At 35.4% G+C, this 132,966-nt stretch overlaps 1 protein-coding gene and 1 long non-coding RNA gene across 7 annotated transcripts; one reads left to right on the top strand and one right to left on the bottom strand.

Moving 5' to 3' along the window:
- Positions 1-25,998: 25,998 nt before the first annotated feature.
- On the bottom strand, positions 25,999-94,286 carry LOC106625585 (protein anoxia up-regulated-like). 6 transcript variants are annotated; one of them, XM_070113088.1, is made up of 8 exons: positions 94,042-94,285; positions 73,487-73,513; positions 70,852-71,313; positions 70,452-70,564; positions 70,264-70,394; positions 41,783-41,983; positions 27,204-27,405; positions 25,999-26,984 (listed from the first exon to the last, which is right to left on the bottom strand). In XM_070113088.1, exons 1-8 carry the CDS (start codon positions 94,114-94,116, stop codon positions 26,234-26,236), a joined length of 1,962 nt encoding a protein of 653 aa, XP_069969189.1. In that variant the 5' UTR covers positions 94,117-94,285; the 3' UTR covers positions 25,999-26,233. The 6 variants fall into 6 exon arrangements, with proteins under 6 accessions (XP_069969189.1, XP_036224331.2, XP_069969191.1 ...); XM_036368438.2 differs by having other exon boundaries at positions 41,783-41,956; XM_070113090.1 differs by lacking the exon at positions 70,852-71,313 and having other exon boundaries at positions 94,042-94,286.
- A 73-nt stretch (positions 94,287-94,359) lies between these two features.
- Positions 94,360-95,966, top strand: LOC138858984 (uncharacterized). The gene is made up of 2 exons (XR_011398025.1): positions 94,360-94,497; positions 94,774-95,966. It is a non-coding gene; the product is annotated as an uncharacterized lncRNA (long non-coding RNA).
- Positions 95,967-132,966: the final 37,000 nt, after the last annotated feature.

Below are 132,966 nucleotides of genomic sequence, written 5' to 3'. Positions count from 1 at the left end.
GAAAAGGACAGAACAACAAGAATTCTGGGGATCCAATGAAATGCGATATCTGACCAGTTTTCATACACTACAGAGTCAATATCACCATTATCCGCCATAACAAAACGCCAAATTTTATCCTCTGTGGAAAAAGTTTTCGACCCGGCAGGATGGCTTTCAACAATTATGATACAAGTGAAACCTCTTCGCTTAGAAAAATGGTCCCAGTTCGCAAACAATCTGAAAGACATTTCCCAGATGGGTAAAATATTTCCCCGAACACAAAGTCGAATTACACGGCTTCTGTGATACCTCTGAGAAGGCATACTGTGCCACTATCTAAGTGCGCACATAAAGCGATACTGCGACCACAAGCCACTAGTAGCAAAGCAAAGGTGGCTCCTTTAAAAACGCTAAGTCTACCTCGACTTGAGCTCCGTGGCGCGCCACTACTCGCAAAATTAGCTTCCATGGTGCAGACCCATTTAAACATGAAGAAATATAGGCTATATCTGTGGTCCGATTCGGAAATTGGACTAGCCTGGCTAGAAAAACTACCATATGCATGGAAGACATATATTTCCAATCGAACGTCTCGAATACTTGACCTAATAGAATCAACCACCTGGCGACATGTAGCCAGTGCTGACAATGCAGCTGATCTAGGTACTAGAGGGTGCAAACCACTGCACCTTGCCAACACCACCCTCTGGTCGAATGGTCCCCGATGGTTAACCGAATCTCCTGATTCTTGGCCACAATCGTCCATGTGCAATATAATTGCCCCAGAAAGTCAAAAAATCTACTCCTTTCACACAGGAGTGGAGGATACTGACATCCTTGAGCGATTTTCATCGTTCTCCCGAACCCTCAGAGTAATCGCTTTTATGTTAAAGTTCATAGAGCGACTTAAAATTAAAATTAAGGGAGTTCCCTCAGAATATCCCCAATGCGATACATTGACGCACCTATTGTAGAATTGCAAAAGGCAAAGGTCGTTCTAATCGCATCAACTCCAATGCGCTACTTCAGCCGCGATATAACACTATTAAGAGAATCAAAACCCATTGACAAAAGGAGTTCACTCTTAGTTCTTAATCCGTTCCTAGACATGAAAGGTCTGCTTCGTGCGAATGGTCGGCTTGCCAATCCGAGCCTCTAATTCAACCACAGAAATCTCGACTAGCCACTTTACTCCTCAGTTACATTCACATACTTATGCTTCACGCGGAAGAGTTCTGTATTCATTTTCATGTGCAAGATCTGCATAAGCAGAAGTTGCGAACGCAGATTATGGCAGCACTTCAATGGGAACGCTGCAACTTCGCTCTGCCTTTCACCATTACAGGTGTCGATTTTCCTGGGCCTTTTCAAATTAAGGAGTCCATGTTAAGGTCGCCCATCATAATGAAAGGCTTTGTGGCTGTGTTTGTCTGTTTTACGACAAAAGCAGTGCACATCGAGCTATGTACGAATCTGACAAAGGAAGTTTTTTTCGCGGCATTTGCTCGCTTCGTCGGACGACGCAGCTTCCCCTCAAAACTAATAAGCAAGAACGGCAAAACCTTCATTGGAGCCCAAAGAGCCACTGAAAAACAGTTTGCGGATTTTATTAAACAAGTATCACCTGAAATTGTTCAGACGTATGCTCCCCAAGGCATTAATTGGCAGTTTATCCCCCTCGCGCCCCTCATATGAGGACGCTTTTAGCACGCACGCCTTTTCTCGAGCACCCGCCTAAAGTCACTTCGTTTTTCTTTCCGTTTACGAACGGTGAGTGAAACTAAAATTAATTTATTAGTTAAATAAATATGGTCTTTCAAGCCCTAGTGGACGGCACTATGGGTTATAAAACATAAAATAAAAGATATTAAAATACGGAAACAAAAATATTAAAATAGCGTAAACAAAATATAATGTGCAAAAAAATGAACAAACAGTGAAGAAACAAGAACCGGTGCATTTATTGGAAAAAAACAGGGGCAATGACAAAGTGACAAAAAAAAAACGGTGCAGTGACAGTTATTGGGAAAAAAAGTGCAGTGTAATAATATAAAGAAATATATACATGTACATATATATGTTATATGTGTACATAAGGAAAATATATGTACATACAATACATACATACACATAGAAAAGTGGAGTTGAGAGTTGAGTGACCGAACATATATTCGAACCATACACGTTCTTATAAAACATAAAAGTGGAAAAGCGGCAAAACATATTAAATGTGCCAAAAAACAAATACAAAAAATCAAAAAAATACTTCAACACAAAAACAAACGGGCGCGAAACCAAAAAACAAAACAAAAATCTAAACGCGGCGCGAAACCAAAAAAAAAATTAATCAAAAACAGGCGCAAGACTAAAAACAAAATATATATATACAATATATATATAGGTGAGACAAAGTAAGTGTATCGTTTTAATTTTTTTATTAATTATATATGTATGTTTGTAAATCCTATATACTGTTAAAACTAGGAAAACCCGTTTTAACGTTGAAAACACGGATACAGGAAACGTAAACGGAAAATATAAAAAAAAACGGAACTAACAATTTGAGTATTATATACTTAACGTTAACGGAAAATTCTACTTATATTTACATATATATGTAATATATATATTATAATAAAAAATTATTGATTGCCTTAACTTGCGCTTACATTTGTATATATATATACACACAACAACCACAAAATAAAAAATAAAAATTCAAGTATTTACTTGCAAAGAATTTTCGGCAGTACCCCTTAGGCTTAAATAAGCAATAAGCAGGACTGCGTAACAATAAGTATGCTAAAGGTACAATAACAATTACAACTAGAATCTACACAAAAAGACAAAAATACAAACATACACATATATTTATACATTCAATCGGCAAACAATATGCAAATTGCATTTACCGATAAATATGATAACGAAACATTCACTTATATTTCTACATATATATTGTATCAGAATATATTAACATAAGCGCAGTCGGTAAAATACCTGCGTATAACAATTTTTATTTTTCTCCACACTTTTCTCTCAGGCCGAAAAATATCACGCGTGCACAGTCATACATATACACACTTGTACATATGGCATACGATCTGTCTATGCATCTGTCTATGCATATCATACCCCATATACAGTGGGTACAAATACATATTTTTATTTAATTTAATCATTTAAATATCGCTTATTTTAAAACTAATTAAACGGTGCGGTTAAGTCCTAGCAACAACTAAATAAATAATTCGATAATACAAAACAAAAAAAAATTTTTGCTAAAAGAAAGCTAAAAACAATAATATAAAAATTCTCAAATAAAGATTTCTTCAAAGGCCATTTTGGCAAATATCTCGCAATACCCATTGTTCTTTGGCAAACAAACACAAGCACAAAGTGCCCTGATCTCTTTAAGGAGCTCTCAATTGCTCAAGTACATACTTGTAAATATACATAACTACAAGTTCACGCATTAGGGTGTACCTACATAAGGACATTAAAACGATAAATAAATATAAGTTCGATTGTTAATAAATTAAAAAATAAATACGACCAGAATTATAAAAAACTAAATCCGCGTATTTAAGAAACTTAATTCGAATTAAAAACTCTTATTAACTAAAAGAGTTTGCGGTTATACACATACTATACGGAAGTTAAAATTAGTTTTGTTGTTTGTAAAAAATTCTATTTACTCAAAAAGAGTTTCGTTATATACGAGCATATAGCTTGAGTTCCATCGGTCGACACTGAGAAATTTTTAATTTATTTCACTATTTCCTAAATGAGCTCAGATTCAAAAGAATCTAAAACAATACAGTATATATAATATAAACTTAAAGTACCTAAAATGATTTCTGAAGAAAAAAGTCCATGTACACCTGCAGAACTACACGCTCAAAGCAAGGTGCGACAAAACAAAAACGGGTGAAAGGTATTTCATACACCAAATTTACCTGCTAGAGTGACAGTCTAATACGATACTGCACTCGATTTTCATCTTCGCCGATTTAGGACAATTCTGAATCGGTATTAGAAATCAAAAAGGAAAATCTTGATAATTTCTGGACACGTCTCCAAGCTGCATATGACGCAATAGTAGAATCTGACGACTCAGATCTATCTGAAAATTTTAAATCCTCGGCTTACGCCAAGTACGAAAACTGTTTAGACCAGTTTGAAGAAACAAAAGCAATTATTTCGGATCAATTAAAATTAATTAAAGCAATTGCACCTACTCCACAACCGAGAGTAGAGCTGCCACAAATTCAATGTCAAGAGTCAAATTCGGGCATTCATCTCAAGGTGCCCGCATGTGATACAGAAACTTTCATGGTGGTTATGAACAATGGCCGTCTTTCTGGGACACGTTTACAGCCGTTTACATAAACCACCCAAAATTATCAAATGCACAAAAATTGTATCGCCTCCGATACAAAACAAAAGGTCAAGCAGGCGTCATAGTTAAACAGTTCGCACTAAATGACGATAATTTCAATCTGGCTTGGGAAGCTCTTGAACCAAGATACGAAAATGAAAGAATATTGGTCGATAAGCAAGTAACGATACTAATGAACTTGCCTAAAATTCAGAAAACAACAAGTGAAGAATTTATTAGACTTCAATCCACTGTTTCTAATTGTTTGTCGGTTTTATTAACACAAAATATTCCCACAGACAGCTGGGCCGTACTTTTGAGGGAGCAATCTCTCATCACGGAAAAAATTCCCAAAAGGGCAGCAAATGAAAGAATTTCTAACTACCCAATATGAAATAGCAGAAAGGGTAGACAAAAAACTAGTTAGGACTAAAAACGTCCAAAGCGACCTCAGTAGAAGCTTCAATAGACCCCAAACCAGTAGCAACAACAATTTAAATAGAAATTCAAAAAATTAAATATTGTCGATAGGAACAATTTTGTGAGGACAAAAAAAGTTTGCACAAACTGCTTGTCACGTTCGTATACTCTTAAAGAGTGTGAAAGCAGATTCAATTGCGTATATTGCCACAAAAGACATCATTCAATGTTACATATCACAGATTTTTTCAGCTCACCTCAAATTAATGTTAAAAGGGCTACGGGATTAATTGCAACAGCAAACCCTGAAATACCAAATCCCGAAAATTGCCCAGAAGCACCATTCCGCTCAAAGGTATTAAAAACCCAAACGCTACACAGCGAAAATCAAAGTAGAGTACTACTACCCACAGCAGTGGTCTCCATCGAACCCCGAGGAGAACTGTTTAAACTTAGGGCCTTAATAGATCAAGGATCACAACGATCATTTATAGCGTCTAGGGCTCAAAATACAACTGCCAACAGATTTAGCCAATTTTGAAATCACGGGAATGGGCGGATGAGCAATCCAAAACTCAAATCAAATCTACCCCATTACCCTAATTTTCCCCCAAGCGGATAAGCACATACAACCAGAAGTTATAGTCTTACCGCAACTTACAAATATACTTCCAAGCTATCACATAAATAGCAAGCATTGGCAACAGGTTTCACACCTTAAGCTAGCAGATCCCAACTGCAACACTCCCGCTTAAATATATCTTCTATCAGGCAGCGATCTCATACCACATTCTGGCACAAAATTTTATTTTGGTTGGAACCTAAGTGGAATAGTTATGGAAAAAGTTCACCTCAATTCACAATTAGAGACATTTTGGGAGTTAGAAAAACTCCCCCCTATATCAATTACAACCCCAGAAGATCAGTATTGTGAAGACTTTTACAAAGCCACAACTACTAGATCAGATAATGGTCGGTACGTCTTACGACTACCACCAAAACAACAAATTCCTTCGCCATAGGTCACTCTCGCACCTCTGCAATACAGCAGTTTTTAAGTATGGAAAAAACTTATTTAAAAAAGTCTGCTTAAGCCAGAATACGATGGCGTGTTAGAAGAATACTTCTATTTAGACCACATGGAGGAAGTAAGCGCAAGCGAAAAAATCATAAATGGCAAATATTACTAATTTTACTTACCTCATCACGCAGTAGTAAAACCAACAAAAGTCAGAGTGGTTTTCAAAGCCTCAAGAACCACTAGCTCGGGAGCTTTCCTAAATGATATTCTATTTACGGGACCCACTCTTCAACCAGATTTAGTGCTCCTTATATTAAATTGGCGTATATTCAAATACGTATTCAATGGGGACGTTGAGAAAATGTATCGACAAATAGTCGTACATAAAGACGACTAAGACTTTCAGCGAATTATTTTCCGAAAATCTCCCAATAGTCCACTACGCGACTACAAACTATAAACAGTTACCATTGGCGTCAACTGTGCTCCATATTTACTGACTACAGAGTCAATATCAGCATTATCCGCCATAACAAAACGCCAAATTTTATCCTCTGTGCCAAAACTTTTCGACCCCACAGGATGGTTTTCGCCAATTATGATACAGGCGAAAATCTTGATAAAATAATTATGGGTAGACGGAACAGACTGGAACGAACAAGTGAAACCTCTTCGCTTAGAAAAATGGTACCAGCTCGCAAACAATCTGGAAGACATTTTCCAGATGCAAATGCCACGATGGCTTAACTATTTCCCCAAACACAAAGTCGAATTACACGGCTTCTGTGATGCCTCTGAGAAGGCATACTGTGCCACTATCTATGTGCGTACACAAAGCGATACCGCGACCACAAGCCATTTATTAGTAGCAAAAGCGAAGGTTGCTCCTCTAAAAACGCTAAGCCTCCCTCGACTTGAGCTCTGTGGCGCAACTACTCACAAAATTAGCTTCCATGGTGCAGACCCATTCAAACATGAAGAAATATAGGCTATATCTGTGGTCCGATTCGGAAATTGGACTAGCCTGGCTAGAAAAACTACCATATGCATGGAAGACATATATTTCCAATCGAACGTCTCAAATACTTGACCTAATAGGATCAACCACCTGGCGACATGTAGCCAGTGCTGACAATGCAGCTGATCTAGGTACTAGAGGGTGCAAACCACTGCACCTTGCCACCACCACCCTCTGGTCGAATGGTCCCCGATGGTTAACCGAATCTCCTGATTCTTGGCCACAATCGCCCATGTGCAATATAATTGCCCCAGAAAGTCAAAAAATCTACTCCTTTCACACAGGAGTGGAGGATACTGACATCCTTGAGCGATTTTCATCGTTCTCCCGAGCCCTCATAGTAATCGCTTATATGTTAAAGTTCATAGATCGACTTAAAATTAAAATTAAGGGAGTTCCCTCAGAATATCCCCAATGCGATACATTGACGCACCTAGAATTGCAAAATTCAAAGGTCGTTCTAATCGCATCAACTCAAATGCGCTACTTCAGCCGCGATATAACACTATTAAGAGAATCAAAACCCATTAACAAAAGGAGTTCACTCTTAGTTTTTAACCCGTTCCTAGACATGAAAGGTCTGCTTCGTGCGAATGGTCGGCTTGCCAATCCGAGCCTCTAATCCAACCAGAGAAATCTCAACTAGCCACTTTACTCCTTAGTTACATTCACATACTTATGCTTCACGCGGAAGAGTTCTGTATTCATTTTCATGTGCAAGATCTGCATAAGCAGAAGTTGCGAACGCAGGTTATGGCAGCACTTCCATCGGAACGCTGCAACTTCGGTCTGCCTTTCACCATTACAGGTGTCGATTTTGCTGGGCCTTTTCAAATAAAGGAGTCCATGTTAAGGTCGCCCACCATAATGAAAGGCTTTGTGGCTGTGTTTTTCTGTTTTACGACAAAAGCAGTGCACATCGAGCTATGTACGAATCTGACAAAGGAAGTTTTTTTCGCGGCATTTGTTCGCTTCGTCGGACGACGCAGCTTTCCCTCAAAACTAATGAGCGAGAACGGCAAAACCTTCATTGGAGCCCAAAGAGCCACTGAAACAGTTTGCGGATTTTATTAAACAAGGTTCACCTGAAATTGTTCAGAAGTATGCTCCCCAAGGCATTAATTGGCAGTCAAATCAAAAAAATACTTCAACACAAAAACAAACGGGTGCGAAACCAAAAAATGTAAAAAAAAGATTAATCAAAAACGGGCGTGAGACTAAAAGCAAAATAGATATAGCAGCCAAAACACAGGAAGAGAGCTGCACAACAGGCATCAGAACAGCTGGCGTTAAGGAAGTTGGGAAAGAAGGAAAACCAAAAAACCTTAAAAAATAAAACTACACATACATTTTCCCAACACCCCCTTGAGGCGAGACAAAGTAAGTGTATCGTTTTGATTTTTTTATTAATTATATATGTATGTTTGTAAATCCTGTATACTGTTAAAACTAGGAAAACCCCTTTCAAAGTTGAAAACACGGGTACAGGAAACGTTAACGGAAAATATAAAAACAAAACGGAACTAAAAATTTGGGTATTATATACTTCTATTTTTCCTAATGTTAACGGAAAGTTCCACTTATATTTACATATATATATAATATATATATTATAATAAAAAATTATTGATTGCCTTAGGTTAGGTTAGGTTTGGTTAGAGGGTCGATCCCAAGAAGGATCACACTTGGACAGCTTAAACGCCGGTCCGTTGTGGTACCCAAAACTCCTATGAGACATATCAATAGACCCTTACATGCCGACAAAGCGCTTTGTGCCTATGACAAACTTGTTGAGACGGTCTATATCCATTTCGGCCAAATCTTCTGGTCCGCCAAAGGTGTGATTGCCGAGATGTTTCATTATCAGCCTAGCAAAAGCCAGACAGTGGAGGAGAAAGCGCCGGGATGTTTCCACTTCACCCTCCTCCATACAGCTTTGACAACTAAAATCGGGTTGTATTCTAATCCGCACCGCATGAGTTCCCATTGGACAGTGCCCAGTGAAAACTCCTACCATGGCGGCGAGGTGAACTTTGTTCAAGGCGAGAAGATCCCCCGACCTCCTGCGATCCACTCTCGGCCAGAAGGATCGCGCAGTCGCACAGGAGTTGGTCGTCGACCAGCGTCTGCTGAGCGCATGCGAGGTCCATTGGTCCAGAGCCAGAATGCAAGACGTTAGCGGAGAACCAACTAGATCCCATTCCGATGTGAGCGGGGCAAGGGTGCCCCCCTGGCCAGCTCATCGGCCTTGCAATTCCCAACGATTCCGCTGTGACCAGGCACCAAAACGAGCCTGATATTGAAGTAGCCTGATGCTAATTCTAGTGAGGACAGACACTCCTTGACTAGCTTTGAATGCACGGTTCGCGCACTCGGGGCTTGTATTGCCGTTCTGCTGTCGGAGTGAACGCTCACCTCTCTAAACGAAGCTGCACTTCGTAACAGTACTTCTACCGCCACCTTGATCGCGGCCACTTCCGCCTGAAAAACGCTACAGTGGTCCGGTAGCCTGAAGCAAAGATTGACGGAGAACTCTTTATAGAAAACACCCTCCCCCCCTCCAACTTTCCTTCCTAGCTTCGACCCATCCGTGAAAAAGCTCACCGCGCCTCTTCTCCAGCTGCGTCTTCCCCTACACATTTCCCTAGTCGGGATATGAGCAGAGAAAAAACCGCCTGTGACGCAGTGATCCAAATTTTCAGAAATGCAGCTGAAGGAGGAGAGATTTGTGGCGTGTCCTTGTTCGGACCTCTTCAAGAGCCCAGTTTCCCTGAGCCTAATAGCACACCTCGCAGCAATGCAATATTAATATAGCGTTGAGAGCTATCGTTCGTGTGGTTCGCAGTGTACCGGAGATTCCGATGAGTGCAGTTCTGCAGTTTGCCCCTCGGTATTCTTCACCTAATGTACAGATCCATAAGTCTCTCCAGCGTTTTCAACAGAAACGAGGATAGGCGGATGGGTCTGAAATCTTTAACACCGACATGAGAGCTTTTACCGGCCTTCGGAATAACCGTAACCTTAACCTGCCTCCAGGCCTTCGGGACGTGGCCCAATCTAACACACTTCGCGTAGATGAGGGCCAGCCAGCTACATGACACCTTAACCGTACGCTGTAGTTGCGCCGGTATGATGCCATCGGGACCCAGGGACTTGAAGGGCTTGAATGATTTCAATGCCCAAGTAAGGTGACGCTCATCCAGAAGATCCAAGAAGGCTGTACAGCCTTCCTGAAGCTCCCCCAGTGGCACTTGTTCAGTAGAGCGATTCAGTGGAAAATGAGCATCTAGGAGTAGTATCAGCGACTCCTCACTACTCGTCGTCCGCGCGTTATCTACATATCTTAGATACCCCACTGGAGTAGGATTTTTTGCAAGAATGCGTCTAAACCTTGAGGACTCGTGACAGCCCTCCACACTGCCGTAGAAGGCTCTCCACAAAGCTCTCTTGGCTTTCTTTAACTTGGATTTGTAAATGGTCAATCCGGCCTTGTACAACGGCCAGTCGTCACTAGAGCCACTTTTACGGGCTTTATTGAAGAGTCTTCTACTCGAAGATCTAATCTCCGTTAGCTCCGAAGTCCACCAAGAGGGTTTCCCTTTAGTATTCTGAGTTTTCAGAGGACAGGAGCTTTCAAGAGTAGTTCTACTAACAGAGCTGAAAACCTCGACGAGCTCCTCAATCGCGTCCGCAGATAGGATCGAATCCCTGTCAGGCGCGGTTGGAAGAGCTGATCGAAGCTTCCTGCAATACAGGACCCAATTGGTATTCCTGAAGTTTCTGTGGGTTGTATGCTTCGGCGCGAGGCGTCCAAGGAGTGATCGTCTAGAACTCTCCATTTCGAGATCAAGGGAGCAATTTACCTAGAGGCTAGCGTGACGTCAATGACTTCCGCCCTGCTAGCTGTCACAATAGTAGGGCAGTTTCCCCTATTACAGATAAAAAGATCTACATCACAAATAAAATCAAAAAGTGACTCACCTCTTGCGTTTGTGTCCGAGCTCCCCCAGACGGTGTGCCATGAATTGGCATCCGAGCCTATTAGGACCGCGGCTCCTTTGCGCCTGGCCTCTGCCATAGCCATCTTCAGCAGGCCCGGAGGTGGTTCCACCTCGTCGTCATGCGGCATATAGGCTGAGACAAGCCAGATTTGAAGGCGCATCCATCATCACCTGACGATCCGCCGCCCGTGCTTCCCGCGTCCGAGAGGACAGGGTCGACAACCATTTTCGAGATGGAAACTTTCCCACTCTCTTCTGCCTCGGCAGACGGCAGCGGGCCTTTTGGCCCACTCAAGTGTGCTAGCATGCTGGTCAGATTTCTGATCAGCCTGCTTGCCACCGTAGCGCTCCAAAATCTTTGCAGCCAATCGACGATCAGACTTCAGCTTTTTAGCTGCAGTCACGCGCTTCCCCACCGGGCCCTTAGCGTTCGCCGAGGACGCCGTGGCCTCCATGAACTCAGCAGAGGTTCCTCTGCTAGTGCTGGCGATTCCGCCTCGCACTTCCGCACTACCCAAGGCTACCGTCGGCAGACTCCTGCCGACCCCCCCTGCGTTACCGCCCCCAGTGACGGTAAGCCAGGCACCCCCTGGATTTCTCTTCTCACCCTTTTCCGGGGACGTACCCCTCGGTGAAAGTTTCCCCCCCAGGGAACCGTCCACTATAGCAGAGGTCGGTTTCGACCTGCTTCCCCCTCGTCCTTAGTAATTTTGTTCTATTCATTTTTGTTGGGTCCCCACTCGGAGCCGCTATCCACCTCCCGGAAAGGTAGTCGCCTTTTATGGTCCCAAGGTTGTCTCAGTTACGAGGCCAAGGCGAGGGTTGACGCACGCCCTTATGAGGCAATACGTTCAGAGCCGACCAGCGCAAGGAAGGAGTCATCTCATCAAACACCTACCACACCAACTTAATGATGACGGGAGGGGAACGTACTCCGAGGCTTGCCATGGTTTTAACGGGACGGAGGCAGCCTTGGCATTAGCCCATTAGCCATTTCTACAGGGTATCACCCTGCATACTCAAGTGACAGAATACCACGACCACCAGCCCAGGGTTCAACCGAATTCATCAAATAGTCCAAGCTATGTCCATGTCGAAGAAAGATCAGATCAGGAGTTCAAAAAGGCCGTAAAGGCCGCAGGTCATTTGGCGTGACCCAGCATGTACCACGCGGAGGCGAACCTGCTCTACATCCCTTATTGCCTTAACCTGCGCTTACATTTGTATATATATATATATACACAACAACCACAAAATAAAAAATAAAAATTCAAGTATTTACTTGCAAAGATTTTCCGGCAGTACCCCTTAGGCTTAAATAAGCAATAAGCAGGACTGCGTAACAATAAGTATGCTAAAGGTACAATAACAATTACAACTAGAATCTACACAAAAAGACAAAAATACAAACATACACATATATTTATACATTCAATCGGCAAACAATATGCAAATTGCATTTACCGATAAATATGATAACGAAACATTCACTTATATTTCTACATATATATTGTATCAGAATATATTAACATAAGCGCAGTCGGTAAAATACCTGCGTATAACAATTTTTATTTTTCTCCACACTTTTCTCTCAGGCCGAAAAATATCACGCGTGCACAGTCATACATATACACACTTGTACATACGGCATACGATCTGTCTATGCATCTGTCTATGCATATCATACCCCATATACAGTGGGTACAAATACATATTTTTATTTAATTTAATCATTTAAATATCGCTTATTTTAAAACTAATTAAACGGTGCGGCTAAGTCCTAGCAACAACTAAATAAATAATTCGATAATACAAAACAAAAAAAAATTTTTGCTAAAAGAAAGCTAAAAACAATAATATAAAAATTCTCAAATAAAGATTTCTTCAAAGGCCATTTTGGCAAATATCTCGCAATACCCATTGTTCTTTGGCAAACAAACACAAGCACAAAGTGCCCTGATCTCTTTAAGGAGCTCTCAATTGCTCAAGTACATACTTGTAAATATACATATCTACAAGTTCACGCATTAGGGTGTACCTACATAAGGACATTAAAACGATAAATAAATATAAGTTCGATTGTTAATAAATTAAAAAATAAATACGACCAGAATTATAAAAAACTAAATCCGCGTATTTAAGAAACTTAATTCGAATTAAAAACTCTTATTAACTAAAAGAGTTTGCGGTTATACACATACTATACGGAAGTTAAAATTAGTTTTGTTGTTTGTAAAAAATTCTATTTACTCAAAAAGAGTTTCGTTATATACGAGCATATAGCTTGAGTTCCATCGGTCGACACTGAGAAATTTTTAATTTATTTCACTATTTCCTAAATGAGCTCAGATTCAAAAGAATCCAAAACAATACAGTATATATAATATAAACTTAAAGTACCTAAAATGATTTCTAAAGAAAAAAGTCCATGTACACCTGCAGAACTACACGCTCAAAGCAAGGTGCTACAAAACAAAAACGGGTGAAAGATATTTCATACACCAAATTTACCTGGGAGAGTGACAGTCTAATTACTGCACTCGATTTTCATCTTCGCCGATTTAGGACAATTCTGAATCGGTATTAGAAATCAAAAAGGAAAATCTTGATAATTTCTGGACACGTCTCCAAGCTGCATATGACGCAATAGTAGAATCTGACGACGCAGATCTATCTGAAAATTTTAAATCCTCGGCTTACGCCAAGTACGAAAACTGTTTAGACCAGTTTGAAGAAACAAAAGCAATTATTTCGGATCAATTAAAATTAATTAAAGCAATTGCACCTACTCCACAACCGAGAGTAGAGCTGCCACAAATTCAATGTCAAGAGTCAAATTCGGGCATTCATCTCAAGGTGCCCGCATGTGATACAGAAACTTTCATGGTGGTTATGAACAATGGCCGTCTTTCTGGGACACGTTTACAGCCGTTTACATAAACCACCCAAAATTATCAAATGCACAAAAATTGTATCGCCTCCGATACAAAACAAAAGGTCAAGCAGGCGTCATAGTTAAACAGTTCGCACTAAATGACGATAATTTCAATCTGGCTTGGGAAGCTCTTGAACCAAGATACGAAAATGAAAGAATATTGGTCGATAAGCAAGTAACGATACTAATGAACTTGCCTAAAATTCAGAAAACAACAAGTGAAGAATTTATTAGACTTCAATCCACTGTTTCTAATTGTTTGTCGGTTTTATTAACACAAAATATTCCCACAGACAGCTGGGCCGTACTTTTGAGGGAGCAATCTCTCATCACGGAAAAAATTCCCAAAAGGGCAGCAAATGAAACGGACCTCTCCGGCCTATATTAAAGTGGGAAAATAGGCGAAATCGAAATAACCCTTTAAAAAAATAAGTTGAATCGAATAAATATTTCGTTTAGCCCCCATATACCTAATATAAAGATTTTCGTACTTCCAGTTGAGAGAGAGTATTTTTCTAGTAGCAAAGTAACTTTGATCTTTGGCCCCCATATAACTGATATTTACGATTTTGACACGTTCGGCTGACTTTACTCCATATGTGTATATGTTTATATTTATGTATTTATAAATATAAGTAAAATTTTAAAACTATACGATTCGATTTTATTGACATTTATTAAGAATTTGAGTATACATCAGTATATTTCAATGTTTGCTTAAGAACTGACTCATCTATCGATAACAACTTCTACCGAAGGTCATCTTGATTATTTTACCCATAACGTTTAAGAGCGTATTAGATATTGATTAATTCTTTGAGTGAGTGAGCAACTGTTCACTCCTCACTCCTCCCATCTTAAAATAGTACAGTTTTTTGTTTTTATTATTTACAAAATGTGTAGAATTAAAAAAAAATTAACAGATTCATATAATTCTCAATAATATTACTAAATGCTTTAACCCATTTGGTTGTTGTTTTTTTTATTGTTTACAAAATACTTACAATCATACTACTATACTAAACGATAAATTATAAACATAAATCAGTTATACATATTTTTTCCATCTTTTAAATTAGCTTTTGTATTTTCTTACCTTCCTGTTTTTAAACTTTACTAAATGATGTTCTCCATCAGATTCGGTTTGAACAAGTCGTACTTTTTTATAAGGGTTACTAATCTTATCCAATCTTTTACTAGATGTTTCGGCGCTAACAAAATTCGTATTTATTTCTTTTTATTGTCGGTTTTGATTCATATTATTTATCCTTCTTTTTTTAACTAGTTGGGGATTGGTTTTAGGATGTTTTCTATTAAAAAATATATCATACGGACTTTCACCTCTAGTGGAATGAGAAATAATATGGTTGTAGATAAATAATGCTTGTTCAATTTGAAGGCATTTAAACTCTTTATCCCCAGAACTACCAATAATTCGCAATTTATCATTAATTGTCTTATGAAACCTCAATGTCACCAATACCAGTTTTCCAAGTTGTGACTTCGACTGCTACATTCAATTGTTGACACCACTGCTTTATGCTAACATTATTGATACCTTGGTCCTGGTCTATTTTTAATGTCTTCGGAGGTCCCATAGAATTAAAAATCTTAGTCCCTAACCAATTTAAAGCTGACACTTTTTCAGCTGTCGCAAATTTGGAAAACAAATCAATACATGGTAAATAATTTTCATCACCCCATTTCCATACTACAAACTTTTCTCGAGTCTCATACACAGGAGGCGTAACTTTAAATGGTAATTTGTTCGAGATGTGGTCGTTTTTGCAATGGTTGCATAACTCACATTCATTAATTATTTTAGTTATCTCTTTAAGGTTATTAGAGTAATAGTATTTCTGCTTGAAACAGTTTGGTCCTTTTTCGGTTCCTTGATGCGGTCCTTCGAGGTGAATTTCTAGTATTTTTGATTTGAAGGCCGAATCTTCAATATTTTCTAATCCCTTAATGGTTCGGTAAATTTTAAATCTGTATGAAGTAATCAGAGTTTTATAAATGTTTTGAAATTGTACAAAGTCGTCGTCATCGGTCATTAGTTTTGTTGCATTTTTGTTTAACAAATGAGTTTTAATTAAGTCCTTTATATATTTAGTTGTTAGATCTGTATAATACTTGTATATAGTAGTAAGATTGTTAGAAAATATTTTGCATATGTTAGTACGGTTTTCATTAGATTTTATTAGCTTAATTTGATTGTTGAATACGTTCAATGGCCTTTCGGCAATTCTAATAAACTCGCCGGAGTCTTCGTCAGCGGAATGGATTGTGGCTACATTCGAAGCAGTTTCTTCATTAACGTTCCATTCTTCAATTCTAACGCGCTATCTCGGCAACATTATTTTCTTTACCTGGAATGAATTTAATATCAAAATCGTATTCATTCAACCTAATCTTCCACCGTTGCAGTTTGGCATTTGGCTCTTTTAAGTTATGTAACCATTGCAGAGGGCGATTACCACTATTTATTAAGAATTTTATGTCGTATAAATACGGTCTAAAGTACTTCGTAGCCCATACCATTGCCAAGAGCTCTTTTTCTGTTGCCGAATAATTCAACTCATGTTCATTTAGTGAACGGCTGGCGAAACAGATCGGATGCCCATTTTGGCTTAACACTGCTCCTAATGCTACATTAGAGGCGTCTGTCGTTAACGTAAATAACTTCCCGTAATGTGGGTACGCCAGGATCGGCTCTTTTGTTATTAGTAATTTAATAGCTTCTATGGCTCTGATAAATTATTTATCTGAACTATTCACCAAATTACCTTTCTTTAGGCAATGTTTTGTTATTTTTGAAAAATTTAGAATAAATTTACGGTAAAATCCCGCTAAACCCAAAAATTGTTTTATTTCCTTTTCCGTTTTGGGAATTGGATAATTTAAAATTGCCACGACTTTATTTAGATTTGGTTTTATGCCAGTAGGGATAATAACGTGGCCAAGAAACTCGGTTTCTTGTTTTGAAAATTCGCTTTTGTCCGGCTGTACTTTTAGATTCGCTTCAGCTAATCTTTGAAATACTTTATCGAGCGATTCGAGAGATGCGCTGCAAACTAATATGTCATCTAAATAAACCATGCAATATTTCCCAATTAGACCTTCCAAAACTGTATTCGTCAGCCTTTGGAAAGTGGCTGGTGCATTTTTTAAACCGAATGGCATTCTCAAAAGTTCCAAGTAGCCATTTTGAGTAGAAAAAGCGGTTTTTTGTCTATCTATAGGATCCATTTCAATTTGGTGGAATCCTTACGCCAAATCAATTGTCGTGAAGTATATTTTACCTAACTTGTCAAGTATCTCTAAGTAAGTTTCTCACCTTTGCAAAATTAAGTTTTGTGTTTCCCCAGCAATTTATTAAATTTTTGCGATTCTTCATTATTTAAATGGTTGAGTCTAAATTTGGCAGTAAATTTGTTATCATTAACATTCAACTCGGTTACTAAGTTAGTGTGTGTATAATTTTTAACATTGTTAATTGCTAATTGTATTATTTTTTAAATCGATCTTAGAGTTGAACTGACGAAGTATATTGTAATCTATTAATCCGTCGTAATTATCAGAAAAATTATAAATGTAAAACATCAATTTGTGGTTATTGCAATTGTCGAAAACTTCTGGAATCTGTTTAAGTAATACTTTCCCTGTAGATGTTGTTAGTAATATTGGTTCAATTTCAACGATTCTACTACTAAGAACTTAATTAAACTGATAGAAGACCCCGTATCTATTAAGAAAGTTATAAATTTATCTTATATTTTTAATTCGATCGTGGACAATCCTCCAAGGCTCCTAATTGAAAATTTGACTGCTCAAATTCCATTGGTTGAGGAGAGCCGTATATAAATTGATTCGAATTAATTTCATTTTGATTTCTTATTTGTTGCGAATTTTGTTTTAGGTACGTTATTGGTATTAAGCGCACTACAATTAATAACTATTAGGATAATTTAAAGCTGTATTCATATCTCGGTAATAATTCCACTCATTTGGATTTGAGTGATAAAAGTGCTTTGAGTTATTAGGTGATAGGGTCCTCGATAGTTATTGCCATGAGAATAGTCAAAAAAATAGATTTCCACAAGGTGAGGAAAACTTTTGAAACTCGTTACCATTTACTCTGTTTGAATTTATGTGAGAGAGGTTGAAAACTCTGGGAAATGGGATGTTTCTTTGGTTATAATTTTGTTTGATTTTGCTTAGTCTTCTATCATTTTCAAATTCATTATTTTCTTTCAAAATTCGAATTGCTGACTTAAGGTCAGTTACTAAATTTGCATTTATTAATGCAGTTAATAAAGGGCAATTCCCTTTTTAACGTTTTAAAACTAATTTGATCTAGCTCTTTATACAAAAATGTTTTGATGGATATATTTTCATTTTTTAATATTATATAATACAATCTTTTACTCTACATACTTCTATGTTAATTTCTTCGCACAATAATTTTAAAATGCAGCCTAAAGAGATTGGTTTGCATGACGAGATCACGTTTATCTTTTCCTTCAGTCATTATTGTTTCTTTAAGAGACCTAAATTTTTTGGCTTCAAACTCTTCCTTGACGCTCATTTATAACAGCAGTATATAGGTTAAGTTCAGTTATTTTTTTATACCGATTTTTTTTGTTTGTTATCAAATTATCTTAACAAAGTTAACTAATAGATATCGGCAAAATTGTTATTTAACTTAGTAGTATTTGTTTGCAAACTCTCCTTTTATACCCACTTAAGTTTGCCACGAAGTTTGTAACACCCAAAAGGAAACGTCGGAGACCCTATAAATTATATATATAAATGATCAGCATGATGAGCTGTCCGTCCGTCTGTATATATGCACACTAGTCCCTCAGTTTTTAAGCTATCGATCTGAAATTTTGTACCTGCCCTTTTCTCACTAAGAAGCTGCTCATTTGTCGGAACGGCCCACTATAGCATACAGTTGCCATACAAACTGAACAATCGGAAGCAAGTCCTTGTATGGAAAACTTTTTATTTGACGTAAAATCTTTACGAAATTTGGCATGAGTAATTTTCTAAGGTAACAATGTAATTCCCGAAGAAATTGTTTTGATCGGATGACTATAGCATACAGCTGCCATACAAACTGAACGATCGGAATCAAGTGCTTGTATGGAAAACTCTTTCATTTGACGAGGTATCTTCACGAAATTTGGCATGAGTTATTGTTTGACGCAACAACGTAATCTACGAAAAACTAGAGCGGATCGGATGACTATAACGTAAGTAAAAGTAAAGTCCTTGTATGGAAAACTCTTTCATTTGAAGAGGTATCTTTCCGAAATTTGGCATGGATTATTATTTAAGGCAACAATGGAATCTCCGAAGAAATTGGTATAGATCGGATGACTATAGCATATAGCTGCTATACAGACTGAACGATCGGAATCAAGCGCTTGTATGGAAAACTTTTTCATTTGACGAGGTATCTTCACGAAATTTGGCAAGAATATAATCTCCGAAAAAATTGTTTAGATCGGATTGCTATGTCATACAGCTATCATATAAACTGAACGATCGGAGTAAAGTGCCTGCATGGAAAAAAATTTTATTTTTTATTTCCGATTCAGTGATCTGAATGAAGTTATTGTAAGGAACCTTTGTATCTGTGCAGGGTATTATAGCTTCGATGCAACCGCAGTTAATGTTTTTTCTTGTTATTTATTTGATTTCAAACATTAAGAGATATGTCTTAGCATGTTCTCTTATTTAGTTAATCTTCGTGTAAATCACTGGAACCGTTTTTATTGAGGTTCCTTTTTGTTTTGTAGGTCTCTTTCTTTTACAATAATCTGTTCTTTATTTACATTGACATTGGCATGATATTGAACACAATACGCTGACCTTCATATGACATTGAACGGCCTTACAAAGACATTGAACATTATATTATATTTTATTCAGCGTGAATTTGTGTTTTTTTATTTTTATTAACTTTCCTTTAATTATTATATTTAATATTATATTTATTATTAATTTTTAATAGTAGATTCGTTTAAGGATCTTTTTCGCAGATCCTACCGACTGCGCCAGTAAAATTTTGAAACTATACGATTCGATTTTATTAACATTTATTAAGAATTTGAGTATACCTATATCAGTATATTTAAATGTTTGCTTAAGAACTGACTCATCTCTCGATAAGAACTTTTACCGAAGGTCATCTTGATTATTTTACTCAAACGTTAAAGAGCGTATTAAAGATTGATTTATTCTTTGAGTGAGTGAGCAATGCCACTTTTATATGTATGTATATAAAAATGAAACCCGTTTCCCGTTGTCAAGCCATAACTTGAGAACGTCTAGACCGATTTGGCTGTTTTTTTTTGTGGTTTTCTAATACTCTGTAGAAGGTTCTTACGGAAAAAAATATTAAGAAAATGTCTCAGAAAGATTGAAAAAATACATCTAATTTTGCATATTTTAAAAAACGTGCGTACCGAATGTCATCGTCATTCACAGCCATAGACAATATTGAAAGAGCATCGTTTGTTCGGAAATGTGGTTAACTAATTAAATTATATCGCCCTAATTTACTAATTTTTGAAAATTACTTGCCACAATTAAATGTACCGACTTTGAGAAAATATTAATAATACCAGTGTTGATTTCATTTTAATATAATATATGTAATAAAATATGTATACTATGTGTTAGATTTCAGAACGCAGTATACAAACTTCGCATAACCTATTAAGTAATCTGTGGTAATCTGACACACATAACCTAACATAGCGCTAACAATAATTTTATTAAGTTTTTGATAAAGTTTGTTTTGTTTTAAAGACAAAATTGTTGTTTGCTAATAAGTGCTTGTTAATCACGGTAAGTTCACAGCTTAATATCGATTTATGGTAACTTTTGATGACTACACAATATTAAAATTTCGTATACATGGTTAAACAGAAAATATAAGGGAGTAACTTTCTATTTTCAGTTGGATTTTCATTTTTATAAATGCCACCAAGCAGCCGTACAAACTTAGACCGCAGAACTCGAAATAAAAATATATAAGAGCAAATCAAACAATTTTACTGTGTTGAATAGTATGTAATTAATGTATACCTTAGCCACAGCAACGCGTGGACGGGATCCTCTAGTATATATATAAAGTTCTCAAGTATACCTGAGCAAAACTCTGCCAATTAGCCGGCGGAACAACAGCCCCTGTTTGAATCGGCGTTCAGCGATTTTCTACGAGTAATGGACCCAATTCTGTCGTCGATCTCGAACAGGTTGATGTTCAAAATCGACATTGTTCGCTTTGAAAGGGGAGTCTTCCGGTGGGCCATCAACTCCATAGAAAACGTTGCAGCCATGGGGCCCCTATACTCCTAAAGATTTTATAGTTGAGTGAAAGGAGTTGTTGTGCCATTCTAAGCTTTTGCACATTTTCTCTTGAGTTGTCAGTCTGGGTTCTTCTATTTCTAAAATTCTCATCTTTTCGCCTAAAGAACTGTGAAACCTTTCAATGTCGGCGTGCCCTGAATGGCTATTTGGCTTTGTGTAGTGTTCCTCTACTGATTGTTCGTTTAAAAAATCTTTAATGTTTACTGAATTGAATTCGTTGTCCAGTATAAACTTTCATGGGAAAGCCATTAGTAAAAGGTATAGACGTAGTTTTTCTATTATGGTGATATGATTTCGATCATCCAAGTACAATATTACAGCGTGTTTAGAAAATTGGTCAATGAACGTTAGGAAACTTTGTTTTTTTGTTAATCACAGTTAATATATTTTTGAATCAGTTTCTTCAGATCCTTATAGTATATTGCTCTCTTCAGCGCTTCATAGTTTACTACTATTCCGGCGTGTCCTGTTTCTTTATTGTAGTAGTTCGCTATCCACTTATAGGTTTCCTGTCCGGTTTCTAAGTCTAAAGCGTGATACGAACATTTGTAAAATGTTATGCTTACTGGGAAGAGTTCTAGTAATTTCTGCTGAACCTTGTTGTACTCCTTATCTGGTAATTCTGAAAAAATGCCTACTTAATCTTCTAAATATGTCTGCTATAATAAATATTTCCATATATATATTCTTGAGTTAAGAAAATTTTGCGTTTTAAAATAATCATAAATTTTTATATCCTGGTTTTTGTGTTGCGTAAGTATTATTTGTGTGTGAAAATGGTTTACTACTGTGTCTAGGATGGGGAAATGGTCGTTTTGTTCCTCGGCTTGCGAATGTATAGTGTCATTGTTGTCTTCTTCTATTGAAGGACCCTGATTGGTATTGTTATGAGTTGTGTTATCAGATATTACATTGATTTCGCCAGTATTTACATCTATTCTACTCAAAAAGTCTGCTACTTTATTTGGTTTTCCTTTGACATAACTTATATTAAAGTCATACTCGCCCAATTTTAGAAGCCATCTCTGGAGTCTTGGATTTATGTATTTGCCATTGTATTTGGACTTAAGCTAAACTAGCGGCTGATGATCTGTTTCCAATTCGAAACTGACTGGATGATTATCCTGGAGTAAGACAGCTCCGATAGCATGATTACTTGCGTCAGTGGAAATTTTAAACTTTTTATGGAAATCTTGGTATTTTAATATTGGCGGGTTTACTAGAAGGGTTTTTAATTTTTCAATGGAGTCAACGTATTGTGGATCTTTTAAATTTATTCTGATTTCTTTCTTCTTCACAAATTTCCTAAAATATCTTGTGAAAAGATTTTATTTGCCTCTATGGTAATTGGAGTTTTTGAATGGTCTGTATTTTTGCTGTAGCAAAGAAGTTACATTTACCTATTTGTTATTTTAAATTTTGTTTTCTCAACCTTTCGAAAACTCTATTTATGCTTTTTACATGCTCTTCTATAGAAGTGCTAAATATTAGGATATCGTCTCTTAATATCGAATTCATTAATCCTGGAAAGGTCATTCTTTAAACCGAAAGGCATCTTTTTGAATTCATAATGCCCAAATGGTGTGAAAAATGCGGTTTTCTTTCGGTCATTTTCATTTATTAGGATTTGGTGAAAACCTTTTGCTAAGTCGAGTATCGTGAAGTACTGAGCTCGGCCTAATTTTTCAAGAATAATTTCGCTTTGATTTCGTTCCATGTTGCAGGAGGACCCAATGCCTCTCGAAGATAAACTCGACAAAGAATAATTTCGACTTTTCTCAAGAAAGATGTTTGCTATCGAACCTGCACCTTCTCGTTCTTCTAAGTTCTCTGGTAGAACCCTACTTTGGTTTTCGCTGTGTAGCGTTTGAGTTTCTAATGCCTTTGGGCAGCAGGGTATTTGGTATTTTCGGGATTCTGTCTTTTTGGATCTGCTGTTGCAATTAATCCTGTAGCCCTTTTAACATTAATTTGAGGTGAGCTGGAAAAATTATGTAACATTGAATGATGTCTTTTGTGGCAATATACGCAATTGAATTAGCTTTCACACTTTTATAGAACATGCGTACGTGACAAGCAGTTTGTGCAAAGTTTTTTTTGTTCTCACGAAATTGTTCCTAATTTTTAATTTTTAATTTTTTGAATTTCTCGCAAGATTTAAGCTTTTGCGCTCCTGGGCACAGTTCGCATGACGGCTGTAAACATGTCCCGGAAAGACGGCCATTGTTCATAACTACCATGAAAGATTTCTGTATCACATGTGGGCACCTTGAGATGAATGCCTGAATTTGACTCTTGACATTGAATTTGTGGCAGCTCTACTCTCGGTTGCGGAGTAGGTGCAATTGCTTTAATTAATTTTAATTGATCCGAAATCATTGCTTTTGTTTCTTCAAACTGGTCTAACAGTTTATCAAGATTTTCCTTTGTGATTTCTAATACCGATTCAGAATTGTCCTGAATCGGCGAAGATGCAGTATCGTATTAAACTGTCACTCTCAGAGATAAATTTGGTGTATGAAATATCTTTCACCCGTTTTTGTTTTGTAGCACCTTGCTTTGAGCGTGTAGTTCTGCAGGTGCAGATGGACTTTTTTCTTCAGAAATCATTTTAGGTACTTTAAGTATATATTATTACTTTTCGAAGTTTACTATGGAAATTAACGTTGAATAATTAACCGTTTTTGTTTTATATGCATGTATGTTTTTTATTATATGTTACGGCACTTTTTTGTTTTTTATTTTTTTTCAATAAATGTCACTGCATTGTTTGGTTTTTTTTTCACTTTTTGGCACCTGCACCTTTTTTTTTTTTTGAAATATATATGTGCATATATATTTGCTGTTGTTTTTTTTATACCCTCGCAACTTGTTGCTACAGAGTATAATAGTTTTGTTCGCCTAACGGTTGTTTGTATCACCTAAAACTAGTCGCGTTAGATATAGGGTTATACATATATAAATGATCAGGATAAAGAGACGAGTTGAAATATGGGTGACTGTCTGTCCGTCTGTCCGTCCGTCCGTGCAAGCTGTAACTTGAGTAAAAATTGAGATATCTTCATGAAACTTGGTACACATGTTTCTTGGTACCGTGAGACGGTTGGTATTGCAGATGGGCGTAATCGGACCACTGCCACGACCACAAAACGCCATTAATCAAAAACAAATAAATTACCATAACTAAGCTCCGCAAGAAGATACAAGACTGTTATTTGGTACAAAGGATCACATTAGGGAGGGGCATCTGCAGTTAAACATTTTTTTAAAAGTGGGCGTTGTCCCGCCCTTAATAAGTTTAATGTGCATATCTTTTAAACGGCTAAATCTATAATAACCAAATTCACTGGTAGCGCCTCTATTGACGGCGTGAAAATGGGTGAAATCGGGTGACAAGCCCGCCCACTCCTCATATAACGGTACTGCTAAAAAATACTAAAAGCGCGATAAACCAAGCACTAAACACGCCAGAGACATTAAATTTTACCCCTGGGATGGTATGAGATGACTTTATAGGAACCGCGTTCAAAATTAGTCAGTGGGCGTGGCACCGCCCACTTTTAGGTGAAAACCCATATCTTGGGATCTGCTTAACCGATTTCAACCAAATTCGGTACGTGACATTATAGTGCGTGAAATGGGTGAAACCGGATTACAACCGCGCCTATTTCCTATACACATTTTAAATTCCATCAGATTCTTTCGCTTTCGACTATGCAAATTAAGGTGGTTGGCGGTGCCGCGCCTACTGTCTAATTTTGAACTCGGTTCCTATAAAGTCATCTTATACCATCCCTGAGTTAAAATTTAATGACTCTGGCGTGTTAAGTGCTTGATTTATCGCACTTTTAGTATTTTTTAGCAATACCGTTATATGAGGAGTGGGCGGGCTTGTCACCCGATTTCACCCATTTTCACGCCGTCAATAGAGGCGCTACCAGTGAATTGGGAATGGGCGGGGTTGTCATCCGATTTCACCCATTAAGCTGTCGATAGAGGTGCTAAAAACATTTGTTCTCAGTGAGTTTTGTTATTATAGCTTTAGCGGTTTAAGAGATATGCACATTAAATCTATTAGGAGGCGGGGGTCCATTTTCAAAAAATAATTTGAACTGCAGATGCCCCTCCTTAATGTGATCCTGTATACCAAATAACAGTTTTTTTTATTTTATTTTGGAGCTTAGTTATGGCAATTTATTTATTTTTTTTTTGATTAATGGCGTTTTGTGCCAACCGTTTTGCGATTCTAAGAATCATGTGTACCAAGTTTCATAAAGATATCTCAATTTTTACTCAAGTTACAGCTTGTCGGATGGACGGACGGACAGACAGTCACCCGGATTTTAACTCGTCTTTTTATCCTGATCATTTATATACATATATATAACGCTATATCTAATTCGATTAGTTTTAGGTGATGCAAACAACCGTTAGTTGAAAAAAACTATTATACTCTGTAGCAACATGTTGCGAGAGTATAATCAAGTATACGTATTTTATTAAAAGATATTCATTATATTAAAACCGCAAAATTGTGGAGAGTTGTACTATAACAATGGTTGATGATAATAGATTATATACACAAAGTGGCGACTGCAGACTCAGTTGTCTGCGGTAGGTAGCCGATATTCAGTCGTATACTTTGGCATACGGTTACCGAACGGCAACTATAACCGCAACTATAATAACCGCAAAAATAATATATCTATATAAGGGAAGCGCGAAAAAGTTTCATTGAAATATAAGGCTACTCACATTTAAGATTTCATAAGGCCTTGCGGGTCCGCACATTAGAACTTGAAATAAATATGTATAAATCACAAAGGATAAGTACATCCATATATAAAAGGAATATTTGCACTGTAAATTTATATGCTGGTATTTTATTTTAATCAATTTAAAAATGTCTTTCAGTAATTTAAAAACAAACACAATATTTTTAAGGAACTAGTTTAGTATGTAGTAAAAAAGGAGAAATGTATTTTAAAAAGTCTGCTACAAAAATTCAGCAAAATTATTATATTGAACACATTTTCATTAAAATTGTATTCCTTTGAAATCAATGTAAATTTGAATTGTTTGACCTACTTCACACCTCCTCAACATCTTCTTCCTGAGCTTCGGAAGTGGCTTCAGCATCAGAAAGTTCATCTATCTCGGTCGACAGTTCAATAATAGGTTCTCTACGATTTTCTTCAACAGGAGTCACTGGTTGTTCAATGATGGGTTCAACTGCAACTTTATTCATATTATTTAAATCCTGCGAATTTATTTGATCAGTTTTTTGCAATTCTTGTGCTGCAAGTTCTGCTTCTTGGCGCGCTATTTCAGCTAGTTCTGCTGCCTGACGAGCCAACTCTCTCTCATGTTCATCGTCAGCTTGCTTTTCAATTTCTGCTAGACGGATCATTTCTTCCTCACGATGTCGTTTTTCTTCTTCTAAGCGAGCTTTTTCCACTTTACGAGCCTCTTCCTCTGCTTGAAGTGCTTTTTCAGCTAACCTATCTTCTTCAGCTTTCTTCAAACGCGTTTCTTCAGCAATACGAAGTTCTTCTGTTAAACGAGATTCTTCTGCTAAACGAGATTCTTCTGCTAAACGGGCTTCTTCAGCTTTACGAATTTCTTCAGCTAATCGTGCTTCTTCTGCTAATCGAGCTTCTTCAGCTAATCGTGACTCTTCTGCTAATCGTGCACCTTCAGCTAATCGAGCTTCTTCAGCTAATCGTGCTGCCTCAGCCAATCGTGCTTCTTCAGCTAATCGTGCTTCTTCGGCTTTAAGTGCATATTCTTTCTTCTTAGTATCTTCCTTGGACTTTCGTTTAATACTCTCTTCTAGAGTTCTGCAAAATTAAATGTTCGAACTTAAGAAAAGCTATTTCTAATGTATCGTTTTTTAAAGCTTGTATATAACTTTGTAAAGTGTTCCCTATATATATATACATAAGTATATATATACATACATTTATTAGTTTATAACAAGTATGCAGCGATCAGAATTGGCATAACTTTTATAAATGTGGTTACAGTATATTTAACTACTTGAAAAACATTTTTCTTACTTTTCTTCTCGGTCCTGTAACTCATCCGTAATAAGAGCTTTATGTTTTACTAATTGAATTTCGTCTAAAACGTCCTCGCGAACAGTCATTAGGCGCTCTTGTCGAAGTCGTTGTTTTTCTTTGGTTTCTTCACCAACGGGATCATCCAATGATAGAGGTGCAGAAAATTTACGGGAAGGACGATACGGATCTAAGTCAGGATCTATAAGCAAATATTAAACATCCATATTGTGGAAATTGTTATACAAAATAAGCCAATTAATAACGATTCGTACATAATATATGCCTTATTTTGATTACTATTCCGATACAATTATCATATTGACTTAAATATGTATTCATAGTAAACACTTACCGTTAAGGGATTGTTTTAGCGCCCTTTGTTATTTTCAGGTCATAATTTATTTTTTTGTTAGGGTGTTTTAATCATGTTTAATATTTTATTTTATTTTATTTTGTGAGCGCATAAGCAAATTAGTGAATGAAGCAGTAAAAGATTAGTAAATAAAAATGTAGAATTTACATTCAGGTATCCATAAAACATCCCCAACTCACTTATATTTTAAATGTATGTACATATATATATATATATATATATTGAAATATCAAAGTTTTTATGAGGATTTTGACGGTCAACGGTACGAGAACTGAATCTTCATTTCAAGTGCAAAACAACTTGATATACCTATATGTGTATGTATTAAATTTTCTATGAGTTTCTTAAGGAATATTGGCTTGTTATAATTTGTGTTAGCACCTATATTGGTTACGCATAGTTTGAGAGAAAAGCCTTTGTAAAGAATATACGAATCAGATATACATATGTATTTAAATTACAAATCCATATTTAAAGTAGGCATAAATCATTTATCATCATTTCTTATTCCATAATTTCAAACGAACCGTTCGTGATTTTGTCCACTATTCCTTAAAAAACTCATAGAAAACTGAATACAAATCTAAATCTAGTTGTCTTGTCCGGAACTTTTCCTATATGAGCACTGTCTGTAAAAACTCATATACTTAATGTCACTATCAACTTAAAATTATAAAATAAAAGGAAACGCAACATATAATTGGTTGTTTCGTTTAGTAATAATTTGCATGATATTTTTAATTACTTACTCTTACACTGTACGTGCATATAGGGTATATATAAAAAAATTTAGTTAAACATATAAAATTGATATAAGTATATGGTATACGTATAAATACATTTATATATGTACACGTAAAAACACAATCAGTACAAAATAAATTTGTTTCATCTTCTAAACAATAAATTAACCTGTTACAAAATATTCAAAAGTTTTTCACTATATTATTTAAGTGTGGATATTTAAACGATAGCAATAGCATTATAATAATATGCGTAGATCCTGTTAAAACGTATCCCTACACTTAAATACACCTAATTCTGTTTTTACACGGTTTGAAAATAAAACTATTTATAATTTTTTACACAATTTTTTTCCATTGAGCACGATTCAAAATTTTGTGGGCTTAAATTTTATTTTTCAGATTTAATTTTTGCGAAATATGTATATATCACAAATTAAAATAAATCCCTTTTTGTGAATACCACCAAGTTTATTGGTCAGAGTAATTGTAAATTGCACAAATTTGGGGGAATGATCAGTTTTTAACCCCGTTTTTTTATACGGTTTACTTATGGATCCAATCTACCGTGTAAAAATAGAATTAGGTGTAAGTGACTTTTATACAGATCATTTTTTTTTTTTAGTCATTAATGATAAGTTATTGGCTTGTTATAATTTGTGTTAGCACCGATATTGGTTACGCATAGTTTGAGAGAAAAGCCTTTGTAAAGAATATACGAATCAGATATACATATGTGTTTAAATTACAAATCCATATTAAAAGCAGGCATAAATCATTTAGGCATCAACTTCAACAGCATCAACTGTAAAGAATCAATCAATCATAAAAAATAAAATAACGTTAGTTAACTCCCCTTAAATATAATAGCAGTCTGTATGTTCTTAGTTAGCCGTAGATGTAATTTAGTAGATGCAAATTATTATACGATTTTTAAAAATTCAAAGAGTTTAAATAAATTTAAATAATACTGTCAAAACGATCATTGCAAGAAAAAATTTAACAAATTTACGAAAATAATGAAGTTATAATAATAGGTAATATATTTTAAATTATGTTGAAAGTGCACTACAGTTTTGACAATCTTTTCTATAAATCGAAATTGCATATGGCACTATTTCGAAAATATTAAGTACTTCCTTACATATGAACTATATATTATATGAACTCAAAAAGCTTAATTAAGGCAATAATTCTGTAACATTTACATAAATGAGAAAACTATGTCAACGTACGCTACAAAACATAAAATATAGTAGCACCACAGTAATTTACCAAAAACCTTTAATGAACAGAAAAATTATTGACAGTAAGATCACAACTCACTCTCGAGTAAAATCACAAATTACATTAAATTGTTATTAACAAAAAAGAGAAATTTTTAACTAAATAGACACGTGCGCGGTCGATTAGCTTAAAACACTAATTTCAAATATAATATTAACAAGTTCCTTGCAAACTGCTGGCGAAAATACTTTATACCTATATAGTACATATATGGACAACGTCCGGTGTGTTTAACGTGAGTACCTGCCGTCGACGGCCTTACATATATGGACAATACGATATATACAATATTGGTTGAGAATTTTTATATTTTTGCAATATGTTACATATTATAATTCGACCAAAGTCTGAAATGAGCCAAATACATCTCAAGGAGACGTGTTATCCCTACTTCTCTGGATATTAACAACAAAAAAAAAATGATCTAGAAGAGAATGATGTGGCTTATGTAAACAATATTAAACTATATAACGTCAGTCATCGGCTATCACTCGCGACGAATAATTTAGTTTTCTGTGCTTTAGTGCGTAACACGTACTTCCACCTTATTCCTTTGCTTTGTTTTACTTAAGGCGCGCATCACTTTTAGCGAATCTAATTCGTATCGATTCTTTGTGAAAAAATGACCCCAGGGCCCCCTAATCTGGACGAAAATAGGTTTGCCATATTAGATAATACCCCAAAAATGAAAAAAAAACATACGAAAAAATTCCCTGAATTGCCAGTTGTAAAAGAGCAAACCCCAAAATTCATAGTAGTGTCCGCAGCTGATCGAAACGCGTCATTGTCCGATTACTCTTGCTTCATTGTGAAGAGAGCACTGTACGCAAAAAGCAAAGAGATTATAAAATTACAACCAATAAGAGACGGTTCTGCTGCTAGTAAAATCAAAAGCAATAGCCGATGGTTTTGTGCGTACAAAAGAATTACCGGGAATAAGCTCTATCTCATGCAATTTACATACTAATCTAAATACTGTCAAGGGAACAATTTCTGCCCCCTGCTTAAACAATATCTCAGATGAAGAAATAATTAAAGAGTTAAAGGCCCAAAACGTATTAGATGTCTATAAATTATAAAACAACGTAAATGGTACCCTTTTACCTAGCGGAGTAGTGCTGCTATCATTTGACCTTCACAAATTACTAAGTAAAATCGACGTTTCATGATACTCTCTTAAGATAAGAGAGTACATTCCGAATCCAATGAGATGCAAATCATGTCAGATTCTTGGCCATACAGCCAAACACTGCAAAAATAATCCAAGCTGCGTAAACTGCAGTATAAATATAAAAATAATTCAGTGGAACATAAACGGTTATATAAACAACTACGGCGAACTAATAAAAAACAAAAACCCTGACATTATCTGCATCCAAGAAACACATTTACCTCTAAACACAAGCAGTACAATAACTCCAAAACCATACATTGGCTACTTTTTTAATTTAAATAACATATCATCTGCAAAACAAGGCATTGCCATTCTTCTGAACAACCATATCCCTCACCAATGTATAATAATCAACTCATATGTCCAAATACTCGCAATAAAAATTAATTTAAATCTAAACTTTACCGTAATAAACCAATACATTCCACCTTGCCAACCTTTCACAGAAAATGACTTATCATCGATTATTTACCAAGTAAATTCCCATATAATCATGACTGGCGACTTCAATGCGTCTAGCCCACTATGGGGATCGAATAAAACAAATAGTAGAGGAAACAAAATTGAAAACGTAGTACTTATGCAGAACCTAGCAGTCCTAAACAACGGATCCTCTACTCATTTCTCCACCCACAAAACATTCACGCATGTCGACCTCACCATAGTCTCGGCATACCTCCTGCCAAGATGCCACTGAAGCATTAATAGCAATTTGTATGGCAGTGACCACTTCCCGACACAAATCTCAACAAATTTTTACTTTGAAAAAATCAAACCTATCCCAAAATTCATTACTGACCGAGCAAACTTGACCCTATACCAATCAATATCCAAAAATAACTTCAAAAATCTCCAGAGCATTAACATAAATCAAGAAATTGCCAAAATCACAAAAGCCATAAAGAAATCTGCTAACGAATCCATTCCCCAAACAAGTCCGTCCTTCCACAAAACCTCCACTTATTGGTGGAATTCCGAATTAAATATATTACGCCAAAAAAAACAAAACAGCTGGCATAACTACAAAAATTGCCAAACAATCGAAAATCTTATATGTTACAAAAGAGACAATTCTACTTTCAGGCGCACAGTGAAGGAAGCAATAAAAGCAAGCTTTGAAAAATTTACAGCCTCCATATCACCGGCATCAACACCAAAGAAAATATATGCTGACATAAAATCGTTAACAGGAGTCCCCTATACACCAATTAGGTCAATCAACTACAATCAAAGCCTACTTACTTCTTCAATAGAAATAGCAAATTCTTTTGCAGAAACGTGGTCAATTTACTCAAATGACTCAAATTTTTTGTCAGAGTACAAGGCTGCGAAAAGCGTTACTATAGCCAAATCATACATTTTTCAGCCAACATCAAAAACAGCAATCGATCTAGATTCTGAAATAACTTTTATAGAATTGGAACTAGCTCTACAGCATTCAAAGGGGAACACCCCAGGATATGACAGAATATCCTACCCCATGCTCAAACATCTTCCCACCGACGCAAAAATATAACTCCTACACACCTTTAACAATATATTCGATTCTGGCCGCTACACTCACACGTGGCGCTCTACAATCGTTTTACCTATATCCAAACCCAATAAACCTACAAATGAAATTTGCGGATACCGCCCAATTTCTCTGTTGCCATGCATGAGTAAAATTTTCGAAAAAATCTTGGCTAAAAGACTAATGTGGTTTTTAACCAATAACAAAATAATAAGTCATAATCAGGTGGCATTCAAAAGCAAGCAAAGCACGATAGACTCTCTGCTTCACATCCAACATTACGCGTCAAACGGAATTCATACGATATTGTCACAGCTTGAAAAGTGGGGAGTTGGTCAAAAAACCTTTAACATCATAAAGTCCTTCATGACAAATCGCACTTTTCGGGTAAGGATAAATAATACCTTGTCAAACCATTTCAACCTACACAATGGTATTCCACAAGGATCACCACTTTCAGTAGTACTATTTATCATATCATTTGAACAAGTATCAAATATAATACTAAAACATAAAAATATAAGCCTTTCGCTTTATGCAGACGCAAAAGTTCCAGGACTTTTTAAACAACGCGGCTTCTAGTGGCGCCATCTGTCTGAAATTGTTATACCTCAATTGTGTATTCTTCAGTGTTGTCGTATAACATTTATATAACAGCTGACTTGTATAACAGCTGACTTGTATAACAGCTTAGATATCGCGCTACATGTGACATTACATTTGTAGTGTCGGTCGGAAAATGAGCATCGAACAAAGAGCCAACATTAAGTGTAGTTTTAAACTTGCTACAACTTTTACCAAAACTCATCAAATGATGAAACAAGTTTATGGCGATGATTGTCTATCCCGTAGCCGTATTCACGAGTGGTTTAAACGTTTTCAAGAGGGATGGGAGGACTTGGAAGACGACGAACGTTCGGGCCGGTCAAAAGATGTTGTGAACGAAAAAAACACGGAGATTGTGCGTGAATTCATTAAAAAAGAGCCGAAATCATCGCTTAAATACATGGAATCGGAATTATCAATATCCGCAGTGTCGATTTATCGTATTTTGACAGAAAATTTGGGCCTCAGAAAGGTTTGTGCGTGATTTGTCCCGCACACTTCGAAACAACACGAAAAAGACCTCAGAATTCAACATTCAATTTGACCAAAAATCGCATTCATATCATCAACCATTCACCCTATTCGCCTGATATGGCATCCTGCGATTTTTATTTGTTCGGAAAACTACATTTGGCCATGAAAGGAAACCGCTAAGCTGACGTTGATGCCATCCAAAAGGCGACAACCGCCATCCTCAACGCTATACCGACAAATGACCTAAAAAAGTCATTCGATAACCTTCTTGAACGTGCAAAACGTTGTATTCAGGCGGAAGGAGACTATTTTGAAGGCGACCAATCAATTTTTCAAAAAAAAAAGAAATAATATTCGTTTTTTTAATAAAAGTCCTGAAACTTTTGAATTGCACCTTGTATAATTTTCACTAAAATCAAATATATAAAAATTGTAAATAACATATTTTTAAACATATTAACAAAGCTAGAAATGTGGGGACTGCACTCTGGCGCGTCCCTCTCTATAGAAAAATGTAAAATTTTACACATCTGCAAAAAAACCAATTGTCACCCTACTAATCTTATGTTAAAAAACAAACCTATCGAAATTGTAAATGATCTCAAAAGATTAGGAATTATTTTTGATAAAATATTTACATTTAGAAAACAATGTATTAGTATAAGAAAAAACCTGGCTGCCAGATTAAACATCATCAACTATCTTACATCAAATAAATCTTTTATAAATATTCATACACTAATAAACGTTACTAAAGCACTAATACTATCAAAAATCGATTATGGACTCCCAATTTACGGATGGTGCGCAAACACCTACCTAAACCAAATAAATGCCCCATACCACCAGGCAGTGCGCCGTAGTATCAACGCTTTCCCAACATCTCCTGTAAAATGCGTCCTAGCGGAGGCCGGACTACCATCCATAAAAGACAGACTGCGTGATGCCACTTATAAACTCATCCCAAAGCTGGTTAACTCACAAAATAAAATCTTAAATACGGAATTTATTAACGCCTTTACCCATAAACGCAATTATAAAAAAAAATCAACTATCCGCAGATGTGTCAGTTATTGCGAAATGCTACAAATCAGTAAGCACGGCACAAAAGCAAAAACCTCCCGAAAATCCCCGTGGATGCTTGAGTCATCGAGCTACGGCATCACACTCCACAAAAATAATAAAAACGATGTCAACCCTGTCATTCATCGAAAATTATTTCACTTATCGGTTTCATATAAAAATCAAAACTGGAATATGATATTCACGGATGGCTCCAAAACCGAGTTTACAAAAACATTTGCTGTGGTACATGAAGACGGATCATTGATTGCCGGAGGCATACTCGAACCATATTGTTCGATATTTACAGCGGAAGCGACAGCCATTAAACAAGCATTGGATTTTGCACGTCACAACAAAGGAAAATTTACAATCTGCACTGATAGCATGTCCGTCATCGAAGCGGGGATAAATATTTACAACAACAACCCCTTATTAAAGAAAAGCGCAAACGAATTCGCCGACTCCGCCGCACGTTCCGCAGGCAAAGCAGCGTACCTAAATTTTCACACAACTGAATCAAAAGGTTTGTCAAATTACATTGCTCGCAGTTTAGCTGAAAAAAAGAAAATAGAGTGGCAGCAAGACCCCCATCGAAACGTCACATTAAATCCAAAGGGCACACGGGCAACATACCCAAAAACAACCCCAAGGCAGCAGTCTACAATAAAGGTTCGCCTTCGACTAGGCCATAGTAAATTGACACACGAGCACCTTTTGACAGGGACACCCAAAAAACCATGTCCCTTCTGCAAAATATTATTATCCACAGACCACCTAATCCACGACTGCAAAAAATTAAAATCGACGCGAGAAAGAATCTTGGGCAAGTTGCTGCAAGTGATTTACTTACAAACATCACAAAAACTAACATCGAAATAATACACCAATTTTTCAAGGAACTAGACTTAAGCAAGAAAATGTAATTAAAAAATATATGTACATAAATCAAAATAAATAAATTGCGCACGTGCAAAGACCATAACATAACATAATGATAATAACAATACCATTTCGAAAAGCTGAGCCGTAGGCCCTGGCAGCCAGTGTTCTCTTTTTTATACTCTCGCAACCTGTTGCTACAAAGTATAAAAGTTTTGTTCACCTAACGGTTGTTTGTATCACCTAAAACTAATCGAGTTAGATATAGGGTTATGTATATGTAAATGATCAGGATGAAGAGACGAGTTGAAATCCGGGTGACTGTCTGTCCGTCCGTCTGTCCGTCCGTGCAAGCTGTAACTTGAGTAAAAATTGAGATATCTTTATGAAACTTGGAAAACATGTTTCTTGGTACCGTGAGACGGTTGGTATTGCATATGGGCGTAATCGGACCACTGCCACGCCCATGAAACGCCATTAATCAAAAACAAGTATATTGCCATAACTAAGCTCCGCAATAAGATACAAGACTGTTATTTGTTACACAGGATCACATTAGGGAGGGGCATCTGCAGTTAAATTTTTTTTTTTAAAGTGGGCGTGGTCCCTCCTCTAATAGGTTAAATGTGCATATCTCCTAAACCGCTATTGCTATAAATTCAAAATTCCCTAGAAGCAAATGCTTTTAGCACTTCTATTGACGGTTGAAATCGGGTGGCAACTCCGCCCACTCCCCATATAACGGTACTGTTAAAAACTACTAAAAGCGCGATAAATCAAGCACCAAACACGCCAGAGACATTAAATTTTATCTCTGGGATGGTATGAGATGACTTTATAGGAACCGCGTTCAAAATTAGACAGTGGGCGTGGCACAGCCCACTTTTAGGTGAAACCCCATATCTTGGGATCTGCTTAACCGATTTCAACCAAATTCGGTGCGTTACGTTATTTTCATATTTCTATGTTATACTGCGAAAATGGGCGAAAGCGGACTACAATCACGCCTATTTCCCATATAACACCATTTTCAATTCCATCTGATTCCTTCACTTTCCACTATGCATATCAAGCAACAATGATTATATCGGGGTAAAACTTTGCGTGAATAATACGTTTAAAGTATGCCACCTTGTGACCAAAAATTGTGTAAATCGAACCAAAACTGTTTAAGCCCCTAAGTACTAAATATGTGGACCCCAGTACCTATAGTTGACCTTCTACCGAAAATATTAGTCAATCCACAAAGAAATCTCAAACGAGTATACCATTTGACTTTGCAAGAGTATAAAATGTTCGGTTACACCCGAACTTAGCCCTTCCTTACTTGATAGATATTATATTTGTATACTATATCTAAATTGAATAAATAAATAAACTATATAAATCGATGGCTCTACCATTAATAAATGGTACCAGGCTATTAATAGGAGACAACTTTTTTACTAACTTACATGCTATAATTAATAATGATATTTTAAATAAGCTCGATTTCGGTAGCTAACTTCGAAAAACGGAGAAATTAGTTTCTACTTTTGACTCAACCACTCAAAAAATGGTTTGGCCCATTATCCAAATCGTTTTTGCCGTATAGTGTTATAATAATCCTCCTAACACTAATGACTTAAAGCGTATTAGCATTCTTACTCTTTCCAGTTGTATAGAAATTCTTGCCGTAATTTTTTACTAAAAATAATGTGAGGATAAATTTGAAGTCCCTGTTTTCTTTCTTAAGTTAAATTTGACGTTTCCTGGGTGATCCTAAGGTAATTATGCTTTAAGCTTGAATACTTATAAAACTAATTTGGAATCACTTATGTTAAGGGGGAGTAGAGGTTTAAAAAATTATTTTATTTATTATTTTTTATTTTTGATTTCAATGAACGCAAAATTGAGGAAGTTATGACTATTTTTATACCTGTCTTATGAACATTTTAAATCAGATTTCAAAACTTTAAAGGGTTTTTCCACAACTTATGTTTTCAAAGTCGGTGTCAGTCATAACTTCAAAACTACTGCACCGATTGTTTTGAAATTTTAACACTATTTTTGTATATAATTTTCGAGGTAACGCTGGAGAAATCATTACAGTAACAAATTAACCGGATTTTTCGCAAAAACTCATTTAAAGTGTTCCCAAAAAGTAAAAAACTGAAATTTCGAAAAACCCCCTAGTGTTACCTAGGCAAAACGATTATCTAACGATATAATTTTCATTTTTTGATTTGATATTATTTGATATTAAACTTGTTTTTTCCAGACGCTCCAGAATAATCGCCTCCATTGCTGTATTTTTTAATATTTCTCTTTAAAAATCTTACACAATATTTATTATATATGTTATACTATAATAGCCGGGTTTTATTTGACCGTCATAGGAATTGTATAAATCTATAGGATTGTACAATAATCATAGGCTAATAGCTGAACCGTTGACAAATTAAACGCACTTAGCTTATTTCATATTTTCGAATTGTGTTGACATTGTAGTTCAGAACAGTCGCTGATATTCAATTTATTTCAAAATGTCTGACATGGATAAAAGGTTAGTTTGAATTTTTAAATATGCAAACGGAATGTCAATATACTATACAAAAATATTTATTTTGTTTATTTGAGGTCTATAAAACCAAAAACTGAAAACAATGTTCCTATTTTGTCTTAATTTCAACTTAATACCCATCCACAAAAATAAATAATTTTGGTTTGTTTACATTTTCATCTGTCAAAGTAAGGTTTCTCGTTATTGCCAACTACTTTTCTCTGCAAAAGTTAAACTATTGAGAATGAAAAAAAAAATGTTAAATTGGCAATGCCTCTAGTTCTATATACAATCTAAGATAGGTTTTGACAAACCAATATAAATATGTTATGCTGGTCAAATAAAACACGCCTAATATACCATTCATTTAAATAAATAGACTCCACTATTTCATAAAAAAAACAGAAAATGTACCTGTTTTTACCAGAATTAACCCTACTCCCCCCTTAGGTGATTGTGACAGAGTGTTAACACTCAGTCAGGTACATTTGATATTAGTCCAGTCATTTAAGCTTAAATTAGGTAAGAATCTCGGAATGCAGATACCCAGCTGTAAGTCTGTAAATACTTATATATTGACACCCTAAAAGTTGTCTCAAAACCTACATATGGTAGGGTGTACGCAACTATTAAATTTCAAGGTCAAAGGTCACAAAAATCGGATTTTTGCGCTTTTTTTGTAGATATCTCATTTCCTATGGGTTTTTTGCTATTGGTATTTATTATCAATATTGTAGAATACAAAATTCTCTACAAATTTTGTTTAAAAATTTTTTTCATACGGTGAATCGTTTTCGAGATAGAGGGCTTAGAGCGCGCGGTCACAGCGTCACTTCAGGTCAACCGGTGCCTCCGATCAAAAACGCGCCATATATAGTTGATGAACATTCGATAAATCAATGATTATAAATATTTGTCAATTTTTATTAACTATTATATTATATTTTATCATTTTTTCCTAACCTATCCACTTTTTATTCAGTATTAATTTATTTAACAACACTTACCTGCCCATGAAATTGCAGAATTGTTAATGAAAATATAGGAATTATATTTGAATTTAAACCTTATTAATATTAATAACTTCTTGCATGATAAAAAAAAAATATAAAAAATTTATTAAAAAATATCATTCAATACATTTATTTTTATTAAAAGTAAAAAAATGGAATAAAGGGTACAAAAACTACAATTTATAATTTTAATCATCTTCTTCCTCTTCATCGTCGTCTTCCGGCTGCTGGTAAATTTCAAACTGGTCTTCATTATCGTCTTCAACGACATTTGTTTCAAATTCTTCCATGATTTAGGAGTCAGAAGTTCCATCTTCGTTAATGTCGCTCTGATATGGTAGAGCATTGAGACAAGCTTGCCCATTACATTGGCCACAAGCTAAAGAGCATTGCAAGCCCGCTTTCCTACATCCGCATCGCGATCCACAACCACTCTTATTGTTGCAGAAAATTGTATTAAGCAAATGTTCTGGAGCAGGTGGTAAAATTGTCATGATAGGCTCCAGAAAATCGTTTCGCATTGCCCAACCCCATACCTGGGGTTCCAAATCATGCCCTAACCAAGTTTGAACTTGATAATATACATGTTCGAAATGTTGATGAGCAGCTGCACTTGTTGGTGGAATATTTGAAAGCTGCACAGGTTTATTAAGTTTTGTAGACTTGACGTGATGCATATAACGAAGATGATCGATACTTTTCACAGATTTCGGAGCATTATAGACTCCCAATAAGGTTTGAGTTCCACTCTCTAATAATCTCTGGGCCGAACAATTTTCTTCCTCAAATGCTGCAGCTAGTTCATCCAAATTGGTCAGTTTCTCAAAAACTTTTAAAAATGTTTTTTTTCCTTTTTTAAAAAGCGCAGAAGTTGTGTCAGATCCACTTAATGCGTGCAGAAATAAAATATGTGTTTTGGAATGAGGATAATTATCAAAACTTTTAGTCGAGTATATCTCCGTTTTTACATTGCCTTTCCCAACTTTTTTAAAGAAAATTTCTTGTTCGTAAGACAGTGTACGCCCAATTAAAATGATGAGTAAATCAATATCTTGTCCTATTATTTACAAATTTACAGATTTTAAAGAAGATACACTTAATTATTTTCTAATTAAAATGTCATTAGTGTTAATGGGAATATAATTATAGTAAGATTTAAGTTTTTCCCTTCATTATTTTTTAATTTTAGGAAACGGTGATCAGTATTATTGAATAGATAAAGATTTAAGGCATGAAGAAAATGATAAAATATAATATAATAGTTAATAAAAATTGACAAATATTTATAATCATTGATTTATCGATAGTTCATCAACTATATATGGCGCGTTTTTGATCGGAGGCACCGGTTGACCTGAAGTGATACTGTGACCGCGCGCTCTAAGCCCTCTATCTCGAAAACGGTTCACCGTATGAAAAAAATTTTTAAACAAAATTTGTAGAGAATTTTGTATTCTACAATATTGATAATAAATACCAATACCAAAAAACCCAAAGGAAATGAGATATTTACAAAAAAAGCGCAAAAAACCGATTTTTGTGACCTTTGACCTTGAAATTTAATAGTTGCGTACACCCTACCATAAGTAGGTTTTGAGACAAATTTTAGGGTGTCAATATACAAGTATTTACAGACTTACAGCTGGGTATCTGAATTCCGAGGTGAATGACTGGACTATATTTCTGTTCGCTTCTCAGTATACATCTACATCTGTATAGTATACTTGTAGATATACTTGTATGTACATATGTCTTCTCCTAGTTATAGACTTATGTAATCAGCTGATGAATTTAATTCTGTTCGAAAGGCACTCTACTGTGAATAATAAAATATAATAAAAACAATTCAATCAGAGTTACGAAAAGCATTGCGTTACCAGCATCTCACGACGTTGTAAGAATTATATTCGCATTTATTTTCATTAAGATACCTTAAATAGTATTGACTAATATATTGTCAATAAATTTAATTGAAAGCAATTATGTATGAATATCGACCAGTAATTCTGATGATATATGCTAAGGTACCATATGTGGTAGGTTTTATTTATCTTCCTTAGTGCTGTGTTATACATTGTAACACAAATTAATATACTGAAATTCAAGATTTCAAACCAATAGCAATCCTCTCAGAGTAGTAACACAAGTTTTATCAAGAACTTAAAAATTTTACTCAAGCTCAGACAACCAGCATTGATAATGGGATGCCCAATTCTTTCCAGTGTGAGAGCGCCTCAAAATTAGCGTTTTTTATAACATTTTCCATTGTAGCCAGATTGGACAAAATAATAATTTTAGGGAATTTAAATTAAAATACCCATCATTTATAAAGATTAAATATTATTATAGAAGTATCCGTTAAACATATGCAGAAACTTTTTATACTCTTTTTTTGTGATTTTGTGATATATTAAACAATTGATTTTTTAACTTTCAATACGTAATCAAAAGAATAAATGTATTAGCTCTCAATTAATAAATGTTTTTAAAAATTTTCAATTGAAAATCAATACCACTTAGCATGACATCATAAAAGATATCATCACATACATTTCAATTTCGCGTTTTCTTTCATTTTCATTGTTTTCCAATTTTTGTTAGTAATCTTCAACAGCAGCACAAATCTCTCTGTTTACATATTTTTCTGTAGGATTTTAATCTGGCCGTCCCTCTTTTTCCAGTTGCTAAACGTCAGACCTACTGAACTTTGACAGTTGCTTGAGTTCAGTAGGTTTTGACGTTTATCAATTGCGCTCTCATTTCCAGTGAGAGACGAGTTGGGCATCTCTTTATCTCTGCAACCAGCCATGTTCAACATGTTGCGAGAGTGTAAAAAAATTTTATAAATATTAGTAAAGAGTGTGCATATGGATGATATCTAAATTTTATTTCTGCCAGTGTACTTACCTGCTTTCACGGAATCATTCTCCTTACTTTTTTCGTCAATTTTTCCATGAGGATTTCTTAAATACCATGATAGAAGATTTATATCTGTACGGACCTTGTCCGAATCGTACATTGGCCTTCTAATATTATATGCTTTATCGCCGCAAATCCTCACTGATGCGAGATGACTTTTGCCTTTATATTTAAATATGAGTAGAGTATCTTAGTGATAACAGTGGGTCATTAAAGGAATATATTTTGAGCATATTTATAGCGAAATCTAAGAATATCAAATGTTCGAATGTGTATGAAATAATAAAACAAAATAATCATGTTAAGAGTCAGTAAATTAGAAAGTTCTATCCTTTTATTTAATGCGGCTATACCCAACGTGAACATTACCATTTTGTGTACGTTCTAGAGATCTGCAATTATTTTTGTTTATAAGTCATTTGTTGAGTGGATATAAGACAAAAAACATAATCCACTAATATCCACTAAAAGACATTTACGGATGGCACACATAGCGAGAGTGTGAGTAATGAGCAGAGAAAGGCAACTCCTTACAAAGCTTTTACACACAGACTCTTGTGACCCTCGTTTTCGTCAAATTCCCTTTTGGTGTCGCTCTGTGCATTCACACGAGCAAAAAGAGTACAGCAACTCGTGTCTACTTTTTCTGTATTCCTTTTAACAAAATTTTCGTAAATATTTTTGCGGTTCGCCTGCGCAACACTTAGAGCGTGTCCATTGCGTGGTAGAACAATATGCATAATACCTACCCGCTTAATAGTTTCAAAGAAATACTTAAGACGGCAATTCCCTAATCCACCAGAATGTATTGAATACTCGCTACTAATATTTTCAAGGCCAAATTTATAACAGAAATTTCCTAATCTTTAAGTATTAAAAATTTATAATTTCTTTACTCCATATTGTTGTCTATTTATTATAAAACATCCTTGAAATAGTTACAATTCTCATTTTAAATATAATAATATTCGAACTAACTCCTTTGCGGTTAAATGAAATAAATATGAAAGCATCTTAATATATTACGATAATATAAAAAAGTAAAGTTACCATTTTTATTAGAATGGGTGCTACCCGAACATGAGTGGCACGGTCCCTTCGTCTTTCCTCGTCGTCCCCTCGCCCACAATAAACCGGTTTGGGTTACAAAAGAGTCTGTGTGTAAAAGCCCACATATACTTCAAAAAGTCACCGACGCAAGACCGAATCAGCTGATACGACCTATCTTATGAGGGCGAAATGTAAATGAACGCTCACCAATTCTACCGTCCGCTTATATAGACCGTACGGTAGGATATCCGCGAAAATTTGATTATTATATTACTCTTGCATCGCAGGGTTGCCAGTCTTGATATTTTGTAGTAAATAAAAAATAAACTTGAATATATTTGAAATACTCTTAAAATAACGCAAAATTCCAGTCGAATACATTTATTTATAAATAGGTAGACTATTTTTATACTCTCGCAACATGTTGCTACAGAGTATAATAGTTTTGTTCACCTAACGGTTGTTTGTATCACCTAAAACTAATCGAGTTAGATATAGGGTTATGTATATATAAATGATCAGGATGAAGAGACGAGTTGAAATCCGGGTGACTGTCTGTCCGTCTGTCCGTCCGTGCAAGCTGTAACTTTAATAAAAATTGAGATATCTTTATGAAACTTGGTACACATGTTTCTTGGTACAGTAAGACGGTTGGTATTGCAGATGGGCGTAATCGGACCACTGCCACAAAACGCCATTAATCAAAAACAAATAAATTTTCATAAATAAGCTCCGCAATAAGATACAAGACTGTTATTTGGTATACGAGATCACATTAGGGAGGGGCATCTGCAGTTAAAAATTATTCTTAAGTGGGCGTGGTCTCGCCCCTAATAGGTTTAATGTGCATATCTCCTAAACTACTAAAGCTATAACAACAAAATTCACTGGAAGCAAATGTTTTTAGCACCTCTACCTCTACGGTGTGAAAATGGGTGAAATCGGGTGATAACCCCGCCCACTCCCCATGTAACGGTACTGTTAAAAACTACTAAAAGCGCGATAAATCAAGCACTAAACACGCCAGAGACATTAAATTTTATCTCTGGGATGGTATGAGATGATTTTATAGGAACCGCGTTCAAAATTAAACAGTGGGCGTGACACCGCCCACTTTTAGGTGAAAACCCATATTTTGGGCCACCTTGTGACCAAAAATTGTCTAAATCGAACCAAAACTGTTCAAGCCCCTAAGTACTGAATATGTGGACCCTAGTACCTATAGTTGACTTTTTACCGTAAATATCGGCCATTGTGTAAGATATATAATTGAAATTCATATAATAGAATAAATAAATGAAATTATCGATAGTATGTCTCTGTTTCAAAAATGGGTTGAATCGGGTCAATAGTTCTTGTAGCCCTCATATATCTAACATAAATATTTTTGAACTTCCGCGTGACTTTATACCGCACATGTGAGTTATCTCAATGAAAATGAGAGAGCGTGTTTTACTCATAACAATATCAAATCGGATGAAAATTTTCCTTAGCCCCCATGTAACTAATATCAGGATTTTCGAACATTCGTCTGACCTTACTCCATTTGATTGGTGATGGTATGTGAGGTACCTTAATGAAACAGTGGGAGCATTTTATTAGTCTGTGGCATATTAGTAGTATGTGGTATTGAAAAAAATTAATAAAATCGGGTTAATACTGCCCTCAAATTCCATATACTACTTATAATGCTTTTCGTTATTCTAACCAGTTTTATGCCGAATATGTCGGTCAGTGAGTATTAATATTTTTTTATACCCTGAACGGGTATATTAATTTTGCCACGAAGTTTGTAACACCCAGAAGGAAACGTCGGAGACCATATAAAGTGTATATATAAATGATCACCGTGACGAGCTGAGTTGATTTAGCCATGTCCGTCTGTCTGTCCGTCAGTCCGTCTGTATATACGCGAAGTGGTCCCTCAGTTTTTGAGATATCGATCTGAAATTTTGAACACTTCTTTTTCTCCCCAAGAAGCTGCTCATTTGTCGGAACCGCCGATATCGGATCATTATAGAATATAGCTGCCATGTAAACTGAACAATCGGAATCAAGTGTTTGTATGGAAAACTTTTTCATTTGACGAGGTATGTTCACGAAATTCGGCATGGGTTATTGCTAGAAGAAGTAATGCAATTTTCAAAGAAATTGTTCAGAGCGGATCACTATAGCATATATCTGCCATACAAACTGAACGATCGGAATCAAGTACTTGCATGGAAAACGTTTTCATTTGACGAGATATGTTCGCAATATTTGGCATGAGTTTTTGCTAGAAGAAGTAATGCAATCTCCGTAGAAATTGTTCAGATGGGATCACTATAGCTAATATCTGCCATACAAACTGAACGATTGGAATCAAGTACTTGCATGGAAAACTTTTTCATTTGACGAGGTATGTTCACAATATTTGGCATGAGTTTTTGCTAGAAGAAGTAATGCAATCTCCGAAGAAATTGTTCAGATCGGATCACTATAGCATATTTCTGCCATACAAACTGAACGATCGGAATCAAGTAATTGCATGGAAAACTTTTTCATTCCACGAGATATGTTCACAATATTTGGCATGAATTTTTGGTAGAAGAAGTAATGCAATCTCCGAAGAAATTGTTCAGATCGGATCACTATAGCATATATCTGCCATACAAACTGGACGATCGGATTCAAGTACTTGCATGGAAAACTTTTTCATTCGACGAGATATGTTCACGATATTTGGCATAAGTTTTTGTTAGAAGAAGTAAAGCAATCGCCAAAGAAATTTTTCACATCGGATTACTATAGCATATAGCTGCCATATAAACTGAACGATCGGAATCAAGTTCTTGCATGGAAAAATTGTTCATTAGATAAAATATCTTCACGAAATCCGGCATTGATTTTTCTCAGTGGCATATAGCTGCCATACAAACTGACAATCTAAATAAAGTTCTTATATGAAAAAAATTGTTTATGACAAGTTATCTTCACGAAATATGGCATGGATGATGATTTTCCAAGATATCGCTACAATTTTCGAACGAATTGTTCATATCAGACCACTATATTAAACAGCTATCATAGAAACTGACCGATCAAAATAAATTTTTGTATGGAAGTTTTTGGTATGGATTATTGCTTAAGATGTGACTTCAATCTTCGAACGAATTGTTAAGATCGGACCACTATAGCATACAGCCGTCAGATTTAACCACTTTACAAATAATATATTATAAACAAATCAGATTAATTAATTATTTATACTGTCCAATTTGAGCTTTCAATAAAAATTATCTTATATCTGCCAAAAACTGTTTTGCTTGTGCCAAAAGTAAGGTGTGACATGTAGCTAATTGGGACAATAAGTTGAAAATTATGTTAAGAATATATACATAAGAGTAAGGAGCAAAAATATTATTTAATTAACCATAAAATAAACAAATCCCTAATTATTCAAGATATATTATTATTTATCAATAATAGTAGAGAACTACCTTTGTAAAGATAATTATTCAGTTTTAAAACCCTAATTAACTGATGGGTAGGTACAAACCAAATCTAGGTAGAAAAATAGGTAGGAAACAAATAGTTCGAGACGTAGGTAGAAAACATAACCTAGGTAAAAAAAACCTCGATAATGCCCCTTTTGTAGTTAACGCCTTAATATTTCAACTAAAATTACTTGATCAGATTTGGCATGGATTATTGGCCACGGTAACAATAAAATATGCTAAGAAATTTTCCAGATCTGACTACTGTATCACATAGTTGCCGTACAAACTGATCGATCTAAATAAATTTGTAAAGTAGAAAATTATGTTAAGAATATATACATAAGAGTAAGGAGCAAAAATATTATTTAATTACCCATAAAATAAATAAATCCCTAATTATTCAAGATATATTATTATTTATTAATAATAATAGAGAACTATCTAAAGATAATTATTCAGTTTTAAAACCCTAATTAACTGATGGGTAGGTACAAAACAAAACCTAGGTAGAAGAGTAGGTAGGAAGTAAACATAGTTTGCAATTTAGGTAGAAAGTATAACCTAGGTAAAAAAGAACCTCTACAATGCACTTTCTGTAATTAACACATTAGTATTCCGACGAAAGTTGCTTGATGATACCAAGAAGGGCAAAAGAGTTTACAGATGTGAAGTCGGGCTCTAAAACATTCAATAAATAGGACCCAACGCATCGGATCACTTCAGTTTACGCGAGCAGTTAAACTTTCAACAACGAAATAAGTCTCAAAATCAACGAGAAAATCCTTTTTCATCCATACTTTTAATTATATTAATATTACTTAATTTATTAATATTTTAGTATATTTTTTATTTGTATAATATTTTTTAATAATTTTTGAAAATGCCAAGAGTATCTAGGCAATCGCAGGAACAAAGACGTCGCAATGCTCTGAATCGAAGCCGACGACAATATAGTCAAAATTTGGAAAATAATAGACAAAGGAACGCTGACTATATTGCAGAATTACGCAGCTCAAATTTGGAGTACCGCAATGAGGAGAGAACTCGTGATAGTTCTGCACGTTCCACTAGACGACAGAACCTACTTCACAGAGCAGCAGCGTAATACACTAGGTCATTCAAATAGATGTTTGAATCCAGAATATAGAGCAGCGGAGTATGAGCGCGACACAATAAGACATTCGATCAGGCGCTTGGATCCGGAATATAGAACTGAAGAGCAGCAGCGCAATACAGAAGGTCATTCAAATAGACGTTTGAATCTCGAATATAGAGCAGCGGAGCAGGAGCGCGACACAATAGGACATTCTATCAGGCGCTTGGATCTGGAATATAGAACTGAAGAGCAGCAGCGTAATACAGTAGGTCATTCAAATAGACGTTTGAATCCAGAATATAGAGCAGCGGAGCAGGAGCGAGTTAAGGAACGTTTACTTATCCTAAACAAACAAACATCAAAACAACCTTATCTCTGAATGAACAGAATGTATGAAAACAACATTAAACAAAACAACCTTATCTAAGAACAATGCAAATGTATTTAATATATGTTATATGTAAAGAAACTATCAACTAGTAATAAGTAACACTAGTTAGTATAAATAGCAGTAAGATCTATGTAACAAGTTAGTCTTAAGAATATCAATAAAGAGTACACATTTCGGGGCAGCTCAAAAGTATATTTCTTTCGACTCATATCGTGTAAACGATATTAACTGGGGGCTCAACCGGGATGGCTAATATACATGCTATCCAAAGCCATATTCCGAAAGGAATAAAATAATTAATTCCACAGGAAGTAGGACTTCCAGCACTAAATGCCTGAAAAAAGTGTGAAAATAAATGGCAATAATTAAAAGTACAAATCCGAAATAGCGGATAATACTTCAAGAAATGAACCACCAGCAGATCCTGAAAAAATGGACAGCGGCGAGTTCACCAGGGTTCACAAAAGACTCTGAAATAGCGGACAACGTGCAATCCTGCAAAGATCTGAAAAAAGGTGGAACAAAGCAAAAAAGAAAGTATAGGTCCTGAAATAGCGGATAATACTTTCACCAAACTCTAAAGCAGATCCTGAAAAAGCGGACAGCGCCGAATCCAACAATAACGAAACAACAGTAATCTAAGAAAGAAGATTACATATTTACACCTCGACTAAACAGCAAGAAAGAAATTGAAAAATTGTTAAATGGCGGAATTATCCAAAAAATAGTTCCAAAAAAGGTACCGAAAACAAGGGAAACCAAACAAGGAAAATGGACGCTCATACGATTAAGCTACGAGATTCCCGAGATCAATACGACTATTGAAAACTTAGGAAAAGCAAAGATTTTTTCTGATATCGCTTTTGGAAAAAATATCACAACTAATTTTGAAAAAATGATTTATAAAAACTAAATCATAAATAAAACATATCAAAAGAAACCCACAATAATAATTACATATATAATATAAAAAAATTAATAATAATGATAATATTAATTAAATAAAAGCACGATAATAAAAATATACTTATAAACATCAAAATTTAATGAAACAAAATACAATAGTTAATAATACAATTAATTGATAAAAATAATCAATTAATGATAATAATAATATGTGATAGTACAATCAAATGTCAATCGATGCAAAAATTCCGAAGAATCATACGAAACTGAACTACGCCGACTTCAAGCCGAGTTCCTCCGACTATAGCAGATTTGAAATGAGGACATTTCATTTTAAACACCGGGGAGAGTTAAGGAACGTTTACTTATCCTAAAGAAACAAACATCAAAACAACCTTATCTCTGAATGAACAGAATGTATGAAAACAACATTAAACAAAACAACCTTATCTAAGAACAATGTAAATGTATTTAATATATGTTATATGTAAAGAAACTATCAACTAGTAATAAGTAACACTAGTTAGTATAAATAGCAGTAAGATCTATGTAACAAGTTAGTCTTAAGAATATCAATAAAGAGTACACATTTCGGGGCAGCTCAAAAGTATATTTCTTTCGACTCATATCGTGTAAACGATATTAACTAGCGCGACACAATAGGACATTCTATCAGGCGCTTGGATCTGGAATATAGAACTGAAGAGCAGCAGCGTAATACAGTAGGTCATTCAAATAGACGTTTGAATCCAGAATATAGAGCAGCGGAGCAGGAACGCAACACCGCGGAACATTTAAATAGGAGAACCAATCCGGAATATAAAGCAGCGGAGCAGGAGCGCAACACAATGGGTCATTCAAACAGGCGCTTGGATCCGGAATATAGAGCAGCGGAGCAGGAGCGCGACACAATGGAACGTTCTGTACGGCGCCAGAATGCAATAATAAGAGAAGAAGAGAGGCAACGATGCACAGCTAGAAGAACAAGAACGCCAACGTCAACGTCGAGCTGCCAATATCTTTGATATGTACGCATTGTTGATAAAGAAAGGACCAACTGAAATATGCGTCTGTTGTGGTGGCACTTGGTTCCCTCATCAAGTGAAAAAACTAGAAAAATGTCAGACTTCAACAAAATTTGCGCGCTCAGAAGATGCTAGAAAAGTGTTTCATCTGTCATCAAAATTTCCGTCTTCGAACCAAAAGTACAACTTTTGCAACACATGCTATCGTATTGTTAGGAAGGGCAAGATACCAAATATCTGCCTATCGGGTGGATTGGAGTTTCCTGATATTCCGGAATGCCTTCAGGATTTAACGTGTCTAGAAAAAAAACTGATATCACTGAGGATCCCATTTATGCGCATCATCTCCTTAGGATATGAACGACAATGTGCTATTCGTGGAGCAGTAGTAAATATCCCCATTTCAGTTGTAGAGACAGTCACCATGCTTCCACGAAGATTTGATAACAGCCATATTATTCAAGTGCACTTGAAACGTCGATTGGAATATGAACAAAATTTGATGACGGAGACAGTGCGACCAGCAAAAATATTGGAGGCACTAAACTATCTGCTGGGTACAGAGCTCTACGTCAAGCATAATATCCAAATGTCAAGTGATTGGCTGGCAAATGCTGGAAACGAGGAAACTGTGCCATTTATTGCGGATCCTGCAGATGAGGCAGAAGTAAGAGACCTTTTTAATGCCCGTCAGGAAAATGTACTGTTTGAAATGGAAGAGGATTTAAATCCAGGTGGTCAGGAGACTTTAATGGACAATGAACCCGTTGAAAATCGATCCATTGAACGGGTTGCAATAGCACCAGGACAAGGTAGATGCCTAAGGGACGTTACAACCGACGACGATGCTCAGGAATTGTCGTATCCAACGATTTACTGCGAAAAAAAGGGGACAACTACAACAACTTATAGTAAAATTGCACGTTCTGAAATTCAACGCTATGATCGGCGTTGTGTGCGCGTGGACGTGCTCCTGTATATTTATAAGTTCTACGAGTTGGAGCGCATTGAAAATGCAATTTCCATTTGCCTGCGTAAAAAGTCTGTATCGAGGAATATAACTGCTGCAAATGTGAGGAATGAAAATTTTGTCAGCAACCTTATCCAGCATGATGAAGGCTATCATGTACTCAAAGGACTTCGATCCTCACCTGCACATTGGGAGGCAGAAAAGAAGAAAGTTTTAGCCATGATCCGCCAGTTTGGTTTGTTAACATTTTTATCACAATGTCTGCTGCAGAAACAAAATGGCCTGAGTTGTTAGTCATATTGAAGAAACTGGTGGATAAAGTAGACATTTCGGAAGAGGAAGCTACTGCTCTATCAAGCTCTGAAAAGGCGAGACTGATAAGGACAGATCCAGTTACATGTTCCAGGTATTTCGACAATCGATTCCGCCAAATGCTAAAATTATTACAAAACGGACTATTTGGAGAGAATTTAGTAGTCCGTTACTACTACAGAATTGAATTCCCGGAGAGGGGATCACCACATTGTCATGGCATGTACTGGCTAAGTAACGCACCACAATTGGAAAGTGATGGAATCACCAACACAAATGATGTTGAAACATTCATCGATCGACACATCACAACCGATGGGGATGATTTGGACTTACTGGAATTCATTCAGTATCAAAAACACAGACATGGTCGAGCTTGCCTAAGAGACCTACATGGAAAACAAGTGTGCCGATTCAACATGCCATATCCGCCAATGCCACGGACAGAAATACTTTTTCCTCTGGAGAATGAGGAAGGTATTGAGCAACACAAAGCTCAATTCCAAAAAATACAGGAACTATCAACTCTAACGGATCTCCCAGAGGAAGAAATAATACGGTTGAACTGCTTCGAAACTTTTTTGGCGGATGAGCGAATCAACACTGACTATGAAGGATACAAGCTTGCTCTTCGCTCATCTGTAAAAAAGCCACACATTTTCCTAAAGAGAGAATTTTCAGACAGGCTTCTAAATGCCTATAATAAAAATATCCTTAAATTGCATAAAGCAAATATGGATATTCAATTCATTCTGGACGCATACGCTTGCTGCAGCTATATCATTAATTATATAAATAAATCCAATAGAGAAGTATCAACATTAATGAGACAAGCCATGCAGGAAATAAATGCAGGGAATTTCTCCATTAAAAAACTGCAGCACATCGGAAACAAATTTGTAAATGGAGCGGAAATATCGGCTCAAGAAGCAGCTTATAATATTTTGGGACTGCATCTATCAGAAGCCAGTAATGGGGAAATATTTATAAATACATCACATCCAAACAACCGAGTAAGGATGATAAAGCCCCGACTGGAATTGAATGCTTTACAGGAGGACTCTACGGACATATATGTGCCGAGTGTGCTGGAGCACTACTCTCAAAGGCCCGATCAATTGGAAGAACTATGCTTAGCAGATTTTGCAGCATGGTTCAGATTTTGCAAAACAAGCAGAAATGTTTCTGATAACGAAGAATACAACAAAGTAGAGAACGAGGATGACACGACAGCTGCACTTCCAATGGCATTAAAGGATGGATCAGGATTTCTAAGGAAAAGGAAGCAAGCCCTTATTCTGCGTTGGAAACGTTTTAGCGTTGAAAGTTCAAGAGCCGATTTCTTCAGAGAAACCGCCATGATGTTTCACCCATGGAGAAATGAGGAAACAGACTTATTAAATAATGACGTCGAGAGTATTTGCAATTCACACAACGAGCAAATTGAGCTAAATAAGCTCAAATATGAAAAATTTTCTTCGAACGAACTAGAACGGATTTTGGAAAACCTTCATGTCACAGACCATTTACTGGCAATGGTGCAGTCACTTAACAGCAAACAGAGGGAATACTTTGCTCATGTAATGCACAATGTCAGTAAAAGGGAAATCTTCTTCGAATATGTCGGAGGCGGTGCTGGAGTAGGCAAGAGTTGGCTTATAACAACTATATATCAATCGTTGACATTGCGAGCTAATAGTGTACCAGGAACCAACCCCGAAACAGCCAAGGTGTTACTCTGCGCACCCACTGGCAAAGCAGCATTTGGAATTGGGGGCCTAACCCTTCATTCGGTTTTTTCACTCCCCGTCAACCAGTCTTCCGGCGATCTTCGGCCACGAAATAGTGACACATTAAACACAATTCATGCCAATCTCATAGATATTAGGCCTATTATAATTGACGAAATTTCAATGGTTGGAGCAAAGATGTTTGCATATTTAGATTGCAGGCTAAAGCAAATTTTCAGGAGCACCGCTTACTTTGGAGGCATACCAATTATCGTGTTTGGTGACTTAAAGCAGCTGCCACCAGTAGGAGATCGATGGATATTTGTGCCGAATAGGAATGATCATTACAGTACAATTACAGGAACACCGCTTTGGGATCAATTTCGGTACTTTGAGCTCACTGAAATAATGCGCCAGCGTGAAGATCAAGCATTTGCCAGCGCTTTAAATAACATGTCAGAGGGAAATATGACACACACTGGCATCCAATTAATCAAAAGCAGGGAAAAGACCTCTAATGAGATACCGAACGAAGCCATCCATCTATTTTATTCAAATGCTGGAGCAAATGATTTAAATTTAACTAAACTGGCAAACACGATGACCGAGGAGTTCATTTCGACTGCGAAGGATACAATTAAGTCAAGTTCCCTAACAGAACGCAGCAGGGCAAACATTTTAGAAGCTGTGAAGTCTTTTAAGACATCGGAAACACAAGGAATGCTTTATACATTGAAGCTCAAGACTTCGATCAAATATATGGTGACAGTCAACATAAGCATAAGTGATGGTCTCGTCAATGGTGCTACGGGGGAACTAATGCAGGTTGATTCCGAATCACATAGATCTGAAAGTTCAGTGGTGCGACTATGGATAAAATTCGCAGAATCAAGAGTTGGAAGCTTTGCACGTTCCAAGCAGCCTCATAGTCGCAATGCAGATTAGACACCAATCATGAGCGTGGTCCGATCATTCCAATACAAGAGAAATTAGCAAATAACCATAGAACGCAGACAGTTTCCGGTCATTCCAGCTGAAGCCATCACGATACATAAAAGTCAAGGTGGAACATACACACAAGTTGCTGTTCTTCTAGAGGGTAGAGTAAGCAGATCAGCTTTATATGTAGGATGTAGCAGAGCCACAAGTGCCAATGGATTGTATATAATCGGGAAATTTTCTCCCCCGAACCCATTTGGACCGCAGGATCCAATTAAAACTCAACTTAATAGGTTGAAGACAGAAGGAGCATTGACGACATGCTACAGATTTTTGACTGAAAAATCGGAACAACGTCTAGATATTTATTATCAAAATGTAAGGAGCCTAAACAAGCATATTGAAGATATCAGATCAGACAAGCTGATTCGTTCTGCTGATATTCTGTGCTTTGCCGAGACATGGGCCTTACCTCAAGAAGAATTCCCAATAGAAGGCTACAGTGTTATTGCACGCCTTGATGGAGAAACAATATCATCCCGACGACGCCCTGCCAACGGCCTTATAATCTACTACAAGCAAGATAGGTGCCCAGGTCTATCAGAAGGATCATTTTCAAGAAATGACACCGGTTCAACAAACGTTTACCAACTGTTAAACGTAAACAATTCAACAGTTTCCATATCACTTGTGTACAGGAACCCCCGCTATAGACTTCCGGAATTTAGAAACCAAGTGGAAAATAATATCCGTCAGATAACTGAACAGTATAATGGACCGTCAGTAGTCCTTGGTGACTTTAACATATGTCGCCTAACAGCAACTGATGATTTGGAGGCTCGATTGCAACAGTTATGCAATATGGACAAACATGGATTCTGCAATGACCTCATGTATCAGATATGAAACACCATATAGTGACCATGACGGAATATTTTTAAGCTTTAGAAAATAGATATATTATATATATAGAAATATGTTAGATTCAATATTATTAAATTTAAGTTTGTATTACAATATAAAGTGTAAGTCATAGATGTAATTATTGTAATTTATATATCATATAAAAAAGTATTATAGAATAATAAATATTATTATATGTTATATATTTTCTAATTTCTATAAATGTTATAATTTGTTTTGTTTTCCATTAATTTAATGTGAATAATCAATCAGCTTAAAAAATTAAAATTTATGTAAATGTCTGAAAGATCCATTTACCTCAATAACTAACCTAAATTCGAATAGAAGATTGTTTATAGCAAAGAACCTGGCAAGAAAGAACTGGCAAAATGCTTTCCGTTGGATGCAAACCGTTGGCAAGTCACGTTTTCAAATGTAGTCATACATATAGTGGTTACTAAAAGAAATGCACCTGTGAAGGGTATTATAGCTTCGGCGCAGCCGAAGATAACGTTTTCTCTTGTTTAATATATAAAATTGCTTCAAATGTTCTCGAGTATAGCTGAGCAATGTCAAAATTAATATATTTCTCTATCCCCAATATATATATGATTTCCGTCTTTCCACCTGACTTTACACCGTTCCGGTTGATCAACGTGATATTTTAACGAAATTAAGTGGAAAAGATTTCTTAAAAATTATGTGGTTTGACGCTGAATTAGAATGAAATTAGTATATACTAAGTCTAAACCTCACACCTTCATAGAATGAATTCCGATTCTCTGGTTGACGTTTGCCACCTAGGAGTTAATATCACATTCATACTTATGTATATCTCACTTCCAGCAATAAAACTGAGACTAAGTTTATGGCCTTTAATATAAGTCAAGAAGATACCAAATTTAATTGTAATTTAATCACGATATCATTTAATAATGGATGTTTAATTCAACATATTTTAATATAATATACGGTTTGGAGGAATTTTCTGGTCTTTGATTTTCCCAGCTCACATTTTTTTCGTCAATTTGATAATTTAATGAAATTAAATGGACAGTTTTTCTTAAAAATAATGTATATCGCTGCATATGAATGAAATTGGTCTAGACTTTGTTTAAACCTTATAACCCTAATATACTGATTTCCGCTCCTCTGGTACAACAGCAACCTCATATACCCCACATATTAAATCTAACCCCTTTGGTTCAGTTTATATCACATATACCATGTTTGAGTTAAAAAGCTTCTTTTTATAAAAGTTAACATTTCGGAGAAAAAAATAGTATTGACACAAAATAAATCTATGATCAATAACATAAGTTAATAAGATACCAAATAATAATCGAGTAATGAATGTTGAATTCTTTCGCAACATTTTTATACTTTCGCCACATGTTGCAACAGAGTATAGTTTTGTTCACCAAAGAGTTGTTTGCATCACCTAAAGTGATAGATATAGATTTCTATATACATATATTTCTTCTAATATTTGGTGATAATCAGTGGTTAGGTATATTTTCTCAGCCATCATGTTGAACTTATTATAAAATATACCAGTCAACAATGCTAAAAAAGTTTCTTAGAGTGCTGGACTTTGTATAGAGCAAAAAATCTTTCTAGACAAAATTGCATGAAATAAATATTAGTAATGTAGTATCAAAAGGGCTAAAGACCCTTTTTATGTGGTTATAGATAAACTGCGACCATCGGTTTACATGCTACTGTCTATTATTACAGTTTTGCGACACATTTTAATATGATGGTTATGAGGTGAACTGTAAACTCAAGAAAATTACATTTTTACCTAGCGCCGTTGGCAGCTTATGAAAGGTTTAGATATTAAGACAGAAAGAAGAAAATCTACATACCTGCTCTACATATGTGTATACCATACTTAGTTATATGTTAGTTATTGTTAATTTAGCCTTCATGGGTAGACCCTTCAAAATAGGTACCATAGATCCCCCTGTTTTAGAAAGTAATTTACGGAGGGATTTTCCGAGAACTTAATTTCAATACAATGAAATAAACTACTAATTTCTAAAATATAAATATAACTAAATATTATGTATTATTATGTTAGTGAATAGCTAAGTAATATATAGGTGTACAAAAGTACGTAAGCTGTACCAACATGTTGCAAGAGTATAATAAATATCAGTACACTGTGTTTGTAGTTTCAGTTTCACTAGATGTCTTTACAAGCAAAGTGCTTTATGCAAACTAATTTTAGTGTATTACACAGTACAGTGTATAGTGACGAGCAATAGGATAGCAAGGACTTACAAGGAATTACAGTGAAAGAGAGCAGCTCCTAGGATCCAACTTTTAACACCCGGACGGACTGAATTATATAAGTATTATCTATAGGTATTTTATATATTAATCCATTTATTATTAATTAATTATGCCTAGATTAAGTAGAAAATCTATATTACTAAGTCGTCTTCAGAATAGAAGACGTATGAGAGTTCTTCGTGCAAACTCTTAATATAGAGATAGTGAGCAGTCACAAAATACTGTAAGTCACGCTAATCGTAGATTAGATTCCGATGTACGTCTGTCCGAACAAATTATCAATACAAATCAACATAGAACAAGGCGGCAAGATCCCCAAATTCGCTCTGAAGAGCAAATAAGAAATACTCGAGGTCATAGGTCTCGGCGTGAAGACCCCGAGGTTCGATCTGTTGAGCAAGTTGCAAATACTGTTCAACATAGAACAAGGCGGCAAGATCCCCAAATTCGCTCTGAAGAGCAAATACGAAATACTCGAGGTCATAGATCTCGTCGAGAAAATCCTGAGGTGCGTTATGATGAACAAAGTAGGAACACTAGGGATCATAGAGAACTTCGCGCAAGAAATCCTGAGTATAGGAATTTAGAGCGCATTCGTGATCAAATGCAAAGGGAACCTGCAAGAAGAAATCCTGAAATAAGGAGAGATTAGCGTGATAGAGAAACACAACGTCGACAGCTTAGTAGGAGGGGTATGAGGGAAGAAATTTTGAGTCAGAGACGTCTTAGACAAAGTCAAGTTCGCCTTCGTAGAGATAAAACATTCAATAGACAAATTGAAAACCAAAGGCAGTCCCAACGAATCCGTTTAACGAGAGAAAATAATGTTATAAAAACTGATAATAGTGGCAATTTAACAGATTTCAAAAACATTTATTTCCAAAATATAAATAAGGGCCCTACTGAAATATGTATTTGCTGCGGCGGTTTATGGTTTTCACACCAAGTTCGCAAACTAAATTTCAAAACTATTGTGCAAGGTCACCCAAATGCTGTATCCGTCTTCTTTTTAAAGCAAAAATTTCCTTCAGAAGATGGAAATTACAATTGTTGTGCTACTTGCAAAAATGCGATTGTTAAAAAAAACGTTTCAAAAATATGTTTAGCTAACGGTCTAGACTTTCCTGAAATACCGGATTGTTTGAAATGTTTAACCCCAATTGAAGAACGTCTCATAATGCCTAGATTGCCTTTTATGACAATCCGTCTGTTAAGATATCAAGGTCAGAGTTTGCTCAAAGGTGCTGTTGTTAATATATCAATTTCTGTTAACAATATTGTGACATCTCTACCAAGGCCCTTTGATGAGGCTCATGTTATACAAATTCACTTAATAACGCGTTTGGAATACAATCATGATTACATGATCGATACCATACGCCCCGCAAAGATTATGGAAGCTTTGCAGTTCTTAGCGAATACCCCTCTGTATCGTGAATTAATAGAAACTGGATTTCAGAATTTAATAACCAAGGAGAAGTTCCGTTTGTTGCATCTGCAGAGGATTCCCGATTGGTTCAATCTTTTCATGCGGCACAAACTTCTCATGATAATCCCTCAGGTAATAATATTCCCACGGGTCTTTTACCTTCAGAGCTAAATCCAGGCGGTCAAGAAACTCTTTTGGACAATATTCCTGTAGAAAACTTAGACTATAACCGTTTAGTTATAGCGCCAAGTGAAGGACAAAGACCAATTGACATAATTCAAGATAATAATTCAGAAGAGTTGTCATTTGGAACAATATACGTTGGGCAGAAGCGTACATGCTCTGAAACGTATAGCAAGATAATACGTTCTGAAATTCGCCGTTTTGACAGAAGAGCGTGTACCATTCCAAAGTTGTTCTATGATTACAAAATATTAGAATTGCTACAAATTAATAATAGTACATCCATTTACCTTAGAAAGTTTTCAGGTCGCAACCGAGTTACGGCCCAAAATCTATTAAACGAATACTTTGTTCAAAACTTGATTCAACACGATGATGGTTACAAGGTTTTGAAAGGCGTTAGATCCTCACCTGCGCACTGGGAAGCTGAGAAGAAAAAGGCAATCGCTATGATTCGCCAATTTGGGCTTCCAACCTTCTTTATCACTTTATCGGCTGCAGAATCTCATTGGGTTGAGCTTTTGGTCATCCTCTCTAAAACTGTTGATTCTAAAGATATTTCGGAAGAGGAAGCCAACAGTTTAACAACCCAAGATAGATATCGCTTAATTCGATCAGACGCGGTTACTTGTGCTAGATATTCTGACTACCGCTATCGACAAATTCTTAAGCTTTTTAAAGATAACGCCGGCATTTTTGGAAAGCATTTTGTTACAAATTTCTACTGGAGAGTGGAGTTTCAATAGAGAGGTTCCCCGCATGTACATGGCATGTATTGGCTTAATAATGCTCCAGGATTATCCTTCAAGATTCTCAGACATTCCCTGATGTCATTAGTTTTATTGACAATTATATTTCTACCGATGGTTCGATCAGCAACTTAGAAAATTATTTGGGTTATCAAAAGCATAACCACAATCGGTCTTGTACTAGGGAAATAAGACTACAACAGTTTTGTCGTTTTGGTATACCATATCCACCAATGCCTTCAACGCAAATACTGTTACCTCTTACAGAAACAAGTCAAAATTCAGAAAGACACAAGGAAAACTTTTTCAAAATTCAAAACGTTTTAAATTCAAATATGACTACAGAAGACATTTCTAATGAAAACGATTTTGAACACTTCCTGTCTGATGGTAGAATAAATATGTCTTTTGATGACTATTTGTTAGCCCAAGGTCAAGTTTAACAAAACCCACAATTTTTCTAAAAAGAAAATTACAGGATCGTTTGATAAACGCTTATAATACTCTGATTTTGGAACTTCATAGAGCAAATATGGATATCCAATATATACTGGATGCATATGCTTGCTGTTCATATATAATTAATTATATTAAAAAGGGGAATTTCTAGGCTCTTAAATGAAGCTATATCAGAGGTAAACACTGGAAATTATACTATTAAGCAAAAACTTAAACATATAGCTCACAAATTTATATCAGGCAAAGAAATATCTGCACAAGAAGCAGTACATTGCTGCATTGGGCTCCATCTTTCGGAAGCAAGTAATGCAGAAATATTTATAAATACCTCTCGACCTGAGGAACGTGTTCGAATGGTAAAACCTAGAGCGGAACTTCAGAACCTTCTTTCAGGTTCGACTGAAATGTTCGTAGCCGGTATTTTAGACCGTTATGTTCAAAGATCCGATCAGTTAGAAACTCTTTGTTTAGCTGATTTTGCATCTAGGTATAAATATTTTAAATCTAGTAGAAGAGCGCAAGATAGTGATCATGAAGAAGAAGAGAGGGAAGACGATAATTTACCAGAAAGCGGGGTTGTCATGCCTCTTAAAGACGGTAGCGGTTTTGTGAAAAAACGTACCAAACCTTGTATTATTATTATTAAAAAGTTTAACCCAGATTTGGCCAGAGTTGAGTATTTCCGCGAAATGTTAATGCTTTACTATCCTTGGCGGAATGAACAGCAAGATCTCATTGAAAACGATAATGAGCAGACTTTCATAACACATCGTATTATAATTGAGGAAAATCAAAGAAAATATGATGTTTTTGAGCAAAGAGAACTTGAAAATGTTCTAGAAAGTCTTTATAATGAAACAGACTTGGACGAAGGTGCTCAAAATGAACTACCTATCGTGGAAAATGAGTTCAGAGTGTTGGTATTTCCAGAAATAAACCCAAATATAAATTTGCTGGTCTTGCATGGCGAAGATTCAACAGATAAGGGCACTGAATCTGATTGCAATATTAGACTTATTAAATTGAGCAATTATTTTTTTTAGTTCAAAGTCTAAATACTAAGCAAAGAACCTATTTGACACATTTGATGCACCACCTAAAAACAAATTTCCCATTTTATGAGTTCATTAGCGGCGGTGCAGGTGTAGGAAAGAGTCGTGTGATATCTGCAATATATCAAGCTCTTAACCATCGTTACAATACTACACCTGGATCCAATCCAAGTTTCTTAAAAGTTTTTCTTTGCGCACCTACGGGTAAAGCAGCATTCGGAATAGGTGGAATGACCCTTCATTCAATATTCTCTTTACCTGTTAATCAGTTGAATAGAGAGTTGAGGCCACTTAGCAATGACACAGTTAATTCATTCTGTTCCAGACTTATCGATTTAAAATTAATCATAATTGATGAAATATCGATGGTAGGTTCTCGTGTGTTTAGCTCTGTTGATGCGAGATTAAAACCAATTTTCAAAACAGACAGCCCCTTCGGTGGTATACCGATCATAGTGTTTGGGGATTTGAAGCAACTCTCACCTGTTGGAGATAGGTGGATATTCTCTCCTAATCCCAATGATACATACAGCACTTTAGTTGGTTCCCCTTTGTGGGAGTTATTTAAATACTTTGAATTAACAGAGATAATGAGACAACGGGAGGATCAGGCCTTTGCAATTGCATTAAATCTTATGGCATCTGGTACTATGACAAATGAGGACATATCTCATTGAAACTCGAGTAGTTAATTTCGAAGAAGTTCCCGATGATGCCATACATTTATTTTGGTCCAATGAAGAGACAAATAATTTCAATGCCCTTAAGCTCAGTCGAATCCCAACAGAAGCTTTTCTTTCAACTGCAAAAGACTCATTTAAAGGAATTGGTATAAATGAAAATGATAATATTTTGGAAAGAGTTAAACTTTTCAAAACTTCTGAAACGCAGGGATTGCCCTATGAATTGACACTAATAACCTCCGCCAAATATATGATTACAGTGAACATAAACACGTGTGATGGCTTGGGGGGCAGCTGGACAACTTATGCAAATTGATTTCCATTGTTCTTTTCCAACAATTTTGAGGATTAAATTTTTGGAACCTTCAGTTGGTTTGATAGCACGATCAAAAAAGCCTCATTCTCTAGAAAGTTCTTGAATTGAAAGAAATCAGTTTGCAGTTGTTCCGGCTGAGGGAATAACTATTCATAAAAGTCAGGGTTCCACATATTATAAAGTTGTAGTTCATACTCGAACCAGAATGCCTAGAGCTTCAATATACAAGTATGTCGCTTGCAGTCGAGCTGCTTCTGCAGAAGGTCTATTCATCATAGGAAACTTTATTCCTCCTAACAAATTTTCTGAATCGGCTCCCGTATTAAGGGAACTGAGGGAATTGAACACAAATAAAGCTTTGACAACAAGTTTCAATTTTACGATTTCCCAAACATCAGGACATCAAATTTTATTCCATAATGTTCAGAGTCTTCACGCTCACATTATTGATATAAAAAGCGACTGTTTGATGCTATCTTCAGATATTTTATGTTTTGTAGAAACTTGGAGTTATCCTTGCGAAAGTTTTGATATACCAGGATTTACTCCAATTAACGAGCTGCGGATAGATAGAAACAACCTACAGAAATAAACGGGGCATTATAATATTATATATGCAAAGCATAGTATTGCTTGCTCTATAGAATCAAAGGCTGTAAAGAAAATTTATTCAGGCCGCAAAGTTTTAGAAACGGTTTTGTTTAAATGTTTCAATATTAATATTCTGGTTCTATATAGAAATTCAGCTTTCTCTGTCAGACAATGATTTGTGGAACTTCAGGAAGTCCTTACTTCTGAGTTAGGCAATCAAAATGTGCTAATTGTTGGAGATTTTAACATTTGTTTAATGTCTACAGGGACTGCAATAAGAAATCTGCTCCAAGAAAAAAACTTTAGTTCCCTGCTTGGTGCAGAATATTCAACTACACCTGCCGGTACACAAATTGATTGGGCATTTTTAAACATGGATCCTTCCCGTGTAAATGCAATTACTTTTGAGACAGTACACAGCTATCAAGACAGTATTTGTGTCTCTATTTCGAACTAAAGTTTTCACACTTAGTGCAATAGTTCTTCATTTTTTTTTCCAAATATAATCGAATTGGAATGGTATAGAAATTTTGACAGTAGTTTTTAAGACAATTTTAAGAAAAATAACTTTAGTTCCCTGCTTGGTGCAGAATATTCAACTACACCTGCCGGTACACAAATTGATTGGGCATTTTTAAACATGGATCCTTCCCGTGTAAATGCAATTACTTTTGAGACAGTACACAGCTATCAAGACAGTATTTGTGTCTCTATTTCGAACTAAAGTTTTCAGACTTAGTGCAATAGTTCTTCATTTTTTTTTTCCAAATATAATCGAATTGGAATGGTATAGAAATTTTGACAGTAGTTTTTAAGACAATTTTAAGAAAAATATGTAAATAATCTAATTAAGAAAATTTAAATTATATACTATATATAATTTGTTATTATATACGACATTAAATATATGATAGAAATTAAATAGTATAAGGAAAAAAGAAATATAATTTGGATATATGTATAAGAATCTCTACAAAAATTTATGTTTAATATTGTAAGTAGTGTATACAAATTAATATAATAATATCATATCATTTTTAAAGTTGTTAATATTTATTATTTTTAAGCTAAACATGTATAATAATATCGATATAATAAAAAAGGTTATTCATTGTTCAAAAATTACTTCTTTTCATACTTCTCAATACAGTTGTAATGCATTCTATATAAAATCAATTATAAGCGTATACAAAAAGCACAAGAACGATTTCTCATAATTTGAGTAAATTTAGTTTACAAATTGCTCTAATAATTTTCACTGTGAGTGAAAAGTAAATAACAAAGGCAACAGTTCCTACTTCTAATTATTAAAATATATAAAGAAGTCTCAAACGAATATACCATTTAACTTTGCGAGAGTATAAAATGTTCGGTTACATCCGAACTTAGCCCTTCCTTACTTGTTAATAGTTGGATTTTAGTTTTGAGCCTTTACATTATGAAAATTTTTATCTAAATGTGTGAAAAATCGTGTTTTCAAATAAAACAATGGCAACATTGGTGAAATGAAAACAAAAGAAAACAAATGATTTCTAAGTTGCAACCACGGGCATAACTTTTGACAAATTTTATTTGATACATATACACATAAATTTTATTAGTTCTATGGATAAAATATCATAATGTGCCTTTTTTGAAAAACCAAAATGTCATATAGCTATACATATAGCTTATTTTTGATCGTTGATTCGCTTTGTCGCACAGTAAACACATTGACACAATATCATTTTATGAGAGTCCATGGTAGAAGGGAGTGGTGAAAGTGACCATTCACAGTACATTCCCACCTCCCACTTGTACGTGCACAATAAAACAAACATGACCGCCTCTGGTGAGTTGGGGTGGCGAGGGGTTAAAACGGGTTGCACGAAAAAAATATGCTGTAATAACTACTTATAAATATTTTAAATTTTTGTTATATCATGATGTTTAATGCTGTTAACAAAAATTGATATTATACCATCTTGATATTGGTAAATATGCAGTCTATTTTTAAGCGTTTTAAATTACTTATTCTTGGACAAACTTGAAATTCAATTTTATTATGATTGGACGGGAAAAATTAACTATTGTAACAGAATTTAGTATAAGAAGTCATAATAATTCCTTTGAAAAATAAAACAAAATTTATCATTGTAAGATATATCAAAAGATAATTGTAGACTCAATTTTTCCTATAATGTAAGTATACATTTTTTAATCACAAATTACGTTTCATATTTAATTTTTTAATATATAGCCTTCTTAAATGAACTATTGGTTGAATTTGCAATATCTTTATAGTTTAAAATACGGCAGGTATATTTCTTTCCTAAAATGTAGTTTATAATTAAGCAACACTGTTACGCGGTGATTGATAGCAATACTGACGTATTTTTACTAAGGTGAGTTGTTTTCGAGTATTGTTTTTAATATAATTATTATTTCTGTTTAAATTTATAAAACTTGTCTCCAGTTTCGTTGAATAAGCATTTTCTGGACCCGGTATTTGACATGGTTGCTTAATTGATTTTGATTGACATTTTTCTGTGGTAAATATTTATTAACTTACCACAGTTCAAAAGAAGCATAAATATACCTATATCTTAATTATTCTGGTATTTGCCAATAATAGCCGCTCTTTAAGAATATATATTAAAATAAACTGATTTTATTTTGAAAAAATACTAAAGTTTTACATATAACCAATATTTTAGGGACAACTTTTTCATAAATTAAAAGAAAATTGCAATATTCAACCAGCTTTCCGTCAAAAGTCGGCCATCATATTATGTCAGTACTGACAGTCAAATGAACAGTAACATTACTGTCAATGTTTACGATTTTTTCAAAAGCAAATTCTGTATACGTCGAAAATAGACAGCAAACATTTCCATAGAAGTTTTGAGATGTTGTGAAATACCTACATACACATGTAGCTGTTATTTCGTGCAATAACAATTTTTGTTTTAAGAAAAACAAAAAAAAAATAACCAAGAAGTTTTCAAATATAATATACGTCAGTTATTATTATGTTTTAAATAAAATTATATTTTTAGTTAATTTTCATTTTTATTCAGGCATTTTTAAATTCGGAAATATTTATGAACTGGAGAAACACGTATAGCAGAGCTTTTGAGAGGAGTAAGCATGGAATTAAGTGAAATTGTATCTTCATAATTTATTATTTAATTATATTTTTGTTACACTCTTTTTTATATTTATGTATATTATTATAACTAGTTTTAATTAAAAGTTTTCAATTTATTAAAGAAATAAAAATTATATTATGTACTCCGCAAAAGAATTTTTCACTTTTGATGACTCAGAAAAAGTGAAAATGAGAATGAGCAGTAGATATATAGTGAATAAATTCCGAATACCCATGTGTTAAAGAGAGATGCAAACTTACGCACATACGTTTGTTTACATCAGTTTTTGCACAAGGCTCTTAAGAAAATGATAGAAACTTTGTTCTGTGCGCTGACAAAATTTTTTTCAGCCATGACGGTCATGTTACCGGTCAGATGACTGTCACTGTTCTTGTAGGGTAAGGTTTTGCCTATCCCTGGTCATGAGTCATGAGCCAATCATTTAATCCTGTTAGATGGAAAAAACTCACAGCACCAAAAAACATCAATAGACTATATTTGAATGACTTCAGTGACGTGAGTTTTTTTAGTTCAGTTTTCTTGTTATTTGTTTTGATTCTCACACACATTCTTATTTGAAGTTAAGAAAACTTTTCTGCACTGTGTGTATCAACAAAAATTGAGACTACAAATAAAATATATACTATATACGTACATTGGGCATGCTGCGGCATTACTTCGGCAGACAATATCATAAACTTTTTTTTATAATAAAGCATTTTGGTACCAGTTATTTCATTGGTAAGTATATGTTATGTAATTATATGCGAAAATAGTGGAAGAATACAATTAAAAAGTGTTTGTAGATTACGTATTTTTATACTCTCGCAACCTGTTGCTACAGAGTATAATAGTTTTGTTCACCTAACGGTTGTTTGTATCACCTAAAACTAATCGAGTTAGATATAGGGTTATATATATATAAATGATCAGGATGAAGAGACGAGTCCGTCCGTCCGTCCGTGGAAACTCTAACTTGAGTAAAAATTGAGATATCTTTATAAGACGGTTGGTATTGCAGATGGGCGTAATCGGACCACTGCCACGCCCACAAAACGCCATTAATCAAAAACAAATAAATTGCCATCACTACGCTCCGCAATAAGATACAAGACTGTTATTTGGTACACAGGATGACATTAGGGAGGGGCATCTGCAGTTAACATTTTTTTTAAGTGGGCGTGGTCCCGCCCCTAATAATTTACTGAAAGCAAATGTTTTTAGAATCTCTACCTACAGTGTGAAAATAGTTGATAGCCCACCCATCATATAATATAACGGTACTGTTAAAAACTACTAAAAGCGCAATAAATCAAGCACTAAACACGCCAGAGACATTAAATTTTGTCTCTGGGATGGTATGAGATGACTATATAGAAACCGCATTCAAAATTAGACAGTGGGCGTGGCACAGCCCACTTTTAGGTGAAGACCCATATCTTGAGATCTGCTCAACCAATTTCAACCAAAATCGGTACATAATATTCTTCTCATATCTCTATATTATAGTGCGCAAATGGGCGAAATCAGATTACAACCACGATTATTTCCCATATAACAACATTTTAAATTCTATTTGATTCTTTCACTTTCCAGTATGCAAATCAAGCAACAATGATTGTATCTGGGTAAAACTTTGCGTGAATAATCCGTTTAAAGTATGCCACCTTGTGACCAAAAATTGTCTAAATCGAATCAAAACTATTCAAGCCCCTAAGTACTAAATATGTGGACCCCAGTGCCTATAGTTGACCTTCTACCGAAAATATCAGTCAATCCACAAAGAAATCTCAAACGAGTATACCATTTGACTTTGCGAGAGTATAAAATGTTCGGTTACATCCGAACTTGTTTTAATAATTTTCATTTCAATCAGAGTTTAAACAAGTAAGAAAGAGATAAGTTCTGGTGTAACCTAACATTTTATAACAATTTGCAAAACTTAGAGGCGGATAAATACATTCAGGTGCCGAGAAACTCTTTTCTAAAAAATGTTACGTTAAAGTTCAATATTCGTATTACAGTTCATAGACTCAGTAAGCTTCATTAGTACATTTTGTATATAAATAAACCTTTATTAGACTACTACTACTACCATATTTACCGTATTGACCCGCTTTATCTCTATTTAATACAAGGCTACATTGCTATTATCAGATAAAAAGTCTCTCTGAATTTCAATAATATACATATTTAGTATCTGGGAGCTTGAAATTTTATTATGCTATTTTGACTATTTTTTTCATTTTATATTACAAAAATCCGAAAATATGAAGCAGTGAATATTTATAAAGTCAGTTTTGTTTGGGAAAATTTGGACAGAGACACAAATGTCGAGAACATGTATTACAATATTTTTCGATAATAGTATTCCAGTTAACAAGTTTTTTAAGAACCAGCAGTAATCTGCCACATGTGACGACCCCATCACCCTCGATACCTTTCTTCCATCGCTTGTAGATTTTGAAAGAGAGTGGTTTCCTTATCACTCACTATAATTTCCTAAATCATCCGAACATTGTAGATTATCAACACAAAACTTTTCTAAGATTCAATTTTTATAACAGTCACAACTTTGATAACCTTAACTTTCCTTAATCGAGTTCTGTTAAGAAAATCACTTTGGCGTAGATGTTTCACTCTCCCCATCCACTTTCATAGGTAGACTGTACCGATTTCTGTCAATTTGCATCATTGTTTCTGAGAACATGAGATTTTCGTTTGAAACGAAAGCGAAGTTTTCATTGAGTAAAACAGGACATTTTGTGGACATAATATATCGCTACAGAATATAATAGTTTGGTTCACCTAACACTTGTTTGTATCACATAAAACTAATCGAGTTAGATATAGATTTATGTACCTATATATATGATCAGGATGAAGAGAAGAGTTGAAATCCGAGTGAATGTCCGTCCGTCCGTCTATGCATACTGTAGCTTGAGTCAAAATTTAGATATCTTAAGGAATATGTTTCTTTCCGTAAGACGATTGGTATTGCAGATGGGCGCCATTTATCAAAAAAAAAAAAAAATGCCATAACTAAGCTACACAATAAGATACAATACTGTTATTTGGTATACAGGATCACATTAGAAAGGGGCATCTGCAGTTAAATTTTTTTTCAAAAGTGGGCCATGTCCCGCCCCTAATATATTTAATGTGAATATCTCCAAAACCGTTAAGATACAATAACAAAATTCACTAAGAACAAATGCTTTTAGCACCTCTATCGACAGTGTGAAAATGAGTGAGATCAATGAATTCCCCATATAACTGTACTGTTAAAAACTAATAAAAGCGCGATAAATTAAGCACTAAAGTCAGGGATGGTATAAGATGACTTTGTAGGAATCGAGTACAAAATTAAACAGTGGGCGTGGCACTGCCCACTTTTATATGAAACCCCATATATTATATTAGGATCTGCTCAACCGATTTCAACCAAATCTGGTACATAACATTCTTCTCATATTTATATGTTATAGTGCGAAAATGGGTGAAATCAGATTACAACCACGCCTTTTTCCCATATAACAGCATTTTAAATTCCATCTGATTCTTTCACTGTTACAATGATTGTATCGGGGTAAAACTTTGCGTGAATAATACGTTTAAAATATGCCACTTTGTGACCAAAAGTTGTCTAAATCGGATCAAAACTGTTCAAGCCCCTAAGTACTGAATATGTGGACCCCAATGCATATAGTTGACTTTTTACCGAAAATATTGGTCAATGTGTTAGATATTTAATTGAAATTCATATAATTAAATAAATAAATGAAACTCTCGATAATATTGTAGTATGCCTTTGTGTAAAAAATTAGTTTAATCGGATCAATACTTCCTTTAATATAAAATTTTGCCAACACCTGAAGGAATTTCCCGGGCTTTGATCCTTGCAAGTTGCGGGAGTATAAAATGTTCAGTTACACCCTAACTTAGAACTTCCCTACTTGTTTTAAATTAATTTTTAACCTTATGTTTGGTAACAGATTTGTTGCAATGAATTAACAAAAAACCGGTTTTTAAATTGATTTCCCATCTATATGAAAAAATAAATAAGGTAGAGTGAAAACTCATTCTATCTTGTTCGTTATTGTTCTAGAGTTAAGGCAGTTTGCACCGTTCAAGATTTGTGTTTTCGTGCACGTCGGTCAGTAGTTTCATCTTAACCTAACCCATCATAGAGTTTTTTCTGTTGGCGTAGATTTCTTCTTTCGAAAAATTACAAAAAAAGTTATCGAGATGAATTTGTACAAGGAAACCTCATTAAAGTGGTATATTCGCTACCTTCAATACTACCACGTATTGTTTTGCATACTTTTTATCAGTTTTACTATTGTGAATTGCTCAAATGATTAATGTCAAAAATTAAAATGCAAAGAAATTAAAACTTAAAACCAAATAAAGTTATATACAAAACTAAGGGATTTCAGGCACCTATTTTGACGTGGAAAGAAAAATGCGTCGACCAAAGAAATAATTGCAACACAATTGCGCATGCGTCAGAAGACATGTTCGCGCAGAGTTACACTACAAATACTGCCCGTTTACTTGAATATCTGGTATAGTTTGTTCGATTCCCTACCCTCCAATGTTATTCACGGACGGATAGTATGAAAATTTCTCGATCATTCCAACAAAAGCAAATTCACACAATTCAATAACTTTACAAAAAATACTGGTCTCGTGATTAAACCCACGAAAATATAGAATTTAAAGAAATATTCACAAACAATTTATTTATTTCTACTTAAGTATATGTTATACATACCAACATATTTTCTAGCTGGCTCAGGATAATAAGATATTCTATGAACTTCCTTGGCTACGTGACGTACAGGATTAGTTATCCTTTCAACATACGCATCAAGAACAAGCTTAGATGTTGGCTCGTAAGTATATCTTGGAATAAAGCTAAATATTGTAAGAACAAACGTTTTTGAACGGTACTTTACTTACCCCGTTACAGGAAATGGTGTGCAGCTACGAGCTCTGCGAACTGCCGGAGAATGGATATCACGGATCAACGACTGCGCTCTGTGGCGAATACGGTTCGTTTCATCCTGAAAATTCTGCAAATCAATTTGTTAATACATTGTAACACATCTACATACATATATATTTATATCTATACATGCCGCGCGTTTACTAGAATTTTACTAAAAAAATGTGTAAGTTTAAGATAAATTTGTTAAAAATGGAAAGTAAATGCAAATATGTACCAATAGATTAATTATTCAAGTGTGGTTATTTTTGCACGCAAAAAAGAGATAACAGCTTCGTTGTTTAATCTGTATTCACTTTTTATAAGCAATGATACTGTTAAAACAGGCAAGTTTTTTAAAATTTGAACACTCACGGCAAAGGGTTCAGTGTTGAGGTAATTGTTTAGAGCACGAGCGCCATATCCTGGTAATGTTCTCTTCAAATAGGATGGTGTAGAACGCAGAGAAGAAGTTGTTATCCTGATTGGAGGGCTCAGGGAGCGTGTGAACACACGAGATATGGGCGAGTAGTAATAAGATGGAGTGGAGTACACGTAAGTGGAGGGTGAATACGAGCTATAAGTGGTTGCTGGTAGATATGACGAGTTATATATATTCGGTGTTTTATAGGTGTATGAGATTGTACGTTCTGGTGAAGAAATAACCCGTGTAGTTGTGCGAACAACGCGTATTGGAGATGGTGAGTGTATAACACGTGTCACAACGCGAGCTGGGGAAGTTACAACTCGAACAGGTGAAGTAAAAATACGTGCTCCAGCGTATACCCGTTTTGGAATTGTGTACGACGAATATATTGGATAGGTCGTTTTATACACCTATATAATATTGAAATGTTTTGGTTAATGTGGATAACTTAAAATATTTAATTTTGATAATTTTAAATGAAAGGCGGGTGTATTAATTATATAAGTAATTGTTAAACATAATCACAGTAAGCCCTTCCTCTGAGGAAATAATATCCTCAAAATATTTATTAAAAGTAATTGTCACTGAAACTAAATAATAAGCCACGTCTAATCTACATGTCAAAAATAGTTTATTCACTTAATTATGAATTTGCTTTTAAACTAACCTAAATGTTAAAAAATTTGACTTCGACTATACTTTCCTTTCAATAGTTTATTCTCCTAATGATTGTTTTTGTCAGATGGGTGAAATCTTTATTTTCACAAATTTGTGTGGAAACATGCTCTGGAGTATGCTTGAATAATGACAAAATTTGTCGCAATCTATCTAAAATATCTATAATATAGTGACTTCCGATCATTTGGTTGTCTTTTCCTCATATGCGCAATATACAAGTATTACGTTTAGTCCCTTTAATTGAGTTTAAATTACAAATAAGTATATATATAAAAATTTTGGTCCCGAAGCAAAATTTTGTAATGAAACTAAGTGAGTCTTAAGTTAATAAGATATCAAATTTGATTGAAGTCCATTCGGTTATATTAAGCTTGCCACGAAGTTTGTAACACCCAGAAGGAAACGTCGGAGACCAGAGTTGATTTAGCCATGTCCGTCTGTCGGTCTGTCTCAATATATACACGAGCTATTCCCTCGGTTTTTGAGATATCGATTTGGAATTTTGCACACGTCTTTTCTCCCCGAGAAGCTGCTCATTTCTCCGTACCACCGATATCGGACCACTAGAGCATATAGCTGCCATACAAACTGCGATCGGAATTAAGCACTTGTATAGAAATCTTCTTAATTTGACGAAATTTCTTCACAAAATTTGGCATGAATTATTGTCTAAAGCAATGTTGCAGTATCGGAAGGAATTGTTCAGATCGGATCGCTATATCATATAGATATCATACAAACTGAAAGATCGGTACCAAGCCCTTGCCTGGAAAACTTTTTTATTTGACGAGATGTCTTCACCAAATTTGGAATGGATTATTTTCCAAGACAATCTCCGCATAAATTGTTCAGATTGAGTCATTATAGCATATATATACAAACTGAACGATGAAAATCGAGCTCTTGTAAGGAATTTTTTTGTATTTGTGAAGGGTATTGTAACTTTTATAGATAGACTACATATATGATATAAACTTTTTATAGAAGTTGACATTTTTTTTGTAATATTCATGTCTTGTTAATATACAGTTTTTCCAATGCCTAAAAGTATTTCCCAAGCTTATATCCTTGAAAGTTACGAGAGTTAAAATTTTCGATTATATCCGAACTTAGTCCTTCCTTACTTGTGAACTTTATAACACTGTGCTAATCACAAACAAATAATTTTCCCAAAACAAAAGACATCACGATTTCTCAAATTAAAATTACAACAACTAAAGAACAGCTAAGTTCTTTGCAACAATATAGCAATTACTCCCGCAATATGCCAAAATTAACAACCTGTGAAGTATATTATATATTGAGCTTTGGGATAAAAAAAAACACTATTGCGTTCTTTGAAGATACCAAATTAAATTCATCCATTCATTATATGTCACGTACCAACTTAGTTTCATTACGATATCCTGGAAAATAAAATAAACCCGGATATTACTTTCTAATATTTTTTTATAATATTATATATGTACGATATAATGGTTGGACGAGGTTATGATTTCCATTTTCACCACGTTGCACAATTACAAGGTAGGGGAATTCAATATTTGGATGAGATTTTCTGACATTGCTCTAATAAAATTAAATTATGTACAGGGCCCGCAAATTGACATTCGTAGACCAATTAGTAATCGAGTTCTAGCAGTTTATATGAATAAAATTGTTTCATGAATATAATAATGAACCTTGTTCAACCAATCTAATAAATTTAGTATAATGTTGTTTTCCTATTATCCTTTAAATATTTTTCATTATTCATACCTATTGTAGGTAACTAACAAACTAGGCATTTAATTTTCTAATATCGAAACTAAATATAATTTTAAAAATATTTTAATTTACAATATAAGTACACTATTTAAAATTTCTTTATAACCCGTTTGTATGTTATTGAATAAGAGTACTTACACGAGAGACCTTATGCTCCACCGGATACTGAAATAAAAATAAAGTTTAAAACTATTATTTAATATTTCATGTGCATTTCAATTATTTTTAGCTAATAAATATTTCATACCAGCGAAGACCATACACATATGTATATTATTTTAAATAATTTTACATATTTAATCAAATATAAAATTAAGGAAAAGCTAAGTCCTGGAATAACTGAGCATTTTATATTCTCGCAATTTGACAGTTGCAAATTTTTATATTTTTGTTAAAATCATCCGAAATATTTATAGCAAAAAGAACCCCACAGCATCCTTATATGAATGTGGGAGGATGAAAAGTTGATGATGATGTTTAACGTCCAATAACAGAAGAGATTTATTGCTAATTCGTTATGGCTTAAAAAATAATATGAATGTAATAATACAAAGTAATGGAGAACTAAAAACATTTGATAGTCAGAGTTGCCGTAATAATCCTATGAGGTTGCCACATATATATATGCGTGTGAATGTCATTTAATATTTTTCCTCCCACGGTCAATATACGTCGAAGTTTCAGAAACTATAACAAATTGTTTATTTGTATACTCTTGCAACATGTAGCTACAGAGTTGTGTAGTATTGTTTACCAAACGGATGTTTGTATCACCTAAAACTAATCGAGATAGATATCGAGTTATATATGTATATACATATGATCAGGATGACTAGACGAGTTGAAATGCGGGTGGCTGTTTGTCCGCGCAAGTTGTAACTTGAGTAAAAATTGAGATATCTTAATGAAACTTTGTAGCGTGTTCCTTGGCAAAAGAGAAAGTTCGAGTTCGTACATAGGCTTAACCGTACCACTGCCGCGCCCACAAAACGCCATTAATCGAAAACCTATAAAATGCCATAACTAAGCACTAAACTAAGATATAAAACTGTAGTTTGGTATATACGTGGCCTCGCCTTTTAATAGGTTCAATAAACATATCTCCTAAAACTAAAAAAACCAAATTGGCTTAGGATAAATTCTTTAAGAGCCCATACCGACAGTGCGAAAATGGATTAAATCGTACTATAACCTCTCCCTCTCTCCATATAACGGTTTTGTTAAAAACTACTAAAAGCGCGATAAATCAATAACTAAACGTTTCGGAAACATAAATATATAGGAACAGTTATCAAATTTAGATTATGGGCGTAGCACGGCCCCCTTAGGTTAAAACCCATATATCGGGACCTACTCGACCGATTTTAACCAAATTCGGTATGTAATATTATATTATCCGAATATAATAAATAATAGGCGAAATTAGACGAAAACCACGTCTACTTCCCATATAACACAATTTTAAATTCCATATAACTCTTTCACCTTCTAGTATACAAATCAAGAACCAATCAATATATCCGGTCACAAATAGTGCCCCCAGTGCGTATAGCTGACTTTTTGCCGAAAATATCGGTCAATCTGTGCGATATATTATTGAAATTCGGGAAAAACTTTTCTTTGATAATAATATACCCTTGGATCAAAAATGGGTTGAATCGGATCAATAATATTCTTAGCCCCCATTGTCTTCATAATATGATTAAGTGATTATGAACTTCTTAAAAAACTTAATATTACGAGAATAACTGTTTACCCCACTATTGATCGTTTTTCCAAAACGTCTACAATTGATGGCAGGAAGAGCAGGTCGTCCTCGCGTGGTTTGAATTCATTCATAAAAACTGTTCGCGAACGCATTCGCAGAATTCTCCCTATAAACAAAAAATGATTGCTCGACCAGATCAATGTCCAGACTTATTCAAGATTATCTCCACATGACAGCTTACCGTCGGTCAGCTAGTAGTCTTCTGACATTAAGCGCGTTGCGAATGCAAATTTCAATCAACAAATGCTGGCGACTTCTTCAGTGGTATGCTGTCAAATGCCATTAAAGTATCCTTTAAGGATTTTAAATCCTTTAAATAAAAAGGACTAAAAAAGGTGACTCTTTCGAATATAATTTTTTACGTCGTTTTAGTCAAGTACCAGCTTGAAATATGGCCTGAGGGGTATTGACCCTATTTTTTGAAAACACACAGTTATTAAAAAAACATGCTCTCTGAATTTCATGAAGATAACTCACTTATTCATCGATATTTACGACATAAGATCAACCCGAAGCCCGAAAATATTTATATTAGTATATGGTATATGATTTTACTCAGTTTTGATACGAGGACCGTTGTTAACACAAAAAGATTCTAGGCGAGTTTCAATAATATGTCTCACAGATTGACTCATATTTTTGGTATGCAGTCAGGTATAGCCTGTGAACTCCACATATTCGATATCTGGGGGTTTGGAAAGTTATGATCTGATTTTGGCTCCTTTTAAGCGTAAAAAGCCATATCTTGAAGACATTATTAGCGCAAAGTTTTATTCCACCGTTGACTTTCGAATATATACAAAATTAAATGGAATTTAAAATTGTGATATATTTATAAGAAGTAGGCGTTGTGGTAGACCGATTGCAAACACTATAATCATATTTCATATCTTATTAACTTATATTACAAGTTAAAGACTCCTTACCAAGATATAAGAGTAAAATCAGCCGGACGTTTCAAAAACTTCGCTAAATGAAGGCTTGAACGAATCTACCGAATTTGGTTGAAATTGGTCGGGTAGGTCTGGAGATATGTAATTTCATCTAAAGATGGGTGGTGCCACGCCCATCGTCCAATTTTGATACCGGCTCATATAAAGCTAATGTCTCTACTCATTTAGTTATTGATTTATCGCTTTTTTAGTCGTTTTTAACATAACCGTTATATGTGAAGTGGGCGGGGTTATCATCCTACTTCACTGTCGTAAGAGGTATCAAAATGATTTATCCTGTGCAAATTTGGGCGATATAGCTTAATTGGTTTGGGAGATATATACATTTAACCTATTGACCGGGCCGACTTTGTCAAACCCTTTAAAACCACAGATGCTTCTCTCTAATGTGGTCCTTTGCACCAAATGACATAGTCGTATCCTATTGTGGAGCTTAGTTATGGTAATTTATAAGTGTTTGGTTATTTGCTATTTGTGGGCGTGGTCCGATTACGCCCATCTGCAATACCAACCTTACAGTGCCCAGAAACATGTGTACCAAGTTTCATCAAGATATCTTAATTTTTACTCAAGTAATAGCTTACACAGACGGACGGATGGACGGACAGACAGACATTCGGATTTTAACTATTCCCGTCATCCTGATCATTTATATATTATATATATCTATCCCGATTAGATTTTGATGATAAAAACAACCACATGCGACATGTTGCAAGTGTATAAAAAAATTTCCTTAAATGGCAAATGCGTGATTTTAACTCAACGAAGAGGAAAAATTAAATATATTGGTTTTTTACGACAATTCATTCAAATTCATCGCTAAACCACAAGCCTAGAATTATCAGGAAAATATTTTCCCCGAATTTCAGTAATACATTTAACATATTGACCAATTTATCTTTGAAAAGTCACTGGAGACCACATCTTCGTTACCTGGGGGTTTAAACAAATATGGTTCGATTTTGACAATTTTTAAACTTGAAATGCCATACTATACATGAATGCCCTATTTGTATAGAGTTTTATCCCGATATATTCATTGATACTTTATTCGTACACTGTAAAGTGAAAGAATCATACGGAATATTTTTTTTTTTTTACATGGGAAGTAGAAGCGGTTCTGGTGTGGTTTCGCCCCATTCTGCACCGGGGCACTGAATTTGGCGATGGTTTGTGATATAGGCTCAGGCTTAGACCTAAAAGGGGCGAGGCCACGATCTTTTTTTTAATTTTCAGTCCACGGATGTCTCTTTTTCATTGCGATACTTTGTACCAACTGACGGAATCCTTGGATTCCAAATAATACGAGTACCAAGTTTCATCAAGATATTTAAATTTTTACTTAAGTTATCGCTTGCACGGACAGACAGTCACTCGGAATTCAGCTGAGTATATTTAGGAATGTAATTCTGTTTGTCCGTCAGTCTGTCTATATATGCATGAACTAGTCAGTTTTTTAGATATCTATCTAAAATTTTGCACACGTCCTTCTCTGCTCATTTGTTGGAACCGTGTAGCTGCCATACAAACTAAATGATTAAAATCATGTCTTTGCATTGAAACCCTATCTTCACAAAATTTGGAACGGATTATTGTTTAAGGTAAGGGTACAATCTTTGATTGTTTCAATGTTTCCCATGGTTCAGTTTGGACCACTGTAGCATATAGCTGTCATAAAAGCTGACCGATCGGAACCAAGTTCTTGTAATGAATCTTTTGTATTTGTGAAGGGTATCATAACTTTGGCGCAACGGAAGTTAAGGTTTTTTCTAGTTTTTCCTTTCATTTTTGTTTATTTTATTATATTGTCTTTGCGTTTCATCCTTTTATCAATAGATGTCAACCTGCTATGATTTTTTTTGTTTTCAAACATTATCTACCCTGGTCTAAAAAAAGCAAATTTAGGGTGTAAATTTTGGGCAAGTGATTTCGAACTGCATTATGAGCCCCTTCTTCTTTGTATGCCCAACTGGAAATATTTGTAATGCTTCAATGGTGTCTGCTTGCAGTACTCCGAGTATTCTATTGTATGTTCAAGACAATAAAGTTGGTCGTTTTACTTTTCTCTTTAAAAATGGGCTATGAAACATATTTAATCTGTTGTTGAAACTTTAAACGCGTATTCCTTAAAACAACAACGTTCTTACGGTTAGCTCGGATGATAAAAAAATTTCTATCCAACCGATTGTGGTGAAACTTGAATATGTTATTCTACTGACAAATAGCTCTCGTAAGGACTAGGCTTTTTTTGACTGCCAACTTTCCATTTTACAGCACGATTTCTACTTCAAAAATTTTACTTTTTTCGAACTCAACCATTTTTTTTATTTTTCAACGAAATTTTTTAAGCTATCTATCCAACCAGAATGTCAAACTCTCGGAATAATAATTTTTTTGATTTTGCTATTTCAGATGTCCTCAAGCGACCAAATCACGTCCTTTTTTTTGGAGACGCTCACTTCAGTGCTACAAAACAACAAATTTCAAAAAAAAGACAAAAATATTTTTTATATGTATACTCTGAGATACGATTAATAATATATTACAAAATGAAACTGATAGAATTTTATTTTTTCCAAATCAAATATTTCCCAAATATTACCAGACTACTACCTGAAATATCGAAGAACGGGAATTTGTCAGTACTCGGTTTAACGAAAAACAAGAAGACATATGTAGAAAGGGTTGAAAATAAAAAAATGGAGAAAACAGAATACAAAACAAAACTTGAAAATCAAAAGAAACATCTGCTACATTAATTTTTCTGAAGGTTTTGTTTTCAAACATGAAGATGCAGTCAAAAATTTCGAACAATATGTACCTAGTGGGCAAAGTAGTAGTAGCAATGTTGATTTCACAAAATTTATTGTATTGGCTGAACTTCAGAAGAAACCTTCAAATGTATTCTTCGTATTCCAACGCAGCCAATGACGATTAGTAAATTTTTTATATAGCTAGAGAAATGTAATTACTGATATACAAATATTTTGATTCATGTATTGGATTTTTAAGCACATTACTTCCTTTAAAGTAACATGCATATGCGCTTTGAATTGTTCCTTTTTTGTTTGTTCTTTAACAAATCATTTAATAACACAATTTTTTAAACTGCAATTTTCGAATAATTTACTCATTCTTTTATTGAAAAATATACCTTGCAAAGCGAGTAATCGAATTAACGAAAAATTCGATATAATGAACTGGCCTGACAATTAATGTGTTCGTTATTTCGGAATATAATTCAGTTTACTTATATGCCAATAGTTTGAATAAAGGTCCAATAGTTATAGGATATTATTATGTACATTATGTTGTTGGTATTCGCAAAAATGTATGTTTGTAAACCCACAGATTCATGAATATCGCATTACTGTCCTACTAACTTTTTTATGATGTTATGATTTTTATATCCAACTTAAAATTAAAGAAATTAAACATTTTTAGTTAATATAATGTGTTTTAGTTTATATTTGTTTGGAAGATATCACAAGAACATATGTATTTTTTTTTATTGTAGTAACAGTTATGTATACATTAAAATATATTATTTCTGAGTTTTCGATGATGTTTTGTACATTTTTATTTGTAAAATATTATTTAACTGGTATTTTTAGATTTTAAAAGTAATTTACACATGTAAGTAAGTAAATATAATAGACAGACTCATGCAATTTTTTATTGAATTTTATAAAATTCCATTATAATATTCTTTGGGTGAATGTGTTTAGGCAACTTTAGTACTGAGTAGTGGTATAAATATAGTATATTAGTCAGAAATTAAAGTGCAAGGCTAATTTTTTTTTCCAATACTTAATATAATATTTCAAAACCTAATTCCATTTAGACATGATATGAAAAATGTCGGAATCTGGTGCCTCCAGGAAGATTACCAGAAGTTGTTGATGAATAGCTATAGCCACCTGGTCCCACTCCTGTAGTGCTAGTTCTTTCGGTGCTGTAATTGTAGGATCCTCCTGGACCAGAACGAGAAGATGACTCAACGGCGGATGAGTACGTGGAGCGTTCAGGTCTTGCATTGCTAGAGTCGTATGAGCTCTTTTCGACATTCGACTTGTAAGAGTATGAATAGTCATTAGAACCTCTCTGACGATGAGTACCTGGCCTTTCAGTACATAAGTCCAAACGTGGAGTCTGCGAATGTGGGTGGCAAATTCAAACAGATTAAATGTACTATTCCTTTTTAAACTATTTTCACTTACGTAGAAATTAGTTAAATACGAATACAAATATATGTATGCATATTGAAACTATTATTAAAATATATTCGTTATTTTATTGAAATAAAGTTCATTCAAATCATTTTAATAAATTTTTTATAGACGCTTGCTGTTTTAACTAAGTACATATCTGAGATTAGATAAGTGGTAGAGTGGTTGTCATACGACGCACCTAAGCCTTTATGAGGCCCATTGTGATGCTATCTGAGATTAAATAAAAAGAAAATTGAAACATGTTTGATTTTTGAAATAAGTAAAATTTTGTGTCCTTTTAGTTAAACAATTTTGTCAGTAAAACCATCTAAATACATCCAATAAAAATATAGGTATTATTATTTATATTTCTTGCTGTCTTAGATTATATAGTATTTTCATATTTTTAGTACCCCGTAGTAAAAAACAAAAATAGAAAGAATGGTATAAATTCATATTCATTCTATATACAATAACATATTTAGTTCATTTTAATAGTAATATTTCATAATTGTGGCACCAGAACGTTCATTTCGGAAAATTTCTCGTTTTATAGGCAAGCTTTCCGATACGGCACGATGTAAATGTGGCAGCACTGTATCGAGACTGTCACGGGATGTCCGAGCTGCCGTATTTCCTCCAGCTTCGACGGTGTCAATATGTTGGCGGACCATATTTAAAACACGCTCTCTATTTTGATCTCTGGCCGGCACGTAAGGCTTTATAGGCTCATGTAATATACGATAATTTGGCTTAATTGCGGCACGGTTAATCGGGTCAAGTATAGAGCTTTTTCGCTGTGCGCGTTCGGGGCGATAAGTCCCAAAAGCCGTAATGGGGTCCGCAACAAGCGAGGGTCGTGGAACATATGGGCTTTTCTCCCAGTCAATTGGCGTTTTGCTCTGCAAAGCCCACACAATAAATTCCATAGTCAAAATAATTCATTTGTATGTAGTATAAAAAAGCAATAAAGGTAATGAGCGGATTGGAAAATCCCGAGTTATTAAATGTACTATATACAATGCAACTTATTTACTTATCCAGTGCTTAAAAATCGGAACGTACCATTAAAGGAGGAAACCTAATTATGATATGTATATCTTATTTTCCATAGGTTTTAGAATAATATAGAGTTAATGAATAGGTCGTATCTTGACAAGTTTTGAGATGATATTCAAATTGGTATTAAAAAAAAAAAACTTGGCGCCTGTACACGCCTATGTAAAGCCTTAAAACTGTAAACGCATAGACGCTTAAATTAACTGGTTATTTTTTTAGAATACGCATACACGTTCTAGATAGGTATGTTATGTAAAAAGGTAATTGTAAATATAAATTCAAATTCCTTCCTTCCGCATAAATATTTATTCATTTACTCACTTTAATATCTACATAATAAAACATACACTTTATCAGCATATAAGTATAACGGATAATCATTGATATTTTTAACTAATAGTCGAATTTTTAAAATCGGTCAACACGTTTTTGCCCAACATATATTTACTTGCTTAAACTATGTTTACAAGATCTGTAAATTGTAACTAAATTTCAAAACTGAGTAAAAAACAATCAATTCAATAATTATTTGTTTCGTATTAACTTGTGCTATAGGCTTATTTTCATTCTATATCTTGCTTTATAATACTTTAAGATATATTTAAAGTTAACCTGATTATATATAATTATTATATTTATTATATCAAGACTAGGGCAAAACCTGAACCGCTTTCATCTATCTTTGGTTTTCAGCCTTATTGTAAACTTCGTGTGAATAAATCAATCCCATAAAGCCAATTATGCGACTTTTTTAGCTTAACTAGTATTTTTATTATTAATTATACAAGTATATCGTACATATTCTTTCTGATCTAAGCGATATTAGCTGAATAAATTATGAAAATAAAAATTTTACGATGTATTGGGATATTTGAAGGACTAATGTATTTAAAAAACTTCTTGAATGGCTCCACGTTGAATAGCAACTTGAAAATCGATGATTACTTTTTTTCATTCTGAAATCGATTTCGATGACCCTCTTGCTATTGGAAGAATTCAAAACACATGCACTTTCTCCTTCTTTTCTTTTTAAAAACCCTTTCCTATAACAGGATTTTCGGCCTTACTGTTGGCCAAAAACCTCAACCGTATCTTGTTAATAAGCTTTAGTTCATTAAAAAACAAGTTATCAAAATCAAGTATATAGTTAATAAAATATGAAAAAATTTACATTTACGATTAAGGAAAACTTTTGAAAATGGGAGATTTTTCCCATGTGAAGTTCACGACAAGAAAAAGAGAAATTTGTGAATTTTTGCATTGGAAATAGCATTCACACGAAGTTTACAATAACGCTGATAAAGTTTCAGCATATTCAAAAAATGCACACTTAATGACGCTAAAGGAGCTAATGTATGTATGTATAACATGTGTTCCTACATCTTCATTATGGCGTGAATTACACATTGTAACGTAACATAATCTGTTTGGATTCAAATATGAGATATAAAATGTATCCCAAAAGTAGGCAGCGCTACGTGGATTGTCGAATTTTTAAATTGATTCAATTATATTGCTATTGTAACATATTAACTGCTAAATTAATAATCCCATACGTAATTTTTGAGATAGATATCGTATTTTCAAAAGTATCGAACTGTGGCCAAGTTACTACCCAACTGTATTCATTTTTACACTGTAGCATCAAATGTTGAAACGCGATATTACCGATGAAACACGTGAGTTACCGCCCCTTGTGGCCTTCCTAAACAAGATGAAGATGATTGTGCGGGTAAGATTTCGCGAATGCTAAATGCCCTTTAGTACTTGACTGTTTAGTACTTAGCAAGTCATTGCTTTGCACCTATAATGTTTTTTTTCATTAGGGAACAATGATTTGTCAAAGCACGAAATTCACTTTTTCCACTGTAAACATGACACTTTGGCAGTATTATAGTCAAACTTAATACTCTAAATAGTATTAGATTTATTAAGGTTAGACTAAAAAACAAGAATTGAGTTTTTTGTTTCTAACGATCTCATGTAGTGTATCAAAATTATCAGCATGACGAAATGTTAGCCTTGACGTCTGTCTGTTCATCCGTGCAAGCAATAACTTGGGTAAACTGATACACGTGTTTCTGGGCACGAACTGAGAAAGATGACTTAACTCGCATAATGCTCCACCAAATGCTGTTGATGGAATAACTAAAAAGTGCTAAAACTAGTTCACAAACATTAATACCAAAATGATAACTTACTTATTCGCTAGGCTAGTAAAAACATTTCGTTAGTTCAGGATACACTGCGGAATGTTGGAAATTGTATGTTAATCATGCCGACCCCCTTACAACGATTATTTTGAAAACTACTTAAGTTGCTACAACCCTAAAAACAAAATATCAGAAGCATATAGTTTAACCGTAAATGTAGTACAGGAGGGTTGCTTGTGAATTGGTATAACAAATTAACAATGGGCGGGATACCAACTACTTCTAGTTACAACCGTATACCTCAGCAATTACTGAACCAATTGCAACCAAACCCGACATCCCATATGACAATCTTTTAAATTCTATCAGTATCCTGCATTGTAGGCTTGATACCCGTACAACATATCAATGAAGATATCAAAATTTAATTTAGCACAAATAGTGATTTTTAGGCGTAGCAACTCCAGTTAAAAAATGTTGTAATCTTCATATACCGTTCAAGCCAATTTTCAATATTCTGAGGAGCACCCCAGCTCCCATGACAGACTTAATTTAACAAATATTAACCTATTTGCGAGATATATTGATGAAGTGATGTAATAATAATGTGGTTTGATGTTAATGGTTAATGGTTGGTTCAGTACTTCCCTTAGTCCCAATATACCTAAATAATAATAATTTTCGTTAGTTTGGTCGACTTTATCTATACTAGTATTATAAAGAGGCAACGTTTGATTGTATGTTTGTTTGAATTGAATAGGCTCCGAAACTACATGACGGATTTGAAAACTTTATTCACCGTTTGGAAGCTACACCCTCTCCGGTAAACATAGCCTATATTATATTATCAAGAAAGTTAGGGATCCAAGGTGTAAAAACATTACTATTGATTATAGAGCAAAATAATGTACTACGACTTTGCATAGCATATAGTTATCTATAAAAACTGTTATAGTTACGTTACAGTAAGTGTTCTTTTATTAAAAAAATAATAATAATTAAAATGCCGCCTCTGTAAAAACTCTTTATTTGTATCTTAGTATTAATCTTTCTCAAAATTAATTACTTTATATTCAATACCTTTATATAACTTTTTGAATTAATCGATTCGGAATTTTCATTCGAAAGATATCATAAATTTAAAAAGATATCAATTTAAAAAAAAATGTAAAAAAATCGGGTGGTTAGCGACGACCCGTTCGGCTAAGTTGCAACGTAATATGCGATGTAGGCGTCAATATAATTGAATAGTAATTATTATTTAAAATTCGATGTTCATATCTAATAGTCTATATGAGGTCATCTTCCCCCTAAGTGGGATGATGGGTACGTATATAACGAAAAATAAGACATCTTTAAAAATTTTACTGGACCTAGTGACTGTGATACTAAACGCTTTCTACTTCGCTTTCTGTCGAATTATGTTAATGTAGAAATATTTTCAGAGCGCTTTTAGCATCCGAACTTAACCCTTCCTTACTTGGTTTCATTTAGTATGTACAAACTGATGCAGATAATTCAAATAAGGAGTTTAATTGTAACCGAACATTTTATATTTTCGTAATTTCCAAGGCTCAAAAGTGGCGAAATATTTTCAAATGTTACTAAAACTTTATATTAAACAGGTAAGAAAGGGATAAGGTCGGAGGTGACCGAACATTTCATAGTCTTGCAATTTTCAAGGATCAAAGTCTGGGGAATTTTCAATTTTCGAATTTCGGGTTCGTCACACGACGAATTATGATTGAACTATAATCATATTTCGTATCTTGTTAACTTATTCTAAAGTCGTCTTTGTATGACTTAGTTTCATAAATTTTATTACCGAATGACATAATATTAGTTGAAACATTCTCGCTAATTTAATTGAGATATATGTAATATAAACGAAAGGTGAAATTTTACATATTGTTTATATTAGTTAAAAGTAACTGCAGGCGCGGGCACCATTTCATTCTGATTCAGCACTAAACCATGTCCACATAAATTCTTTAAATATCACTCATATTGACCCATATACATAAACGGTTTAAAATCAACCGGAAAGTCCGAAATAACTTTGTCCGGTACATAGGAGCTAGGGAAGGCTTTGCCCCGATTTGATCAATTTTTGATACAAGTGAATCTTATTATCAGAAAAAGATCCTCTGTGAATTTCATGAATGTATCCACATGAGGTTTTGAAAAAGATCGTTCATTGTGCACATTTGTAATAAAGAGCGATAGGAAAATCTGCAACAATATTTCAATATTTGGAAAAAGAGTTTTTAATCCATCTTTGATAATTCTAGAATAAATAGAAGGTAATGAAATGCACGTTGCGGAAACAGAAAATAAATATTGTTTAGCGATCTCGCATTCTGAAATCAATTCTTTTTCATCAAAATCACCCGAATAAAATTATGCTATTTTGTGACATGCTACCGAGATTTCATCGAAATTCAGTCCATGCTGCCTTGAAAGAAAGCCAAATCTTCCTTCTACTTCTACGTAACAAGCCATTCATGTTTCCAGATTAGTATCTAATGATTCAATGAGAGGAGCGAAAATATTATTATATAATTCATTCTCCCTATCGTCCATATTTTCGAGGGTGATTGCTGTTCGAATTTTAAATGTATGTTCTTCGTAATTTAATTCCACGTACGTTGATTTTGCATCTTGAAAATCGTTAAATCGGTCTTCTAAATCTTCACAGTGTCCGACAAGGCTTTGATATATTTTTACAGCCATTGAAAGATTCAAATCCAAATTTTGCAAAGTTTTATTTGCACGTTCGAATTTGACAATAATCTCATTCCAAATTTTAAGCATTAAAATGTTTTCGAATTTGCACAATTCTTTGAGATGTCCAGTTGCGAAAAGTTTGTTTTCAGCACTTAATTGCACTTGTTTTATATTGCCATAGCATTGACGGAATCAAATTTTGCAGACTATCTTGTGCCAGGTGCTCATTTAAGTACGAAAGCATTGCTCAACAGTTTCCAGCGCGATGGTGAATTTACAAAAAAAGAATAAATGCTTTCCATAAAACAAAAAAAAAAGAAACAGCAAACTTATTTTTTAAACCTGCTGCTGTTCCAACTAGATTCAATGAATGAGCAGAGGATGGCAAAAATATTGCGAATTTGTTTAGTTTTAGAATACGCTGTTGAAGTCCGGAATATTTTCCAGCCATGTTATTTGTGTTATCATAGGACTGGCCACGGCAATCAGAGAAATTAATCGAATGTTTTGTCATAAAATCGATAATAGTACTGGTAAGGCTAAATGATTGAATTGAATGAATCTCTCATGAGGTCCCCACAATAAAATCACTATTTGTGCAAAGATTTGTTCTGATATCTTGGTTATTACTTATTTATTTACTGAATTTAGTGAAAGAATCAAATATAATTTAAAATTGTGTTATATGAAAAGTAGTCATAGTTGTAGTTCGATTTCACACTATAATATCAAAATATCGTAACATAGCTATATGATACACCAAAAAGGTTCAAGTTCAACCCTAAATCAGATTGTAGGTAAGAAGTCGTGTCCATATTAAATACCGATAACCCCGATCAAAAAACATTTTTTTTGGTTTTGGGCATTGGTTTTACTTAATATATTCTGGTTATATAAGCATATAAATATATAAAGGACAGGAAGATTAAAAATCGAAAATATTTGTTTTTTAAGCAATTATAGCAATTTGATTATTTTTGATATTCGCGCCCATATAATGTCCGTTCTCGCGGGCTGTTGTCATCAAAAGAGAGGGAAGAACATGGAATATACTCGTAGGGTTGCTTGTATAGCTCTTTGTGTATGACAGCATGTCTTCGCAAAAAACAGAGGAATAATATATAATTTTGTTTGCCGTAAAAACCATTACAAAATGTATTTGAGAATTTGTAACCGAGATACTGCACAGTGATAGAAACGACTGCTTTAGCGGCGTTTAACTAATATTTCCAAGTAAAAATTTGGGACTATAGAGTTTTGTATATCCGATTGGTCAAAAACACTTTTTGTTTTGTTTTGAACTCAATATTCGAATAGCTGTAGTGCTTCAAACACAAAATGTAAATACTAACTCAGCTACAGTCAACAACTTTTCCGCCATTTTTTACTACTTGCTACAATTTATTATAGAATTTATTTTAATTATATTGCAATTAATTTTCATAAAGTTAAAGGAATGTATTAAATAACAAAGAAAGTGTCTGTGACCAGCTATTATGTTTCGTTCCACAAATCGATATTAATTTTAATGATTGTAAGAGGTATACTATTTATTAATAATTTAACTTTTGATTGAGTTGAATTTCCGAGGTTCGACTGGGTTTGGTATTAATATTACTTTAAAAATTAGTTAAATGTTTTGTATTGCGAAAATGTCGGAAAATTAGTTGCAGTGGTTTGCACGATATAATCCAATTAAATTTTTTAGCAACAATGTTAGTGTTCAAGCGAGTGCCACTCTATGCAGTATGGAATGAGAAAAGTAACCAAAGATAAAGAGATGATCAATTCATCTCTCACTGGAAATGAGAGCGCAATTGCTAAACGTCAAAACCTCCTGAACTCAGGCAACTGTCAAAGTTCAGGAGGTCCGACGTTTAGCAATTGGAAAAAGAGGGACGGCCAGATTGAAATCCTACAGAAAAATATGTGAACAGAGAGATTTGTTGCCGCTGTTGAAGATCACTAACAAAAATTGGAAAATAATAAAAATGAAAGATCATACAAAGAATCGTTATATGACAAAGAAGAAAAAAATGTCAGGCATCGCTAAGGAAATTGCGATGAGATTGTATTCACCGCCAGTACCAATTTGTATGATTCTGGTAAATGAAGTGCATCTAAGATGTTATGTTTAATAAACTCTGATGAAAGTTACCGAAATAATTTAAATCTGTTACTCAATTCGTTGATAACCAACCCATTAAATACACACCAGAGGAAGCCTTAGCCCTATATATTGGTGGCGGTTACACGAGAAAGGTTTACATGGACCTGCAAAATGGTACTAAAAAGCGGAATGCAAATATATTTCGTTCGTTCGAGGTACCTTTGCAAAGCTTGATTGATCATGCAGTATTCGAGTAGGGCAGTTTTTTAAGAAAAAAAATTTATACTAATTTTGATGGGTAGCATATTTATCTACAAAATACAATTAAAAAACTACAAAAAAATCATAACTTTTACAGATGTTATTAATAAATAGCCGATAAATCAGCAGTTTCTATCACTGCGCGCTGACTCGTTTTGCTATATTTGTGGCGAATTTATTACAGTGAGAGAGAAAAAATCAGGACAAAACATGGGCTCCACATCTGTAACTCCACTGTAACTCCCTCCCCCCTGGTAAGATGTCGTGAAATTTTGGTCAACCCCCTTCCCCATCCTCCAATCTCACGTGAGATTTTCCAAAATGTGGGTTTTTTCCGGAGAAGTATTGGATTGTTATTGCCAAAAAACAAAATAAAAACAAAAAAAATCACAGAACGGCTACACTGTCCCGTAAATTCAGATTAAATTGTGCTATTTGGTATAAAAAATATGGTCTTTTGACAGTCAGTAGATGTATAACGTCGAAGTGTGAATGAAATTATTTTCTTACGAAGGAATTAGTGAATGATCTTAATCGTGTTACGATTACGCTTAAGATTAAATCTTAAGCATGTGCAATCTGGTTAAATGGACCAAAATAGTATAATTTTGTTTTTGTTTCAAGCAGAAAAAAAAAATTGTTTGATATTTGCCGAGACGCCCCTCTCTCTCCAACGTAAGATTAGATGATATTTGACTTGACCCCCTCCTCCCCTCTAACATCTCACATAATATATGAACTCCGCTTATAATAATTATTAAATATTTTGATAAAATTAATTAGGTTATAAAATGTTAGGTTTTATTATAGGCTAGTAAGGAGATCATCTTACAAATATTGAAATTAAAAGCTGGAATCTTTGTAAGCCGTCAAATAAAAAAATTATGGGACAATTATGACGAGCTGATCACAGACATGATTAGAATGAAAATGAAAATGATGAAAATGTTACAAGGGCAACGCTTCCATCAAAATATAATAGAAATGGAAAGGCCGGTATACACTATTTGGGACTATAAGTAGGGTTTTATAAAAGAAACTTCTACGGAACATGACAGGAAAAGTAAGGCTGTTTATTTTTAAACATTTAGAGTATAGGTATTTCAAAATCTCTATTGTAAGAATGAATCCAAAATGGATGATTATATTTTAATACATTATTTATATGTACAATTTTTATGTATTTTTATTAAGTGGAATTTTTCAATTTTTAATACATAAAAGCAAATTCAAAACTATTTTTTATACTAATTCTTATTTTGAAGTATAAAAGCAACAAAAATAAGGTATGTATGGTATAACCCCTGCGTAAAAATGCTGTTGTTAGTTGAAGGGGTTTACTCCAGATTTTGCCCTTGGAACTATTTCCTCAATCCCAAGCCCAAAAAGTGGCGGAGCGGAAATAAATTTCACTCAAATAGGAGGTTAAGATAGAAACTTTTGGATATTTTGAGGACCTCGAAGTTTCACAATATCGAACCTATAGCGAAATACTTAATGACCGTTAGAACAACTAAAATTAAATTAACAAAAAAATTACTAAACTACTAATGTTGAATTGGAGAAACCAACCCCTAACTTTGTTAAGCACGACATTAAAAGTAATAGTACCCAAATAAAATGTGCAAAGTATATTATGTTTTGCATGTGTGTGTTTGTTAAATATATACTAAGGGCTAAGAATGTTTTGCGATGATTATCTATATATATATAATGATATCTATATATTTCATTTATCAAATCTTAATTTATTTTGACATCCTCACGAGAACCCGGTTTTTGTGATCAGTTTTTAAAATTTGGGTGAGTGATAGAAATATAAAGAATGTGAAGATATTAACTTTTAACAAGTTAAAGTTATGACAACCGTTGACGTCATAGAACTAACATCGTTATACTTACAGTGGCCCGAATTTGAAAAAATAAGTTAGTTATATTACTATTTTTTATTTATGTGTTTTTCGTTCAAATCATTATCTACAATTTCTCTACTTTATTGCACATTAAGATAGACTTAAACACAACAATGTATGTGAACTATACCCAAATTGAATTGCATGTAATCTTTGAAATCATCCACTTTAAAATTATTAGCGCAAAATCTTAAAATTTGACTACCTACTGCATCGCAAAAGATAACCCAAATCTCTTTTGAACTTTCATTTTTATGTACACGCAAATATGAAGCAAAAGAAAAATAATTAAGCTTTGATCCAGAATAGCAATAATTCGCAAAAGTAGACGAGAAGAAAAACGTAGGTATATAAGCATTTCTGTGATATACTCATACAGAAAACCTCCGCCTTTTGAATTGAAATCTAAAGAAAGTTTTTTTAACGCAAAACTACTTCATAACATCTTTGAAACAAATTATTATTAATTGCTTACAAGTACAACCAGTTTATAGCTTTTTGCAATTAATATTTTAAGCTGTTTCAAGGATAAATTAACACAAAAAAATAGAAACCAATAATTTTGAACCAACTTCGTCATCAAACATATGATTTCAATGTTGTCATTATCTTTTCTATATTGATTGTTGTCCGATATCGGCGGATCAACAGATGAGCAGCTTCTTGGAGAGGTAAGGACGTGTGCAAAATTTCATATTGATATCTTAAAAATTGAGAGACTACTTCGCGTATATACGGACAGACAGACGAGATTTATAGTCAGTGTTAAAACAATGGAGCTTTTCAACAATAAAAATTGTTATTTCAAATTCATTTCTTTTTTTAACAGTTGGAAGAACATTGTCAATTTGTTTTATATAATTTTCATTCTGAAAATGCTCTCTGAAAAGTTTTGGTTTGGTAGTCAAGTTAACAACACTCTGTTTGTCATATCAAACGGCATTTTATGGTTTGTAAGCATTGAGTCAGTGCTTTATTTTAGTATTAATTAAGAATTTGCTATTGCAAACATCCAACATTTTTGTAGGTTAAGATTTCTAGTTATATATACATAATTAACTTTAAAGTATATTATAAATTATAATGTATAAGGTATTGCTAGAAGTCAATAATAACAATAAGATCAATGTACATATGTTATGTACGTATGCCGCAATAGATGCATACAAATGTAGAGCCTACAGTGTATAATACTGTTTGGATATACCACAATATTATTCATTGTTGTGGTTACACTATAACTACATACATATTATTTTAGTAATATAAAAAACTATTTGAATATGTAAAGGTATTCTGTTTCCTTAAAGGTAAACAGAACAAACATACGTATCTACATGTGTGAGTATGTATACGAGTATATGGTCTTATTGAATATTTACGTCGTATGAGTAAGAAACATTGAAGCTGTTTGTTTATATCTCTATGGAATTTGAAAGATATTTATAAATTGTAAAATTATATGCGCGCGCACCTATTTTAATAATCGGTAGGAACTCTGCATCCATAAAAACACTTTTACGGGTATGAAAATTTGATACACTTGTTTGCCTTCATATTGAATAAATATTAAAAGAGTAAAATTAAACTTATTTTGTTTGAAATAAATAGATGACTAGGTGGTTATACATTGAAATTGTAAAATTAAACTTATTTTGTTTGAAATAAATAGATGACTAGGTGGTTATACATTGAACTTGATACATATGCGTTTGTATGCACATACATATACATACCTATATATCTTAGTAATGCGCTATTTTACTCCATGTAAAAAAGATTTATGTAACCCCCCATCGAACATACATATATGTATATATACTTACATAATACATAAGTTTAAATTTAACTTTTTCTGTGGAGTCATATAATATAATTATTTTAGAAATAATAATACATATAAAAACTTACCGAAACGTTTATACATATAATCAGAAGTTACAATATACATATATGAGTTCATATGTTTATGTTGATATATAATATAATATAATACAATGCAATAATCAGTGTTAAACAGATGTTTGAGAAAGTTTCTCGGTTGTTACCACTTGTAAAATATTTTATGGTATAAGCATTAGTTTGACAGATTAGCATAATATTAAAATTTGTAGGTTCTTGCATATAAACAATGTATGTGTTGCCGTAAGAAAGTACGCATGTGAATATGTGGATAAAACATTCGTTAGAAAAGCTTTTGAATGTAATAATGTCCTAATGCAGAAATTTTGTTTTAAGTTTTTTATATACGGATACCTTCTTACAATAAACCGAAATCAATCATAAGTACATAAATAATTAACTAAAATATATTGATGCGATATTCATAAATCACGATTTACCTTGTATACCACGGTAGATAATTTTTGAAAACAAAAAAAATCATAGTAGGATGAAACTCAATGGGAACGAGAGACCAAATAACAAACATTAAGAGAAAAATACTTTAGGGGCGATATTTCAACAAACATAACGTCTATTGAGTTTTAACAAAAATCTGATATTTTGACTTGAGAATTTTTATTGAAAATTTGGGTTTTATTATATTAGTTTAATATAAGGAGAAAATTATTTTTTTTTTGTTTTTAAATAAAAACTTACCATATTTTTATTAGGGACATAAGAAAGCTAGTTTACACCAAATTTCGTGAAAAAAAAATTTTGTTCAAGATAAAAATAAAAAACCCAAAAACTGGGTTATTCGAATTTTACACAAAAATATGTGAAAAAAGTTTATAAACAAAAGTTATAGATCTTTTCACTACCTACAACATTGCCATACAACTTTTTTCTAAAGGACTCGTAGTTTTGACGGAAACCGTTATTAAACCTTAAAAATTCAATCACAGCTCTCCCCTTTCTTTTCCAGACCTCAGATGGCCCGTAAATTATTTTCCTTTAATGTTTGTCATTTTATCTTTCGTTTATATGGGTTTCAACCTACTATGATTTTCTTTATTTTTTTATTTACATATTCAAAGGCTTCTGCGCTAGTCTATTAACTCACAATATCAATCTTTTGGTATTAGTAGCCCTGGAATTTACGAAATTTGCGAAATATAACTTTTTTCAAACTTGTTTCAATTCTCCTCTTGTTCTTCATCATTGGCAATTAAATCAAATGAATACATTTGGTTTCAATATTTGTAAAACCTTTTGCAGTAATATTTCTACTTTTGTGAATGGCTTACAATTAAAATCTTTTTATTAGTAGGTATTTTGGTAATACTCCTACTTGCTATACAGAGCTCTATGATTAAAGTTTTTACATTGGTGACGAAGTAAAAAATGTGCCTCCAAATATTTGCAAAATCGCGTAAATATATTTTAATTAGTAAGAAACAGAATAAAAATATATGTATATTCATGTTGCTTTGCACACGTTCCCAAGCCTTTTTCAAATATTTGAATACACATATTTTAAACGACACGCACCACACTATATTTTAACTGACCAATTGAAAGCAGTTAAGGATTATAGGCTGTAACTTCACAATTTTAGTTTAACTAATATTAATAATTGGTGAAAACTTACCGACACGGCATATGAGCTAACAATAGGCCTGCTGGTGTAGGTCCTACGGGTAGTAAATCCACTTTCGTAAACCATTTTTGTTCGTTAGAAATTGACTTAATATTTTAATTATTTTACAAAATGTATTAATGTTTGCACTAAAATTATTATATTCCCAGCGGTTTAGTTTTCTTTCGTTTCGTCTCGGTGTCGTGTGTGTTCACTTAGCGCCCGTTCGAGTTCTTCTGATTTTAGCAATATTTAATGTACATGAATTTGAATATTTTAAAGAATATCTTTACTGCGAAAATTCGGTCACAATATACACTCTCAATGCTAAATTATTTTTGGAAACACCATCACCTAGAGATTTTATCGAGTATTAGTCTACTGTTTTATAGTGATCTTCCATATAGTATACATACATATGTATGTATAAGGCCAGAACATCATGGACTGTGCTGCTGACGTCTACATGTACGTTAACACATAAATATATATACTCACATATTATATAATACGTACATACATATTTGTTTATAAAAACATAATAGACATAAGTAAGTGTATATATTCAAATACATATAAGCAAATACGCACATGTTATCATATGTAATAAAGATTACTAGGAGACATCAATGGTTATGATAGATTCTAGAATTTATACTGCTTATCGCATATCGCCTCAATGTTAGATTTACATAATTTACCAAAAAGGAGCATTTTCTATTATATTATAACTATATTTTCCAGATTTGCGTTGGAAAGCTGCTACCCATGTGCGTCTTTTTCACCCACAAAAGCCATTAATCGAAAAACTATAAATGGCCATAACTAAGCCCCGAATTAACATACAGAACTTTAATTTGGTACAACGAATCGTATTTGGTGTGTTTGGCTCTGCCCCTAATAATTTTAATTTATATATGTATCTCCCGAACCACTCGGGCTATATTAATCAAATTTACACATGAAAAATATTTTTGATACCTCCTACGACACTGTGAAAGCAGTTGAAATCAGATGATAATGATTGTTGAAAATTACTAAACGTACGATAACTCAGTAAATAAAGGTATTAGAGAAATATAATTTTACACCCAAGACGACCAAAATGACCTTCATAGGAGCCAATTTTAAAATTGCATATGGGCGTGACACCGCCGGAAATCGGACTACAACTATTTAAGCTTCAGATACCGTCATTCCTCAGTGCCGATTACTGATATTTAACCTAAAATATAGGTAAATTTCTGAGATATATTATTGAAATTCTGCGAACAACGTTTAATGATATTAGTGTACTCTATCTGTGTAATGTTATTTCGATATATTCATTGGTGTTTGGTATATATACTGGGAAGTGGAAGAATCAGATGGAATACATAATTGTGATATACGGGAATTAGAAATGGTTGTTATTGGTTTGGTTGAAATTTGTCTATCCGTTCTTGAGGTATAGGATTTGACGTAAAGGTGCGCGGTGCCGCTCCTATTGTCCAATTATCCGAGCTCTAGAAAGCCCTTCCGTAGCATCGCTTGCACCAACGGACAGACAGACATTCACCCGTATTTTATTTGTTAAATGAACATCTCAAGTTACGTTTAAATACAATATGATGGGCAGATACGCTATTGTACCTATCTACAATATGATTACTGAGTTTTATTAATATTTATTTTTAGTTACCCGAAATTAGTACATAAAATTTACTGATTTTCTTTGATTTCGTTAAACAACATTTCTCAGTTTATTTTATTTATTTATTTAATTTTCGGAGATTAGTATATTCTTGGTGATTAAGAACTGTTAACTTCAAAGAGTTTTTTTTACAACAAAATTCGTAGTACATATATATATATAAGGTTCAATTATATAAGGTTGTGTTACTTCGGAGCGTGCTTCCTCTTACCAAAATAAATTTTAATCAATAATGTCAAAAAAACTTTTTTGTTTTTCTCGTCAATTTCTTATTTACACTTTGATGATTTTGTATGATTAACAATGTATTCGTAATCAGTTATCCTTCAAAAAACACATTTTCATTGGTTGAAATCCTCGAAAAATTAATTTTTGAATCAAAAAAACAAAATAAAACGGCTGATTATGATTTATGATGTTTTATGAATTAAAACCCTTTTGACAAATTGTTGTTTTTGACACAACTTTATTATTTATATTACAAGCAGAAAAAATTAAAGACCATTACTCTGAACATTGAGTGCAAAATCCAGCCAATCTACGAGTATTCTGTGGTATGTGGGGTACCTGTATGAGCACAAGCGCTAACTCATAAAATATATGCCAAAATGTTCAGGCTAGGCCCGGCTTGTATTTCATGAAGCTGTTAGTATAATATAATATATACTTGTATGTATTGTATATGATTTGAGAAAAACGCTCGGCAGGCGTCAACAATTCTGAAGAACTTCGAGAAGAAAGACAAAAGAGTATAAACAAATGGCAGGCCACATTAAAAAAATCAAAACCAGGGTGGATAGGAAACATAGTGAAATTGATTTCCATATGATGCAATTCCTGGCTGGATTTTGCTGCTCTCTATAAGTATGGCCACGATAATGGACTGACGCAGTAGTGAAAATGCTCTACATATTCTCTTTTATTGTCCGAGATACAACATGGAAAGGATTATATAAGTACATTAGATCGACGAACGTGTATCGCTGTATAATATAGCACCGAATATGCTATAATCCAAGTAGGTACGCCTCAACGTAAAGGAGCTCTCAACTTAAATTCTAATTGAACTGCGAAGAATCGAACGACAGTTAAAGAGCGAAGCCAAAACTTCGAATATATATAGTAAATAAGCAAAAGAATGAGCCCATTTTAAGAAGATTCCCCATCCGATCAGAAAACATTATTTATAACACTTCAACATTATATCAAAATGATATGGATTACGAGACGAGTCCTGGATGTCCGTCTATCATCCCATTCTATGTTGATTTAAGTTTTCACTAACTCTTTTTCGTAGCAAAACCTTCCTTTGTCTTTTACTGACTTTATAGTAAGTTTATACTCTTGAAACATGTTGCTACAGAGTATAATAGTTTTGTTCACCTAACGGTTGTTTGTATCACCTCAAACTAATCGAGTTGATATAGGGTTATATATACAAGTACATAAATAATCAGGATGAAGAGACGAGTTGAAATCCGGGTATCTGTCTGTCCGTCCGTCCGTCTGTGTAAGCTGTAACTTGGGTAAGAATTGAGCTATTTTGATGAAACTTGGTACACAAATTTCTTGGTTACCGAGGAACGTTGGTATTGCAAATGGGCGGCATCGGACTATTGCCACACCCAGAAAATGCCATTAAGCGAAAACCTAAAAATTGCTATAACTAAGTCCTTAATCAAGATAAAAACTGAAATTTGGTGCAGGGAATTGCAGTAGTAAGGGGCACCTGAGGGCTAAAAACATCAAAAAGGTAGGCGTGGCCCCGTCCCCAATAGATTTAATGTACATATCTCCCAAATCACATTAGCTAAATCAACCAAAAGTGCTCCGGACAATTCTTATTGGCTTTCTGATAGTGTGAAAATGATAGAAATCGTTCCGCCCTTCCTAATATAACGGTTATGTTGAAAACTACTAAAAGAGCGACAACTTAATAAATAATAGCATAAGAGGCAGTTGACATAAAAGGGTTTCATATTAGCCGGTATCATAATTGGAAATAGGACAAAACTTTAACTAATATGTTAGTGCCTTTAAGGTGTGTCATCTCAAGTCCAAGAATTGTCAAAAACGAACCATAACTATTCAAACGCCCATTAACCGAATATGTGAACCCCAGTGCTTATGGCAGACTTTTTATAGAAAATATCGGTCAATGTGTGACATATATTATTGAAATTCAGAGAGAATCTTTGTCGGAGAATACTGAACCCTCGTGTCAAAGATAAACAACATCGGATTAATACTTCCCCTAGGCCCCCCTATAACTCATATAAATATTTACGAACTTCAGGTTTACCTTGCACTGTATATATTGGTCAATATGTTAGTTATATTAATGAAATATAGAGAGCATCTCTTGAAATCGGATCAATACTGTAACTTGCTTTAACATAAAATAAGGATTTCAAACTTTCAATTGTCTCTATATCTCATATATTAGTCAATTTGTAAGATATTTTAGCAAAATTACGCAAACGTCAGCGCCTATCTTCTTGCTTTGTCTATGATACTCGTAGCAAAACCGATTAAAGTGGTTTCCATGACATCAAAAGCCAATAAAAATTCTGATTCGAACATCAAAGCAGTAATGGCTGAAATCATGACATCTACTTCTACTACATTTTTTAATCGATTTCAATTCTGATGCTGACAACAATCAACAACCCTGAATGACATTTGTTATTTTAGCAGACTTTATGCATATGTCGGACAGTGTGAGAGTTATCTTCATAAAATTGAATGGAAACATGAAACCGAATATGCTTGATACCACAAGTAAATCAGTCCAGACCTTCTCCTTGCCCAAATACACCCGATATAATGATTGTCGACTTTCTAACTGGCTTTAAGCCGTTTATGTTGGACAATATAGGTATGTGATATTTCAAAGTTTTTATAAACATATTGTGGCTTAGAGCAGAAAATGAATGAAATTTGTCTAGACCGTGGTCTAAGCCCCTTGTACCCATTGCAATGATTTCTGTCTGACTGATTGATTTTTCCTTCATATACCCAATATAAGTATAATATATAATAGAAGTATATATAGTTATAATATATTAAATTTTACCGATCTGGTTAAGTTTATATCACCTTTGAGTTAATTAGGTTAATTTTAATACCAATATCTTGAATATGAAGCATAAGGCAAAGTGAGTCTACGACCTATAATATAAGTTAATAAGATACCAAATATGATTGTAATCCTTTCATATTTTCGTCAAATAATGAATGTTGAATACTTTCTCAACATTATGTAGTCTAAAGGTTTGGCCACACCTAAAAGTATTTCCCAGCTTTGATCCTTGCGAGCATATAAAATGTTCGGTTGCACTCGAACTTAGCCCTTCTTTACTTGTTTTAACGATGAGTTTTTGAGTAGGAATCATTAGGGTGATTTCACTTGTCTACTCCGTCGGTTTGTAAAATAATGTTGAGCGAAGTTGGGGCGGTTGATATTCCTCCGCATTACGCCTCTATTACTCTATATATGTAGAGTGTGGGAGTAATGCAGAGGTGTATTTGTATGGATTGAACATTCGGCCGTCTTGCAAACTTGCGAAATTATTTTATATTAGTAGGGTATATTGATTGAAAAGTTTTGAAATGAGTTCAGGTAGTTTTAACAATTATACTTGGATTGTTATATGGTGCCAGACATGGTCCAGCCAAACTGAAGTACCACTGTGCCTTTGTCTGGTTTGAACAATCCACTTCTAATGACATATCGGCAGATATCCGCTCCAATCTTCAACGATAGTTCTTCTGTGTTGTAGAACTGAGGGTCATCGTGGACCACATAGGTCAAAGCTTGTTTGAACACTATCACTTGCGTTCGGCTCATATAGTTTTTTGGGTAACTCTTGCGTATATGTATTTGATGTTTGAGTTGCATTCCAAATAAAACTTATTATCATTAGTTGAGCTAATTTGTATGCGATAATATGATCAGTTTTGAAATTTGGTACTTTTTTTTTTACGTGCTCAATTTTTTGCCATACACCATCGCATTTTAAACTGATAATCGTTGTGGGTATAAGGGTCTCCATCGCAAGTGGTTGAGATATTATAGGAACACGCTCCCAATGCCCCACGCCATTTTTTCGAACCTCGCATATAGAGTATCGCCTGCCGCATTATTGGACCTTGAAGATTTATTCCGACCAAATGTCGTTTCGCAATCTCATTGGCTGCCGCCGCTGGATTGACCATTATCGCCTTGTCCGCTACCACTTTCCAGCATATCTCTCAATGCGATTCGCAAATGCTGCGAAGTGTGCCCGACTGTTTATCTCCTCCTCTTGCTTGAGTTTGGACTTGCTCTCGGTTTTATATCCCAACCGCTGCCTTGTACCTTCAACGCCGCCTTACTTGGCTTCTCCAGGGGCCCTCTTATATTGTAAGAGTTGGAACCCCCGGTCACATGCTCAGGAGTGCTAAGAAGTTCTTCTTCCTTTTTCGTGTTTATGCTCACAGTGCATTCTTCCTCCGAGTCTTCTAGGACTGTGACACCCGTTCGCTGTAGAACTGGCCGCTGGCGGCACAGCTTGAAGGATCACTGTGCCCGTCGGTGGTGACAGCCTCGTCTTCTACCGACGTATGGACTGATGTCCCAGTCCCTTTCTTTCCATTGTCGGCATCCATGTAAAGTTTTTAAATTCAGGAGTTCTTACCCCTACCTCTAGCTTTTTATACCTACTACCAGGAACCTCATTAGCATTGGCCATTCTATTCACACATTGACCCCTATAAAGCAGTCCACCATAAGGGGATAATCAGAGAACAGCATCAGCCTTCGCTATGTGATGTTTGCCTTCAAAGTCGGGACTCAGCTAGACTCCATTATCTCGTCGACACCCGTGCGGAGGATATAACTATTTTTTTGCCGACTTCGATTCGAATGTCCTTCTACTTCAGCATTACGTTGGGTATATTTCCACTTGCATCGTTGATCTAGTTCCTTAAGGTTTCTTCCTTCCAGTAAAATATTTTTAATTTTTAATTAAATTTCCATCCTCTAAATTAGCTTCGGCAGGTGTTAATAATGGAGTATCTATAAGGTCACCTGGAGTTATTGGTTCTAAATTTGGTGAGTCGTCGTTTATTGGGCTTAATGAGTACTTTTATGTATGACGCACGTTTTTCATTGATGAATGATTGTTTTAATCAGCACCTTTGCTTTGGGTATCCAGAATACTATTTGTAAGAGCCGAGCCACTTAGTAACTACATAGTTCAGTTGATTTGAGCCGTGTAGTGTTACTAAGTGTGAATTGGGTTGGTAATTTGGAGATACGGATACCACACTTAATCACGAGATTTAGGCTGTTGAGTAGATTTAGACAATTTTTACTCCCACAGCTTTTTACTTTCGTATGCCAGAAGGTCATTTGGGGCATTTCCGCTTAGGACTAATATAGCATCACCTGACACCGTTCGGTAAGCTGATGCAACTCTAAGGGCTGCGGTGCGGTATACTCTAGCCAATACCTTACGCCGGGTTTCCTTTTTTACACATCTGCCCAAATCTCTGCTCCGTATAAAAGGACGCTGATGGTCGTGGACATTAGAAGCTTTCTCTTTTCTTGGCTGGGCCCCCCTATATTGGCCATTAGTCTGCTGAGTTGGGAGGTGATTTTCGCTGCTTTCCCTGCGGCGTGCTGGATTTGTACCCAGAAAGGTTATCTGGGGTCCAATCTTACGCCTAGGTAGTTCACCGCTTTTTGTGTCCTTAGAGTGTCCGTAATCGTTTGCATACTTATTTCGAGAGGTATGTGCTTATTTGTTAGCAGTAGTAGTTCTGTCTTCTCCGTAGCGAGCTGGAGGTTGTGTGAGTCAAGCCATGTTTGTGTCCGTATCATGACCTGGTTTAGCTTTCTTCGCGCATCTTCTGTGTCTCGGGCTCTCTAGTTTGGTATAGCAGATATCTATTGCTGAGATAGCTCCGCTCTGAGGTAGTTGGGGATTTTAAAGCTTTTTTCAAGAGCGTCGATCATGTCCGCCCATCTAGCGGACGTCTAGAGTCGCCAGCAAAACTATTCTTTTGTATTTATGGCATCTACGCTGTGCGGCTTCTACGCTTTCAATGGATCACCTTTTCCCTTACTGATTAGCACCAGTCGTTGTTTTTTCCAAGGTTCAGGGAATATTCCAGCTTCGAGGCAGGCGTTGTACATATTCAGAAGTAATGCCGGTCGCTCTGCGGCGATTTTTTTAAGGATTTCCGCTGGGATCCCGTCCGGGCCGGGAGCTTTAGCGGCTTAGGAGATATGCAGATTAAACCTATTAGGGAGCGGGACCATGCCCACAAAAATTTTAACTGCGGGCGTGGCACCGGCCACGTTTAGGTGAAAACTCATACTCGTATCTTGGGATCTGCTTAACCGATTTCAAACAAATTCGGTAATAACAATAACATTATTCTCATATTTCTATGTTATGGTGCGAAAACGAGCGAAATCGGATTACACCCGCGCCTATTTCCCATACAACACCATTTTAAGTTCCATCTGATTCTTTCACTTTCCAATATGCAAATCAAGCAACAATGATTGTAACGGGGTAAAACTTTGGCTGAATAATGTGTTTAAAGTATGCCACCTTGTGAACAAAAATTGTCTAAAACGAACCAAAACTGTGCAAGTCCCTAGTTACTGAATATGTGGACCCCAGTGCCTATAGTTGACTTTTTACCGCAAATGTTAATCGGTAATGTGTAAGATATATATTTTGAATTCATATAATAAAATAAATACATGAAACTCACGATAATAGTATGTTTTTGTGTCAAAAATGGGTTGAATCGGATCAATACTTCATAGGGCCCTCATATACCAGATATAAAGATTTTTGAACTTCAGGGTTACTTTATACCGCATATATCGGCCAATATGTGAATTATCTCAATGAAATGAGAGAGCGTGTTTTACTCATAACAAGAACGATTTCTCATAATTTGAGTAAATTTAGTTTACAAACTGCTCTATATAATTTCACTGTGAATTTAGATAACTGAGGCAACAGTTCCTATTTCTTAGTATTAATAAAATACAATATATAAAAAATATCTCAGACGGGTATATGATTTGTCTTTGCGAGAGTATAAATGTTCGGTTAAATCCGAACTTAGCTCTTCCTAACCTTTTTTTCTAAAGTTGCATATTTTTGGCTAAAAATGTAATATGTTCAAATTTCGAAAACTAGAGCTGATAGAGAAAAACTGACTACAGATTTGGGATCAGCGTGGTAAAATAATACAAAATCGGGTAAGTAGGTAGAGTGGTTGTCTGTCGGAACACATAGACCTTAAAGAGGACCATTGTGATACCACCGGGACTAAGGGCCCTCCTCACTCTATTGGCTCTTCTCTGATCCAACCCGTAATTTTGATAAACTTCATCAATAAGAAAAGTTTTATCCGTGCAACCTCCGAGACGTGGTCAAGAACGATGGCTGCGATTCTTTTCCTATGTAGAGCCGTGCAATCGCATAGAAGATGTTTAATGGTCTTCTCCTCTTCTACTCGGTGGTCTAATGGTCGTTATATGGCGTTCCAAGTCTACTTGCATGTCTGCCTATTAGACAGTGGCCTATTAGTACTCCTACTAGAGTTCTTACATTATTCCGTTTGAACTTTAACAGTCGGCATGTGCGGCTCATATTCCATCCATGTTACGGTTGCCTGCTTGTTGAGCAAGTCAGGGACTGATTCCACTGAGACTCAGCTATGTTTATAACATGCTTGGCGATTAAGTATCTACAAGTAGCCAAAGGCATATATATTTCCTCCTTACCAGAATCTAGGTTTATTTGCTGCCTTTTCCGACTAGCTCATCTGATACACAGTTCCCGGGAATATCACTGTGTCCTGGCACCCATGCAGGTTTATCGTGAAAAAGGATGTCAGATCCGTTAGGATATCAAGGCGTTCTTTCACTATCTTTGACTAAATCATATGAGACATTAGAGATTTCACAGCCGCCTGGCTGTCCGTATATATAAATACTTTTCTCGTTGTTATCACCCTCCTTGTCAGTACAAAAATGCTATCTTTAATTGCTGTGACCTCCGCTTTAAAGATACGGCAGTAGTCTGGAAGCCAAAAGGCGATTTAGTTATCGAGTTAAGCTGAAAAGACACCGCCGCCTTCCCGGTTATCCAGTTTGGAACCATCCGTATAGAATATTATCCCTACTCCTTGTCCACTACTCCCCTTTCCTACTCCTCTCTGGTGGGGAAGGCAATATTGGGAAAGAAACTTCATAAAACAAAACTACTCGTTCCCAGTGTTATTTTTAGTTGATACAAACTACCATTAAGTGAAAACTATTATACTCCGTAACAACATCATGCAAACGTAAGGCTGTTCTTTAATACAACTAATTTCATTAGGGAGGGGCATCTCTGGTTAAAATTTTTTAAAAAGAGGGTGTGGCCCCGCGTTCTAATAAGTTTGATGTATATTACTCCTAAACAATTCGAGCTATAATAACCAAATTCGGCCAGGGCAAATAATTTTCGCATTCCTACCCTTTCTGTGAAAATGGGTGAATTCGGATTATAACCCCTCCCACTCTCCACATAAGTTTTGTTAAAAACTACTAAAAGCTCGATAAATCTATAAATAAATGCTAAAGACCTAAACTTTTACACCCGAGATAGTACGAGAGAGTTTTATACGAGCCGGTGTCAAATTTGGACAATGGGCGTGGCACCGCCTACATTTAAGTTAAACCCCATATTTCGAAACCTACTCGGGCGATTTCAACCATATTCAGTAGGTAGATTATCCTGACATTTCTACGTCTAATTCCCATTAAACACAATTTTCACATCATCTGATTCTTTCACTTTCTAGTATCAAAATGGAGAACAATGTATCCGGATAAAACTTTGCACGAATAGTGCTTTTGAGGTGTGCCACCCTATGACCAAAAATTCTCCAAATCGGACCAAAACTATTGAAGCTCCAAAAATCAAATATGACCCCTGTTCCTATTGTGAACTTTTCATTGAAAATATGTCAACCTGTGAAATATATTATGGACTTTCCTCTTCTCTTAATAGTATAAGTTTGTCTTTAAACGGTTTAGGTTGGTCATAACCTGTGACATTTTAGTGAGATTAGGGGGACAAATCTTCCTTAAAATTATGTGGCTTAGAGCTTCTGGTTAACGTTTTCCACATCAACTCAATATATTAAATTTAGCCTTTTCGATTGAGCTTATACCAGACTATACTATAGCATATGGATTTCATACAAACTGAACGATCGGAATCAAGAGCTTGTATGGAAAACTCTTTCATTTAACGAAGTATCTTCACGAAATTTGGCATGGATTATTATTTAATGCAACGATATAATCTTCAAACAAATTTTATAGATCGGATGACTATACCATATAGCTGCCATACAAACTGAACGTTCGGAATCAAGTGCTTGCATAGTAAACTAGTATCTTCATTTGGCATGGATTATTATTTAAGGCAATAATGTAATCTTCGAAGGAATTGTATGGATCGGATGACTATAGCATGTAGCTTCCTTAAAACCGAACGATCGGAATCAAGTGCTTGTATGGAAAATTCTTTCATTTGGCGAGTTATCTTAACGAAATTTTGCAGGGATTATTATTTAATACAACAATGTATTCTCCGCAGAAATTCTTCAGATTAGATCACTACATTATATAGCTGCCATACAAATTGAACGATCGGAATCCAGTTCTGTTAAGGATATTATATCTTCGGTGCAACCGAAGTTAACGTTTTTTCTAGTTTGAGGGTGATTTTAATTGATAATTTTCGCTGACGGGAAATAAAACATAATTGTAAAACTAACTCGCAACCTGAAAGTATTATATTTCACCGGGTTTGATCTAGGCAAATTCAAAAGTATGAAATGTTTGATTACAGTTGAACTTAGCCATTCCTTACCTGTTTTATCTATTATTTTATTTTATTAAAATCGATGGTTCCACGGGTTTCGCGGGAGATTCTCCTAGTAGCATCGTATGCTTGTACCAAATTGTGTTTGTTGAGTGCGCTGTTTAATGATGTTGCTGTGTGTGACAGAATCCCAACGAGGGTGTTGTTAGTTGAAAACTTTCCTTGAGCTATCTCGATAGCACCAAAAATGTCGAGGTATGTCGAGGATGGGGTCGTTCCGTTAAAAAGTTTCAATGCTATAAAATTCCAATTTAATATATTGTAGTATTTGTATAATCGTTTATATATTAGGTAAAGTAAAAAGTTCGTTCGGTTTTTTATTGATTTTTCAAAAGATGATAACTTTGTGTACATTTGTCCGATTTAAGTCAACAGGTCTTGGCCACCATCTGGGCCGCTTCCACGAGCTTTGATCACGACCGTTTGCGCTCGATGTTGTCATAAGTGACCCATTTTTCATCGCCAGTCACAATCCGCTTCAGAAACGGGTCGATTTTGTTGCGATTCTGCAGCGATTTGCAGATGGAAATTCGGTCCATCATGTTTTTTGCGTTAGTTCGTGTGACACCCAAACATCGAGCTCCTTTTTGAATCCAAGGTTATGCAAATGGTTTCAAACGGTTTTCTGGCTTATCTTTAGTTCCTCAGCAATTAAATAAGTGCTCACGTGACGGTCTGTTTCCACTATTTCCATGATTTTATCGCAATTTTCGACGACAGGCCTCCCGACGCGTGGTGCATCTTTGACATCGAAATTACCGGAACGGAACCTAGCAAATCACTTTTGTGCTACACGTTCGTTTACAGTATCGGGCCCATAAACTAAATTAATGTTTTCAGCCGCTTTGGCTGCTTTTTCGCTTTGATCGAAAAAAAATTGTAAAATATAGCGAATTTTCACTTTGTTGGTGTCCATCTTTGACGAGCGCTCACAACGAACTGAGTAAATCAATCGAAAAAGAAAAAACTGTTTAGCGCGAATAAACACGTTTTCAGCGCCGTATAGTATGACATGATGCGACACGTAACACTAGTACTATGGACAATAACGCCATCTCTTAGATAAAAACCGAACCGAACTTTTTACTTGACCTAATATAAATACCTATATGGGTGTGTGTTAACAATTTGGTTAATTATTTTTGTATTTGTTGTTAGGTATGATTGGAATTCTATGTTCATATAACTGTTATTCTAAATTCCTATTTCGTGTGTTGGGTTATATCCTTCAGCAGCTTATTTGTATTGAACGTGGGCAATAAATTTTGTGTGGATCGTTCTATCGAATCCGTATTTATTATATTAATTATTGGTGGGTTCTTTAGTCCTTCACTTTAGTTTATTACATGTTCTACGATTTGGGTTTTTCACTTTTTTTAATGCAAAGTTTTTTGGCGCGGGAATCGTTAAGGTAATGTTTCTTCCCTTTCTCCTTCTGCTTTGTAAGGTTATCTCCTTCGGTTGATATTCCTCTACGCTTCTATTACTTTATGTACTGTGTGGGAGTAATGCAGAGGAGTATATGTTTTGATGAATCGTAAAAATTCGACTTCAAGGGAATTTGATTAAACTACTTTTTAAAGTAGGCAGTTGTGAGGTAGCCCCCCTAATTTCTGGGATCGAGTATCTGCCGGCGTTTAATGTCTATTACTAATTTGTACCTTGAACTTCGTAATCTTATATAATCCATTTTTTAATAGAATTTCTGTTTCAAGTTTTACAAAGTCTCTCATTGGACCCTCTTCCACGTTAAGAGTAATATTATTGTCTATACCGGTGTATATAAAAAGGTTATTACCTTATTTCTTCTACTATAGTGGTGCAAGTAAGCTTTTCATCTGGTTCTTAAAATAGGTATGGATATTTATATTTAAGGGGGTTGATGTTTTTTTTTTATTTTTCTGTCATATGATCCGCCCTTATGCCGATTTTGTTAACTGATGTAGATGGTTGTTGTTTAACTCTTATTTTAATGTCATTGCCAAATATAGGAGTTTTCGAAATATTTATATTATTATGAAGCTCTTTAAGGTAACCATTTCCAATTATTCCTAAGTTTAATTAGGGAACAAGAAAAATTTTAAGTTTGTGTCCTTTCTTCCAAATAGTTTAATAACTGTAAGGTGTAGAACATATATTTGCCGATATAGCCGGATTTGCACAAAATACGAATAGTTAGGAATTTGTTTTGAAACAAGGTGGAATTGGAAACAGTTTATGTTCGAACCGGTATACATAACCATTTTTTCGTCCAAAAAAAATTTTTATCCTAGCGGAAGTTAGATATATTGGCCGAAATTGGGAAAATTGCGGAAATTAGAAGCAAGCGGTGGCATGAAATTCCGTTTGCGTAAATATCTAAGCATACAAGTCGGATGGAAGGGTGGCCGAAAACCTTAAGCTTGATCAACATCTGAATTATTACTGATCGCGTAGCAAGAACAATATTTCTTGTTCTCAAATTTTAAAGTGAGCCTGAAGAAAATCTATTAATTCTCTCATGACAAAGAGTCTTAGAAAACCACCTTTGTCTTCGAATAAAATAGTTAAGGGCTTTGTCATGAATTAAGAGTAAGGGATAAGTGCGAATACACCCTCTGGTAGAACTCTTGAATTGAATAACTATCTTGCAATAATGACACCATTTGAATCTAATTTTGTCAGCCTAATGGAGAATGAGGCATTTTGTAATAGCCTTTTACCCTAACGGAATGTTTCGTTCGAGGCAATGTCGACGTTGCAAATGATTTTGTTTTTTATAACCTTAAGGATGCCATACTATTTTGACGCTGTATTTTCGGGAACGTATAGTTCTTTGTTAATGCGGGGTCTATGGTTACGACCGTTGCGTTTGTACAGTTTGCTCTTGGATTAAGGGTGGCCCAACTAGGTTGGGTACCCGTGTTCTTATAACAAATATAATAAAGCAAACAGCAGTTACTACGCCAGTTATAATGGTAGTCAGTTGGATTAAATTCCTTTCGTTGCCTGCGGTAAGGGGTTTGTACAAAAAGTTGTACAGGATTATTATGATTTGACATGTTTGTGGGAACTAGAATCACACCAACTACTCATATAACACAATTTTAAATTCCACTTGACTCTTTCAATTAACAGTTTAAAAATATCCAAACCACCAATGAAAGTATGTGGACCTGGGACAGTAATTAAATGAAAGAAATAAGGGAAGATACAAACTTTTAATTTGTACAGCAGCGTTTGCAGCTCTTACTTCTTATAAACGTCACTGCATGGAGTTTATAATATTTTTGGTGACTTCTCTTGGAATATTGTTCCAGAGTTTCGCTATTCATTTTTAATGTGCGCCCACAGGTGATGATTCAATTTTATTGAGGCTTTATCTGGGCTCTGGGGAGGATTTGGCGGAAGTTTTTCACATCATACAACAACCAGCCTCGTATGCTTCGGGCAGTTGTCGTGCATGAAGATAAACGTTACTAGCAACTGTAGTTTTCCAAGTGACCCTTATTTAATTCAACTTACTTTTTTTAAATCGGGGCAATTTTTGAGTTACTGTATCTTGATGAAACATATGTTTCTTGGTATCTGAGCTTGGCTGAGTGGAATTGGATTCTTCCCATTGTTCAATAAATTAAAATAATCGAAAACTTAAAAAGTTGTATACCTAAGCTCCACATTAAGATACAAAACTGTAATTTAGAACAACGAATCGCATTAAGAAGGAGCATCTGTGGTTTGAAAATTTTTAAAAAGTAAATGTGGTATTGGTTTTAATGGGTTTTATATACATATCTCACAAACTTCTAAAGCCAAATCTACCAAACTTATTGAGAAAAGTCACCTTTTCATAAATTTTGAAGCATTTACAACTCTCAAAATAAATACGTCAGAGATATTAAATTTAGCACTCGAAATGGTACGGAAGGGCTTAATAGGAACTGGTGTTGAAATTGTACAATAGGCGCAGCACCGCCCAGCAAAAAAATTCACTTCCTGAAAGATCCAATGTTCTCCATCCAAGAGGATATTGCTTAACTGCGTTACCACGCCTTCTAAAACATCCTACTGATACACTTTTGTCCCAGTTTCAACATCTTTTTGACAGAAGTGAAGAGGTGTAACGCTTTTAAAGGGGACTCCCCACCAAACCATTATAGCAGCTGGACAGTAACCACCTCTTGGGATAACATTTTTTTCGTCTTCGGTAGTGTTTGAGTTGATTTTGTTGTTTTTATACCCTTGCAACATGTTGCTACAGAGTATAATAGTTTTGTATTGTATTTGGTGTAAAATACTTTTGACACCTCTTGACAGTGTGAAGAGAAGTGAAATCGAATGATAAGCACGCCCACTCCTCATATAACGGTTTAGTTAAAAGCTACTTAAAATGCGACAACCAATAACCAAATGCGTCAGAGACATTAAATTTTACATCCGGAATGGTGCAAGAGGGCTTTAGAGAAGCTGGCGTCAAAATTAGACAATGGGCGTGGCACTTCCAACCTTTAGGTGAAGTCACATATCTCCGGACGTAAATCGGACTACAACCACACCTACTTCCCATATAACACAACTTCAAATTCCATTTGAGTCTTTAATTTTCCAGTGTACAAATCATGCACTAATGAATATATCGGGATAAAATTTTTGCACAAATAGTGTCTTAAAGGTATGCCATCTCAAGTCTAAGTATTGTCAAATCCGGACTATAACTGTTCAAGCCCCCAGATACCGAATACCTCAGTGCCTATAGCTGACTTTTTACCAAAAAATATTGACCAATGTGTAAGTTATGTAAATTCGAAGAGAATCCTTTCCTGATAATAGTACTTGTATGTATGTGTATGGAAAAGGGTTAATTCGGGTCAATATTTCCCTTAGCCCCTATATACCTAATAGAGATATGTTCAAACTTTCGGCTGACTTTATACTATTTATTCTAACAAAGTCTGAGCTTGAGCCTATAATATAACTTAATAAAATAACACATTGGATTGTAATACATTCACGAATAATGAATATTGAATTATTTCGCAACAGTTTTTATTATAAAGTTTTGCTACACCTGAAGGTATTTCGTCTGATTTGATCCTTGTAAGTTGCAAGCGTAGAAATTTTTCGATTATACCCCGACTCTTGAGTCTAATGTGCTTCAAGCGCATTTTCATAAGGAGATCATCTCGAATAAATCTTGATATTGATCTGGTCAATGTAATCATTTAGCTTAACGCAATTTCATGTTTTTAAGGAGATTTCTGCAATGGCGTTCCCGAAGAGTTTTTGTGGCTGAATTGAATTGAACCACGCGGAGACGACTATTTCTCTTTCTGTCATCAGCTGTAGATGGTTAGGAAAACCGATCAGTAGTGCGATAAACAAACATTTTACGTGCGCTTTTTCTACACTTCATGGCAAGACTAAATACTATAGTTTAATGTCGAAAATCTGTTAAATAGGTCCACGAATTACTCTTGCTCCCTTACACTACATACATATACATGTTTTCGTTATCCTAGTCGACTTTATATGTCGTTCAGTGTGTGAGTTATGTTCTCGAGTATACTTAAATAGTCCACTAACGGTTTCATCGAATTATGAATCTTGAATTCTTTTTCAACATTTTTTATATGAAGTGTTGCCAACACCCGAAAATACCTGGCATAGATCCTTGCAAATTTCGAAAATAAAAAATTAGCTTAGCTCTTCTTCACTTGTTTTCATTACTCATTCACTACGGTCATAAAATTCAAAGTAAAAAGTGCGCTTTGATATCGGCGTACAAATCCGCAAGAGAGGTGTGTATCTATGCATTCACTTCTTACGATAGATCTAACAGAGTCAAAAACTTCTCTCCCGCCTAACAATGATATCATCCACATAGCCTCCTTTGTTATTCCAGCCTCGTTATCAGATAATTTACCTTCTTCTCCACCACCGCCATCTCCTCTCAACATTGTATATCCAACCCACTTTCCAGCACCGTCAACATCCTCACCAATCCCTCTGCTTCAACCAACACAATCTATCCATAATTAAAGAACGATCATGAAATTAAATAACACTAAAGAATAAAAATTTAAGAGAAACTGCAAAAATTTTAAGATTTTAGAAAGATCACTATATAAACGATCAGCGGATTACTATTTATTGAAAAACTATGTTTTTTAATTCCATATTAGCAAAGTAAATAATTTTGTTCACCCAACTGTTGTTTTTAACAGCTAACACTAATCGAGAAAAGTATATATGGAATTATACGTATACTCGTATATCAATATTTTCAGAATGACGAGATGATTCTGGATGTATATTTGTCCGTGCAAGCGATAACTTGAAGAAAAATTGAGATTGGAGTTTGGTATATGTATATACGAGTACATTTCTCGGCACTCTGAGAAGTTAAAACTGTAAGTAAGCTCAGTCGGACCATTGTCACGTGCATGGTGTTGAAATCCTCTGTACCAAGGAAAATAGTAGGGAGGCATCAGTGGTTAAACATTTTTTGTGAACTTGGCCGCCCCACAATATGTATAACGATTATAAATTCAATTAGGGTATTCACAAGGTGTCATATCGTCATATTGTCTTATTTTTTATGACTGTCATATCAACACTGTTGTTGTTTCCCATGCAAAATTGAAATACGACAAATACAACACGGCGAGGTATGTTTTTTGAGTGTGCTATTCTATCAGCTATATCTGTTTACTTTTTTTATTGTTGACGTTAAGGTGTCCAAAATTGATATAATAAATAAATTTCATCGATAGGACTGGCAGAAATCGCTGATGGGTTAGTGTCAAGACTACCTCCGTCCAGTTAATGCCCTGCATACACCCGACTGAAGAGGAGACCAAAATGAAATCGACTCTATCCTCTCGGACGCGATGATCACAACGGTAGATCCATATTCAGCAGCGGGCGTTAGATCGTAGAGGATCGGGTCGGTGACTCGATACTGCGGAATTTACATTATCAAAGAGAACTTAATCTCGAGCACGTAAAAGTGGCCACCGTCGATCTTTTACTTCGTCTAGAAAGAGTTGTATTAATCTAGGAGTCGTGTCTAAGCAGAAACGGCATCTCTGGATTACTTACAAGAAGACCCATGATAAAATCGTTTCATTGGGTTACCTAGCTCTAACTTAAGGATTTTCACCGCATATATCGGTCTATATGTATGGTATTATATCTTAGAAAAATATATAGAAATTTATAATCTGGGATATTGTTTAATTGGGTGTCGGTCCTATCATACATAGGCCTAAAGGTCCTTTGTCATGAGAGATGGAGGTTCAGTTTAATACGAGATGGAGGTTTTGGTCGCACTGAACGTCAACTCGTTTTGTGAAGATTAATAGAGACTTGATATTCAATTTGGATACTTTATCTAGTCCCTTAAGTTGTGGAGCTTCTAGATATCTTAAACGAGTTCTAAATAAGAACGGAGAGAACCAGAGTACGTGTTTCGGCGTCTATCTCATACTTTCTTCCTTGCACTTTCTGAATGTGCCATCGTTACTGATGCCCATCCCGCTCGCTTGTGATGCCAGTAAACTAAAACTTACCTTTCACTAGGGTAACAACGGTTCTGCAATATTTTCGAGACCGTGTGAGCAAAACGCAGGCTTGGTTTTGGTGCCCTTGCTCATGATCTTGACGATCCTATATGTTTTTAAGGCATTCTCTATTACTCTGTTCCGTCTGTCACTCCTTTCCGAAATTTCATTGTGTATCGTTTTTTGCGACTTGCGCATTTTCTGTACTGGTTCGGTAGCCTGACACATTGAAAAATTTGGATTAAAAATTAAATTTTTATTTTTTAGTCCTGATGTTGGTATTAAAAATTATTAATTTCATTTTTTTGTGGGATGAGCCACAATATAATATTATATACGACAATATAACATGGCAACACCATGTCAGCAAGTCAGCTGATCCTGGCTTACAAGGAACGCTGAAACGAATACGACACAAAACGGAACAGCGACTACATAGTCAACAGTTAGGCTCGAGGACGCCTGCTGTTATTATAAAAGACTATACAACACGGTTAACGGCCTCTTCTCCTGCTGGCAGCCACCGCGTGCGCATCGTTCCTGCACACCAATCACCACATTTTTTATCCCGATGTTAGTTTTAAAATTTTATTTCAATTTTTTAATCTAAAACGTGAAGGAGTTAAAAATTTAAAATTGAGAATATTATATAAAACTTTATTTTATTAATTTTTTTAAATTTTAATCCGGTTTTTGGGACTAAAACCTTTTTTTTTTAATCCGGTATGTGTGATTAACAATTTATTTTTATCTCTTTTTTATCCGGTATGCGGGATTACACTTTTTTCAATCCCGTATTTGGTTTTAAGGGAAGGCCCACAAATTTAAAAATGATAAGTGATATCAAGGTGGAGGTGAGGTTAGGTAAACATCCTAATTATTGATCAGCCGAGGAAAAATTAAATGTCGACACGTTACTAATTGCGAATGAGCGCCAACACACCACATCAACACAATCCAGAAGACTCCACCCACTAACACACACAAACACACACCACCCCTGCAGACATCACACACATCACATCATCACAATTTTACACAACCAAACCATTAAAACGGACTAACAAAGGAACAGAGGGCCCTTCTTTTTCAATCGCATTCGAGCCGTTCAGACCTACGCAATTTTCCGCCCGATTACTAATTGGAAGCCGATATATATATTATATAGGTAAAGTAAAAAGTTCGTTCGGTTTTTTATTGATTTTTCAAAAGATGATAACTTTGTGTGCATTTGTCCGATTTAAGTCAAATATGTGCCGACGCGTGGTGCATCTTTGACATCGAAATTACCGGAACGGAACCTAGCAAACCACTTTTGTGCTACACATTCGTTTACAGTATCGGGCCCATAAACTAAATTAATTTTTCCAGTCGCTTTGGCTGCTTTTTCGCATTGATCGAAGAAAAATTGTAAAATATAGCGAATTTTCTCTTTGCTTTTGTCCATCTTTGACGAGCGCTCACAACCTACTGAGTCAATCAATCGAAAAACTGTCAAAGACAAACTTTTAGCGCAAATAAACACGTTTTCAGCGCCGTATAGTATGACATGATGCGACGTATAGTATGACATGAACCGAACGAATTTTTTACTTTACCTAATATTTTATATTAGTGAGCGGCAATATGGAGTGATTTAAAAGAAAAAATATATATATATATACATATACATACTTGTATATAACTTGCTCTGCAGTGGAGTGGCAGTAGAGTATGCATATATAATAAGTGACTGGAAAGTGCTGTGCAGTGGAGTTACATATACACGAAAAAAAAACAAGACTGTTAAAATATTTATTTCAACAAAAAAAACACGAAATAAGTGATTACAGTGTGGTGTGGCACAAACATATATACATAAAACATACAAAAATAAAACAGTGTAAAAAAAAGAAAAACGGGCGCGAATAGCAACAAAATAACAACAAAAATACATAAGTACATAAGTAAAAACGAACGGGCGCGAGTCAAAACTACAACAAAAAGGAAATCATAATCCCCTCAACAGAACACAACAACAACCACACCAGCACACCAAATTCAGCACAGCGAAGCAGAAACTAGGAGAGAGCCACAAGCGGAAAAAGCAACGCACAAGTACACCATACACCCATATGGTATACAAGATTGTCCCCAAAACCCCTTGGCGGACCCCAAAGGGAGTCGTATCGATTCCTTTTAGTATTTGTATATATCCTAATATTATACAAGGTGCCTGCCAAAGTAAACAGTAAAAAAGTAAACTCTAGTGGCGCCATCTATATGTCGACTAGTGCGTTAGAGTCTGCTATCCTTTATCGACTTTCATTAAAAATTTCATGGCATTTCATATATTGGAAGTGAAGTTATTGCGTTTTAAGTGTCAGTATGTTTTTGTCATCGAAGCGAAAATGAGCTTCGAACAAAGAGGCAACATAAAATTTTGTTTTAAGATTGGTAAAACTTTTACCGAAACGTTTCAATAGACGAAACAAGTTTATGGCGATGATTGTCTATCCCGTAGCAGAGTGCACGAGTGGTTTCAACGTTTTCAAAGTAGTCGTGAGGACATAAATGACGATAAATATGTGGGCCAACCAAAATCCATGATCACCGAAAATTTCATCGAAACTGTGCGTGAATTCATAAAAAATCGGTCAAAACGTTAATGCGGTATTGTACCTTGGAGTTTTGAAGCGTTTGGTGCGCCGTATTCGACGTGTTCGGCCCGAATATCGCGAAGATGGAAGTTGGCGTTTGTTGCACGATAATGCGCCGACTCATCGATCGACGCTTGTGGCCGATTATTTGACCAAAAATCACCACTCACCGTATTCACCTGATATAGCACCGTGCGACTTCTACCTTTACGGAAAAATGCATTTGCCGATGAAAGGAAAGCGTTATGCAGACGTGGAGGCTATTCAAAAGGCTTTCACCGGCATACTGGCGGCCATATCGGGCAACGAGCTGAAATACTCGTTCGACATGCTTTTGAACCGTGCAATAAGCTGTATTAAAGCAGAAGGAGACTATTTTGAATAAAATTAATTGATTTTGCCGATAAACCCATTAGTTCGGTCTTTTTTTTTAAAGTCCTGTTTATTTTGGAACGAACCTTGTAATATAGTATATACATATTTATATTATATATGTTAAATATAATATATGTATATGTATGTATATCATAAATTGAATTGGCTTTTATATAAGCATGTTTAAATTTATTTTGTATCTGTTCGTTTTTTTTGCTTTTGATTTGCCTTTGCTTATTTTACGCAATCCTGCTTATACTTGATAAAGTATAAGGGGTATTGCCGGAAATAGGTGCAAGTAAGTACTTGAATTGTTTTGTTGTTGAGATGTTTTTGTGTGTTTAAATACAACGGTAAGTAGTTACGCAATCAAGTGTTCATTATAAAATAAACCGAAATATTGAAACAGTTTGGTAGCTGCTCTTATTTGTTATTACATTTATTAAAAGGGTTTATTAAATAATTAAACCGCAAATGCATTTGGTTTTGGGTACAAATGTAGTTGTGTGAGGCTTTTTTTCCTGCTTGTGGCATCTCCCAGTTTCTGCTTCGCTGTGCTGGTGTGGTGGTTGTTGTGTTCTGTTCACGTGATTATGATTTCCTGTCTTTTTTTGTGGTTTTGACACGCGCAATTAACCTTTTAACATTTTTTTTTTGGTTTTCTATGTGTATATGTATGTCACTCCACTGCACAGCACTTTTCAGTAACTTGTTATGTATATATGTTTGTTCTCTCTTTGTTTTTGTGTGTATATGTGTTATTCCATTGCACATCACTCTTTAGCCACTTATATATATTTTTTTATTTTTATTTATTTTTGTGTATATATTAACGTTAAGCCACTTCACAGCACTTTTTTTCCACTTAAGGTATTTATATATATTTTTTTAAAAATCAAAAAATGACGGTGGAAATTGAAGATCTTTTTTAGATCACCCGGCGGTATTCGCTCCGTTTATTAAAAGGGATATACAAAGTATTAAAAATTTAAAATAGAACTCGGGCGAAAAATTGCTGCGGTTGGCGGACGTCTATGCGGCTCGAATACGAACGAAAAGAAGGGACCTCTGGTCCTGTGTTAGTCCCTTTTGAGTGTTGGGTTGTGGTGTGATGTGTGTGTGGGTGGTATGCGTGGTGTGATGTCTGCAGGGGTGGTGTGTGTTTGTGTGTGTTAGTGGGCGGAGTCTTCTTGTGGATTGTGTTGATGTGGTGTGTTGGTGTGTGTTGTCGTCTATGTGCCAAAATTCGAAGACAGACGTTTACACTCCAGTGGTATGGGCAAAACTGCATCACAGTTGTCCAAAATGAGCATCGAAATAAGGGGTAAAGGTATGCCAGCCCAATACAGCATTAGAAACGTATACACATTGCGTAGTCTGGATCAGCCAATCGTTTGAGAAAGCGGACTACGCCCATCTCAAATTCTTGTTTAAAGAAAACTACCAGCACGTTAAGGGGGTATATTCACTTATAATTTTCAAAAAATCGGTTGTACATGCATTTGAGAATATTCTCCAAAAATTTGAAGTTGATTCTTAAATATATTTTTCAGGTAATAATCGAAGGAGTACGATTTTTGGCACAAATTTTTTAAGCCATTTTGAATTGTTAATTTTTTCCCAAAAAAATAAATTTTTTGATTGGGAAGCCGTCACTTTCTTAAAAATCAAGATTTTCACTATTCCTTCGATCATTACCTGTACTCATCTATCATTATACTAAATTTCATTGGTTTTTGGTTTCAGATAATTTGACGCCGAAATATCTTCCTCACCGGCAGGCACCTTTTTCCGGAGGTCCTTCTGGAGATCGGCTATAGGAGCCCCTGAAACAGTAGCAAATACGTTCGTTTTGAAAGTGAACTTATTTGGACAAGCATGTCGCTTTCAATTCCAGACAGTTACGATACGGCCTATAAACGTCGAATATGGATAGAAAGAAAAATTAAATCAGATCCAGTGTTTATCGTGAAATACACCGAAGAAATCGCCAAATACTTACGTTGCGGGTATGCTCGACAGCTCTCGCTAGTAGATGTAAGTAAAAGATCTAACATTAATTGGTATTAATAAGACTTTGCACTACAAAATCAACACACGCCGGATAAGTTGCGAGTCGTGATCGACGCAGCCGCAGGAGACCAGAGAATGCCAATTTATTCCGATTTCGAGAAGGTGACGTTGAATTAGCTGCTGACAATCGCGAAATGTTTTCACAAATAATAGTTAAAAAACAAGATCAGAACTCACAACGGTTCCTCTGGCGTGTTGAGAATCCCAATCAACCAGTTAACCACTACGTAATGAGGTCTATGATTTTCGGAGCCATAAGTTCGTCTTGCATGGCAGAGTTCGTGAAAAACAAAAATGCCGAGGACTTCAGTCAATAGTACCCCGACGATGTCGCAGCCTTATTGGAGAGCCATTGCGTGAATCTGCCTATCAACGAAACGTGAACTTCTAAGCATCGTAATGTCCGTATTTGATCCATTTGGAATGCTTCCGAACTTTCAGTTATTTGCTAAAATTTTGATCCGAAGACGTATGGAAAAGTTTGACTGAGTGGGATGAAATAATACCGGACAACCTCAATCGAAAATGGGTTTTATGGTAGTCAGAATTCAAACGTATAAAAAAAGAGCACGTAAAAAGCATTCCCGAACCTTATTTGTCGTAGTCACAACATAATGCCGTAAATACGTTATTATAGTCAGATACCCAGACCGTAATACTATGGATAAAATCAATTCAAAGAAAATGTTAGCCGTATGTTGGGCACTCAATAGCAAAAATCCTTTTGTGAAATAATGGGTACGGCATTATTTGCCACAGTTACTGCTTCGTCAAAAATGGCATAACAAAATTGACCCTCTAGAAATAGATGAGTTGGTTCTAATTTGCGATGATTTTCAAAAACGAGGCGAATGGCAGAGAGGGCGAGTGACCAAACTCGTTCTAGCGAAGAACGAGCAGATTCGGCCGAGGTGACCACTGCGGCAGTAATATTACGCCGTCCAGCCACAAAGCCTGACAGCCTTAGAATAGAGGGGCGAGGTGTAGAGATATCCTGTGCCATTTACAGATGATTGTAATGGGCCGCACTTATTCCTTTGAATTTCGACGCCTACACTGCGAAGCGGTAACAACGAAAAAGGCAGCGCACACCACCACCGCCAGAGAAAGAAGGAAGTTCACAGCCACAACTTGCAATATCACAAATTTTTGGGTGTCGCACTATATTTCACATTTTCATACTCTTGGAACATGTCGCTACAGAGTGTAATAGTTTTGTTCACCTAAATTTATAGTTAGACGAAAACCCATATCTCAAGCCTACTGTGTGACATTGACTTGAGATTTCTATGTTCCAGTGCGAAAACGGGAGAAATCGGACTACAACCACGCCTACTTCCTATATAAACACAATTTTAAATTCCATTTGATTCTTTCACTTTTCAGTATGCAAATCAAGCACGAAGGAATGTATCGGGATAAAACTTTGCCTAAAATGTGTGCTTAAAGTAGGCTACCTTATGACCAAAAATTGTCAAAATCGGACCACAACTGTTCGAGCCCCCAGATACCGAATATGTGATCTCTAGTTGCTGCAGCGAACATTTTATCGAAAATATCGGTCAATTTGTGAGATATGTTATTGATCGGATGCAAATCCTTTCCTGATAACAGTATGCCTGTGTGTCAAAAATGGGTTGAATCTAGGTATCCAGATCCAAATTGGTGTTTATCTGGACATTCAGAAAAAGTGTCTGAACAATTGCAATTAAAAAACCGGGACTTTTCCGGACAAAAAAAATGTTCGATAAATATAATAAAGGCAAAACCGGAAAATAAACCGAAATATAGAAACAGTTTGGTAACCGCTCTTTTTTGTTATTGCCTTTATTAAGACGGATTTTTGTAAAATATAAACCGCAAAGGCATAGATTTCAACATACATATAATAAGAGGATATATGCAAATGCTAAATGGAATCGATACGACTCACTTTGGGGTTTCCGCCAAGGGGTTTTGGGGAAATGTTATATATGTGCCTGTGCGTGTGCCTTTCGTTATGTTGCCCAGTCCTTTGCTGCTTAGCTGCGGTGGGTGACTTTGGTGAGCTGGTGTGGTTGTTGTTGTTAGCTGGTATGGTTTTTTATTTTATTCGCGCCCGTTCTATCTTTTTATGTATGTATTTTTGTTTTTTTTTTTGTTGAAATTACGTAATTTCTTATTATTTCGCGCACGTTGTTGGTTTTTCTTCTTTTTTTTTGGTTATGTGTATACATATGTTTGTGTCACTTCACTTCACCGCACTTCTATCTTTTGTATATTCTAATTTTTTTTTTTTTTTTTTTTTTTAATTTTAATTTATTTTTTTTTAAATAATTGTTTCGTTGCACATTCACCTTTTTTTCACTTGTTTGCACTGTTAAGTCGCCATAAAAAACCAAACGGACACGGTCGGCACGGCTGATATATATTATATAAGGTTGTCATATATCTCCCTTCCGCTTTTTTGTCTTTTGAATTTCACGGCTATGTACAAAGCGCTACAGAGCTCGTATCTGGCAACACTATACATAATTTGAAAGGTCTTGACATAACCTACAAAACAACGCTATGCATGATTAGTTTGGATATTGCGTTCAACAGTTATAGACGTGTAAACATGGAGTTTACTAACGCCGAAATTCGCGCTATTTTAAAGTTTTCCTTCGTTAAAGGCAAATCCGCTAGTGAAACGTTCCGTGAGATTAATGGTGTTTTGTGGGATGGCACTCTATCACTTCGAACCGCGGAGGAATGGTTTCGACGATTCAGAGCCGGTGAAAACGACACCATGGATAAGCCAGGCGGCGGAAGACCTGTGACGACAAATACCGATCAAATCATGGAATACATCGAGTTAGACCGGCATATGGCATCTCGTGACATCGCCCAGGAAATGGGAGTTAGTCACCAAACCATTTTGAACCATCTGCAGAAGGCTGGATACAAAAAAAAGTTTGATGTTTGGGTGCCGCATAATTTGACGCAAAAAAACCTTCTGGACCGAATCAACGCCTGCGATATGCTGCTGAAACGGAACGAACTCGTCCCATTCTTGAAGCGGATGGTGACTGGCGACGAAAAATGGATCACATACGACAATATCAAGCGAAAACGGTCGTGGTCGAAGGCCGGTGAATCGTCCCAAACAGTGGCCAAGCCGGGATTGACGGCCAGGAAGGTTTTGCTGTGTGTTTGGTGGGATTGGAAGGGAATCATCCACTATGAGCTGCTCCCATATGGCCAGACGCTTAATTCTACCATCTACTGCGAACAACTGGACCGCTTGAAGCAGGCGATCGACCAGAAGCGTCCAGAATTGGCCAACAGGAAGGGTGTAGTGTTCCACCAGGACAACGCCAGACCACACACTTCGTTGATGACTCGTCAGAAGCTACGGGAGCTCGGATGGGAGGTTTGATTGCATCCACATATAGCCCGGACGTAGCGCCATGTGATTACCACCTGTTCTTTTCCATGGCGAGTGCCCTTGGTGGTGTGAAGTTGAACTGAAAAGAGGCTTGTGAAAAGTGGCTGTCCGAATTCTTCGCAAATAAGGAGGGGGCTTCTACGAGGAAGGTATTATGAAGTTGCCGTCTAGATGGAAACAGATCATCGAACAAAACGGCGCATATTTTAACTAAATCCGATCACTGTAACACTTTTTATAAAGCATTGAATGCCGCATGGCAGAGGAACGGCCTGACTTTGTCCTCATTCAGGAGCCATGGGTTAACGGAGGGCGTATTTGCGGTCTGAGGGCACCAGGTTACAATCTATACGCGAATGGTTGTGTAGGTAAGCCTAGGACATGTATATTGGCTAACAAAAAGCTTAATGTCTTTTTATTACACAGTTACAGTAGTAACGACACTACGGTGGTAAGCTGGGAGACGAGCAAGAGGAAATACCGGCTCGCATCATGCTACATGCCGTACGACGAGGTAGCAGTACCATCGCAGCTGTTCAAGGAGCTGGTACGAGACGCCGAAGCATCCAAGTGTTCGATCATACTTGGGTGCGACTCCAATGCGCACCATAATCTATGGGGAAGCACGGACATTAATGAAAGGGGTGAGTTGCTCTTTAATTATTTAATAGGAAGTAAGCTTTTGTTATGTAACAAAGCTGAAATGTAAACCGGCGGTGTCTTCTCGGCTAAATTAGATACCAAAATCGCCTTCCGGTTACCAGACCACTGTAGTGTCTTCCAAGCAGAGGTCACTGCAATTAAAGAAAGCCTTCTTGTACTAACAAAAAGCGTAATCACAACAAGAAGTGTACTTATATATACAGACAGCCAAGCGGCTTTGAAATCTCTGTTGTCTCATAGGATTTCGTCGAAGACAGTGAAGGATTGCCATGATCTTCTAGCGGATCTGTCATCCTATTTCACTGTAAATCTGCAATGGGTTACAGGACACAGTGACATCCCTGGTAACTGCGTAGCAGATGAACTAGCCAGAACAGGCACCACCCTACAACTAGATCCTGGTAAGGTGGACATAAATATGCCTCTGGCTACGTGTAGATACCTAATCGACAAACATGTCATTAATATAGCCGAGTGTCAGTGGAATCAATCCCTGACCTGCTCAACCAACAGGCAAACGTGGCAAGAATGGAATATGAGCCGCACATGCCGACTGTTAAAATTCAAGAGGAACGATATAACAACTCTCGTAGGAGTACTAACAGGCCACTGTCTAATAGGCAGACATGCAAGTAGACTTGGCGCGCCATATAACGACTATTGTAGAAGCTGTCAGGAAGTAGAAGAGGAGGAGACCATTGCACATCTTCTATGCGATTGCGCAGCACTATATAAGAAAAGAATCGCAACCATCGGTCGTGGGTTTCTTGACGACGTCTCAGAGGTTGCACAGATAAAACTCGTCTCACTGATGAAGTTTATCAGAAGTACAAGGTGGTTCAGAGAGGAGCCAATAGAGTGAGGGGATCCCAGTCCCAGTGGTATCACAATGGGCCTCCTAAAGGCCTAAGTGTGTCGAATGACAGCCACGTTACCTACCTACCTTTATAAACGCTTATAATCCTCTGATTTTGGAACTCCATAGAGCAAATATGGATATCCAATATATACTGGATGCATATGCTCGCTGTTTATATATAATTAATTACATTAACAAGTCTAACAGGGGAATTTCTAGGCTCTTAAATGAAGCTATATCAGAGGTAAATGCTGGAAATTATACTATTAAGCAAAAACTTAAACATATAGGTCACAAATTTATATCAGGCACAGAAATATCTGCACAAGAAGCAGCATATTGCTGCATTGGGCTCCATCTTTCGGAAGCAAGTAATGCAGAAATATTTATAAATACCCCTCGACCTGAGGAACGTGTTCGAATGGTAAAACCTAGAGCGGAACTTCAGAACCTTCCTTCAGGTTCGATTGAAATATTCGTAGCCGGTATTTAGACCGTTATGTTCAAAGATCCGATCAGTTAGAAACTCTTTGTTTAGCTGATTTTGCATCTAGGTATAAATATTTTAAATCTAGTAGAAGAGCACAAGATAGTGATCATGAAGAAGAAGAGAGGGAAGACGATAATTTACCAGAAAGCGGGGTTGTCATGCCTCTTAAAGACGGTAGCGGTTTTGTGAAAAAACGTACCAAACCTTGTATTATTCGGTATAGAAGGTTTAACCCAGATTTGGCCAGAGTTGAGTATTTCCGCGAAATGTTAATGCTTTACTATCCTTGGCGGAATGAACAGCAAGATCTCATTGAAAACGATAATGAGCAGACTTGCATAACACATCGAATTATAATTGAGGAACAAAAATATACAAAAGATAGAAGTGCGGTGAAGTGAAGTGACACAAACATATGTATACACATAACCAAAAAAAAAGAAGAAAAACCAACAACGTGCGCGAAATAATAAGAAATTACGTGCGTAATTTCAACAAAAAAAAAACAAAAATACATACATAAAAAGATAGAACGGGCGCGAATAAAATAAAAAAAAATAAAAAACCATACCAGCTAACAACAACAACCACACCAGCTCACCAAAGTCACCCACCGCAGCTAAGCAGCAAAGGACTGGGCAACATAACGAAAGGCACACGCACAGGCACATATATAACATTTCCCCAAAACCCCTTGGCGGAAACCCCAAAGTGAGTCGTATCGATTCCATTTAGCATTTGCATATATCCTCTTATTATATGTATGTTGAAATCTATGCCTTTGCGGTTTATATTTTACATAAATCCGTCTTAATAAAAGCAATAACAAAAAAGAACGGTTACCAAACTGTTTCTATATTTCGGTTTATTTTCCGGTAAAAACCGAAATACCGCTAACAGATAAAACAATTTGGAATATACTTACATATATCCAAATATCATATATAACGAACTCTTGATTGCCTAACTGCTTACCGTTGTGTTTAAACACACAAAAATATCTCAACAACAAAACAATTCAAGTATTTACTTGCACCTATTTTCGGCAATACCCTTTATAATGTATTAAGTGTAAGCAGGATTGTGTAAAATAAGCAAAGGCAAAGCAAAAGCAAACAAAAAAAAAAGACCGGAGCGAAAACTTACAAGATAAATTTAAACATACATACATAAATGTCAATCCAATTTATGATATACGTAGTACATATACACATACTATATTTCACACATTATAATATAATATATACAAGTACATACTTTATTAGGAGAAAACCTCCGTTTGCAGCATTAAAGTAAATATAATATGTATGAAAATATACAAACCTACATATCTTACTAATAATCGCTATACCTATATATTTATATTGGGCACAACTATATTACGTGGTATACATATATACATACATTTTTCGAGAATACCTGCGGTAAATTATTCTCCTTTTCGCGGTCTTATCGCACTGCGTACGTATATTCATGCGCATTTATACATACATACGGGCGCAGGTATACAAACATGCATACGTATTTCGCTTCAAAGTTAACATAGGCAAATATTTCGCTATACTACTTGTTCTTTGTTAAACAAAAACAAGTAGGATTGCATATACTGTATTGTATATATACCCCATAGGATTTACGAACACATTATACATCCAAACTAAAAATAAAAAACCTTTACGTTTATTAATAATTTATTAAATAAAATTAAATGCGATAAAACACGAAATACGCGCAATTCGTTCATTTAATTGGAAATAAAAACTCTTTTTAACTTAAAAGAGTTCTCGGTTAAACATACGAGTATACACGGAAATTGAAACGAAAATTGAAAATTTTTTCGAAACTCTTATTTAAGTCAAAGAGTCTTCTCTCAAACACATATAACTACATACATACTAGAGTATTTGTGAAATTCAGTTTACACTGAGAAACTTTTTATTTAATTCAACATATCTTTTAAATGAGCTCAAACTCAAAAAAAACTAAAACAACTCAGTTGCTAAAAGTTCAAAAAAAGATTTCAGAAGAAAAAAGTCTATGTACATCTGCAGAAGCTACACGCTCAAAGCAAGGTAATACAAAGCATTGCTGAGAGTGACAGAATAAGACGATACTGCACTCGATTTTCATCTTCGCCGATTCAGGACAATTCTGAATCGGTATTAGAAATCAAAAAGGAAAATCTTGATAGTTTCTGGACACGTCTCCCATCTCAAGGTGCCCGAATGTGATACATAAATCTTTCATAGTGGTTATGAACAATGGCCGTCCCTCCGGGACATGTTTACAGCCGTTAACATAAACCACCCAAAATTATCACAAGCACAAAAATTGTATCACCTCCGATACAAAACGAAAGGTCAAGCAGGCGTTCTAGTCAAGCAATTCGCACTAAATGACGAATATTTCAATTTGGCTTGGGAAGCTCTTAAATCAAGATTCGAAAACAAAAGAATATTGGTCGATAAACAAATATCAATATTAATGAACTTGCCAAAAATTCAAAAAGGAAACAAGTGAAGAATTTATCAAACTTCAATTAACTGTTTCGAATTTTTTGTCGGTTTTATCGACACAGAATATTCCCAAAGACAGCTGGGACCCTATACTGATAAATATATGAACCTCGACATTACCAGAAAAATCATTACTTTTGTGTGAGCAATCGCTCTCATCACGAAGAAAATGCCCCACGTGGCAGCACATGAAAGATTTCTTAACTACCCAATACGAAACCGCAGAAAGGGTGGACCAAAAACTAGTCAGAACGAACAGCGTGGAACACGACTTAAATAGAAGCTTCAATAGACCACAAGCCAGTAGCAACAACAATTTAAATATAAGCTTTTTTTAAAAATCAATCGTTCACATCCGAACAGTATAAACAAACGTCTTGCGAACTGTGTTCAGGAGGGCATAAGCTCAAATCTTACGATAAATTCAAAAATTGTAATATTAACGACCGAAATAATTTTGTAAAAACAAAAAGACTTTGTACAAATTGTCTGTCACATGTACATACACTTAAAGAGTGCGAAAGCAAATTTAATTGCGTTTATTTTCATTAACGACATTATTCAATGCTGCATTACAGCACATTTTCCTCACCACAAAACAGCGCAAATATGAAAAGAGCCACGGGTTTAGTTGCAACAGCAAATTCCCAACTGCGAAATCCCGAAAATTGCCTAGAAGCACCATACTGCTCAATGGAATTAAAAACCCAAACGCTACACAGCGAAAACCAAAGTAAGGTACTACTACCCACTGCAGTCGTCTCCATCGAACACCTAGGAGAACTGTTTAAGTTTAGGGCCTTAATAGACCAAGGATCACAACGATCATTTATAGCGTCTAGGGCACAAAAAAGGCTACAACTGCCGAAAAAAAAAGAAAATTTTGAAATCACAGGAATGGGAGGAAGGTTAGTCTAAAACTCAAACAAAATCTGCCCCATTACCCTAACTTCCCCCAAAGCGAATAAGCGATCACATAAATAGCAAGCATTGGCAAAAGCTAGCAGATTCCAACTGCAACGATCCCGCTCATATAGATCTTCTATTAGGCAACGATCTCATACCACAGAAAATACTCTGGCACAAAATACTATTTTTGGTTGGATCCTAAGTGGACTAGTTACGGAACCGTTACCACCATGACCACTCAAGTTGAGAAAATCTGAAACGAATACCTCAATTCACAATTAAAGAAATTTTGGGAGTTAAAAGAGCTCCCCCCTATATCAATTACAACCCCAGAAGATTAGTATTGACAGACTTTTACCAAGCCGCAAATGCTAGATCAGCTAATGGTCGGTACGTTGTACGACTACTACTAAAAACACAATTTCCTAACACACTCGCCTTAGGTCACTCTCAAAAAAAACTTGCTTAAAAAAGATGAGCTTAAGCCAGAATACGATGGAGTGTTAGAAGAATACCTCCATTTAGACCATTTTGGCAAATAATACTTATTTTACTTGCCTTATCACGCAGTAGTAAAGCCAGATAAAAAACAGCAAAAGTCAGAGTGGTTTTCAATGCCTCAAGATCCACTAGCTCAGGAAATTCCCTAAATGTTAATCATTTTCGAGATTCACACTTCAACCAGATTTAATGCTCCTCATATTAAATTGGCGTATATTCAAATACGTTTTCAATGGGGACGTTGAGAAAATGAATCGACAAATAGTCGTACATAAAGACGATCAAGATTTTCAGCGAATCATTTTCCGAAAATCTGCCAATAGTCCACTCCGCGAATAAAAATTTAAAAACAGTTACCTTTGGCGTCAACTGTGCCCCATATATAGAACCATATTCGAACACTCCACGAATTGGCAGAAAACCTAAAGTCAGAATTTCCTCTGGCAACGTATGTAGACGATATCCTGTCTAGAAGTCACAGTCTTCCACAAGCATACCAGTAACTATCACAAGTGACACAAGCCCTCAAACCAGCAGGGTTTCCGTTAAAAAAGAAAATGGCGAACCACCCTAATATCCTAAAGGACACACCTAAAGAAAATCTGTTGGACACTAATTTCCTTAAATTCGAAAAGGAAAGTACAACAAAAACTCTGGGGATCCAATTGAATGCGATATCTGGCCAGTTTTCATACACTACAGAGTCAATATCAGCATTATCCCCTATAACGAAACGCCAAATTTTATTCTCTGTGGCAAAAATTTTCGACCCTGCAGGATGGCTTTCGCCAATTATGATACTAGCAAAAATTTTGATACAAGAATTATGGCTAGACGGAACCAACTGGGCGAACAACTGAAACCTCTTCGCTTAGAAAAATGGTCCCAGTTCGCAAACAATCTGGAAGATATTTCCCAGATACAAATCCCACAATGGGTAAACTATTTCCCCGAACACAAAGTCGAATTACACGGCTTCTGTGATGCCTCTGAGAAGGCATACTGTGCCACTATCTATGAGCACACACAAAGCGATACCGCAATCACAAGTCATTTATTAGTAGCAAAAGCAAAGGTGGCTCCTTTAAAAACGCTAAGTCTACCTCGACTTGAGCTCTGTGGCGCGCCACTACTCGCAAAATTAACTTCCATGGTGCAGACCCATTTAAACATGAAGAAACATAGATTGAATCTCTGGTCCGATTCAGAAATTGTCCTAACCTGGTTTAAAAAACCACCACATGCATGGAAGACGTACATTTCTAATCGAACAACTCAAATACTTGACCTAGTGGGATCAGCCACTTGGCGACACGTAGCCAGTGCTGACAATCCTGCCGATCTAGGTACAAGAGGGTGCAAACCACTGCACCTAACCACCACCACCCTCTGGTGGAATGGTCCCCGATGGTTAACAGAATCTCCCGATTCTTGGCCACAATTACATTATATTGCGCATAATAGCCCCAGAAAGTCGAAAAATCGACTCCTTTCACACAAAAGTAGAGGATACTGACATCCTTGAACGATTTTCCTCGTTCTCCCAAGCCCTCGGAGTAATCGCCTCTTTGTTAAAGTTCAAAAAGCGACTTAAACTTAAAGTTAAGGTAGTTCCCTCAGAGTACCCGCAATGCGATACATTGACACACCTAGAATTGCAAAAGGCAAAGGTTGTTCTAATTGCATCAACTCAAATGCGCTACTTCATCCGCGATATAACACTATTAGGAAAATCAAAACCTTTTGACAAAAGGAGTCCACTCCTAGTTCTTAAACCATTCATAGACACGAAAGGTCTGCTTCGTGCTAATTTTCGGCTTGCCAATTCAAGCCTCACGTATAACGAACGCCACCCTCTAATCATACCAGAGAAGTCTCGACCACCCTTGCCACTTTACTCCTCAATTATATTCACTTACTTATGCTCTAGGCAGAGCATCGCCTAATGCAACATATAGTCCGCCAAGAGCTCTATATTCCGCGACTTAATGCACAAATAAAAAATTGCATTTTTATGTGCAAGATCTGCACTCTGCATAAGCAGAAATTGCGAACGCAGATTATGGCAGCACTTCCACCGGAACGCTGCAACTTCACTCTGCCTTTCACATTCACAGATGTCGATTTTGCTGGGCCTGGTTGGTTTATGGGAATCAGATGTAAAAAGCTTCAAATCCCACTTCAAAAAAGTAGCTGGAAATTACAAGTTCAACTCTGAAGAATTCACTTCCTTAGTAATTCGAGTTGAGGCCATTCTCAATTCACGGCCACTCACAACACTCTCGCAAGATCCCTCTGACTTCACAGCCCTAACTCCAGGGCACTTTCTCAAAGGAGCATCCCTTCTGGCCATACCTGAGCCAGGCGCGGAGTCGCTATCCTTATTAAATCGATGGGAAAAAATCAAAATTCTCCATCATGATTTCAGCCGCCGATGGAAGAAAGAGTATATCTTTATAAAAGGTACTGATGGAAAACTCCAGAAAAGGCGCCAAAGCGTGGAGACTGTGTCATCGTGCACGATGATTGTCTACCAAACACAGAATGGCGGCTTAGAAAAACTACATTACGGTTCCGACGGTCATATACGAGTAGTTTTTCTCCGTACTCAAAGCGGAACGCTAACCAGACCGCTCGTGAAATTATGTTTTCTGCCAACCGCACCTAATGACGAAACCGCAAATAACGAATAATCCGCCGATATTATCGCAATGTAAATGAATTAATCGCATAACAAACCGATAGACCCGCAAATGGCAAAACTGTTGAAAATGCTAACCGTTCTAAGCGCAATGATCGATCAAGTTGACGATCTATTCCTGCCACATACAGTGGCACAATCGCCACAAATTTACATGTCACAAATGTAAACCCATTCTAACTTCTTCATACAGATAAATATAGATGTGGATATGTCAGCAACACCAACGCCCGCTGTGAGGTCCGCCATCAATGTGCCCCGTCCTGCGGCAACTCCAGCACCACGAACCACAGCGACAACCGTACCAGCAACCACTCCCCGTAGTGGCCCGCGACCACTACCACCTTCTTCAACATAATCAAGGGAACTTCAGCGCGGCCGATGCCCTCTGTGTCGACGCACACACCGGCTGCAACACTCACGGCCACTGCCTCAATTGTTTGGCTACGGTCTACGCGATTCCGGGTTGTTGCCATGCTGTAGCCCCTACGCGATTGCTAGGGTAGAATTCGTCTAGGGGAGCCGGGATGGCTAGATGAGTTACGCCTCCTCCCTCCATATACGTCACTGAGCGCCAATACACTACATCAACACAATTCACATGAAGACTCCACCCACTAACACACACCACCCCTGCAGACATCACACCGCGCAGACTACCCACACATACACATCACATCATCACAACTTACACAACCAACCCATTAAAAAGGACTAACAAAGGATCAGAGGGCCCTTTTTTTCGATCGCATTCGAGCCATTCAGACGTCCGCAATTTTCCGCCCGATTACTAATTGGAAGCCGATATATATATTTTATATTATTTCAATAAATCATTACGGTCGGTATATCAAATTTTGAATTTTGTAATTTTAAGTGCTAAAGTGCAAAAAGGTGAGTGTGCAACCAAAGAAAACTATTTAAGAATTTTAATATGAATTTGACGTCATTATTTCTTCTAATGGAATCAAGATATTTATTTATTTATTTATTATTATTATATATAACAGTTTATACATACAATCATATGTACAGGTGTTGAATTTAAAACTTGTATGTATATAATCGTTATACGATGAAGCACCCAGGGATTTTTGGACGGCTGCGCTGCCACGGATGCTGCCTTAGCAGCTGTGGCAGGCGACGCTCTTTGAGTTCCCTAATAAGGAAGATGTTCGTCAGATTTGGACAAAGGCTTGCAACATAATATAGTCGTGTCGCCTTCCGATACCCTATTTGTTTGTCGCCATTTTGATCCAGAGTACGCCTTTTGCCTGGGGGTGTTCATCTAGTACTGACTCTGATTGGGTGTGCCACTGTCTGTCACTTATCAACGTCCTAAGGTAGCTGTAGGATATAGAGAGGACGACATAACTTTGAGGGAATCTGAAGAGAAAGAAAAAGACATTGGCACAAAATATTAACTATATGTATACCAAATCATACAGTTTTATGCGTGACGATTTAGATTTCGGCGAAAATGCCAAAAATATGTCCGTTCTAAAACGTAATTGCGATCTGTTATTTGATGAAATCATCATAAAAACCGTCGTAACTTATAATCGAGTTATTATTGATGGGTTTGTATTGTAGATTATGGGGAAGGCCATCGCGAAATGAAAATAGTTACTACCTGTTGTTTTTTATGGTAAACGTTCAAGTTGGAAATATGTATTTTCTTACTACATATATTTTCAAACGCTATGATATGCACATTGTGTGTAAAAGCAGGGAAAACGAGTAGAAATACCTCAAATATGCGTGCGCATATTAAAGCAAATCATCATCACATACCTCTTAAGCTTTACGGGTAACTAACGTTCAGGTTTGCATTAAAAAATTAAAATATTAAAAAAATGTATATTCAGAAGTCCCCAGTGACCAGAATACCAGCGCTTGCCCAACTCAATCTTTAGCAGAAATGCGGAAAAGGCCCAGAGACGCTTATCTGAAAACATACTTTGATAAAGTCAGGCAATTTGCAGGTTAGGTTAAATTTGTTTTTGAAATATGCAACAATTTGCTGTATTTTTAATAACAGAAGGTGGCACTAAGGGGCAACAAATAACTGCTTAACTCGTGTTTATGATATGTTAAGATAACATGCCAGTGCATTGCGTCGAGAAATCCGGCCTTCAAAGATTATTAAACGTTTGCTACCCGCGATACAAATTGCCTTCCAGATTCAAGGTTAGTTCAATTTAGATACCGTAACCAACTTTTTATGTCTAAGTATTACAAGTACATTATCTTACTTAATCTGTTTATTTGTATTTTTTGTAGTTAACAGAGCTCATTGATAGCTAATATACTGAGGCTACCACAATTGTTAAGAATATATTCAAAGAAATTAATAACATCGCATTTACAAGTGACATTGTAATAATAACAAATTACACAAAGGTCCTTTTTAACATTGACAGCGCACTTTTTGGAAAATGATAAGCTTGAAAATCTTTGCTTAACGGCTTTGCGGATGCAGGAGGTAATAATTTTACATTTGCTTAATTTGTAACCTAATAACCAGAAAATTTTATTTCAGGCGCATACATCGGAATACATAAGCACTTCTATCGTGCTTAATTGAATGAATTTGAAATACCTACCCAGAAAAC

Source organism: Bactrocera oleae, chromosome 2 (assembly GCF_042242935.1).
Source record: "Bactrocera oleae isolate idBacOlea1 chromosome 2, idBacOlea1, whole genome shotgun sequence".
NCBI lineage: Eukaryota > Metazoa > Arthropoda > Insecta > Diptera > Tephritidae > Bactrocera > Bactrocera oleae.
Note: the sequence above shows the minus strand (reverse complement) of the source record. Positions and strands in the feature narration are given on the sequence as shown.

What these genes read in the sequence shown, in the direction of transcription:
- LOC106625585 (XM_070113088.1), bottom strand. Translation starts at nt 94,116, where the DNA reads ATGGTTTACGAAAGTGGATTTACTACCCGTAGGACCTACACCAGCAGG. An exon ending in GAATGATTCCGTGAAAGCAG is followed by an intron (nt 27,406 to 41,782) that starts GTAAGTACACTG and finishes ATTTGCTTATAG; the next exon opens with ATCCTGACTTAGATCCGTAT. An exon ending in TTACAGGACCGAGAAGAAAA is followed by an intron (nt 26,985 to 27,203) that starts GTAAGAAAAATG and finishes TTAATTTTGCAG; the next exon opens with AACTCTAGAAGAGAGTATTA.